Genomic DNA, 144,179 nt, shown 5'->3' on the forward strand with positions numbered 1-144,179 from the left:
CGTGTATACCAATTGTTGTTTCACAATAGGCGATAAGAAGAGGCAATATTGAGGAACTATGTTCGAACTTGAAGAACTTAAAGATAGAAATAAAAATGGGTAATGCATAATGCAAAATTAAAATTCGGCATCTTCGGGTGTAATGCACGTAAATCCAATGCTGGTGATAAGCCGAAATCATCGTCGTTCGCGTATATGTCGTTTTACGCCTATCTCACGACCGACGCGAAAGAAATATACGCGCGAGCATTTCCCTTCTCCCTCGGTATGCATAAATACATGAATACAAGATGCACGAGTGAAATATATTATTTTAAATGGAGTCGCGATTTAGAGACGACGGCGAATTTATACAGACGAGATTGACGTCAGAGATTCGTAAAACCGTAAAACGCTTTGAAAAATTTAGCATTTGCCGAAAAGAGATTCGATTTACTGCTGCACAGCTCATACAATCTTAATTCACGCTTCGTGTCCTGATTTCACACGTTTGACACGCGAAAAATACACATTTCGAGTTAAATGCACGCTGCATTTTATATTCGCATATATTAAGTACACGTTATATAGTGGGAGCGGAAAATCCCGACGGTTCCGAGGACGGATCTCGCAAGAGACAAACGAAAGGAGCAAACAAGGTAGCGTTATATAGTCAGCGTGACTATGCGTGGCATGTCTGGCAACTCTGCAGTCATCAGCAGCTGGCGAATTTTTGCGGCATACGGAATACATTTCACGCGAGACGAATGACAGCGATGCAATTCCGAAAAATCCGATAGCATTCGCGCGCGCGCGCGCGCGTACATACCGTTAATAGCCACTGAAAATCTCGCGGCACCCGGAAGAAGAATCACGATGCCGCGCTCGCGATCTCGCTCGCTCGCTCGCGAGTGCGCGAGTGAGCGAGTGAGCGAGCGAGCGAGCAAATTCCGTGCTCCGTTTCGTGCCGCTTGCGAGATCACCGGAAACGAGACGCATCCGACTGCTGTATACAAGAGATATATACACTAACCTTGATCGTCGGTCCAGTTTCGAACACTCGCTCCCGCGTCGTGAGCCTCCACCTTGCGTCTCTCTCACCTGCCAGCGGGCGTAGACTCGACGATGACGATGAAAATGTCGAGGTCAACGGCGATGACAACGACGACGACGACGACGACGACGGCGACGACGACGACCGCGACACTTACGAGGAAAGCGATCTCGTTCTTTCCTCCCGCGAACTCGCACACGAGGGCGATCTGTCTCTCGTAGCGCGAAAATCCGGATCTTCCTCGAGCCCCCCCGCCCCTCTTCGCCGCCTGTGTCGCTGGCTCGCGCGCACGGTCTCTCTCTTCCTCTAGCTTGTTCTTCCCTCTTCCTCTACCTTCCTCTCTCTTTCACTCCCACTCTATCCTCCCTCTCTCTCTCTCTCTTTCTCTCTCTCTCTCTCGCTCTCTCTCCCTCTTCCTATCAGCGTACAACACACGGAAAATGGCAGCTCCACTGCACTTGGCCAATGCTTGCCAACCCGCGCACTGACACGAACTACTGATAGGGCCCCCGTGGAAATAACGAAGAGCGCGGGTGTCCTTGCGCGGCCGCGATGCGCTCGTAACTCACTTCCGGCGATCTGACGGGACGCGAGGAACGGCTGTGCGCCACCGAGGGTCCAGTCCACGACAAATTCGGGGGGGAAAGCGCACGGCGATGTAACGAGTAGTTGTTTATGACGCGACACCGCGTACGGTATGCCGTGGCGGCTGCACACGCTCGTTGGTATTCCTGTGCGTGTGGTCGACCGCTGCCGCGAACTGTTAACTCCGCCGCGCGACGGCGGCGAGCGGCAAGTTGAAGCCGCGCGATATCACGCGTCCCGTCGATAGATCAGTTTGCTGTACGCCGGCCGTTACCGCAGCAAACTCGCGGCTGCGAGTACATGCTCGTATCACCGGTCGAGCCATTCGATCATACTCCCGACATCTATGCACAACAATTGCACTACAATTGCACTTATATTGTCCGTATCTCAATAGAGCTCACTCGAATGCGAATGCATATTCTGCCTTTTTTGTCAAAAGAAAAAAAAAACCGTCCCAAATAAAATTACTTACGAACCTACTAACGATACCCACATGAAGAGAGAGAGAGAGAGAGAGAGAGAGAGAGAGAGAGAGAGAGAGAGAGAGAGAGAGAGAGAGAGAGAGAGAGGCAGAGGGCTCGAGAAGTATGGGGCGACTTAGAAAACCGTGCCGCGCCGCGATTCTCTCCGTAGCTGGGAAAAGAGAAGCTGTAAAAATGAAGATAGCAGTTAGAAGACATAGCGGTATTGATTAAGATTTAAATCTGCATTCGCACTCAGTAGATCGATATTTGAGAATTTGTTTGACGAATACTGCGATATGAATATTACTCAACGGTTCGCGTATATAAAATCCAAACAAAAAACTAATCACCTTGTACTTGACATAGTAAGTAGCAGTGTTAAACTCTCCGTAATCGTGATAGTAAACAAATGTAAATGTTCTCAGTTCGAACATGTCTTTCTTTCGAGAATAATACGACGCACTACCGTCATTTTAATTGAACAGCTTTGTGTTAGATTGTTTATTAATGATTACCTCCGCGATATCTCGACGAATTTAATTGAACGAGAGTGATTCGTGCTCACGAAACATTGTTGAGACGATAACGTATGTATATGCATACACGCAGAAAATTGCAAAGCAAGTGATTGCGATGATCACGAGATCCAATTAACGCAAATAATCATGAGATGCATGCATAATAGCGCAATTCCGACGCGTATTTTCCGACATCGAAACAATCAGGAGACCTTTCCATACGAATAGTTTTATTAAATAATTTTATAGCTTGAATATGAAAATAAATACATGTCACGGGTAAATATCAATACGATACAAAATATCACATGCAAATAAATATGTATATAAATGAATATAAATGAATATAATGAATAAATGAATATAAATGAATATGTTCGTTAAAGATTTAACCAGCTTTTCATTTTAATTTTTGTAAGAGAAATGTATTCATTATTTTTTGAATATTTACCAGAGATAATACAAGCGTTTTACGAAATAATTCCCTTTATTATAAATTATATAAAATTATAAATAATTGTTTTGATTTATATTTTTTACAAAAATCTACCAAGCACGCACACAACTTGCACTGATTTTAACGTTTTGTATGAACGTCTATGAAAATTATATTAAAATTTTCTTGCTTACCGAAATATTGAAGGGCGGCCACATTCTGCTTCCAATTCTGTAACAAAAAGTTAATATTTTGCTTATTAGATTTAAACGTTCCACCTAGCAAAACGGCCTAACAGGAGCGTAAACAAAATAGTTCAGCTTGTCGTGATCGTTATTCAGTGACTTTTATATAACGGATAATGTGTAACAGTACAATTTACAATCGTAAAATATTAAATTGAAAAGCGCAAAATATTCAACCCGAACCGGCTTTTCCGATACCGCGTTCACATCCTTCGGAACAGCAGCAGTCTCTCCACAGAGATCTGAAGCAAAAAATAATTTTTCCGACTAATTGCAGGAACGGAAAAGTTGCCAGGTCTCGTGGAATTGAGAATAAGGGACAGACAGCACGAGAAAACGACGCTCAATTGTGTATTTTTTTTCTTTATTCTAAATTTAACTTAATTTTTTAACTTTAATTTTAACTTTAATTTTTTCTAAATTGAACATGAAACGTAGCCCTTACCTTACCCCAATCTCAAGATGCTTCTGTGGCTCACGACGATCTTAGCGCTGGAAATACATATCGCGAAGTATCACGGTTATCGCTATACACGTTTTAACACAATTAAAAAGATCGAAACGTTACGCGCGACGTGCTCGCGATGTACTCTCGCTCGCGTCTAAGACAGATATGTACACGTGAATGCGATGTGAATACGAACGTGTATTGTTTTAGAGGTCACGCGCCCTTCGACGCGCTAGGCCGGGCTATGCCGTGCCAAGGCCGTGCCGCGCCTGAGAGCTTTGTTATGCGACACATTTTATTATTTCACACTTACTTTACGTTATCACATTGATATTATACAATATATATTGTAACATTTAATTATTATATATGACTCTTTTCTAATTCACTGTACTCCTCGTATATTTTATAACTATTGATTATCGATATCTCAAAATTTCAGATTATTAATATTATAAACGGATAAACAATGCTGAATATATCTACAAATATGGCAGTAAAATAAAATGCAGGAAAGCTATAAATTTATCTTTGAATCGGTTCTGCTCGGCTAAAAATTCCCCGAAGCTGCATTTATCGTAAATATTAAAAATATTACGATATATATACATCTAAAGTTTCAGCTTTTCAAAGTTCTCTTTCCTCTATCGATTAGCCTCATTATTTATATAGAAAACAATGAAAAGTCATTTAATCTGTTTCTCATTGGCTTTTAGTAGTATTTAGCAAATAAAATGTCGACTCAACTGTTCGACTGTTGTCGAACAGTTCGTGTTGAAAATATCATTACTTGAAAATAAAAAATGTTGATTTGTCTTTGAATCGTATCGCAAGTTCAGCGAGTCAGGAAGGAAGGTGGCGGCTCATAACGGGGATATTGGTACTACATTGTACAACAATTACCTTCCTTTCGCTCTCTCCTCCAGTTTATAAAAAATATTTGTTCCGTGATAAATATACACGAAAAGCTATGAAGAAGGAAAGCTCTTTGATCAAAATATTACGCAACAATTGTACTTTAATTGAATTACTAGCACGTTGGAGATTCGTTGCAGGTAAAGTAGAAAATAAGCTAAAGAATGAATGTTAATAAGCGACAAGGAATTAAATCTAAAAGTAAAATTTGAATTCAATTCGAACAAAAGTAATTAAAATTTAAATTAAATTCAAACAAAGATATAAATGTTGATTCAATACCACGACGGTTTTTCCTATTTATCTTGAACTATTGTCACTTCCTCTTCATTTCAATAAACTTATATGAATATTATTGAATAACATCAACGGACTTATTGTCCGAATCATTTGTAACCTTCACTAGTTGCATTTATCATTCCGCTTTACCGAGCTTTACTGAGATATGTAGAGCATAGAAAGATACATACCGAATTTTGCATCGCGACGGAGCCCATCCAACTCAATTCTTCAGTTATGTCATAATATAATTCTTCGTCAAATGAGAAATATTATCGTTTCTCACTAGTGATTAAAAACGAACGTTCACCCAGGCGGTTGTTCAAGCATGGAAAGACCGAATTGGTCCACTCTTTCGCGTTAATTCGTACTCTCGATTTTCTATTAACGACTGTGGCGGCTCGTAACGGAATCTTTGGAACCAACAACGGAATAACGGGTCGAAATTAAAACTTTATTTGCTAAAAAGAATTCTCATACCTATTCTAATTTAATGCTAATTTAAACATAGCTTGAACTATGATGAGCTTGAAATTGGAACATAATCAGTAAGAATATGAATCTCGAGCGGATAAAATCCCATTTTTCGACCCGTTAATATTAGACCCGTTATTTCTATTAGTTCCAAAGATTCCGTTACGAGCCGCCACAGTCCTTAAATAGAAAATCAAGTGCGAATCAACGAGAGTGGAAAAATTTGGTCCCTCCATGTTTGGACAACCAACTGGATGGACGTGCGTTTCTAATTGCTAATGAGAAACGACAGTATTTCTTATCTGACGAGGCATTACGCCATGACAATATGAAATATTGAGGCGGACAGGCTCCGTCGTAATTCGAAGAGCCGGTATGTATCTTTACGCGCCATACATCTCGGTAAAGTTTCGAAACGAAATTCAATTATAACCAAGCAACCAGCAGTGAAAGTTATAAATAATTCGGGCAATGAGTCAATCGACGGTATTCAGTAATTATGTTTATAGAAATAAAAAGAAAGTAACAACAGTCAAAGATAAATGGGAAAAGTCATCGAGGTATCGAATTAACATTCATATTTTGTCACGCAAAGCAACGAGTTGAATTCGCTTCGCGTTACGAACGATAATGGCCACTTGGCTGACAAAATAGAGCACGCAGGGTGTGTTTGTCAATGCTGTTTAAATATCGAAACGTAATCGAACCGGAGAACCTCGGGGGTCTCTCAGACATAACATCTCGCGTCGTGAGTCCTTCGTTAAAGCCCTTCCCCTTGCGTCTCACAGCTCCGTCTCGCTCGCTCGCTGTCGTTCCTCGAAAATACGACGCCTTCAAATTTCTGCAATTCGCGTCTCGAAAATGGCGCGAGCCCTCTGCGGGCGGCGTTGATCTTAAAATCTCACACAGTCAACGTCAAAAGTTGATCCATATCATTGTATCCATTGTAGAACAACAAAGTCAGTGAAGATCGATTGAGATTCTCGTACAAGATTCATGTCGCTTTCTCATCGTCATCGCTTTCGACGGTATTGACGATTGATATTGACAGCGATTCGCGACTCCGAACGGTTTTGTATCAACATTCGGAAAATAGTCTTCACTCGTTCGGACATAATAAATCCGTTTATCGTTTCATCTACGCGGACGTGGCATTACGTGGCTGGAAGATACGGAGGCGAGCGACAGGGGTTGATGAGGATGGCGAGTGGGGGTTGACTTCGTGTTGAACCTTCGTGGCGACCTGCTGGTCGCGGCGATGGTCATTTGTGGGAGCTGAGCCGACTCCTTGGCGAGGGGAAGAGCGAGAGGGGACGAAATGTCTCTTGCGATCCCACGACGAGATACCGGACACGCTACAGCCCCTCTTAACCTCCGAGTGATGTCCACCGCGACACGCCATCCCGCTCTGCCGCCGGAGACGTCGAGATTGTCTTCGTGGGCGCCGGGGGAGGGAGGGGGGGGAGGGGGGAGAGGAAGGAGTGCGCACAAAAGAACTTATACGCGCGGCTGGTACTCGGGGTACTTTTACCACGGCCGCGGAAAGAATTGCCTTGACACGCAAGAACCGGCTGGTCCTCACGAAGAGGAATACTGGTAAACCGCTCGTAAATAACGTCGCGTTTAACATCGTTATTTATGGCATCGAGCGCGCGATTTGCAAAACAAACGGACTGACAAATTAACGTTTCACGCAGAGCGAGCTGGTCGAACGCGAATAACGATGTTAAAATGCGAATCGTTATCAGCTAGCCTTAATTAGGTCGTTGAAAAACGTGTATCTCGGACGTTTCAAGGATGATGAGACAAGTGACGTGTTTATGACGTGTTTTTCGTTCGATGTTCGTGTTGAATGTTGAAAGTCGCGCGCCGTGTCCCGTTCTATTCACGGAAAACGGAACTGGTCTCGTCGCCGGAGGATATTTTGGCGCGGAGATAAGTGACGCGCCTCGAGGAAGAGAAATGCGTAACCAGAGGGGCTACTTTCTACCCCCGATGGTTATGCGCTGACGCGTCATAACGTCTTGTCGAAGGATCACGCAGGCGTGTGCTGTACGCGCGACGGACACGCGACTTCTTCCTGTCTCACATCGTGTGTCTACCTCGTGCTTCCCCTTCCGTCTTTCCTCTGCCTGGCTACCTGCTTACCTACCCTACCCTATCCTGAGTTCCAGTTAATACGTTCGTTTTTCATCGTCTTCGTGACACGGAGAACTACGCCCGACTACGCGGCTTCCGAAGTAATGACATGTAAAATTTTACTTAATAGCAAAAATTATTACAATAGTACAATAAAAAATGTTACTACTTATATGTAGCAAATAATGTTGTTTGGGACTCTAATGAAATCAAAATGTTTCATTCTTTTTAACATTGAGATATCTTTTGCAATGTAAAAAGTTACGCAATTTGGTTATTCAACATTGTCAATAGCGAAGCATCTTTAAAAATATCTTTAAAAATAGATGAGATTAAAAAACAAATAGCCGTCGAGGACGGCTGAAAAAAAAAAATAGAGAAAATCTTTTAATATATATAAGAGATTATTATGTTGCGTAAAAGAAAAAACATATTTACGCTGTATCCTCGCAAGATTATCATCTCCTGTTACGACCTCCTGTTCTTCTTCTTCTCTCCAGGAGGTTCCAGGAGTTCAAGTAAGATAATGGCAGAATGGATGACAGACGCTCCGCGGCTACCGACAGCAGCAGATTGTTATTTGTCCTCGCGTCGATGCGAAAAGGTGTTGCAATCGTAATTGTGATTCATCCTAGGCGCTTACTACGAATCTGCAGGAGAGGATGCACCTGCGACACATAGGTCTTCTCACTTCAGCTCCTGGTAAGTCCATCTTTTCATATTTCCTCAACGAGATCTCTCATATGTGCGTGCGGATTTCGTCAGCAATGTATCGGAAATAGAGTTAATAGTATTTCGTTCTCGTCGCGGATACATCGCGACCGCCATATTCGCGACCGCCTTCGACCGTTCGTGTAAGGAGCAGGAAGACCGATCGTATAACGGTCGTTCGCAAGCGGTATGATAAGCCGCGCACATACCTGCCGTGAGTACCCGCGGGGTACTCACGCGGATATCGTGTGGGGTACACGGTCCCGGTATCAACACCGTGAGACACGGCAACGCAGCTCCTGGACATGCCACCGAGATCACCGGCCCGATATCGCCCGCTTGTATTTATGGCCGCCGAGATTTCGCATTATTAGAGCCATTTACCGTTTTCGCCCCTGTAATATCGCGGCGTATGCCCGCGCCGAGATTGCCGAGAGGCACCTCGAATCGTGAATCGCGAATTTAAGGGTCGATACAGAAGGCCGAAGGTAATTTCGGAAGACTTAGAGCCTATCAGATATAAGTTACGTCTTAAGCTCAAGTACCCTCGGCCACGACAGAGCGTAAAAGTACACACAGAGAGATATGTTACATTTCACACGTAATAAAATATTACGTGTATTCCGATGTATCCGAGCAATATAGCTGCATTTTATTAGCACTCGGGGAATACATTCGGCCAATAATCGAGCAGATCTCAATTCCGTGGGCCTTCAGTTTTGCCAACGCGACGCGACGCAAGAAGGAAGAACATGCGAAATACGTTGTATTTAGACGAATTTCGACGAGGTTTCACGAGGTTGTCCAAAATAATGTGTGCAAGATAGAATTTGTATGAGCAATTAAATTAATGTATATCAGGCGGCTGCAAATCTCGTTGGTAACCATAACGATCGCGTAATTATGTCGCTTCCCGTGTTTACCGTTTACACGACAGATAGAATGACAAGTCCGGGACGATACCAACTGCTGATATACTGTTATTACGTACTGTAATTACCTCGGGCGTAAATTACGAGTTCGGTAAATTTATCAGGGCGTAGGCGCACGTGCCACGGCGAGAGGAGGCACACACACAACGCGGCGGGGTTGTCCGTTCTCGTTCGAAACGATGACACTTATTCAAACACATTACCAAGCGGCGACCTTGCGACCGGCGTTACGCACGACCGTGACGATAAAATAAGAAGCCAAATAAGGGTGATGTCCACCGTCCTTCCGTCGAGCGAATTTTCAGCCTTCGCGGCGCGAACAACTATCGAGCACGACAGTTGGACAGTGTTTCTTCTCATTGGAGTGGAAGCGTACGTCGCGGCAAGAGTCCTATCTCGTAATAATCGCGCATTCGCGATGCTGCGCGCTACTGATTACAAGCGATATATTATTATCGAATTGCGCGCGCGAGTGCATGATTATCGGTGCGAAATAATCCTTAACGAATCGATGGTTCAGCAACAGTCGCAACGAGATAGGAGGCTACTCGGGGAGAACTCGAGAAACCATCCATTCCTGCATTAAACCGCGTTATCGCCGCGGCGTTAACATTCGTCTTCCAGGATGCATTGTCCTGCGATCCAGCTGGGGCAAGGTCCTCATCCGTCTCCCATTCAGGGTCGTGGGTCTCGACATTTCCGAATCTCCGAGGCGGTCCATTGTGCTCGGCCCTCGCGTTGCTCTCTCCAGCCCTTTCCTTCTCCTCTCGTCCCCTCTCGCGCTGCCCTCTACCCCCTTGCCCCTCTCACCGCCCTCCGCCGGCTTCCCTCTTTCCCCCCTCGTCGCTTTTGCTGTCTCGCTTTAACTCGCCCCGAGTCTTTATGCCGCTGCTCCGTCGTCTCCTCGGTCGTCCTCTCTTTCCATGCTCGGAGTCCTCTCGTCCAGAGGTAATACGGTGCCTCGAGGAGCACCGAAGGGGTGGATCGAGGATGGTAGCGGGGTGCGCTCAGTAGATGGGGTTTTTAGGGGTGGCGACATGGAATCCGGGAATTCGTGTCTCGGTAGGAGCTCTATCGATTCTCAACCAGACACACCACCATCCTCCGGAGCGTATCTCGCGCGGTATCGCCCCGGACTGCAACTCGTCCGCGTAAAAGTTTGCTCGCTCCGAGGAATGTGGTAACGTAGGAGGGTAGTCTCGGGACTAGGAAAGGGCAGCCTTCGGCGAGTAATTCGGCGCGACGCGGAAAGAGACTGTAGACTTCGACTTGTAAAATGTGAAACTCGGGCAATCGAGCGCAATTTTTATTTTGACTTTAGAGTCACACGCACCGTGAGAGACTCGTCGCGCTGAGAATTCCCGTATCCGGTGGTAATTAGACATCGTCGCGTTACCGCGGGTATTAATGAGCGATTTGACGTCATGCGTTGCGGACGGAATATTTCCGGGTAAAAGTAGCGTGTTGTAGAAAAAAAGTTCCACAGCCGTATCCGGCATTAAAAAGCTGCGTATCAAGTAATCTACGGTCGAATCTAGAGGCAAGAGCGAAGGGGGTGATGAAAGGGGTAAGGGGAAGGTAGACGTAAAATAAAACTGCCGGTGGTGCCGCGAAGGAGAAGTGAGAGTAACCGATAACCAATAAATTTCTCTCTAGTACATGAGGCACTCAAATACCGCAAACTTAATACGGATCCACGAATCGGCCATTCGTTATTTTTAATCCGTTGATTTCTCGTAAAAAAAAATATCAACGATAATCTGATTTATACATTACTAATGAACCGCGCCGTGGATTTTACCGCCGGGATTTCTATTTTTTGCGTGTGTATATATCGCGAATAATTGTTTCGATAAAGGAGAAACTTTTTGTACAAGCGCTAGTTGTACAACGTGTAATATGCATATCGCTGATAATTTAGAATTTGTCGTTACGCATATTTCGGAGCTCATATTTTACGCTCGGTCCTATTTCTTACCAGCACCGTCGTCACTTTTGAACAGCCACCTTTAAGCGTCTTCTCATAGCGAGAGGACGTCGATTGGGGATTGTAGAAGCAGATTGTGGTAAACGACGACGTGAGTATCGAGAGTAGGGAAGAAAGGTGCGGGAGGGGCGGGGAGGACCGCAATATCACAGCGATAAATCCATCGGGAGTTGATCAGCCGACACTCTGCAGCCAGCGCACGTATTCCTGGCATATCCACTCGGCGTGACCAGGAAGGGACCGCCATCTTGAGGGTTTCCTCGCTCCACCTGCGGGGGTGATTCTTTATTGTTTCAATAAGCACGGCACAGGTCCAGTCTTATTAGCGAAATAAACCTCTTTTAACGGGCGCTGCCGCGCTCCGTTTCCTCACTCCTCCTCCTTCTCCTTCTCTTCTTCTTCTTCTTCTTCTTTCTCTCTTTCTTCTTCTTCTTCTTCTTCTTCTTCTTCTTCTCCTTCTCCTTCTCCTTCTTCTTCTTTCTCCTCTTCCTCTTCCTCCTCCTCTTCTTCCCTCTCCTCCTCCTCCTCCTCTTATTGTTCTTCTTTTTCCTCTCGCTTTCTTTCGCCCGCGAAAGACGCGCAAGAGTCAAGCACAACAGCGGGAGAGGGAAAAGTCTTCTCCTCGGCGAAGACGAGAGAGATTCGGCGAGGATAAGAGAGGAGCGGAAAGGGACCGTGGGATTCTTGAAAGAGTTCTCTTTCAGAGGAGTCCAAAGAGAGAATCGATAGGTTTTTCCGCGGGTTTCCATGGAGACCGCGAGGCGAATCGGACTGTACACGCGATAAGCGACGAAGACGTGGAAAGAGCATCGCCGCAGTGGCGTAAGCGCCATCCCCTTTTTCGTTTCCCGCTGCCTTTTCCTGTCGGCAAGATTACATAACTTCCCTCCCGCGCCGTGCGCGCACAATGAGACCGTTTCGCGTCACAAACGTAATGCCACCAATGGACGAATAAACGTAACTCACCGTAGGAATACGATCAACGCCGTTTTTCGCGGAACCATCTTTCGTATAAGTATATTCCTTCCTCTCGGTCGGAGGTCGTCACAGATGAAGACCTATTTAACCCAAATCATTGATATAAACAGCTCTTGTAATTTGATTCTACCTTTATCGCGGGAAACGCGGCAAAACTGTTTAGGCAGGAAAATGTATATTAATTATGAAATATAAATGTTATGAGATAACGTGTCATAAAATTTATATATCATACTTTTTGCGCAATTAGCATCGACTAATCGCAAAGTAGTGTATCCATTACGACCACTTTCGAAGAAATTAAACGAAAAGGCAAACTTTGAAAGTTCACCCTGTGTGTTAATTTCACTCTCTTGTTCTGCGGTCTTTTCTTTCTGATTTTTTCGTAATAGAGTGCGCGAATCTCTTTCGCGTTGAACGCAATTGCCTCTTTTAACTGCCCTTGCTGGACGCGATCGACATCAGGTAGGGTACGATCGTGTGCGAGGCATCGTCAGGTCGGCCATTCCGCTGAGATCGTTTCTCATCTTTTACGAGGTTCGACAGCGTCGCTTGGTCGCCGCCGTCGTCGTAGTCGTCGTCACAGCGTGTCGTTTCGGCTGCGCGAGAAACAATTGAATGTCGCCGGGTTTATTTTCGGAAGCCTTAATTTAATTTTCGTCCCACTCAGCGAACATGAGAAAGAGGTGGGGAAAGAGAAAGCGGGAGAGGATGAAGGGAAGGAGAGTGAAAGAGCGATGGAACGAGCAGTTAAGAGACGAATCTTTTGTTTCCTACCACTCACGAGATGATTTAATTTCTTGATTTTCTATCGCTGATCATATCTGATCGTTGTGTATGTGACGAGATAGTAATGTCAAATAATGAAAAATTTTCCTTCTCGAGTTGTAAATTTCCTTTGTTTTATTTAACGATAGGACATGATGCAGATTGCAATATTATTTATCAGAAAATTTTGAAATCCAGAAATTGATTTTACAAATCATTTATCTTTACAAAGCACACGTTTACGTTGAAAATTGTGGGTGGTCGCTTATAAGAGTCTTTCACGTTTGTCTCTCTCGTAAATTCTCAGAAATATCACTTTGAATACCACCCGCAGCAAGTCGTGCGTATTCTCGACAGGTCACAGCATCCGATGACTCCGTTTCTTCCGTCTTGACGAAACTCTTGGTAGTGTGTAACAAGAATAAACTTTCTTGTCAACGTTCCACGCAATTTCAGTGTAACGAGAAACGTATGCCCGACGTATTTCGAGGTTTCAAGAGAAGCGACATTAAAACGAAGAGGAATAAAATTCCATCTAAAATTGCATCTCGAATTTAAATATATTAATTTTCGTTGATTTCCTCTCTCTCTCTCTCTCCCTCTCCCTCTCTCTCTCTCTCTTTCTCGGAATATTACAGAAAAACCGACATACGTTTTTGATACTCTCGCGAGGATAATTTTTCAACTCGATAATATAACGAATCACTATTCGAGCTCGTCAATTAAATACTAATATTGATAAAAACAACCGTATGCTTATAGAATAGTACACAGACCTCTTTTACCTTCAAGCGCATTTTCTAATTCTCGACGTGCCGCGAAACATTCGCATAAAGTCCGCCGTTCCTCATCGTCCGTTACCTGCCCCCCTACAATATCCTTAACGACTCAGTCTGGATGCTGAACCTGAGATCAAACGGCTGCGGGTAAAAGACGAAATTCGTCACGAGCGGAGTGTCGGCTTAGCGGCAGCGATAGACCGGAAAGGTACTTCGCAGGCAGTGTCTCGCAATGCGTGTTTGTAGTGACGCGGCCCACCGCCCTCACATGTACCTGTCCGTGATCGGGGAGGGAACGGGAGGAGGGGAGGGGGGTGTGCGTGTGTAGGTCCGCGTACGTGCTCGCACACCCGGTGCGTGTTGGTGGCGCGGTAGCTTTGCCAGGAGTCAGTGACACCTCTCGCATCGTCGGTGGCGGCGACTGCGGTTTCTGGTAGCCATGGTAACCACCTCCCTCTGCCTCCACGTCCTCCTCCTCCTCCTCTTGCTCCTCCTGTTCCTCCTCTGCCTCCTGAGGGGACTCTCTCCGCTACCTCCGTTCCCCATCAACTTCCCCGTCCTCCACCTGCGTCGGTTTCTCTCTCCGATCCTCTCTCCTTCGTCTCCTCCTCCAATTATCATACCATCTCGCTCGGTCGCACCCTTCGTGGATGTCACTGCACCTCCTCCGGCACCATTCTCTTCTCCTTCTCCGTCGCCCTGGCTCTCGTTTGAGTTCCTCCGTGGAGAAAGACCTCGAGCGAGAGAGGGACGCAAACGAGAGAACGAAGAGGAGGAAGAAGAAGGAAGATCGAGAAGTGGCCACTGTTGCCAAGCCTGTCTCCTATTCTCTCTCGCTCTATCTCCGACTCTCTCCCCCCTCCTCCTGCTCTCTCTCTCTCTCTCTCTCTCTCTCTCTCTCTCTCTCTCTCTGTTGCTCTTTCTCTCCCTACCTTCTCTCCTCTCCTCTCTTCCTCACCATACTGTCTTTCTCTTCCTCCCTCTCTCCCTCTCCCCCCCCTCTCTCTCTCTTTCCCTCCCTCTCCCTCTCACCCCCCTCTCGTTCTCTCTCTTTCTCTCGTCAGTGTTTCACGTTGGATACGCGCAAGCCGTGCTGCCAATGCCGTTGACGTCGGTGAAGCCGGCGGTGTGTATGAATAGATGCAGCAGCGTGTTACTGCACCACTGCAACGACCGCTCTCTCGGTGCATTCTCCCGCTACGCTCTCCCTCTCTCTCTCTCTCTCTCGTCCTCCTCCTCACGCCTCCCTCGCCCTCATCGCGAGATGTTGCTCTCCTTCTTGTTCCCGGTGTCTCTACTGCCTCCCGCTTCTCTTCTAACTTGTCTGCTATAATGGCGTTAGACCGTCACGGCGCCCGGTTATACCGCGATGTACGACAGGATGTATGACTAACAGTTCTCGCTATTTTGGGAGACGAGCTCGGTGCCGACGACGTTAAAGGAGAATGTCGATTGCCATTCGACAGCGCGAAGCTTTCGCTCGGTCTCGAGCTGCAGTCTCGCTGGTCGCGAATGAAATTGTTGCAATTTGTCGCGTCGTGTGCGAGATCGGTAACCCCGTTTCTCTCGACAAAATTTGACGTATGTTACATTACATTTAGAGATTTTCTAAATATATATGATCTATCGCGGCATCAATTTCTTCACTTAAATAACGAAAATCCCGTTGTCTAGTTGTCGAGATGATAAAGCCCGTCTCCATTTTATCTAACCTGCCCGCAGAGATGCACAAAGGAAGCAACTACAAATGCGGCAGCGTGCGCAACTGCAGAGATAAGCAGAGATGCTTCTGCGAGTGGACCAATTGGGAACAACGGATGTTCCCTTCGGTCCAATCCCGGCAACGAGATGCTTCTACACACGCACACTGACTATCCCGAAGAGTCGAGAGACACCGGGGATTCGCGCGAACGCAGTAGAAGCGGTGAGATGAACGTGGGGAGCATCGCTACGATTGGGATGATCATGGACCAATGGGGAAGTCCCCTCGGCAGAGATAGCGATGAGTCGAGCTCTTAAACCTGCGAGGAGGATAGGAAGGCACACACAGAGGAGGAAGATGAAGAGTGGGAGAAGACAATGACTGATACCGTGCCAATCGTGACTGCGGGTTCCCAGCACAGAAATGGCGTTCGCAATTAGCCGACGCGCTCATCAAGTATCGACGAGCAGCGGTAATAGTGACGAATCTACGCGCGGTGCAACGTGGACGTAAATTGATCGTAAGTAAAGCAAGCGATCGTGAGAGAAACGAAATTTTACAGCGAATTTTACGACGACGGTCGAATCCGATATAAGTCCGACAACTCAATATTGCTCTCTGATAACTTATGCATCGTAATATTTCCGTCATTAGACCGATGCAAAGAGAGACAGTGCGTCGTATTTACTTGTTATCGAGCTTCCATAATGTCTCCCCCCGTTATTTCCACATGACGAACAAGTTGGCACGAACGTGGGTTCTCTCGTGCAAAGGAAAAATTCACATCGCTCGGTCTGTTCCTCCTCTCTTGTTTAATGTTACTTGCTCCGCACTAAACCGTGATTTCGTCACGGTAGTAAGAGAAGTCTACTCGCGGTTTCCGGGCGAAACTCTTGAAAAACGTGAACCTCGAGCAGAGCGGACACGTGAATTAAAGTTGACGCTGTTTCCGCTTCTGACTCTCCTGCTGGCGCATTTTACGCTGTAAAAAAAAGAAATAGAAATTTAGACGCGACTTCGCGCCGTACTAATTGGACGCGTCTATGCGATAAGGAGACTGAATGCGAAGGCATTTTGAATTTTTTTAAACGAACAACGCTGCCGCGAGTTTTCGTGCGAACCGTCGTGTCGACTCGCTGCTGCGTCTCGTTTTGCACGTTTTCCGGAACGTTATCAGCCAGTCAGTATATGACGGTTCTCTTTCCGCCTATCTCTCGCTTTTCCTCTCTTCTCTCCCTCTCATCTCCCACTCCCTCTCTCTCTCTCCTCTCTCCCCCCCCTCTCTCTCTTTCTCCCTCTTTCTCTCTCGTAGCAGAGAGAGAGAGAGAGAGAGAGAGAGAGAGAGAGAGAGAGAGAGAGAGAGAGAGAGTGCTACCGAGGATGAGGTGGGGTGAAAGACGAGGTGCGCGCGGCTCCTCGGAGGAGGATCAATAGAGACAGGGAGACGAGACCTCTTTCCCACCCTCCGCGCTCTCTCGCTGCTCTCTTCTCTCTCCTCCCTCATCCCACCGTAGCAGCACCCTTCAGAGGGCACCCTAGCCTCTGGCTGCTCTTCCGCGCTTCCATCCTTCTTCGCGTTCTCCGCTTTGCACGTTACACCGTCGATTCTCTGGAATTGAAAACAGAAATCGCAGAGTTGGTAATGTACGCATGTGTGGAAGAGAGGGGGAAAAAGAGAGGTCAAGGATAGTTAAATATATTTTATTATATCATTACTTGCTCTCTCTCTCTCTCTCTCTCTCTCTCTCTCTCTCTCTCTCTCTCTCTCTCTACACGCATACATTTTCGATAACATAACTTTGATGATACGATTATCTATTAGAGCAAAAATTATAGCTTCCTATCTTCAAATTCGGACTAATGAGGAACTATGCGTAAGAGATGTGTGCTTCCGTGACAGAAACAGTATACAGATATTCATTTTAGCTCGGTCGGAAACTCGGATCCATACGGAGCCGAGTGTCGGAGACGACGCGATCTCGCTGTGAGTTCAATATATCGGCGACGACGTTCGCTACATTCGAAAAATAAAAAGCAGCCGCCCCGGAGAGACTCCATAGAATTCGAGGAAAAATACGGAGGAGTGGGCTTAATGTTGCGTGGCCGGGATGCAAGGGCTGCCGACGGAGGCCGCGGGATGGCTTAGGTGGGCGGGCATAGGGGGTGAACGCCGCGGTGCAGAGGGATGACGGGGGTAAGAGAGGGTGGAGAGAAACTGGGAATCGCGGAGCACCGTGGGTAATGTTGCGTGATGAGACGCCTCGCGGATTCATCGAGCAGAGGAGAAGAGAGGAGGAAAGAAGGAGAGGAAGGAGAATGGTGAAATGGAGGAGAGAGAGGGAGAGAGAGGGGGGGGAGAGAGAGAGAGACCACAACCGAGAAGGAGAGGCGCGGAGGCTTGCTCTGCTCTAATTCTAAAGAGCACTCTCGTCGGACTCGCGCCCCTTCCGCCGCCGCCAACCCTCCGCCTTCTCCTTTTTGTCTTTCTATACTTTCCAGCTCTGCGAAAGGGGCGCTGCAGCGCGACGAAAATCTAGCAGGCCACCGGTAGTCGTGTCATGGGGATGAAAAACGCGCGCTTTCTACCTTTCCTCCCTTTCGCGCTCTTCTTCGGTCCCTATTCCTCCCTGACGGGCACGGCGTCTTTCCGTTCCCTCGTTTAAACGTCGACAGCTTCGTCAGGGGGGAGGGGGGAATGATTCCATCGGATTCCGACGCGTCTTTTGTTCGATCGATCCTTAATGGCGGTTGACGACGACGTACACACGCGCATTGTTCGCACTAAGCGGCAAAAATTGTAGATTTAAAATATACGATTGCGACGACAGCGGATCGAGAATCCCTAAAATACCGTAGAGTAAACAATTTATAGGTACATTTATGTATTTATAACGAAATCGTTGAAAGTTGAAACAACTTTTCTCCTGTCAAAGTTTTTGACAAATTTGACAAATTTTTCGTAATTATCGGGCAAACAACAAGATTGTCATCGTAGAATTGAATTTTGTAAATTTTGTTAAATTTTTGTTAAATTCGTTAAATTGGGAACCCATCTGTTTACGAGTGTCTCACGCACCACCCATAGCGAAAGACATAGCGAGACGTGTGATTAAAGACGTTTGCTTCGGTTGGCGGGCTCGTCGATGCTCACGAAACAGAATAGTCGGAGAACGGGCGTAGAGGGGTGGCTAGCTCGGTTGTGATTAATTTGAATCAGCAAATGCCTTCGAGGGTTTACACTGACTGAGCTGAAGGCACCGCCATACCGGTAATATGCTACGGTTCACGAGAGAAAGAGGCAGACGGTTGCAACGAGGCGAGCGAGGGACGAAGGGGGTGGGGGAGCGGAGCCGGGAGTGTACGGATATGTTCACAAGGGAAGGAAACATCCCCCACGCAAACCGCAACGAAAAGCCAGCGGCAGCCACGAAGCAACCCCCTGCTGCCTCTCTTCGGGGACGATGCATGCGCTAGGGATGAGACAGAGAGGCGCGGGCAGAGAGACGAGGGTGGATGGTGGAAGCCTCGAAAGCGAAGGCGGGAGGGTGACAGGAGGGGCGAGAGACCGTCTTAAATCACTTCCCGCTCCATCTCACTCTCTTTCGCCTCTGTGTATAGCTCTGCGAATAACAACCCCCCGACCATAGTGTCGCATAGGCGGAGGGGGGAGAGAGGGCGCGTCGATTCCGGTTTACAAATTCGATTATAAGCCGGGATTGTCCTGCCCTTCCGCTTCAGGATTCTCTCGAAAGAATAACCGTACAGGCAGCAGCGATTTTCGGCGAATTTAAATTTTTCAGCGAGCCGCGCGTAAGCGTGCAAGCTCTTGTAAGAGGAAAAGTATATCTTATTTTTTTTTTTTCTTTAATAATTTTCTTAATCCGAAATTATAAAGAAAGTAGATGGCAAATGTTACGTTCTACTACTAATATATAACAAGTATACAACAGAGGCTATCGATTGTGAAATTTGATTAATTCTTACTTATCGTGTGCATCGGTGTAAATTTTTAATTAAATATACGATCCTTTTACGAGATCCTTTTACGAGATGCTACGAAATCTCTTTTCCGAGTATCGCCTGAAAATTGACCGAGAGAGATTGACGAGCGAATACTTTTTACGATCGTCCGCCCAGCGTAAAGAAAGGTCCGTGATACTTATGATAATGACAAGTGTTCAAAGGATCGAGTAATGTTTTGAAAACAGTCGCGATGAAACTCGAAACGTTCTGTTTTATTATCCACTGCGTGGACGTTTCTCGAGAGAACAAGGGTCCTCTTTGTTGGATTTATTGCCCCGGGTGCTGTCGGGCAACAGCACGAAACACGATCTGCAATGAATGATGAAAAATTGAATTTTTACGTCGAAACTCTGAAAGGAGCCTCGCGTTAGATCGAGTGTCGCGTTTGACGCAGAAACTTGGCGCGCTCATATCGCTCTTAATTATTCGGGCAAATCGAGCGAGCGGATGTGCATGAGAAAATTTTTTTTCCCCCACCACCCCGCGAAAGAGAAATGATCGAAAGCGCATTAATGACCACCGTACCTCGCGTGAAACTGAAACATGCGAGGAACTTTGCGAACATGCGAAACTTCCTTTCTGTTTTTCTCGTCAAATTTTGAGCGTTTTCTCAACACGTATCGTGAGAAAAATGTCTCGCGTCTCTCTGTTCGTTCGTTCGCTCGTTCGTTGATATTCTTTAGACTTTTCATGTACTCATTACCGGAGACAAATTCTGAGAAATAATCGCGCACAAAATACACGTGCATCTTTTTTCTTTCCTTTTTTTTTTTATAAATTCTCATTTAAAATTAGCGAGATACTCTTAAGCAAAATAATAAACACCGATTCGTCCCTGGCGAAGCGAGGTTAGGCGAGGGTGTCGACAGACCTAGTGCGAGTCGGAACTTACCTCTCCCTTGGCCTTCCAATTACTCGCGTTTAGTTGCGTTTTTCCGCTCGAATGCTCATTCTATGATATACTCGCGCAGTCTCGACCCACGCTTGGCTTTTCGTTACCCAAACCCACTTACGAACACGCGCGCGCGCGCGCGCGCGCCCGCTACCGTATGTACACCTGCGTACATCGTACGTGCATGTGTGCGCTTGTTCGCACCGAGCTACGCATACGCACACGCGTAAGCGACTCCGTCAGACTCTCGACAGTCTGTTTATTTCTGTGCGAGAAAAAAAAAAAGGTAACGATCGACCGGATACGTTGTGCCAGACTAATCGTTGACCGAGCGCGTAGGAGAACCCGAGCGGATTCGATTCAGTCAGTGGTGACAAAATTTTATGAAAATTATCGCCATATGCGTGTGTGTGACAGCGAGTAGATCCTTCAATTATCGCTAATATTTCTCGCATTAATTCTTATTTTAATTAACACTTCTGGAGAACGTTGCCTGGAGAATGTGTTATTAACAGGTTCCATGGCGTGGCATTTCTGTTCCAGTCTGCGCAGACTCTCGTGTTTTTTCTCTCGGACGACAAATGAGATCATGACCAAATCATTGCGAAAATCTTGCCGAGATCTCCCGAAACCGCCCGACGTCGAAAGAGACGACCGACTTCGCGCCGTACACACAAGGTAAGATTAAAATAATCACCATATCGCATGACACGACGGTAGCTCTCTCTCTCTCTCTCTCTCTGTTCGTGCTTGTCCGTCGATGCCAGATGCCGGCAGGCGTGCGTCTGTAAAAATTGATGCGACACGGTGGCATATGCCGGAGAATTCGAGAGCACGCGGTCGTTACCGGATAAATCTTTACCTGCTCACAGCGGATACACACTCGTGTATCCTCGTGTGGTAGTGCGTCTCGCTCGCGTCGCGCGATAAAAGTTACGTTCTGGCGATAAATACCGGCGATGCCTTTTACCCGACCACATAATAATATAATGACGAAATATATTGTCCTGACCTGAAACACGGAAGTCACGCCATGGTTCTTTGTCCACCTTATTGAACGCGCATAATTTGCGCGCCACGGAATGAGCGAGAATATCCGTGGCCTGTCGCGTTGCTCGCCCGCGAGCTCGAGGCGAGCGTTCGAACGTCGAACGTCGAACGTCGAACGTCGATTATTTGCCGTGCGCGATGACGCACGGCGCGAATGTTCGTTTTATTCGCGGGTAATTGGTGCTAATGTCAATTTGAAACTCTCTTCACGCGTATACACGCAGGTGGAAATAAATCCAGAACAGCTAGTGATTATGTTTGATATATACGTTCGTGTAAAAAGATAAGCCATCAAGGGCTTATCGCCCTTGTTTATCCGATCTCCCCGTGGCTGGTTATAAATGCATGACGACTAAGGTCGCATGAGCACCCTTTAACCATTAACCCGAGCTTTGCTTGAAATTAATACCCCTGCCGTTTGTTTCCCGTGTACGCGCGCGCTCAGATATATCTCAGTTTAATACTACGTTAATCGATGCTGCGTGTTGTAAGCATTGGTTACGATGGGTTCTCACTGACAAAATTATTACCTCCTGAACCTCCGACGTTCGACCATCGCTGTAATGCTTCGTAAGAGGACACGTGTATCCTGAAATACCGTGAGCGGCGCATCCGTCACGCTCGTCTGCAATAAGCTCAGACGAAGTGGTGTCGTTGTTGAAAGAGCCGCCGTACGCGGCGGTGTACCAATGCATAGAAAACGAGGCACCTAATCCACCCACCGGTCTTACAAATGCTCGAGTTTACAGTAACGTCCACACACAGATCCGGGGATAAAGAGTTAATTTAAATACGAAACATCAGACGTTTTTAATCTTCGCGCGGAGTATATGGTCAGCCGGATCTACTTTTCCATTTTTTTTTCTTTCTCATCGCTGATACACGCCACCTCATTCATATACATCACACAGTGAATATCCATGGCGTATATACTCGTGTTTATTGAACAATCAGATATGTTAACGAGGACATCAACGAGATCGCACGGGGGGATTCGAAAAGGAGTCACACAGAAATCACCGCCGATACTTCCACTCCGTGTATTTATATCGCTGAATACGATCTGCCTATTTGCATAATATCTTCTTCATGTCGCGCTCGGGGCCTCGATTATTCTCTAATTTATTTATAATTGCGTTTAACGTGCCGCGATAATTCCCTTCTTACGCGCAAAAAAAGACCCGTTATCTCGAAACGTAAACTTGCATATGTATGTTTGTTCCTGATCGATGCTTGGTAATTTCTCTCTCTTCACATCGCACACGACGCTTTACGCCCTCGACGCTGAATGTCACTAATTATCAACGGGAAATTAGGAGCGATCTTCGAGAGAGCGGATATTAAAATAAAACGAAAAAGAAATAAATATCCCCGCGCGACGCGGAATTGCCTTTATAAAGTAACTCGCTTGCATGCCGGCACTCGGAATCTCGGTCACCGCTCGACCACATTATCAGGCATTATAGATATAAATTAAATATGCGCGGGAAATATCGTCGAGGATCAATGTCGATCGCGGCCGCTTCCGCGAAACGCGACCTACCATCCGCGCGTCCGCTGTTCGGCCGGTCCTCTGCGCGAGCTCCGATTGATGAAACCGCGGTTATTCGCCCGCGATCAGGTACGTCTCTGATATTTTTTTGCACTCGAATCTTGGAAGGCGACAAGGGTTGCGCGTACAAGGCGGCTCGCATGTCTCAACGAGGCGGTCTCCGTGGTCACATCAGTCTCCGAGCATGCGAGGGCTCTCGGGGCTAAATCCCCGTAATATACACACAGGGGCACCGACGAGGTACTATCGCAGCATTATACAGACATACCTATATCCCAGTCCGATGACTGCTGATATGACATGCGACCGTCTTAGATATAGGCTGCACGACATGCCTCGCTCTCCCTCTTCCCCCCCTCTCTCTCTCCTCTCTCTCTCTCTCTCTCTCTCTCTCTCTCTCTCTCTCTCTCCCTCTCTCCCCCCCTCCTTCGCCATCGTCGCAATTCTCCGCCACCCTTTCAGTCCACCCTCACGCTCCCCCTCTCTGTCTTGCCTTCTCGCGCGCTGCCATCGCCGATGGAAAATATGCAGCTCGCACGACGTGTAACCCGCTCGCGTTTATGTGTTCTTCGGAATAGAAACGCTCGCGTCTAATAAAACCAACAACGTCCAGTTTATTCTTCCTCAGGATCGTCAACCTCGAGCCGAAGCGTGTGTACGATGCACACTTTCTCAAGCCGGGTCGGGAGAGAGAGAGAGAGAGAGAGAGGGGGGGGAGAGGGAGAGAGAGAGAGAGAGCAAGACCTTATAAAGCCATTAGTATTTTTTCGCTCTCATAAAATGTACAGCGTAAAAATACAAGTCCGTCCTGCTCACATTTTTAAGGTTTTTAAGATTACGAGTTTGCCACTTGTAATTCCTTGAGAAGAAGAGAACGAGAAATCGTTAGTGTTAATTAAAACCGGCACGGACAAAAGTCCGTGAAGTGAAATTGAATTTGCACGCGAATATCGATAATTTGAATGATCGTACGTACAGCGGTCACAATGACCGTGAAACGAGATCGAAGAGTGAGGTTGCCCGTCGCTTTCGGAATAATTATTACCACATGTTATTACGAGGAGGTAAATTTCATCTAATTCATCTTCCTCTAGTCACTACTTTATCCCGACGACGATCAGCACAGTCGCGCCGCACGCACTCGAATAGAACAAAAAAGAAAAAAGGAAAAGAAAAGAAAAGAGGGAAGGAAAAAGGAAGAGAAGGAAAGAAAACAGTTACGAGCCTCCTATGTTAATATATGTTAAGAGTAAAAGCTCATTCTTCTTATTCATAGATGCTTTCCAGATAATCGCGTGTACGCGCGCACGACGGTATTATTCTCTCATTTAATGCCGTAGCAACGGTGCATTAAGCATTGTTAAGGGGATGCAAATTTTCGGTAATAACGCGATTGCTGCACGGTCGCGCCGCCGTGCGTTTGTCGATAAATATTTCTCGAACGGCGCCGATAAATATTTGGAGTAGCCCGCATTTGGCGATTATCGGCGGGCTACGGACTTTTCGAAACTTTTAAACATAAGAACAATGGCCAACCGCTTGGAAATTTCATGCTTCCGCGAAGTCGTACGTGACAGGACGGGGGGACGGGGCCGCGGGAGGGGGAGAGTGAAGCGGAGGGATGTAAAAGGCGCTGTAAAGTCTCGTGCAATCTTCGTCGGGTAATGTCTCAAGCGGTATCGATTAGCGGCAGAAGGAGAGAGCACGCGCCCGCGGGAAAAAAAGGCGTACACACTCGTGCGCACGGTGTATAGATGTAACAGCGTAATATGCAGTCGGAGAAATCGTGAGAATTGTGGATTCGCAGATCCACCAGAGAATTCAGGATCGCCGTGCTGATGCACAGTCGCGCACCGGGAATCGGTTACTCGCGGATCGGAGCGGATCCGCGCGAGAGCCGTGGTGGCGAGGAGTCCTCCAAGACGCAAGAAGGTCGTCGACGAAGGTGAATTGATAGAAGAGGCCTCCGCGAGTCAAAGAGTAACCGAACGCGCGCGTTCCTCGCGGATCGATAAGGGTGGTAGGGCGAATTGGCCTTTTAGCTAAGGGTCGAGAAGGAAGGCGAGTGGTTTTTATAGCCAACGAAAGGACAGGGAGGGTCCTGGATCCTTGGGTACCCCACTCGACCAGAGTATCCCTAATATACGTCATCCGTTAACGGCGTTTTCCCTCCGTCCCGCCGAGCCGCCGCTCGATCTCGCTCCTTCGCGCGGAAGTGGCCGAATCGACCTTCTTTCTCTCCTTCCGCACGGTAATATCGAGATCGACGGCAGTGGTCGTACGGGACTATTCCGAAAACTGGTCCCTCCATTCGTCATTTCAGTGGTCCTTGACCAAAATCGAATCATACGCCTCTTCCCCGTACGAGCGCAATGTCCGTGTGAACGGGATTCCCGATGCTGTTTCTCAGTCGGTCCGCAGCGAAGTCGAAGCGTCTCGCTTGCGTCTCACTTACGTGCGATTGCTTCCAACACTTGAATTTTTCGTCAAGCTGCGAAATAGCCGACGCACAGTCGCATTGTGCTAGCACTGTAATAATAGCACTGGAAATAGCGTGAAAAGAATTAACCGAAGGGGATACAAGATACGGGATACAAAGAGTTCGAAACGAACGAATAACGAATTCCGCGTATGACGTATGACTCTGCGCGCGTGTAAACCATATCCGTTTATCCATTTCTTTTCTCTTTTTTTTTTTGTAGAATAACGCTCGCGCGAGGCCATCTTTTGTGCCATCGTTAAACGTGACGGAAAGCTCGCGCGCGCTCAGATCGCGGTGCGCTCTTCGAGCCCTTTCTTCGGTATGGAGGTCGTAAAGTCCACGCTGGGAGGGCTCGTCAGGAGGGAGATTAATTGAATATACTGAGTACACAGCGCGGCAGGGCCGCATGTGACGTTCCGCGAAATCTTCGATCTCGAGAAATCTCGGCGTCTCGGCCGAGCCGAGCGCGCGCAATCGTCCGATTAGGGAGATCACGAACATCTACGTTCGGCAAAATTGTTTCTCGGATTGCACGCTCGCTCGAACTCTCTCATTTCCACGTAAAGATCGCACGTGAGCCGCAGCTATGCGGAATATTCGCCGTTCGTTCATGTCTGCATCGTTGTTAATCGTCGTTCAGCCCAATCGTTACGGCCCTTGCGTGTCTCTCGCTCTCGCCGAGAGACTCGCGTCGCTGGCTATTTAGTAAATTCGGACGCTTCACGTCGCGCTCGCGATGTATCGATACTTATCGGGCGATCGAGACTCACCGTGCGCGCGTTCCTACGCCACTGAGACACAGGCACGTATTCAATTCGCGCGTAGAACGTGCGCTCGTTCTCTCGCCGCACGCAGATACGCATACGGTCGGATACGCGACTGCGTACGCGCGTGAGTTGACCCTCACCAACACCGACAAGCAACACCTGCCTCTCGTCGAGCGAATGCATAACGCAACCAGCACGCACACGCAATACTATATCCATTTGAATATGGATGCCTTATGAAGTCACACATATCCTCCTCCCACCTGGTCCTCCCTCTCTCGCGCTCTCTTTTTTACGCCTTTTTTATACTCCGCTTTCTCTCTCTCTCTCTCTCTCTCTCTCTCTCTGTCTCGCTCGCTCGCTCGCTCTCTGCCCCTTTCTTTCTCTTTCTCTTCGGTCATGTTTTTTAGCCGCGCACCATGGCGCGGGTGGAGCACGTGCAGCGGGAAACAAAGAGAGTCTCGCGGAGAGAAGAGGTGACGCGAGAGGTGACCGAGAGGAAGAGAAGGAGAGGCGGACCATGGAATGGAGAGAAAAATGATGTCGCAAGAGGAGGAGCGCGGACGCTGCATGAGAGTATGTGAAATGGTCTCGGCGGCCGTGCGACGCGGAAAATAAACGGCGAACTGTAGCGAAGGTGGAAATACATGTCGAAGATCGTCGATGGAACGACGGAGCGATTTAATTGTGCGTGCTCATACGCGTGATTGAAGCAGGCGTGAAGGCAGAAAACGCGGGATCGGCACAAGTCGCAAGTTGTCGTATTATGATACTAAATAAAATTTCCAGATTCTTCTCATTCTCATTGCTCGCGCGCAGCTCGCGATAAGCGAGTGACCGATCGATCGCTCTCTTTCTCTCTTTCTCTCTTTGTATAATTTGAGAACGAGTCATGCGCCACTTGAAATTTGAGGGGAACGGAATTTACGATTCGTTTAATGAATCCCAATGGCACGGCGATCCGAGCTCGAGGCTCGTACTCGGGTGGCCTCGATTAACCCGTCGCGAATCACCGATCGCGACGATCCAAACAAGCAGAGTCCGAGCGCACGTAATAAATATCATTTGTCTCGCGCTACCGACTCCACACTGGAATGAGACGTTTCTGCGCGGCAAACGGCTGCTAGCTACTGCTCGAGCATGAGTCCGATACTATTAGCATAAGATATTTTCGTATTTCAAACATTTGCGTCCCGACCGCGTGTCTTTGCGTACGTCATCATCGTCAAAGATCCCGAAGAAAGGGCATCTTCGCGTTTCTATCTTATTCGACAAAGAGCGGTCACGAGATTGGTCAAACGGTCCGCTCGTTCGTGTCTCGGGGCTGTTTATAACTTTTTTCCGGGGGAATCCCACGCGCGGAAATAGAGTCGGCGCGAACGAGCTGCGCGATTAGATCCTTTGATCTGGCAGCAACGAGTCGCGGCGGTAATCGTAATCCCTCGAAGCCGTCGCTCGTATTTGTCGTTTCGACGACGACGACGACGACGACGACGACGACGACGACGACGACGATGACGCGAGACGCGGCTGGCGCGCCGCGCGCGCGCGCAGCGGCGGCAGTCTTTTACGATTTTCCAGGATGAAAATAAACGCGCGGCCGCACACACCGCGGAGCGGACCGTGTCGCGCGTATTTGCCGCGATATTTCTGCACTGCGCGCACGTCGCGGTTTCGAGAGCCAAGAGAAGCGGAGGAGCGAGCCGGCCGACAATAAGAGAATCATCATGCGCGGCTAGTTCTCGTTAAAATAACGAGTCCTTACGATTCGAGAGGCTCGTACCGCGGTCATACGCGCGTAATTATAACGGGAGAACGATACAGCGGTGCATTTCAGCTATTCTTATCCCGTTCACTGAATTTCAGCACCCTGTTCGCCGCGGCCTGTACTATTCATTATAACGAATTCCATGCGAGAAACTCGACGTTGTCTTAATATTAATAATATTTACCAAAATTACTACGTTATATTTATTATCTACAATCATACGTCAAGTATGGATATTATCGTCCATTATTTATTTTGAGGTAAAACGTTTCTAATGTTTATTACGTAATTATGAAATATTATACGCGCGTATATACGGGAGAAAAGGAGAGAGAGAGAGAGAGAGAGAGAGGGGGAGAGAGAGAGAGAGAGAGAGGGGGAGAGAGGGAGAGAGAGAGAGAGAGAGAGAGAGAGAGAGAACGAAGATTTATTTACCGTAAATGCGGCGAGTCCTCTCCCGGCGAAACAAGCTGTCTCGTCCGATTGCGCCGACAAGGCGGGATCGGAAACGAAAGGAAATAAAAAGGTGGGATCCGAGAAGCAGCCGATCCTGGGTCCGAAAGGACGAAGGAGCAGGGCGGAGCTGCGCCCGGAAGGGTGCGCGGGCGCGTTTCGCGCTGAACGTGGCCGTTCGTGGGGTCGGAGGTCGAGTTCAGGTGCGACGAAGACGGAGAGGAGGGACGCTTAGTCGAGCAAACGCACCCAGAAATGTAAAGTCGAAGTGCTGGCGTGAAGCGAGTTGCCCGTCGAGGTTCGACGTCGTCGCGCCGCGGCCTCCACTCGACCAGTTTCCACGTTCTCTCTCACCAACCTACCCCACCTGTACCTCAAACGTACGCGTACGTCTCGCTCGGCGTTGTGGATCGCGCGCGACCCCATGCGCGACATCGGCCGTCTTGACCGATATAAGGGGGTGGTCGGTGTCCCCGGCCCCGGGGTTGAATTTCCTAATTTCACGGGAATACCGCTCGACCTGCGTGTAAAAATCGACGGGTGTAAGTCGCGAACGATGTAAAGTCAGTGCCGCAGACGGTAAACACGAGCATCGTCTCGAGCATCGAGCAGTGGGATATCAATCGATACTGCCCGCTGTGCCACGTGTTCGCCGAGAGCGTGGTTGTAACTGTCTTCGGTGGAGAGAGCCGCGCGTGGTTACACTCTCTCTCTCGGCGTGAGATTGCACGGCGACTGGAAGAATGAGAGGAAAATCGCCAAACACTCCGACATCTCAGCACCTACGTATGTCAGCTTGATTCTCGTATTTTCGGAACTGCTTTGAAATTGCAAGGGTGACAGCTGACGATCGATAATCATTCGTTGAGCCGCAGCACGAGATTGATAATACGAAAATGAAGGATGATAAGACTGTCCTACACGCGAATCAATACTACATATAGGTCTGCAATTTCTGTTTCATCATTTCCGCACATACCCGCCGTGCGTATTACTATGTATTCCGCAAATCTTGATCAAAGACAAAAAGATACAACATGAAAAATATGTAACGTCGATATTAACAGAGCTGAGTGCGGCACGTGAAAGTTATTATCGCGAGCGTTTTATTTCTTCCGAGTTCTCTCTAAATAGAAAAAGAAAAATAATTTGTATCCTATCATAAGTATTTATATATCGTATGTACGAGAGCGAGCAGCTTATTATCACGAGGACGTCAGTCGAAATTTGTCGAGCGTAGCAGCCCGAAATATGAAAATTCGCGAGCAGCGCGATAGATTCATCGAACAAGAATGTTTACAATCTGTGCACGTGGTGAATAGCTCGTATCAGAGCGGTACAGACTACACGTCAGCAATCGGCTGCGATAGCGGCTGAACACGAAGGCGTGGATCGGTGGTAATCGGCATCGTCAGCGAATGAGCGAGCGCACAGACCGGGAGCGAACACCTGTTCTCAACGGATGCTGTCGCTCGTTCGAGCAGACGTAAGAAGAGATGCAACGAAATACGACGCTACACGGACATCGAGAAGTCAAAGCGATATACGATATCTCAAACAATATAGACTATCGTGGACGTATCGATTGCACATCTGTGAAGCGCGATGTCTGAAAATTAACGGAATCGAGTTAATCGAGCCTAAATGCAGCCGAGTTCTCGACGCGCTGACGAAATCGTCAAAGTAAGAAGGAGATCTCTAGGTCGCTCTTCATTCTCCTCACATAAAGTATCGAGTGAGATCGAAGTCATATCGATGAGAAATTCGCTGGCGCATTCAAATGCCCGAATATGTAGATATAACGTAAGACGCCACGTCGATATCGACATTGATTTCAGATACGTTCCGCCCTAAGAAATCTGCAACGAGAGGAAATTGCGACGATGATCGCGCGACGAAGGTATGAATGAGAGAGAGAGAGAGAGAGAGAGAGAGAGAGAGAGAGAGAGAGAGAGAGAAACTGCGTGTGTACAGATGCTGAAGCATCCGCGAAGAAATATCGATCGAGAAGCGCGGTATAACGTCTCTCGTTATTGACGAGTACGAGATTCGAAGTCGGGCCTGGGTCTCTCAGGCGTCCTCGTCTCCGACGACGAGGCTGCACGAGAGCGGCCGACAGAAGGGCAGGTAGGACAGAAGCTCGAGAGCGAAGAGGCGAGAGGTCGCGAGAATTGCCGTGTGCATGGCTCGCACACCGCGGAGGAGAGACAGCCGCTGATCATTGGTGGACAGCGAAGCCGGGTCGTCTAGGTGGTGGGGAAGCCACCAGGTCGACTCTGCAGGTGGGGAAGGCCAGGAGAAGGTGGAGGAGGAGGCGCCGTCGACGCCGCCGCGGCGGCGGTGGTAGTGTCGCGGACAGTGGTAGTGGTACCGGTAGCGACATGAAGAGGAGGCAGAAGAGGGCGGAAGAGCAGGAGGTGTAACGACGGAGGTGGCGTAGGAGAGGAAAACGGGGGTACGACGGAGGGTGGCGAGAAAGAGAGAGAGAGAGAGAGAGAGAGAGAGAGAGGGAGAGAGAGAGCGAGAGAGAGAGAGAGAGAGCGAGAGAGAGAGAGAGAGAGAGAGAGAGAGAGGAGAAGGACTCGCGGGGAGAGTCTGGTACGCGGAGAGAGGGAGAGAGGGTCGCGAGGGTGGAGGACAAGGTGGTGGAGAAGGAGGAGACGCGAAGGACAGGAGAAGCCTCCTCCGCGCGCTGTCGGAGGACAGATCCGACGTGCGTCAGAATCCCGGCCGGACGGACGGACGGATCGACCGGCTTCTCTCTCTCTCTCTCTCTCTCTCTCTCTCTTTCTCTCTCCCTTTCTCTCCCTCTCTCTCTCTCTCTCTCTGTCTCTCTCTCTCTCTCTCTCTCTCTCTCTCTCTATTCTCTTAACGCGCCGTCAGATAAGCGGAGGAAACAAAAGAGAGGAGAACGCGACCGGTCGCGGTCCGTACCGGAAGTCGCTCGCGGCGCGGTCTATCCTCCCCGACGCCGGCTACGTGTCCTGTGGCGTGTCCGGTACGTGTCCGACCGTCGCGATTAACCCGCGATCACTTTCGCTGCGACCGGTCTCGATCGAAGTGGAAACTGCCGTAGCGCGAATCCGCGCGTCGCGATATCTCCGATTGACAGGACAGGTCGGGAAGGAGGTGGGGGGTGGGAGGGGTGGACAGTGAACCGATCGACAGGATAATAAACTCGGTGCATAAACTCGCATGGCTCGGAAGACCGTCAACGACGTTCTTACAGTTAGTGTTTTGTTTTCGACTTCGCCACCCGTCGTGCAGCGATGAGATCCAAGCCGGTGGCGAGAAGATTGGCACAGGGTGAGTAAGCGATTGAATCTTGGCTCGTTAATATCTGTGACAAGTATCGGAGAAGAGAACCGATTTCGCGAGAGATGTGCAGATTGTGTCGGGAAAACGTTTTACCTTTAAACACGAATCTCTGATGGAATCTCTGGATTAAACACGAATCTATATTACATGATGTGATATATAATGAAAGAGGACGAGAGAGAGAGAGAGAGAGAGAAAGTGTGAAAAAACAGATTGATACATTAAAATAACATAGATTTCGCGACATCACATCTCTTGAATAATTATCGATACACTTGGAACACGATTCACCTACACGTGTTCACCGCCATTTATAAGGCTTTGTGATTTTAACTATACGCGGAAAATACGGATAGGGGAAGTGTGCGCGCGCGCGGAAATTGTAATTACTATCTAAATTGCTCGACGAATGAAAGCGTTTAGAACGCTTTCAAGAAATATGTCGCGGTTTTTAATTTTTCACATAAACTTTATGCACCGCGTGAACGCACAATGTATGACACATTTCCTCGTCACGCACGGGCAAAAAATGATTATGGCATTTTTCTTAAAAAAATTATTTATTCGTTCAAACAATTTTAATTTCGCACTTTTAATAAGTTCTTTACAATTCCCTCACATTTAATTCTTTCTTCCGTGCAACGCGTGTAAAGTTATCTAACGCAACACGCATAAGCACACGGAACAAAAGCAGTTGCGATATAACAAGTGCGATTTAACTATTTATTAATTTTCGCCGAGCACGCGCGAGACGGCATCACTCGCGAATCTTTGCGATCGATAAAGAGAATCAGAAATGAAACTCGATTCCATCGAGAGCTCCTGGAAATTGCTATACTAGAACGGAAGACATTACGAGTCTTTCCGCGGAACTTATTTAACGAGGCAATAAAAGCATACTACGGCACATGAGTACTATATAAAACTCATTTTCAAGATTTCGTCCGCTGCGAAACGAGCTTGTGTCTTAGCCAAGTCGGGACTCGGTGATATTATCCGCGATCGTTCGACAGGCTTCGCTCTCGACATAGCGCTCACGTGACACAAACACCGTACACTGAACATTGCGTTTAATTTTTTATGGTCGGCAACGGTAATTATCTCTTATCCTTTCCACTATTGTGAAAACGCCGCTGAAAGCGTTGGTGCATTAGTTACAACTTTTGCACGATCGCTGCTTATACCGCTGCTGCCAGAGACGCCAGAGTCATAATTGCATCGGTAATACGTATATATCTTTTCTCGATTATGCATTTAACCAATTTTACAATTGGCTCAGACTTAGGAGAAGAGCCGTCGACATTGGAGAAATAATTTCCGCTGCGCGTACATTCTACTGACACTACACTCGTATCAGTTTTTCGGTTGAAACTAGCTGAAAAGTTAGCAGTCTCACAATTTGCGTTTGCAGCTGCGTTTGTAGTTGGCACGGATCGTTCGACGCTCGTTTGGAAATATCGATATCGATGTATCTCCGATCAAGATATTGTGTAATATTTTGCGCGGTAATTCGTCATCTCCGGCGTCGCTACTCTCCGCGTAAACTACCGCGGGTGAATATAAAATTTTGTTGAGACAATGGCTCGTAGTCGCGCGCGCGCCTATCGCCTTATCTTCGTGTAATAATCGGTGAGTTAGCGGCCAGCCGATTGGCTGGCAAATTTTCGATAACGGTATCGCCGACAACGGAACAAGCGTCATTGTCCGTGATGTCGCGGGTGGTGACGCGACGAGGACAATGTGGAAGAAGAGTAGGCGGTTCTCGCGCTGGCGCAGCAGCAGCAAGGTCGATATCATTCCTTCTTTTCCTGTCTTGTCTAGTCACCCTGCTCGTCCTCTCGCCATTCCACCGCCAAGCTCTAGTCCAAAGTCCCGCCCAGTGCTTGGTCGACACAAATGTTGCCGTTCTCCCGTTCTCTCCCGTTCTCTCCCGTTCTTCCCCACTTTTCGCGCGAATTCCAATCGTAAAAATTTCTTCATTTCGCAGGTGACGCGATCAAACCTTGTCCTTTTCCGCAAACCGCAAAGAAACAGATTGAAGATCGCGTCCGGTGTTTATCGCGATACTCGTCGTGAATTTTAGCTCCGGTGTTAAAATCGCATCGTAAAATGCTATATCTGCTTGAGAAAATTGCATTTTCTCCAAGGGAAAAAGAATGAAATTTCAGGAGAAGGTAAATATTGGATGGTCAACGCGTGCGCTCGTCCGACAAAAGCGCCAATCGATCTTCCTTTGTGCGTCGGTTAACAATGCAGCATCGTTTGGTCTACAAAAGATTCGCCCGCGCAACGTATCGCTGCGTCGTTAATTTATCGTTGTATCATGAATGGCGACACGGTGAATTTTCGACGGATAGTTATAAATCTATATAACAATATATCGATCCGGCTATCGATACGTGCTCTTTCTTTTCTTCCCCTTCCCTTCTCTCGTTCTCTCTCAACGAGAGGACGAGAGGACATTGGCGGTATGACGAGAGCAGTGGAAACATTGAGTGTGTCCGCCTCTAGTGCGAACCATTGACTTTCATTTATCCTTTCCGGCGTGTTGCTGCGCGGAATTTATTATTAACTTTGCTTCCCTCTCCGGCGCCATTAGAATGACTAGGTTGAAAAGTGGAAACGCGGTACTCTTTTGCTCACATTAAAGTCAAAATAAAATTATTTGCAAATTTTTGCAGATGTGAAATATACGACATGATTAAAATTAAATTCTTTTGTAATTATTTTTCTCTCCGTTGCTCTCTAGGTAGCTTTATATTTTTCAGTCGTGTCGCAAAGAAAGAGAGGAAGAGAGGAAAACAGAGAAAACGGATCACACACGTACACACAGCTCTAAAAGCATTTTTACGAATTCCCGACTAATTAATTGCTGTTGTGCAATATTTCATGCCGTGAAATCGTGCTTTGTCATCGTCTAGCTAAGCTTAGCTTCGTGCGATGAGTGATTTGCCCTGTTGCGCGCGCGTTCATGATTATAATAAACTCCCTTCCTCGACGGCTCGACAATTTGATCACTAACAGTACGTGCTCTCGACGGATCTCTTAATCTGTAAGATTTGAAATCCGTTAAAGCTTGACTCGCAAGTCGCCGAAACAATGGCTCGATCGTGCGCGCGTATTCACCCTCGGTCGCTTGTGTCAAGAGCGATCTCTCACAGCAAGCAAGAGACGAGACTTGAGAAAAGGCGGAGAAAGAGAGACGACTTCTCTTAAGAGGGACGTGCAAATAAAAGCCCGCGTGTCTTTGATCGATTCTAGATCAATCTCCAGCGATATTGAAAGCCGGGAGAGTCTTTATATGAATATCAGGAAAAATATGCACGTCAAGAATATGAGTTGTGTTCGATATCAAGATTTGCAATCTCGCGCGAGATCCGTTGCTGCGTCTGCTCTCCTCCCATTGTGCCCCGACGAGACAAACGGGAAGCTCGTGAAACTGATAGGAAGCGGAAAGAAGAGGACCCTCTATCCGTACCGTGCGCGCAGGAATAATCGCGGAATCCACCTACCGCGGCTTTGAAAGACTCATCATCCCATTGAGAGTCGCATCTAGCCGCGGCACCGGAAGTCGTATCCGAGAGGAGACAAAGCCAAAGAAACACAACGCGCGGAATATGTGGGAGGAGTAGAGGGTGGGGGTTCTGTTTCATCGCCGCTTTTGTCTCGCATCCTGAGAGAGTACGACTGAATAAGAGGTATGAATAGATCGGATGATCCTAAGGTAGGTCAGTCCATTCTCGTTCTGCGGGAGACTCCCGCTACCGCGGATCCCACCTCTTCTTCTGCTTCTTCATCTTCTTCGTCTTCCTCTTCCTCTTCCTCTTCCTCTTCCTCTTCTTTCGTCGCTGCCTCTTACTGTCCTCGCTGCTCTTACCCTAACCGGGCTCAATTACGTAGGAACGTCTTCTGCGTCTTCGCGATTCGATATCGCGATCGCTTTTAGAACGTGTGAAACGTGCGGTTGACACCGCGACCATTTTATATCGCTTCTCTATCTTAATCGCGCATACGATTCGATAAGGAAGAATGAATCTAATTGATGCCGCGCTAATGAATGCCGACCGATCGCAAGCAAACGTCACCGGTTAGTTGACGATTAATCTTTCGGGGAGGGAGGATTTTGCTGCAAACAATGCGATTGATTCTCCGGATAATTACGAATCGATATCAGTCAATTCGCGCGCGCGCGCGTGCTGCGAAATTCTGTCAGTTTGTGAAATTGACACGACGTGTCGCGTCGTTCAGGCGTTTCCAAGCGCCGACAGTTTCCCTCGGTGAGAAGAATATGAGACCTCCGCATAACGGGAGCCGCAATAGCCGCAGTGAGATATTGTGACACAATATCTCAACTATTTGTTGCCACCGCATACTCGCGTTTTTGCATGTAGAAACGTACGCGATGGTCACGCGAGCGAATTACCTCGCGAGCCTTCAAGTCGTTTCTTGCGCGCTCGCAGTGCGGCGACGAGCGATGGAACAATTGATCGGCCGATCAATTGGTCACAGGCGTGCGATATCTTCTCTTTTTCTATTACAAGCGGACTTTTACGGCGCATTATATCGACGTATGCGACGAACGTATCGAAGACGAAGCGACCGCGGCGGAGAGGTGGGAAAGTGAAACAGATTGGAGAGAGAGAGAGAGAGAGAGAGAGAGAGAGAGAGAGAGAGACGGTTCGCCAGAGACGGATCCGCATGGGAAATTAACAAAGCAGAACTTTAGATGCTATCGAGTTTCTTCGAACATACATTCATTATTTGTGAAAAATATTTTCTTACAATCTATTATACATTTAATTTCTCTAAATAAATAGCAATTTGCAGCGCCTGTCCCGCTCGCTTTTCACGGCAATTAATGTTACGGGTCCGACGAATAGAAACATTGCCCCTGCGACTCGGGACGACGGTGTAATCATTGTGCACAAGTTTGGCACTAAAGATACTCCGAGAGCCACCATGCTGCGCGGCTAAGAATTACGGCGCGATATATCATTCATGCCAGATCACACAGATTGTCTCCCGTTTCGTCTCGCCGTTTCGGTGCGCGGTTTTTAATTGGCAAAAGCGCATACGTGTACATACGCACGCCGCGGCCAGCTAAATACTTTATCGCGAATCACGTTGTGTCGTGTATGACAAGCACGCCAGGCAGCTCGGTGTAACGTGTGTGATCACGTTTTACGACGCAGCGACCCGCTGTCAATAATGCTTAAACGAACTATTGGCAGGAACGACCAATCGCGTGACTCGTACAGCCGAATAAGATGCGATTTTTGTTTTTCCTCAAATTTTCCTTCCTTCACGCCAATGTCGCTGCATCCCGCACGCAGGTATCCCGATATCTCGGATCAATGATTAAATGATTGCAGAAATAGAACGAACCGAGCGTAAACCATCTCTGTCGAGGGTTCGTCCACGTAGATCCACGTAGATATCAAACTCCAATTTAATGTGACGTCATTTTTAGAACACTCAAGAGCTCGAACATTCCAACCGTGAGGTTGGGCTAACGCGACGCCGACGCTTCCTTGAAAAAAAAAGTCGAGCGTGGTTACGCAAAATTCGACATAACGGAAGTCAGGTACAATCACCCCCTCCCTCCTTCTTTCGCGCTTTCCCCCAAATCGTTTTCTTTTCCAGACCGCTTCGAGCTCGAGGTATTCTCTCTCTCTCTCTCTCTCTCTCTCTCTCTCTCTCTCTCGCGCGTTTTCTTTTCCTCCCGTCGCCGTTTGCCGCCGCCAATTAACGTTCGTTTTGCCCTCCGTCTGTCATTTGTTTGCCGTTTCCGGATGCAGGGAATGCAATGAGTCCGGTTGGAAACAAACGCGGCCAATCAGGCATGACGAACAAATACGCGCGGACCGAGGCGGCCGGATCTCCGCGTCTAGTGTACCAAACGCTTTCAACACTGACGTCGATAATCGACCGCGCGACGCGGTGGTATTTTCAAAATGGTACGTCGTTCTGCGATCGCGATGTCTAGCCTGCCGATGCGGCTGCCGCGGATTTACGTGTGTGAGCGACAGACGTGAGCGAGCCATCTCGCATTTTAGGAAGAGACGTAACGATTTTGGAACTAGGAACCAAATCACTTGTCAATCCTTTCATTTCTCCATTAAAATGTCCGTTTTAAGCGAACGGACGCTTGTCGCGTCCGTTCTTAATCTCCTCATGATAATTTTCGATATTTAACTATATGCGCATAATCGTGTAATAATATTTTATCTACGTATCTTTATTACATACACGTAGATATATAACATAATATATAACATACTACGATGACACATTATTTCATATTTTGACGCGATTATTCGCCAAATGTGTAATACTTGGACCTATGTAGTCTCGCAGCAAAGGCGATCACATTCGCCTCGATAATAATTGGAGTCGCGATATCCACAAACGGTATTAATCCAAACAACGTAACGAGCGCAAATGGCTGTTGCCATTTGGTGCACGCACGACGCGATAAGGCGCCATTGTTGTCCGCAATTCTGCAATTAAACAATTAATCATCTAATTAGACATCCGTTCTACCTTTTCTGCGTCGGGATCTTTGCCGTCGTAACGGCCGATTGTTTAACAAACACAACCGCGCGCTGTACATTCTAACGTATCGCGACTCCCACCCGGCGAATTCCGCCGAATGGCAATTGCAATCGTCTCACGTTTTACTGCAGATGTGATTGTTCGAGAGAACGTGGAAACCCCTGGACACAGGCTGAACTTCGCGCTATCGAGCCTTGAAATTGCTCGTACGGTAATGCAGGCGTCCCTCCCTATCGTCAAGAGCGATTCGCTTTTCCTTTTTTCTTTTTTCGCGCAGAGCTGTTTTAATTACACGACACACGAAAAATTATCCACGGAAACGTCGAATGTAGATCCTACGTTAATGTTTTGAAAAAAAAAAAAACGAAAGAAAATAAAAAAAACAAAAGAAGAATTTGAGCCTGCTAGAGAAGGCAGAGAGAGAGAGAGAGAGAGAGAGAGAGACAGAGAGAGAGAGAGAGAGAGAGGGGGAGAGAGAGGGAGAGAGAGAGAGAGAGAGAGAGAAGTCCGGGAAGAGTGCGAAAGAGAAAGATAAGAGAGAAGAAACGAAACAGCTTCGAGACTTTTTCCACAAAAGAGACCGACGAGAACTAATGGAACGCTGTAGCCTTGTAACTCGTAAAGAATCCACCGCTCGCGGAACGAGAGAGAAGAGCCAGAGGCTTGCGCCAGCTCCCGCGACGATAAAGGCGTCGATAATGGCAGGGGAATTAGCATCGGTTGCGTCGATGGCTCGCTTTGGCCACGTCGCGGTAATGGATGCACATAACGCGTCGTGTCGTGTCTCGCAACGCGCATTATTGTCTCGGGACGAGGTTATTAAATCTCCGAGTCCTCGCTTTATCTCGCCCGGTTCCCGGTACGCGCTTCTCGCGCCGCGAGGAACCGCGACGAGGAAACGAGTCTTCGGCGGAGGACAACGGAAAGGAGAAAGAGCCGAAGAGAGAACCGTGGCGGATGAGCCACGCGTGTCCACGCATGAACCGCCGATCGTTAAAGACGATCCTCGTCCTCGTTTTTTCTCGCACCCGAGAAAGATATATCTGGCATCTTGGTCTCGTCTCGACCAACTTACGGATATTGAGTATGACGAAAATGTCTTTCTCTTTTCTAATTTTGTTCCGTCCGTTTATCGGAACTTTCGAACGGCAGGTTATACGTAAATTCTTCTCGACGGCTGTGTCTCTCTCATCTGCTGGAAGCTGGGCTATCCCCGTCAGTCGTTTGACGCGAAACGCGAAACGCGAAAAAGAGTCACGCTCATTTCCACCGGGACTGAAAAATTCCGTCGACGCGCGACAAATTTCCACGCCTTTGACGAGTCGGCGCGAATTGACGTCCGACGTCAGACGGTAAAAGCATTTAGCGAAACGGGGTGGTGGAAAGGCGAACGTACGGAGAAAAAGCGCTGTAAACGCACGAGTGTCTCCGAAGCTGGAGAAGGGAGGGACTCTCGAGCACCCTTTGGAGTAGCTCGCGTGTCAGGCATTGCTTTACGAGTCTCATTTCCCGCGACGTCATTCCGCCACGACCAGCGGGCCGCTTATACGACCATCGCGGGGTTGCCATCGCCATCGCCTGCGCGCGCGCGCGCGCGCGGCTGGTCAGTTGTTCGTGATCTCGCTGAACTGGGCCAGAATTCCGGGATCGCGATTGCGAACCGCGATGTCTCTCATCCGACTCATTGAAAAGTCGCGGACACACGCGAGTGCACGCATGAATACGCATGAACGCTGGAACCTGTGGGGATCCTCGCTTGATCTCGACGTCGAGATGCAGTGGACGCACGCTAACGCGAATCAACGCGTTCCGATCCCGCCGCTCTCCTGTATACTTTCCTGCAATACTTTCAGCAGAATCATGCTTACGCAATTATAAACGAGTGAGGAAATATATAGGTGAGACGCGAGCACGAGAGCGTGAGAGCGCGAATGTGAGCGCGTAATCGGCCGGTTCGCGCTTGCGTCGCATAATTTAATAACCGGCCGGTGGTTTTCGTGCCTCGACCGATCGATCGACCAAGACGCGCGTAAGATTTCCCCTCGATGACAATCGGCCGACGGTTCTCGTGCAACATAAAAGTGTCCCTATGAGGACGGCGCCGCGTGCTCGCGTTGTCGTGGTGGACTCGCTCGCTCACGCGGCCGTGCTGGTCGGACTGAGAAGTAGGTAGTCGATGTAGGAATGACATGAACGGTTATCTCAGTGGCCACGCGATATTGTCATCAGGGGTGAGAGGGCGTAGTTACCGCGCGTAGGTGAGAAGGAGAGAAGGCGAGAGGAGCAAAGAGAGGAGGAGGAGAAGGAGGAGGAGGAGGAGGAGGAGGAGGAGGAGGAGGAGGACGGGGACGTGGGGTGAAAGGAACGAAGGTGGACTAATAGAAGAAGGTGGAAAGGAAAGAGAGGGGAGAAGGGGGAGGGGAGAGAGAGAGAGAGAGAGAGAGAGAGCGCACGATAAGATCATCTTACCACCCTCCGGCATAAGTCGACAGTGGCCTTTCCCTGCCCTGACCAACTCCCTCCGTGACTCGACGGAGACCATTTCGACGATAGCGCACACAAGCATACTCGGTCGGCGTGTTATCTCGCACGCGAATTAGCTCTACAGATTTTCTTCTTTTTTTCTCTCTCCCTCTTTCACAGTCGCCTCGAGACTCACCCGTCCTGTCCCGCGCCACGTCGCGTCGCGCCTTTGGCGAGCTCCTTCTCTCCCTCTCTCTCTCTCCCTCTCTCTCTCTCTCTCTCTCTCTCTCTCTCTCTCTCTCTCTCTCTCTCCCCGTCAACCCTGCGCTGCCACTTCTAGTCGACGACGTTGCGACAACGTCGAAGAAGGAGGAAAAGTTCTCGCGCGCGCTTCTCATGCAACCCACCCCCGCGTACAACGCGAGCCTCCTTCACCCTCTTCCAGCACGTCTATCGCATTAGCGCACTGCCACGTTGTCGGTTGCACCACCTCACATCGCACCTGCATTGCATGGTGCGAGACCTGCGATTCACGCGCTACCCACCCCGGGAGGAGTCGCGGCGAAGCGGTGCGCACGACGCCGCTCATTGGAAAGGAGCTAACTTATCGGGCTTTTCTCTTAGCTGCGATTCTTATACCCTTTCGCTAAATCACGTCACACGATCAGCCCGAGCGATTTGAGCATCGGGCTCGCGAAAGGGGCAGAGGTCGTTTAGAAGCATTCCGCTTCTCGTGTGTATTAGCGTTCTCCCGTTCAGCTGAACTCTTTTTGTTCGCGAGACTTCTATACTACTGCTCGATGCTCGATGACGGAATAAAAAGATCTCTAACCCTGAGGTAAAAGAATGAATTATGAGCGACTTACAAATACTTCGGATGTGAAGATAGTCGTTATCGAGCATTTCGACGCATTTCAAGCCGCAAACACTAAATTCTTCGACTGATAATACACTTTTATCAGCGACCGTTCCGAGTTAATGCAGCCTTTGAGTTGAAATGATGTTCGCGTTGCTGTTGTCCCAGCGGTAGATGGGAGGGGAGGGAGATCTCGAGTTGAAACTCGAGCTCCGGTTAGGAGAGAAGTCACCGGCGCGAGCTCGTAGATTGTGTTTAGACAGGCCTGAATGATTTATCGGTAGCGACGCGATTTTACGATCAGTTCGGCAGCGATATGTAATAGTTGTTTAGGTGTCGTGACGTCAGACGTGTCGCCTTCGCGGACCTAGAGACATAAATAGGGACACGACAAGCGCTCGATTAATCTCGCGATTAAAGATTAAAAAGAATGTACGCAAGTAACGATATTTTCTTTTCATTTCCATCAATAATTGCGAATGTAATCGTAACATAACACCGTTGACACGTCATTCGAGAACGTTTTTCCCATCGTGACGTTCTTCAGTAGCCTATCGAGGGTTACGACGGGCCCTCTAAGAGCCCGTTTTTGATCTTGAATTCGGCGCGCCTGTCTGCTATCTCGAGTACTAACTTCATTAGCTCCCAAGATCTCACGGAAGTTGAGAGAGAGAGAGAGAGAGAGATGGGTGCTGAGAACCTGCGTAAGGTCAAAGACCTCTTCCCCTACTGTCTATAATTAATAATAGTTGAAAAGTAATTACCTTTAAATAATCGATAAATCAATACTATGACGGGCGTTCTCTTTCCGACACTTAATTCGTGTATCATTTTAGCGTTAGATCGTTTTACTACACACAAATATGATTACTCTGAAAACTAAATTTAGCACAAAATGGCCCCTGGAGTAATCACGAAACAGGTTGTCGGATGTGGAATGAAATTCTTGTCCTTGTCACACGTGCGAGAGATTTGTTCAAGCGCGCGTTGTTATTAGCGCACGCGTTAAAAGTAGCAAAGAACCCAAAACCTTACGTCGCTCGGGGCTATTTTGTCTCCGATATCTCGATGGTACGGGACTTTACGCATCGCCGCGTAATATTTAAAACGGTTTAGAGTGACAAAGAGAAAGGGACAAACACGTAGCCACGAGAAATATGTTGCCATTTCGAGGCACGTACACCACTGTTGCGTCTATTTTATCCTTGCGGAGCTCCGCGCGAGCGAGGGTAACGTTCCTCTGGCGAGAGAAACGAGAGAGATACGCGAGAAGAGTAGTACCGTGGGGTTTCGAGCTTCTATCGTTGTTGCTCGATTTCGGAGGGTTATCTTATGTTATTAAGCAACGAATAACGGCGTAATTTGCAACACGATGACGGATGCAGTCGCGCGCGTGTGCTCTCTCGCCTGCAAAAATGTCGATCGTGCGAGGATAAATTTCGCGCGTTCAGAGAAATCTGTGCATTAATTTTACCTTTTATCTTTGTCTTGTATATTTTACACAAACCAGCTCTCTCCGCGTCGATTTAGCACTCGGAGCAACTGCCTGATCCGGTCGTGTCGTGTCCCGCTCCGATGACAGTCCGTAGTAGACGTGTGAAATTACCCTTTCGCCTTTCGCGCATATTACAACGGTGCGCCAGTCACTTTGGATGCCTCTTGTTTCCATGAAACGTTCGCGCACCCAACTATTATTGCAACCTGTCATGTTTTTAGGTGACAACCGAACGAAAATCAATACGCGCAGCGAACGGGAACAACAAGTTCGGACGTCTCCCCCACGGTCTCTCGCACACACGAGAGCGTCTTTCTCTCTCTATTCAGCTTATCCTCGTGCTTCCTCGTCTCGATCTTACGATCGAGATTTCTTTTCACGTTATCGGGCAAAGTGGATCACAGTGGACGTGATCGTGTTTGACACACGGTGTGTCAAATCGAAGCGGAATGAATCGTCGAGTCAGCAAGGAAGCTGGCGTTGAAACATTTGCTCCGTCGAGTACGTCGAAACCGCGAATTGCAAGATGCATTCGCGATTTTATTACAAAATTAAATTAAAACAGAAATAATCTTGTTGTATACGTATGAAAAGCGAGAGAGCGAATCCAAGTGCGAATAAACGGACTCGCTTCCGAGTCTCGGAAAAAGGCGGCTTCGGCAAAAGGATATTTCTTTATCGTCCGGTTGGTCGCTATAAACACCGTTCGATTGTTTCGATCGATGAAACAAGTACAGCCTCCTCATCGATCCCCCCCCCCTCCTCCCCCCATACGATCGCTGCTTCCCGATCGTATCCCCCCGCGGATCATATCTTCGAGGCTCGATCGATCACGATCGAGTTGAAACGAGAACATTAACCTTTCACGATCACGATTCGCGGAGCTCATACATTTCGACGAGCATTAGCCGCAACTATTGCAGAACCTTTCATGACAGATTCGTCTCAGCGAGTCTGATCGAAGACTCTTCTCCAACGCTAATTCCAACGCCCGCTCGTTCTACCCTACCGTAATTTCGTTCACACGCCCGAAAGCTGGGCATCCTCGAAGAGAAAGAAACGTCCGTCGTTCGTATCCGGAAAAAAAAAAGTATCCCACCGCTTATCGGGTAACTTGTACAACGAGGGGTTCATTATCTGCCGAGCGGATTCCACCGGACGCGGTCTCGGATGTCCTTTCTAAGCGCGCTCCTCTTCTCTCTCTCCGTCTCTGTCCTATTCTCCGCTCAATAGCGGCCTCCTTATCTTCACGGAGATTCGCGAGCGGTCCACTCCGCTGAATTGAATCCCGCTCTGGGAATCGTGATCGCCGGTCTCTCGCAGTTTCACGGACGAGAAACACGCGTAGGTAGGTGTTGCATGCTCGCGCGAGCGCGCTCGCTCGCTCGCTCCCTCGCGATAGCTTTCGCGTATCGAGGGCATACCTAACCGGTAGAGATACGTCTTGGGTTATTTGATTAGCGTGCTACGTGAATTCGTGAATAAAGAAGACGCAATTCTTGCAAAGTCTTGCTCGCAATGTCGATTCGATGTTTGGGGAAATTAAGTAAGTCGGAATATTGGGATTCTTGTTATTTTCAAGTTGTAAGTTAAACGGGCGGGAAGAGTTCGCTATCACCGCCTTCCCGTAACGGAGGGTACACGTGTGTATGCGCTGTGCACTTTTGCACGCGTACGGTACGCTCGCCTATACGCACGCCTCCGAATATTTATGCGTTCCTCTACGCGCGTACATGCACGTGTGCGCCCGCGACGTGTACTTGTGCGCGTGCATGCTGCTTTCATGCCGTTTGTTCTCCGCTTGGGAACGAAAGGTCTCGAAACAAAAACTCTCGCGGTTTGAAAAAGCGAGAAAGAGAGAAAGAGGGACGCAGAAATAGAGAGAAAGGGAAAAGACGACGGAAGGAGGGGGGAGGAGGAGGAGGAGGAGGAGGAGGAGGAGGAGGAGGAGGAGGAGGAGGAGGGGGAGGAGGAGGAGGAGAAGGAGGAGGAGGAGGAGGAGAAGTAGAAGAAGAAGAAGAAGAAGAAGAAGAAGAAGAAGAAGAAGAAGACGAAGAGGAGCAATGATCGGCTGGCGGCGCGAATCGGGTTTAGGACTGTGTCAAATGACACACTGGCGACCGCCACAGCGATGGTCCCTTCTACCATTACCGACACACATTCTCTCTTTTCTCCCTGCGTTAACGTCTCGTCCGGGGACGTCGCGATGGGACTGCGGAGGAGACTCAGGTCATAGGTCACACAGGGATGAAGAGAGCACCGTGAGCCGAGAGACCAGCGCCGAATTACACGCCTGCGCGTGTGTCTTGCACCTCGTAATCTTGTTTCGACGAAATATTCCTCGGAACCTGTTCCCGCTCGGCTGTACTCGCGCCGGAGTGTGACAAAATTCACAAGGGAACCTCGCTGCGCAGGAAAGTTGGACTTTAATGAAATTTTACGTGACTAAGCGAGATCCCGGCGAAATTTAGGGAAATATTCCGTCTCCTTGCCGAGTACCACTTCTTCAAGCATCGATCAATAACGGGAGAGAACGGGACATTGCGAAGTCGCATTTACAAAACATCTGGACATCGAATCACACGCACCGCGCGTGTATTTCAGCAGTATCTTCTCCGTTATATCATATTAGTCTTCAGTCAGCCCCCCGATCGGTTTGAACTAACTCGCCGCGTACGAAAAAGCTCCAAAGAAAGTAAGACATATGTGTGATCCTCCCAGGACACATGCAGGACCTTGCGTAATCGTAAACCTCCGAGGATGTGGGCGGGATGTTCTTGCATGACCGCACGATCGTGTTTTGAAGAATCGCCTCGTCGGGTCCCGCGACTAATCGACCGCTACATTCGAACAGATGTTAACATCTTCTGGATATGACAGACATTTAGTCGCTCTTTCCGCTGATTTTATTCGAGCATCGGTGGAAGCTTTCGGAGAATACGACGACGAATCTTTAGTCGTATATACGCGCGAATTAACACGATTCATTTATCATTCATTGAAATTAAGACCGAGAACTGAATGCGGGTAGACTATCGAGAAATGAGAATTTAATATTTGTATTATCGTTAAATTCGAATATCGAATAATCCTTGTGACAACAACATGGGCCAATATGTCGAACAAAATCTGACGCCGCGTCGTTTTACGAGTAAGGAGCATGATAATGACCGTTACCCGATGTTAACGTCATTCTCTCTGAAGTAATCTTTCATAGCATCGAGCATAGTTTCATATTATGTCACATGACACTGTCAACTGCGTACGTGAATAGGGCGTAGAGCGGGCGGACATGTGTGAAATTAGCTTAATCTTCGAGCTTGGATGACAATGGTGATACAAACGCGGCCCGTGTACAACACGTATCGTCCCGTGTACAGGGTGACAAATCTCACCCGGTTGACACCCCTGTCCCCGCTGCTGTTGTCTCCACCCCGTGTAAATACATTAGAGGATGATCCTCCCAATGGCGTAGTGGATATTTTCACGAGGATATTTTTCACCTTCGCTATTCACACACACGGTGACATTATGTCGCCAAGTCATCGTCGTGCGACAAAGACTATCGATCCGAATACATATCGATTGTATCTCTATATTTCGTATCATGCAGTTAAAAAGCAGTTAATAATCAGGACTCGCGAATGATTCGACGTGAGTCGTTACGATAAAGAGAGAAATAATAATTTGGTCAATTTGACAAGTGTCGCTAGATCTCGAAATTGAGACAAAAACGGTGTAATTAAACATCTACATCCAGCGACTTTTGCCGCTTCAATCTGACGATACAAGTTATACGAAGACTTTACATTCGTATACTTTATACAGTTTTGTATATATCTCTTGAATGATCTCAAGATGATGCGCTTTAAATGATCGTCTGCCATTTCAGATAACCATTTCGATGACACTCCTTCCTACTTTCTATCCCACTGGGCCAAAATTCGCGATCGCACGGTTACAAACCAAGCCCGACCACACGTGTGACCGACCTCGGTATATTTTCGCGATCAGTTAGTCCGACGCCATTGACGAGCAGATATCGGCGGTGCAGTAATTTAACAATGAGCCAGCTGGCGCGTGCTGCAGGGAAGGTTGCGACCCCTAATGTAGTTATATAGTGTACTTTCCTACACGCGCTCACATCGACGTTCGTTGCACACGCGCACACACTCGTACAATTTCACGCGGCACGGCCGCGACAATGAACGGGGATGCCTCAGCCCTTTTGTCACGGCGGTTCCCGCGTCAATGCACATCGAGCCTCTCGTCTATTTTCCGACTTGTCTGTCTTTCTCTCGCTCCTTCGAGAGAAGAAATGTCCAGATCTCTCTTTGTCGCGTGTTTCGTGTCTGTGCCACAAACTACCCTTCTTTATCAGGCTAATTCGATCATCGGTATTCCTCAGAGGCGAAATAGCGCGAAACGTCGCGTCGCGTACGTTTCAATCGTCTTTGGACGATTGAACGGTCATTTCTTTTTCACATACGATATCCCGGACGATATTTTGCACCATATTCGTTAAAGGAAAAAAAGGAGAAAGGAAGAAAATCGAAAATAATGTCAGAAAATTACCGAATAAAGACACAATTTGAAAGAATGCATGATTGCCTCGCTCTCCGAGCGATAACTTTTCGATGCAAATGTCACTTCGACACGCGCTCATGATCTCACCGTGGATATTACTTGCCAAGTATGAATAATTGGCTGCGAACAATGATTCCGCCGCGTGTCCCACCCCCTCCTGGCTCATTTTCTACGCCCCTCCGCATCCCACGAGCAAGAGCTGCGCTCTTCCTACACTCGCCCGGCTCCGAGCGTTATGATTAAGTAATAAAACATTTAGAGGCCCCCCTCGCCAAACTGGAAAACATCCCCCGACTCCGGCTGCCGCGGTATACGTCTCCATTCGATCGGCCGGCGTGTAACTTGGAGCGCACGCGGGCGCACGCGTGTGTGCACGCAGAAAAGGGCGTGACGACAGATGCAACGGAACATACATATCTACCCTCGGCTGGGCGTTTCTCTCTGTCCCTCTATACTACACACACACACACACACATCTATATATATATATATCTCTCTCTCTCTCTCTCTCTTCTTTCTTTCCTCGCGCGATCGCAGATAGTAGCCGTTCGCATCGGGAGCGGTTTGGGTCCAGATCACGATCGTAATTCGCGATCATCGCCGTGGCTATCGCGATGGCTCTCCTTTGTCGTTGCTAGTGCGTATTGTTTATTAGAAAGCTAACTTCCGGTTGCGCGCGGCTGCCTTCGAGATGCGAGAGATAGTAGCGGACTGACGGTGGTCGGACGTGGAATAGACGATTCTGTAATAACAGCGAGTTCCTTCGAATACCGCTAATCAGCAACATCGCGGATAAGTCTGCGCTTGCAGGAGATTCGACGTAGATACGACAGCTCAAGTATACCTTTGACGCACACGATCAGGTTCCTCAAAAGAAGGAAAAGGGAAAAGTCATGAGGCTCGGTTCATTCATTGCTTGACTCTTTATTAACAAATCTTATCGAAATAATTAGCATATTATTATATTAATTTATTATTATAATAATATGTAATTATTATAATAATATTATTACGATGAAAAAGTTACGAATCACAACGGATCGTATCGTTCGAACGCAGTGATTGAATTATATTTACAGTAAAAATTATTCGCATATATGTATGTTATTCCTATATGATTCCTATATATGAAGAATAATTTAATTTCTCCAACGTTATTCAATTTGCAAATAAAACCCTTATTATTAAGATCCCCAAATCGTCGATCGTACTCTCCCAATCCCGTCCTATCGTTCTGTCGTCGGACGAGCATTATTAGACCGACACGAGCGGCTATCGTTGCGTGTGCCGAGACAATGACATCGGTTACCGGATGCTTCGTGCTTCCAAGCTTGATTTATTGGTCCCTCGAAGCTCGCGGAGCTTGCCCGTAATTCCAGTTATTTCGTGCTAATCCCAAAGTTCATTCCTGGCCAGCCATTAGGTCCTCGTCTTTTGCTTCTTGATTTTCCCATCTAAACTTTAGTCTTCGTTTTCGAAGACTTTTCTTGCTTCGTATATTCCTTCCTTCCTTCCTTTCTTCCTTCCTTTCGAAACTAAACAAGTTTCTCTTGATATGAGAAAGAGAAAGAATTTTTCTGTACTCTGAATGTAAATACATGGAAGGGAGAACGCAATTATTTCATCGGTAAGTAAGACCGTTTCCCATCCCTATAATAGTAAATAGTAATTCAAGTCGAATATACGGATGTGTGCGATAGACTCATTCGTAAAAAATGACCGTTACTTCCAGCGCGCAGACATTACTACCCTAGTGTCGTATTCTCTCGTCTTTCCTCTCGTCTTCGTTTAGTCGTCCAGTAGACGAAAGTAGACTCTTTCACTCCCTCAATGATCACGCCAAAGACGTTTGATCGTAGGCGGATCCTTGCTTCTAATGTTACGCGCGACTAACAACGCCGAAGATCGAACACAATAGCGTATGGTTACCAACATCTGACCTCGCGTACAATGTCGTCATTAGAATATGAATGCAGCTGCAGTTCGCGTGTCGCAACGGCACGCGACGCATTTCCATGCAGTCGACGCGCGACTAGATTTCGCGTTATCTCGACGCTTTCTTTCTGTCGAATCCTTCCATCATTCCGGTGTTGCGCGAAAAATATAAAATAGAAATTATACATTCCGCCTCAACTGTGCTTTGAATGGCCGATAATAATAAAAACATAATTGTAGGTATGATTTTATTTATTTCGAAGAATAATATACATTTTATTCAATTGAATCGTGCGTATTTTATTACATCATATCACACTATACACATTGTATTACGTATATTATATTCTATTGTATTACATCTTATTATAGTGCATTACAAATCTGCCGTCAAAAATTCTTGTTACTTTCTTATTCTGATTACATTTTCCTGTTACGAAAACACGAAAATGAGCAAAATTTACAAAATGTATAACTTTTCGAACTTATCGCTGAGAGAGTTTGTGCTATCTTTTTGCGGATTATACTTTTCCGTTACGAAAATGCAAAAATCGAAGGAACGAGTTAATTAAAAAAAAAAAACTTTGTAAGCTTTAAAAATTTAAATAAAATAAATGGAAAATACAAACAAACATTGATAAAGTAAATGTTTTATCTTTTAAATGTATTTTTTGCAAGTATATACGCAAGTATAATGTTATAATGTTATAATATAGCATGGAATATATATGAAATACAGTATAATATAATATAATATAATATTGCATAATATGATACAATATTGCACTATTATACTAAATTTGCAGCTTTTAATTATACAAATTTTAAGTTTATCTTATAATGTTATCATTAATGTTGTTTATCTTATAATGTTAATTATTTGAGTTTCAATGGCATTTGAAGATAAACTTGGGACATTTTTTATAATATAAGGTCTAACTATGAATTGTAGTATAATTATCGTGTTTTGATTCTCGATGTTGAGGTGTTAATTTAACGTTAGTCAATTTCGAGCGGATCGCAACTCTCGCAAAATTACACTTTGCCTCGCATAATACAGAAATTGTTCGCGCATCTCCCACGGCAGTAAGGACAAACACGCCGAAAGTTTCTTTTTTTTTTTTCGATGTACGGAAAAGAATGCAATCAACGAAACGACAGATAGTGGCGTGATCGGTGTGGCGCCGTGCCGTCACTTCCGGCGCGGACGATAGGCTGACGCATAATTTCCGGTCCAAGGCCTGAGGATCCATCGATCAAACACTTTGGAACTCGAAGAGGCTCGTCCGAGCTCGCAGCAGAGATACTCGGCTATGCCGCGTGCCACCCAGATTTTGCATTCCTCGCTGGCGAATGATGAATTTTGTAAGAGTTAGTCGAACGCATAAATGAGTATTCCCCACTTGCACACTTCGACACGTACTTGAAGCGCGCACACACACACACACACCCACGTGTAACAAAAGTAAAATATATTCATGTAGAAAGAAGAAAAATGATGGAACATTATCGGTGTTAAGAGATCGTCTTCGAGGCGTATTTTCTGCAATCTGTTCTACTCGTTTGTTCTTCTTTTTCCCCCGAGAGAAAATTCAATCGCGCCGATCGTTACGGAGCGCTTCTACAAACGAGCATTTTATATGACGACTTTATTGACTTAGGGATATGATATACGAGCGAGTTGGGGAAAGGAGAGCCTGTCTCTCCCTTTACAAAATATTTCACTGACTTATCAGAACCGTCGGGCTGGCGGTACCCTTCGTCAGGGTGCATCTCCCCGTCGAGAATGTTTCGAGCAATAATTATTTGGAACCCTTTGGTGGATGTTCACGTGGACCACGGCTGTGGTTTCTACCTTCTCAGGTTGCTCCATAAAGCGCATGGACATTCATTGGTTCCCGGGCTACTGCTGCGTCAGCAAAGAGGCGAGCTCGCCTCTCCAATTCGAGGCTTCATTTCACGCCCGCTTGGCGTGAAACAGTCGCCTCTTCGGGATCACTTGCCGCATTTAGCCATGTGTATTTTCTGTAAGTGCCTGAAGTCATGCAGCGCAAGTGTAGCTTCGGCTCTCTCTCTCTCTCTCTCTCTCTCTCTCTCTCTCTCTCTCTCTCTCTCTCTAATTGACGAATATAATTAGATATTTAAGATGCCCTTCAAATCATTCAGCTGAAATGTCGATGAAGAATGAACGAATTGTTTCGAGCTCGATGCTCGCGGAAAAGACAATTTATTCTTTCTATAATTATTATGAATGTTCTACCGATATAAATCGCATGTGCACAAGTGACGACGCGCGTACGCGTTATCGGCAATCTTCGATAACGAAACGTGACAGATAGTGATGTAAGATTGTGATGAATAGTGTCGAGATAAATGGACAGTCGCCCTTGTCGTATATCTTCCCACAGTACTGGCGCTTGAACTTTTCCTATCTGCAGGAAGGAGGAAGTCTGTCTCTCTCTCTCTCTCTCCCTCTCTCTCTCTCTCTCTCTTCCCCTCTCTCTCTCTCTCTCTCTCTCTCTCTCTCTCTCTCACTGTCAGAGAGCGTCGATATTTCTTCCCGGGGAAAGAATAACCCGTTTCCAGAAATCGGCCGAAATTTTCATTACGTAACATATTGCTTGATTCTACTTGCGATGATCAATCCTTGTGATTGATTCGCGACGAAGGTGTGATTGAAGAATCTTTACGTATTTTAATTCGTGGCATCACACATAGCGCGCATCAACAATACATTAAATCTCATTAACGATACAGAGGCGCGCCCGCTCGGTACTTGCCGGCAACAATTGCTCCGCGCCGATTAAAGTGCATTCTTAGAAATCCACCGTGTCGACCTTGTCGATCGAGTGCCGAGATATTATCGGGATAAGAATATATCGGCCGAGATATTTTTAAATCGATGCTCACACGCGCCGATGCTATCCGCGCGCGTCGCATTCGCTCTCGCAATTTTACTTACTCGCGCGCACGTCCCGGTCGTATAGACGTACATCGAACCAATGTCGCTTCGACCAAAACAAATTTTGCCCGCGCTACCACACCTGCGCTAGCGATCCGACGTCCGGATCCAAACGGATTGCGGACATTTATTAACGCGCCCGTGCACCTGCAACCGCGCACGCATTATCACGATTCTCGGTCGCGGCGCGGCACCCCCCTCTCCCCCCCCCCTCCACGGAATTGACCTCTGTGGAAAAATATTATCGCGAAATCTCGCTCCCTTGTTTCTCGAACGATCGACCAGAGGATCGGCTGACATCGACGGTTTCACTGACCGAAGCCCCTCGCGCGATAACGTCGGACAATGCGTGTCATCATTAGTTAAATAATCGCCGACGCGGGCGATGGCCGCCCGGAGCAGCCCGCAGATGTCATCGCGCGGCTGTGCCCTCTTCCGCTTCTATCTTTCGCAGTGTAAACAAGGGCCACGAGTGCGTGCTCCAAAGGTTTCTTGGAGCGGCTTGCTTTTTATCTCGCGACTTGTTTAGGCTGCCGAAGCCTCACGTGACACGTTTAGGCGCATCACGATAAGGACGATCTCACGCTGTACAGGTGGTCCGGAGATTAAAGGCGCCTCTGTGTGATAGACGCCACATGAGAAGCCTTCCAGAGTCCAAGTTGGAAGTAGCGGGCCAAGAGAAGGCCCGCCGCTTGCGACGTCGATGAGAGAGGCGAGAAGAGCGAGAAGAGATTGCTCTCGGGGATTTTTACGCGATGAAACGCTCTGCGCCACGGTACGAAACAATAAAGCGAATGTAACGACCGCCGTGCGAAATTCCACGCCCAGGAAAGGATGGAGAGGGGAAGGGAGAAGGAACAATTCTGAACGCTCTTTTAAACGCGCGCGCGCGCGTATACTCTTTAATATAATAATTATACATGAAATGCTATTAATGTTGCGAGTTTTATACTTCTCCTGCTTCGCGTTTAATTTATTCGCAAGTTATTCGCTATAAACGTAGGAAATTTCACGCGACGTTTTTATGTCGAGATACAATTCGCTCGATATCAGCCGTAATGCAAACGATATTGCAGATTGACAAGATGAGATGCAAGGTCGGCTTCTTCATTGTTTTACACGCGCGAGACATATCTGAGCGTCCAGTACTTGAGTATTGGACATTGATCGTCGGGTGTTGCTTGACGTAATCTTCATTTTCGTTACGTCAGCCCGCATGCAGATCCGGCTTATCGAATGACGTGCAAGACCGACTCGTCCCATTTGAGCGGCATTGTCGATCTTCGTCGACGATCAATCGCGAAGAACATATTTTTAAGTCGGACCGCACTTTTTAAGTCGGCGCGCGAAACGAAGCGAAACAAAACACGCGCAACATATGCGCCACGTGCTGTCACTAGCTTCGCTATATCATATCTCGCTCATTAGCTGCCATTACCGTGCGTTCCTCTCTGTCATGGCGAGTTGCGGTTAGCAGCCACGCTGCCGCGATACACGATTTATCTTTAGAACCCAGATTCTTCCCCGGGAGATTTTATAGCGGCTATCGCGTTGCGACAATGAGACTCGAGTCTCAAGTTTGGAACATGAGAAAAAAAAATCATGCAGTTTATCGTTTGCGCATTATACACGTATCGCCTTATGTATTAATAAAATGATGCCGTAATTCGCAATGTAAATTCCGTGATGTTAGCGAAATGATTTTTATCAGTACGTTTTATGATGCACATGTCTCGCAACGTTATCAGACGATGTTATATATATATATATATATACGTTTATATGTCGCTTACATACATATAGACACTTTTCGGAGGATCATGAATCAACCGGTGAATGATAATGGTGAAGAGTAGTCAAATAGATAGAGATATCGCGAAAGTGTTGTCGGCAGATTTGATTACCATCGGAAGTTTCGGCCGATTCAGTAAACATTCGGGCGTCATACTGTCATCACATTTTTCTGAATTGTGCTGGTGGGTGGGTGAGTCTCACGTAAAAAAAATAAATAAATAAAAGTGGTGAACGTTATATTGCAGTTTTCTCGTAATTTCGCAGAGTGATATGCGAAGAAGACCGATCGATGTCAGAAATAACTGAGTAATCCGCGGCGTGAATTTTTTCGACTGAAAAATGGACTCCAACATGCACGCAGGTATGAGTCTGTGAGGCCGCGTTTTACGCTAGGCCTGTAATATATAAACTTTATTACTTGATTTTATTATTTAGCATTTTTAATAATGCACGCCTGTTTGTATCTTTTAAGTTCGCTTCGCGAACTTAAAGCGAACGAAGATATTCTCGCGTCGCGGCATTAACATCCGAATTTATTTCCTTATACTTTCCCCGAAGATGAATTTAATTCGGTCTCGTAAACATGTGCTTTGCTGGGTTGCGTAAAATTGCCGGATATATTGCGGATTGGGAATACGTAATGATCGAAAGTTGTGCCCAGACGTAATCAAGACCCGCAACGATTCGCGACGATTCGCAAGCTCGATAACGAGGAAATCGCATCGGTGCTTCCTCTCGCGCTTCTACGCGATTTCTATGCCGGCAGGCCGCAGAATAATAAGACGAAGAGAGCGAGAGGAAGGAACGACACGGAGGAACACGGGCTGTAATTCGTGTCGTTTCTTGTTCGGCGAACTTTACGAAGTGCCCATTTGCCTTATCGACTCTCACCCTCTCGCGCGCTTTCTCTCTGCGTCTGCCGCCCTCGGACTTTTTCCACTCTCCTTCTTCTTCCTTTTCTTCTTCCGCTGTCGACGCTGGCGCGAGTCGTCCTTGCCAGGAAGAACAACTCCCGGCACGCAATCTCGAGCGACGTAACGTAATTCGTACGCTTCCGTTCCGCGTCTCGACGAGGAAAAAGAAAAGAGACGCGAATGTTCTCGATAGCGAAAGCGGAGAGCAATGTTCAATAATCATCAAAGAGTTACGATTTCTTCTGCCTCAAATTCGCGCGTTGATGATCTACATTATTCGTTCTCTGCGCGGGGAGAAAGTCACGCGTCCAAACTTCGAGACATAAAATGTAGCGTGTAAAAACGTAAAGACGTCGAATGAAACAGCGACGTGTTGTTTGTAGATTCGACGTCAATCACCTGTGTTATTCAACGGGTCTTATGGCTCCATACAAGTCTCGGTTACAAGACAGTTCTCGATACCACTGATAGGATCACACACAACTGTATAACGACGAACGATAAGATTAGAAGAAAAAGGTCCAAATCAGGAAGTGTTAGATCGGATCGGATAACCGAGAGCGGCACTTCTGCGTAATTAAAGACTAGTCGCGAAATTCTCGGCGAATTAAATGCGCACAGTCCAACAGTGAGCTTTTGAAACTCACTATTTAATCACGTGTAAAATAATCACGCTGCTCGAATCGCGTTGTATCTATCCACGTGATACGGTACGTGAATTCTATCGTTATTGACGTTTTTATCATTTTAATACGTACATGTAGAAATTATTTTAATTTTCACGATAGACACTTTTTTCAGTACTTCTTTTTTTCGGAACTTTGCGAGATTAGGCAATTCAATACACCAATTAAAGTACGGCTAATATTTGGTTTGAAGCAACATCTTAACGAATGTCCCTAACAAAAATTATTTATACGACGAAGTTACGTTATACTTACTCGAACACTTTGACACCGTCATCATTGTCACGGTCGCTCGTTATCGGATTGTCGTAATAACGCGATAACACCACAGCAGGCATCTCTATCCGCAATTTACAATTAAAAATCGGAAGCTGTTCCGAAAGACAGCGGAAGCTCAACATGATAAGTCGCAATTTTCGATCGGGAAAGTCAACAAACGCGATGCGCATCTTATTGCATCACATGCCGTCGCGATAAAAAGACGCGATGAATAAACGAGTTCTTACGCGAGGCGAGGCCTGCCTCTAAGGATCACCGAGAGACGCGCTTTAGGGGTTGATCGCGGCGGCGGCGTCGGGCCGATGGGGGAGGCGCCGGGCGGGGGAGAAAAATGAGTGAAATCCATTAGAGGGGAGATTCCGTGAGCCTCTGACCTGTGCCGATCTGCGCTCGCATTCGTGACGTAACACATTCGCCGCCACTCGGATTCCCTGGCGGTGAAGGGCCCGCGGCGCGTGTGTTCGATGCGCGACAAAGTAGAAATCCCTCCGCCCTCAATGTCACCGCCGCGATGTTCCGGCGTCTCTCACGCGTCACGTGCATCGTTAATGCACTTTTCAGCTTACTCGCTGGCGCGAGCAGCGACGTGTTAATTAGCGAAACACATCTGTTGTCTCCGGTCGGAGGCGCGTCTCGCGACTCGTATATCTAATTAGCATAACAATGTAATTTCTGTCGGCTGTGCGGGTTTTAATTTGCGTGCGTTGCGTTAAAGTCTCTTGCGTTTTAGCGCACCTACGCACGCCGTTAGTTTTCGTCGCGTACAGCTGTCTACGATATTGTCGCCCACCTCTCATTGTCAACGTTGCTCTTCCGTGTCTGTCATAGCCGAGGCGAATGAAGATTTCGATCGAATATTTTTTCCGAGCGAATATTTTTTTTTTCTACGACGGATGCGAACTGGACGGTAGCGCCGTTAACGTTTAGTTAGACGGCTAACTAGCGGCAGATGCTCCCGCTTTCGCGCAACAATTCGCGACCATTACACCCGCCCCTCGAGTGAATTTTGCGTACGCACACTCGACCGTGTACTTGCGACAAGGATCGCGCGCGCGCACACAGTCGTACCTACGCGCAATACGACTGTACGATTGTAATCATTATTCATATGGGTCGCGTGTGCCAGGCCAATCGTATCATTGTCTCTGCTCGATAGCGATTCTCTTTCTTTCTGTTTGGACATGTGGTACGTGCTGCCAACACGAAATGATGTGGCCGATCGCGCGGGGACTTCCTGAACCGCGATGGATCCCCCGTTCCTATACCCTTACGTCGCGGCCGACCTCTACTTCCAACCATCGTTCCTCTCTTCTCTCTCTCTCTCTCTCTCTCTCTCTCTCTCTCTCTCTCTGTCTCTCTCTCTCTCTCTCTCTCTCTCTCTCTTCAAAGAACCGATCGTCGAGCCGTTTTGTCTCGGTAATGCGACGATTGTTGGCGCGAGCCTTGAAACAAAAACGCGGCCGTACCATCTGTCGGACCGAAAGAGGTAGACGCGCGCGCGCGTGCGTGCGTGAGAAAGAGAAACGAGAGAGCTGCGGGAAAGAAAGAAAAGAGCATCCGCAAATGCGACCGAGGGATTGTTTTCTAGTGGCTCGTCGTTTAGCCCCCGCCACGATCCTCCCTTCGCAACGAGTGCCACCTCCCACCCTCCTCCTGTGCAAGGGGTCGTCGATAACACCGTTTAGGCTCTCGATCTTTGATCCTTTGTTGCCTTCCGTGAGTCCGTTCGAGGACGCGTTTGTTTCCGATCGGCGAGCTCTTTCGACCTGTTAAATTGTTTATCGATCGCGTAATTTTGTATCGTTAATAATCGCTGGTTAATAATCTGTGCCGTGGAATACACGACTTGTGGCAGAGCGCGTGCGCGGTACAATATTTTATTTTTTTACTTATCCGTACACACGTGGAAGAGAAAGGGAGATTAGCAGATGTTAATAACGTCGTGAAACGTTGACTTGGCCGTGACTCTCTTTGTCGTGCCGATTGACCGGCCGCCAATTTCGCGATGTCGAAGTAATTTACGATTTGACGAAGTTGGCAGCAAGCTGCGGTTCGAAATGTACGGGACACCCAGTAGGTGGTCGATTCGTGCCTAACACGCACCCCGCATAACGCGTAAATGCGGTGTAGTAGCAGGGTCGTGGATTCTAGCAATTACACGCCCTCAAGTGCCCTCAGAGACGGAGCCCCATTAGGACGAGAGTCGAGGGATATTTTAGCACGACGTAGCTCGATTTTCGAATTCGCGCGCCGAGCACTTGGGCTCTCGCGATATACTCCGATCCGAGAGAGACCACTATGCCGATTCTCTCCGAGACAATGTCCGTCGAGACGATGTCCTCTGATGAACGTTTCACCTGTTCGCTTCTTACATAATCGAGCAAAAAATACATCTCGTCGGATAAATTTTCAATTTCACCTGCGCGCGTTTGCATCTCCCGACGTCGCAGGCTCGATAAATCACTCTACGGCCGAAGAATAGAGAGAGCGTAGCTAATATATATATATATATATATATATATAGTTTTTTGAATATAATTCTAATTATAAATTTAATAATGCGAACGATATAAAGCTGGCTGTCAAGTTTATAGTTGTTCTCTTTCTTTTTACCCCGACGCTTTATTTTCGGTCACGATGTCGCGAGTGTGTTAGCGCAAAACATCCATTACGATCCCGACCGGCCGTGTACGCTCGTAGATTGCTGTAACGGCGATACCGCGGCAAGAAGCTGCCATCCAGGCTTCTTTATATCGTGTTGTCTTACGTCGGCAGCGTGCAAAACCGGGAAACCCTCTCTGAGTGCTTCGCTATGTAAGCCATTTTGCCGAGCGGTGGGTATCGGACATTGGTATCGTTATATCCAGGTACACGTCCACGGAGTATTTCATATATACACACACACACACACACACACACAGATATATTATATATCGCCACGGTCATGGCTAGAAACGATTAATCCTCCACGTCGAGACGTCACTGCCATCTTCGGTCCTTTAATCGGAAATCTCTCCTCGATCAAATATCGAAGTGGCGATGACATAGCTTGATACCGAAATGCGCGGACTCGGTCATTTCACTTATCACGAATAAAGTGATCATCGTACTATGGATGTTATCTGTGTCATTCGTTTGTAGTTTAATTGCGTATCGATTACAAAGATCGGAAGGAGAGAAAACCTTAGTTCGTCCGAATCGCTCAAAAGATCGAAAGGTGGAGAAGTTCGCCGTTCGTCAAGGGACGAAAATCATTCTGGCGTCTCGACGAAATATTAATATTCCACGCGCCCTGTTATCTTCAGCGAGCCCGGGCGAGCAGCCTTCAAAACGTTCGTCACAGCTCGAATGTCTGCGCGCGCTGCAGAGAAAACAAGCACTAGGCGAATTTTCGCGTATTTCCCCTCAAATGTTTAGCGACCGCTCTTGTCGTAGCTGTAAATTCATTTCGAGCATTACAAAACAAAGAGTACGGAGTAAAACGTGTCAGTTGCGAGGTGCGTTTGGGCGAAAACAACGAAAATAAGTACGTTCCTCGCGCGTTCAACGCGTCGCGTCGCGTCGCGTCGCGTGGCGCGGCACACGTCTGTTATATCGAGATTGATTTTGCAAAGAACGAAAATGTTTTTTCGAAGAACCCCCGTGTGTCCGTGTGCGAGCGGGACGTGGGGATGCCGGACGTGGATGTCGGCGGTCGAGCGCGCGGCCACGGCGCGCGCGATGTGTCGCCCCGCCATTATCGATGGGCACACGATAATCAGTTTTTTAGCGCCGCTGCCATTTAGCGCGGCGATCGCGAGTCTCGCTCGTAACGCGCGACAGGAGTCGTCAGAATGACAGAGCTTGATCAAAGGGCCGCGCCAGGCGTTTGATGTCTGATGCACGCGCTCCCGTTTCAACGGTCAGCAGCCGCCGGGCTGAATTCAAATTTGCGATCGAACTTGAATTTCGATAGGACACCGTCGAATCGCGCACCGCAGGCTTTAACGGATATTTCGAGATCCTTTGATATTTCATATTTTTCCAGATCGACGTCGATCGCGTGACGCGGCGACGAAATTTTCGAAAAACAATGAAAAGCTGCGATTGAAGTAACGCGCGTTACCGGGACGCATTGTCGGCAACGCGCGTTGTGTCCATCGTAATTTGTAATTCGTTTTCGAAACACATTTCCTTTTTCGTCTCGACGGGCAAATGTGTATGTACGCTTTTTTCTCTTTTTTCTTTTCATTTTGTTTTAATTCGGAAATATATATATATATATATATATACATTTCGGTGGGAGGACGGCGAGAGGAGACCGTTTCGTCTCGAGTTCCACAGCGGGCGATTCCACAGCACTTGACGAACGTTCGCTTCGGAACGACGATGAAATTGAATCTTCCACCGCCCTCGCGCGTACGCTCGCTTCGAGGGCGATTTTCTAATTTTTTATCCTCGGCACTTGGATTCTCATCAGTTATTTATGGTCTTTATTGTTCCTTTCTCTCGCGGAGGACGTCGAGTGCCGCGACTATCAAAATCGGATTAGAACAAAGGGGCATAGGAAGAGTCGGTTGCGCGCACCCCTCTTGCGCCACAGACAGTCTCGAGTGAAATATAGATTCGCGCCTTATTGGCTGCGAGAGACTTCGAGAGCGCCGTGTCGCGATTTCTCACGCCTCGGATTGATTCTCCTCGAGAGCTGCAATCGAGAATTCTCGAGCAGTACGATGGGTTAACCGCAAACAATGTCTCCGGGGAACGACGCGCGCGAACCTTTGAGCCGGGAAAATAAGAGGAGGCACTTTGGAAGCCACCCGGAAGCCATTTTACGGCGCTTCCTCTATTTTTTGCACGGTTGCTGAAATTGAGAAAAGGGTGGTGAATCGACCTCTCGACGACCCCGCTCTCGACGCGCGTCGTCCGCTGCTTCTTTTTCCTTTTCTTTTTTTTTTTTCTTTTTTTCAAGCGCCGCTTGATTCCGCTCTCTTGTGTTCGCAGGTAGTCCCGCCGATCGTCGCCCGCCGATTAGTCTTCGACTCGTTAGATCACGCCGCGTATAAACGTCTCACTCAAAACGTAACGATCTCCTCGAGGATTCCGGGAGACAAAAATCAGCACTTGATGTCTCGATGCTTCAGAGAATTACGTATAATACTCCGAGGCTCTTCTCCCCGAAACAGTTTAAATGCGTTTTAACGAATGCGTATTGTAACAAATGGACAGAGTATTGAAGAAAATTTTTTTATCGATTGATCACGTCGACGGCGTCGAGAAATTCTGTGAGAATTTCGCGAAAGATCCTTCTCTCGAGGAAGATCTCGACGGAGAAGTCGGAAGAGAGTACGCTCTGCCTGATTTTCCCAGTCCTTCTTTCCCGGCGAAAGGACGGCGGGTAATTCGACGTCGCGGCGTTTGTTCCTCAAGACGCGCGATTGAAATGTTGTTTCACGACGCGTCCTAGCTGGCGCGCGGGACGATCTTTATGAAATTTCAATTACAGTCCCGCCGATGTCACCGCAGGGTTCCTCCGAACCCCTCGGCGTACCAACTTCACGCCTTTCAATCTCCACGCCGTCATCCCTTCTTCCGCTCGCTACGCCGGCGAAAATCATAGGATGCAACCGTGGCTCAGCGGACGAGTGCAATGTCCCGAGGATGAAAGGAGGCGTCTTACTACCTCCGGCAGCCTTTCAATCGCGCCCTCGAAGGTCTTAAAGGGTGACGAGTCGGTCCCCCCCCCCCCTAACATCCTCGCGGGGCACACACTGTCCATCGATTACTCTTCCACAATTGCGGATATTTCGACGGAAAGGTGCCGTTAGATCGGAGATATTCGATTCCCAGATGGCTGTCGTACCGGCATCCCCCTGGCTTCTCCACCTCCCCCTGTCGCTCGCGACCCCCTTTTTTCGTTTCGCCGACCGAAGTCGTGATGTTTGCTGGTCGGACGCGTATATTCTCCTTCTCCCTCTCTCTCTCTCTCTCTCTCTCTCTCTCTCTCTTTCTCTCTCTCTCTCTCTCTCTGTCTCTCTCTCTCGCCCCCCCTTCTCTCTGAATAGAATCACGGGGCTATTCTTCCGAGTATTGTGAACAGAGTCGGCGGCAGTCTATTCGCATGTGATGGAACGACGTCTGCCGGAGATATCTGGTCGCTTATCTCCGCGATTGCGAATCCGTTTGTTGGTGAGCGATGATCTCGCTGGCGATGCTTAATGCAAGTCTTCCGACGAATTCTCTCTCTCTCTCTCTCTCTCTCTCTCTGTCTGTCTGTCTGTCTCTCTCTCTCTCTCTCTCTCTCTCTCTCTCCCCTCCTCTCTCTTTTTTCTTCTTTCTTCCATTCTTGCGTCACATCGACGGAACAGGCGATAGAGAGATGTGAGAGAATTTGTGAGATTGGGATGTCTCTTCTTGTTGATTACACAAGTTTATTCTACGCTTGCAGCATGTCATTCCGACGGGATACGATAAGCGAGCCAACGGCAGATAGAATTTTGTTTTGCACAAATCGCAATTTCGTAGCGATAATTACACGGACTTTACCGACTCGTAAAATCGCGAGTGTCGAGTACATCCGAGCGTGTGCGAATCTCCGTTTCGATAAATAATCGCTTTGTAATGGAGACTTATCGAGCTTCGGCTCGCAGATAAATAATGATCGCGTAGGAGGCCGATATCGAACATCGATCGCGACGATTCTGAGAGCGCGCTTCTGAGACGAACGAACACACACAATCGTCCAGCATTCTCGCTCGAGGCGAATGGGGCGGGCACGTTCGATGATCGTCGTCCGCTAAACGACAGCCCTCACGCGTCGTTTCTCGTATTTCCATTTCGTGGCGTCGCGTAGGGAGACCGGGGTGTAAACGGTCAAGATCGTATCTACCCGGTCGAGAAAGTGGCCAGGCCGCCGCCCTTCCGCCGCGTAACTCGCCGCCGTTTCCTCGCGCGTCCCCGCGCAGGAGACGCGTTGAGAACCAAGTGGAGGATTTAAACTTTCGAATTCGCTTTTATCTCGCGGCGAGACGGGCATCGCACAGACCCGGGGATGCGTGGTAAGTGCCGGAACGAAATTCCGGTGGGACGCGGTCAGCGCGGGCGCGGGCGCGCGCATGCTATTGTCGGCCCCTTGTTTACGAGCCGGGCGTGAGATTCCGCCGCGCAGATTCGATTCTTTTCGCGACGATTTATTCGGCCAAGGACCTTCGCGCATATACGCGCGAGGATTAACTCCGGCCGATATCCGGGGCCCGCGAGATTGGATTGCTCGAGGCGCGTTTCTCCCGCTGGTGATGTATTCCCTCGAGCAGAAAATAAGACAGAGAAGAGAGAGAGAGAGAGAGAGAGAGAGAGAGAGATTTCACAAGCGGATAATCGGAAATAATCGGAAAAACAGATGGGAGAGATGAATTTTCTTTTGGTTTTAAATTGTCGACAACAGAAAGTCAACATGAAAGTACTTTTCATTGATTTTGATGGGTTTTGATATTTGCTGAAACAACTAAAAATAAGAAACATATATTTCTTACATGTAGCTTTTTCGCGTTGTTACAAGGCAACAATTGCTGGAAGAAGATTTGATACGATAGATTGTGAGCAATTTTTTTTTTTAAACAACATGAGTTGTATGAAATAAATCTTCATTGTATGAGATAATTCTATATTAAGGTTTCTCAAAAGTAAGAGACATTTTCATGTATGTTTTCTTATAAGACCTTTGTTCACGCAAATTGCCGTATTCGTGATTGACTCGCGATTGTTATCCTCTCGTACGAGATAAAAATCGACAAAAATTTCAAAAACAATTGATTTTTATTTATCATTAGTAATTTAAATGATTACGGGTCAACTCGTTCCCTTAATACGCGATAGATTTTTCACACATCATTCGGCTGTTTGGAAGAATCTGTTCCCAATTCATTTGCCGCTTTCCCATTGTCGCGATATGTTGTTGTCGCGTTTAATTAAAAGCGTCATTCATTTATCGGCCGCATTGTATCAAATGGCCGAATGTCCCGTAGTTTCGGTGAAATCGACGAAAGTAGGGTGAAGGCATGAAAACGAGGAAAAAGAGGAGCAGCGCGCGCACAAACTTCCATTTTTCTTTAATTACGATGTTGCGGAACATAGATTACGACGTTGGCTCGCGCTCAAAAACATCTGTTTCCCTTCCTTCCTCGGACGAGTTCTACCCTTGCACGGTTTGCCCCGGCTAAGGACCGATATCCGCAGGGGTTTCACCCTTCGATCTGTTCCTCTGCGCGCGAGAAAACGCGCGCGCGTCGACTGTCGAGAATTCGCGTCTGGAGCGTGTGCCTTGTTTAAATAGCCCGAAGGAGAGATAGAGAACGGCATAATTAGAATCTAATCGTTCCTCTCGACTTTCTCTCCCAGCTGTCTCACGGACAACAACCCCCATTCCCTCTCCCGTGTTCTCACGATGTTGCACGTGTCTCTCTCTCTCTCTCTCTCTCTCTCTCTCTCTCTCTCTCTCTCTCTCTCTCTCTCTCTCTCTCTCTCTCTCTCTCTCTCTCTCTCTCTCTCTCTCTCTCTCCGAGAGTTACTCTCTCACGTAATTCGCTCGGCGAGTCTAGCAACGCGTCGAGGTCCAGCCGAATCTCGCTCAATTTTATTTTATTTACGAGCGTATAATTGATCAGGATATTTTTATTCGAAATTTGTTTCCTTTATTATCCACGATATACGCGTGAGCGGTGCATATTGATCGTTGACATAAGTTATTCACTCGACATGACCGCGGAACAGTTGGACGAGGGATACATTTTTGCCCGGTTCCGATACTCAAAGAAAAAAGAAAAAAAAAAAAAGAAGGAGGAAAAGGAAAATAAAAAGAGAAACTGACGAAGCAACGAAGTAACGTTCCGGTAATTGAAGGGTAACGAAGTCTCGCCTCGGTGAAAAAAAATCTTCCAAGCGCGGCGCGACCTTAATTACTATGAGCCGCCTTATACCGGCGGCTTGATTAAAAACGTTTCCAACTTTTCCTCCGCCGCTAGGAGGTTGCGCGATTTCGCGCCGTCGTCTTTTTAATCTGCCTCGGCGCGCGGAGACGAGACGTAAGAACGGCGGGCGGGCGGGCGGGCGGGCGGATGGACGGACGGACGGACGAACGAGTGGCCAGCCGAGCGCGGCCGGCGGTGGTGGACCCCGACGCGGGGGCCGCCGGGAGATTCAAAATTAATGACGGACACGAGATAAAATTAATTTAACGGCGAGTTGCGCCTGTGTGAACTAGCCGAGGGCTGTGTGCTGAAGCCCGGATCACAATGGCGCAATGGCCTGGCCGGTGGGCACAGCAAACTCCGCACACACACCGCTACTTCAGCGTCGTCATCACCGCTCGGTGTATACCGGCAGCATTACCATCGTCAGTACAACCACCAACTCACAGGCCCACTACCACTATCAACATCACTATATAACGACCACCACTACTGCCGCCGCCGCCGCCGCCGCCGCCACCGTTGCCGCCGCCGCCACCGCCTCCGCCACTACCACCACCACCACCATCACCACCACCACCACCACCACCACCACCACCACCACCACCATCACCACCACCACCACCACCACCACCACCACCACCACCACCACCACCACCACTACCATCACCTCCACCACCATCTCCACCACCACCACCACCACCACCACCTCCACCACCACCTCCACCACCACCACCACCACCACCACCACCACCACTTTCAACGACATCGCAGCGCGGTGTGCGCGGGTAGGCCACGCTCGAACCAAAACATAATTAGCCTGCATTGTTAATGCATCAATATTTGCACGCTGTCCTGCCTTCCAGCCGCGGCGCGCGAGCTACGCGCTTTCCAATAAGCTCGTACTTTGTTGCACCCGATATTACGCGAGTATATCGCTGTTGATTACCGGTCGATTTTTCCTCCTCGTGTTGCCCCTTTCTCTCTCCACTTCGCCCTTTCTCTCTCCCTCTGTCCCCCTCTCCCCCTTCCCCCTTCCCTCTCTCTCTCTCTCTCTCTCTCTCTCAACGATCCGAGCTCGCCCATTTCGGTGGACGCTTACCTGGACCTGGACACACGCTACGTGCACCGCCACCCCGCTTGTGCGGTGTAAACTCGATGCACAAACCCGCTTGAATTAATCGCAGCGCAGTTGCGAACTGACGAATCGCGTGCCACACGGGATTAATTCATAAGCGAATTTTCGTTCGCCGCGGAAAGATGTGTGCCAAGCGTCCTGTGTAATTTGCAGCATTAATCGCGGCTGTTTCTATTGTAACGTTAAGTATATCGAATGCGAGCGATGATTGTTCTGTCGCGCCGAGAGACTTGGAAAAGCTCGAGGAACGAGGATAAAAAAGATTGGGGGGGAGAGAGAGAGAGAGAGAGAGAGAGAGAGAGAGAGAGGGGAAAGAAGGATGGAGAGGGGAAAGAGGGAGGAAAAAGGAAAGAAAGAGACAGAGAAAGAGAGACTGTCCGATGACTTAACGATTCATTCCTCGGGCTCCCCTTTTCTATCTACGATCGAGTGCGCGCGTGATAATTAAAAAATGCGATTTGCATATTACAGTTTCCGGTGCGGAGGAGAAACGCGCGTGGTATTAACATAAAACCATTGTGTCGGGCTACCGCGGACACGAGGCTACCGTCGAGGGAATTAATGAGGCTGATTTTTCAGCCGAAGCTCGAAGTGTCGCGGCTAGTTTTGACTTTCCCGACGAGGGACAAAGTTCGTCGCGTCGCGTCGCGTCGCGCGTGTCTCGCTGTTTCTGATATCTGCGACTTTTATTCGTGCGTTCTGTCGCACAACGATGCGGGGCGCGAGTCGAACGGGCAAATTGAAACACGAGAGCACACGAGAGCGAACGAGCGAACCTCGTTGGTTGGGGGTTGGGGGTTGGGGGGTGGGTTTGAGTGACTCGAAGGCACATAAGACACGGGCCGCGGAGCTAACAGCGGCGATGAAACGAGGGCGTTGCACGGACGAAAGAGGGCTCAACGTACACCGGATTTTCCCTACTTCACACCGACTTCCGGTCGCTCGCGTGCCGCAATTCTATCGCCCACATCTGGATCTTTCCTTCTCCGCCGATCTTGGCCGCGTAACCCAATTTACGCGCCGCGCTAGCCTCTCGCCCGTTCCAAAGCAGCGTGGAATCTCGATCGATCGAGCGCGCGTATCGATCTCCCGCTGTCTCGGTTTTTCATCGAAATGTCTTCTTCTCACTCTTCGAGATCCACCTCCACCAGGGGATGTATATCCCCTGTGAGAGAGGAAGAAAGATCTCGCAGTTCGCAAACGGACCTTGTGAGTCGACTGCTGGAAACCCTCGTCGTTAGGTCGGCTGACACTCACTCCCTAGTCTAGGGGGGTCTCTCGTCGACGACAAGCTGCCGAGTCTATCGAGACTCGCGAGAAGGGCGTGCTGCTCTCCCGCAGGAGGAGCCCCGTGGCACCAGGGTCTTCCGTTAGTTCATCGTCTTCCGGTGACTTCCGGTGGCCTCTAACGAGGGACAATGCTCTCCTGGTGCACGCTGTGCACGCGGCGCACAACAATCGCGTCTCAAGTTCCTCCAGGCGGGAGGGCGGTGCTGGCAACGCTCGCTCTCCTTGTCTCCGCTTCCCATTCTTCCTTCTTCTCGACTACTTATGCCACATAACGTGGCTCTCAATGGCACATTAGAAGGCTTCCAGCGCTTCCAAGGGCTGATGTGCGTGCCTCGTGTGCGTGCACAACTCTGTGATGAGAAGAAGAAAGAGAGAGAGAGAGAGAGAGAGAGGGACCACGACTCGAACACAAATTATAGACTCCCGGGTCGACCGTTGACGCGGCTCGTCGACTCGTAGATTCGCCAGTCGCTATTTCGGCCACTCGGGACATGAGCTTACGGCTGTGTACGCACGCTGCTCGCTCCTTGTTCGCGAACGCGGCAAATGGCATTCACGGACACGCACGTCTCTCTCGAATCTCGATCCTTTTCAGCGGTATCGCGCGCGCGTCTGGCCCGGTCCTCCGGCTCTCTCTCTCTCTCTCTCTCTCTCTCTCTCTCTCTCTCTCTCTCTCTCATTCTCTCCGCTCGGTGTCTTTGTGGGGAGACGCGCCAATCGCTTCGGGGTAGATCGAGGAGTCGACCACGCGAACTTTACGAGAGAGACCACTCGAGCGCGAGACGATTGTTTAGTCGCCTCGAGGATTGACTTCTTTCTCTTCTTCTGTTTCCTCAATGAACCGGCCGCTCCCTTTCTCTCGGTTTTTCCTCTCTCGAGCTAGGTCCTCTCCGCGCGACCGTTAACGGTTGACGGAGACGTCGCCGAGCAGTCTGTTCTCTCTCGGGGTGTCGACAAATTTCTGATTGAGCCCCGGGGGGGGGGATCGCGTAATGAGATATCACACCTTGGGTGCTTGTGCATAAACAGATTCTCTGTGACGAAAACACCTCGGAAATTTCCTCAGCTTGATCTCTTTCATTCGAGCAATTTATTTTCTATATAAAAGATCCAAAGAGAGAGAAAGAGAGAGAGAGAGAGAGAGAGAGAGCGGGGGGGAGGGAGAAAGACATTGAAAAATAATTATATTAAATTTGTGGCCAATGTATGTGTGAACGCGAATATATATAAAGAATATGTGTACGGTAATTTTTAATTTCGTACGTATATAGTCAAAGGTGGAAAAGCGAGACAAAGAAGCGGAATCGCGTTCATTCTCGGACGTCGATTTCTCATTAAAACGCACAATCCGAGCTCGGCTGGGCGAAGGGACAAGCGTATCTCTGTCTGTCGCTCCATCCTTTGACAGTAGCAGTCGGCGACACGCCCGCAAAATTGCTTCCACAGGCGCGGTCGTAGCGCGCGCGCGCGCGCGCGCGCGAGAGAGAGACAATTTTTCGAGGGCTGCGAAAAATATTAATAACTCCGGTGTTGCAGTAAAGGACGAAGGGCTTCCCGAGAGTAAGGGATGGTCGGGGGTCGTGAGTGGCGGGCGAAGCAGGAGGGGGCAGTAGACCGGGGGTAGCGACGAGGGGGTGGCAAGTGTTTCTGTCAGTTTAATAGCTTCGCGCCTACCTTCCTCCTCATCCCTCCCCTTTTACTCCCACAAACTCACCCCACACGCGCACACTTTGCCGCCGACATTACAGCATCGTCACTCCACGTGTCAGAAGTTACGCCAGACGTAGGAGGTCTGCTTAGATCTGATAACCCTTTGATATTCCCGTTATTTATTGCCCCCTTCGTCGTCGTCGTCGTCGTCGTCGTCGTCGTCGTCGTCGTCATAGTCGTCGTCGACGGCCAGCTTCGCTGGCGACGTCACACGCGTGAGAATCGATCGGGGTCAATTGTCGGAGAATTTGAGCACATAGAATATGCTTCGCGAGGAAATCACGACGATACAAAGGATACAAATATGATAATAAAAAGAGGAATATCCTACAGCACGCTATGACGAGAGGTGGAAAAATCCCACGATTGCGGTTGCCGAGGCTCCTCTTCACGTAATAATCGCGATATTGTGCGGCGTTAAACGATACGGCATTACGTATATTAAACGGATAGTAATAAATATCTAATTATTCCGCTAACGCTAGTGTGTGCCAGATAATATTTGTATAAATCTTTTAATTATAAATATTTGCAAAGCTTGTGTGTGTATAATGTACATATAATATAGGGAAATAATGCATCGCGGGAGTAAACGTATGCAGTATATTTGACGAATTTTAGTATTTGATTATATTTATTTTATTATTTAACCTCGCTCGTAACGGCTGTATTAGCGAGTCAATTTCAAATTTGCATCTTACGTTATTGTTATTTATCTCGGGAGTCGTGTCGAATTCGGGTTGTGCAAATTTCGCATTATCGCGCGATCGTTACTCTTCTAACGTTACTATCTTCACTTTTCCATTTTCGTTCATTAATAAGAAGCGCAGACGTAGAAAGCGCAAGTAATAATCGCGGTATATAATAATTCCTGCCGTGGCCTGCGCGCCGCAGGAAACCGGTCAGTATAGCGCGTACTCTCGGTTTGTCTCAAAGGATACGATTTCCTGCCGCGCGCATTGCTCGGCGGAGCGAAGGTGCGCGCAATAGGTGATATCAACATCCGAGATGGAGACATTTTTATGCCGGTGTAAATCAAGCCCCTCTCAAATATTGCGCGAAGGACAAAGTCGGCGCTGAATGAACGAAGGGTACCCAGCGTTGTCGGCCATAAAGAATGATATAACTGCACGCGACACATGTCTTCCCGGCTGCGAAACACAGTCATATCGTCGTTACAACCTACGTTCACCGCGCCCGCGCCAGCGCCTTTTGCCAGCTACCAGAAATGAAGATTTGTTTCGGCGTCTTTCGGCCCCGTCATATATTCCCGCCGCGGTCGTCCTGATTTTATGGCGTTTGCGCGCGAGATTTAAATCATCGCCTCAGAAATGAACCGACGAGAGAAACGACGTGAACGAATAACTCTCGATTATTCATTGCTGTTTCTCTTTTTCTCTCTCGAAGACGAGGACGCGAAGAGAAAAATCGGTAGGAAAGGATCGTGCGTATGGACGACGCGATATGGTTGCAACGCGGAGGTATTTTTATGCGAGATCGAGTTCTCCGGTAAAAAAAAATTGGAAAAAAGTTTGAACGAATGTGAGAGTGATCGAAGTAGCTGGGGCCTCGCCAGTTTCTCGGTCGTAACGACTTTCGTGAAAAGCTGGACGTTGGCGTTATTCACAGAAAGCGATGTTTTTCCATCGAAAAAGTAAGGCGCGACAATGTACGCGAGATTGACGTTCCCGATATTCTACTCCTTCGATCGACTTTGAAGTCGATCCGATGGACAAATCACGACGAATTGTGATGTGTGGTTGGAAAAAATCGAGAACTGGTCGGGAGGCTCGTGACAGCGACTTTTCGCAGGGAAAAAAGCGGTCACCCTTGTCCAATAAGGGGTTCGATACTTGTCCCGCTGACCTTGTCTCCGCGTGGGGTCTTTTCTGCTCTGCGTCCTCGTCGAGACGCTTTTCGACGGGGGTTTTTTGCGATAAAAAATGTCTCAGTACGTTGACGTCTTACCACCGACTACCAATAAAGTCGAAGGTTTTGGCGTCAACACGCCCCTTTCCGCGTATGAAGCTACTAGCATGGAAAGATGTAAAAACGTCGACGTAGAAAAATAATAAAATGCCAACCGCCGATCTGGAGTTTTTCCTGGAACCTGGACCAGATCAAAACTGCACCGACTAAACTGGAATAAATGTTGTCTGTCACGCTCAAATTCAGCTTCAGCCTCAAAACATTTGGGAGGAAAATTTGTATTTTCGAGAGATGGACATTTCTCCAAATTTTATTCCGTATTAAAAACTCTCTCTCTCTCTCTCTCTCTCTCTATATACATATATATATATATATATATATATATATGTGTATATATATATACAAAGCTCAAGAAATATTCTTTTTTCCAGGAGCACTTATTTTTTTAATTTTATCCGTAAAAATTTTGACTTCTATCAACATTACTTGACAATGTAGCGCATAGTCGTGCTTGAACAAATGAAAACGAACCACGAACATAGCGTAACACGTATGTTTCGCGGAGGCTCGCGCGTACGATAAAATCTACTCACATTTGCGAATGCGCGAGGAGGACACCTGTGTGTGTGTCGATCGACACGCCATCAGATCGATTATTCACGTTCCTATTCACAGGGAACTGTTGCGTCCTTGCGCTCCCCGGCGCGTCTCTGTCAAAATCGATTCTTCCTCAGCAGTCGAGTCTGCGAAAAAAGGAATCCTACGCTCGACTTTGACATTCGGTCACCGCGAAATCTCCTTCGTTATCAGCGTCACGTTACGCTACCCCCTCCCCCATTGCCTCCCCCCTCCCTCCTTGCGTTCTCTCAGACAGTCGCATTACGCTCCACCGCCAGAGCACCACGTTCCTCTCGCTCTCTCTCCCGAGGGATGCTGTAGCCGCCTTGGTGGGGACCCCAATGCGATAGGGGTGGCTCCGCCCGTGAGCCAACCAGAGGTTTCGCTAGAAGCGACCCGCCACACCCCGTGAATCGTCCCTGGGATCCCGCGAGAACCCTCGCGTCGTGCCATCCTCTTCTCAACAGATTTTGGATCCTCTAGTCCGCCAAGGGCCTGCTGACACGGAGCAGCGCTCTTCCCGTTGTCCGTCTCTTCCTGGAGTCAGCCGTCTGGAAGGGCTCGCGAGCTACCCCCCGTGATCACGCATCTATAATACATCCCCCAAGACCCTGGGAGAGCGAGTCGCCACGATCGTGTTTTCGAGCGACTTGGTCGGCCGATCGATCGATCGCTCGCTCGCTCGCTCGCTCGAGGATCATGAGGACGAACGACACAGTTCGCGTTCTTCACGAACTGCGCCCGTCGGTCATCGTGACGTTAACGTGATCTCGTGATAGGACGCTCTGGTGATATCGATATATGTGTCGAGACATGTGTCGGGAGTGATCGGAGTCATCCTCGTCTCGCCCAGAATCACTTGGGAGATCCAGGATTCCGGATCCGAGGCGAGTCACCGATGAACGTTCTCGATCTGTCCCGGCCTGTGATCGATCGCAAGATGAACGGTAAGTCCAGGCGTGCCATCTCCAGGCGTGACGAGCCGATAGATTGACAGCGCTCATCGGACGCGCGATCGGACGCGCAACGATGATGATCGCGAGTTAGGTGATTCCGTTCGACGGAAAAGAAAAAAAAGAAAAAAAGAGAAAAGGCAACGGGAGAGGTCCGAAATCACGTCACGGTATATTGGAGTATGACAGATGTCGTCGCGGGACGACAAGGTCAAGTGTGCCGCGACTGACAATACGAGACAAGACAATACGAGATTGGGCGAGGGTGGGCGAAGGTGCTCGGTGCGCGATACACTACAACAAGCACTATGACAATGATGATACTTTCGCACTTTGATGAATAAAACGCGGCAGACACGAAGCACGGCGAAGCGATTTTCCGCCGTACTCAAACGCACTCCTGTCAGAGATCCGTTTCTGTTTTCAACAAACGCTATATTGTACTCCGGAGAATTGACGAGCGGCGGGGTTGCTCGCTCCGTTCTCAATTGCAATTCTATCGACGCAATGTCGGATGTAGATGAAAGAGAATGAGAGACTATTCCGTGAAAATCGAGCTCGAGAGTGAAGTGACCGCCGAGACCTAGTGGAGAGCGTCGGATCTTGCCGCGCGGTAATCAAGTTATTTCAGTCGTCCCTCGCGGCGCGTTTTTGCGCGACTCGACTCGTGCGATGTGCGAAAGCATGAGTATCCTCCTAGCGTGCTCCAGTCGGCAAACATTGGCGAGGAAGCTTGACCGCAGCCTGTCCGGAAGCCAGACTCCGGAGATTCGATCTTCTGTCCAATTTGGCCTGCCACTTGGCCTGGCAATTCCGTGACACACGCTGATAATCTTATCGACGTTTCACGATACTGCCCCCCCCCCCCCCGCTCTCTGCCCTGGCCGCAGCAGTCCGACAAGGGCCGTTTTTCTAATTAACCTCAATCGCCAATCAGCGCACCGCGGAGTAGGGAGATCTGATACTGTCACAGCGAGATTGTGCCTTCGAATCGCGCCATCCGCAGGAGCTTTCGACTGCCACCGGCTAACGACGCGTCGTGTTCCACGCGGCGCGGCGCGTTGACGTCGCGCGTTCCCCAGAGGATCCTCGTATCGCCAGGATGTCCTGTGCGGTTAGAGCAACGCGGTCTGCACGGGCGCGAACGTAGTAGAGCGGTGCAATCGCTCTTCCGACATCTCTTTAGCCGCCAATTTGTTTAATTATCTTTTCCGGAAGTCACGCTTACATTCCTCCAAGCTGCCGGGCAGTCTCTGCGTCCTGCCTCGCGCGGATACTCGAGATGCTTCGCATCGACAACGATCTCTCCTCGTGAACCTTTCCTTTCGATCGACACGAGGAAACGCTCGCGTTGCGCGTGGCGGATGTTACGTACAGTCGAATGAAAAAACTAATTACATCCGAGCGAAATTTATGTGGGACCTCGACGAAATATGATATTTATATTCCGACGAGGAACGCCGCGATTGTCTCACTTGTCTCACTTGTGTGTGTGTGTGTGTGTGTGTGTGCAAATTTCAATTTGATTCCTTCCTTCGGTAGTCCCGCGTATAAAATTCACTCGACGATATTTGAACGCGCGCGCGGCCTTTCGTGCGTCTACTTAATACGGCGGATTAATCCATCATTGCTCGATCGTTTGTTAAAGCCTTCGATCGTGAAACGTCAACTCCCGATATATATTCGGCGCATGCAGCTACGCGGCCAATCGATAGACGAACCGCGCGCGCGCGCGCGCAAGTATCGCACACGCGCGCATCAATCATCGATCACAATAGAGCCGTGCGATGCAAAAGAGTCATTTTGCTTTATAACTCACTAACTACTTCACCGCCGTGTGTATGGATAAACACGTATTATTATTTTCGCAGTAAACAGCACGGGCGCGACGCACAATGACAACTGATAGAATAATTTTCATTAGCCGCGTGTATCCCTATACCACTCATAATAATTTAATTATTATTCATTGTTCACGAAGCGACCTTACGGGGGGACGCGTCCATGAGATGTTCTATACATAGAACCGCGATGAAAGGCCGTGACTGTTCCGGCAAACATTTCATCGGAAGGAAATCGGCCGGTTTTGCGACGTTAAAGCGACTGAAATTCAAGTCTAAAGCGCCCACTTCACAGTCCTGCCGTGTCCTCTTTTTTTTTTTTTTTTTTTTTTTTTTTTCGAAAGCGACGGAGACGAGGAGAAATCAAGCCTTGTTACAGATAATCGCAGCGAGTGTTTACGAGGAAATTTCTCGATTGACACAAAAAGCGGATTCTTCCCACGATTAATTCGCCCAGGGCGTGAGCCGCGCTAGAGGGCCTCGGCACTTTGCTCTAATCATCCTTAGTGGGGCCTCTCGAGCCGCTATCATCGGGGATAATGTCACGCATGGCTCAACAAGTATACTCGTACTTCTGTCAAGGGAGAAAATACACCAGCACTTGTATCCCACAGGAGTCAAAGACCCCTGGCTTTTTTTCGAGGGTTTCCCAAATATTGTTCTTATATCATATCGGCTCCTTGCGCGAGAGGATCCGACATGAGTAGCGACCCTTCGCGCAAGATCGAATATCTCTCTCTCTCTCTCTCTCTCTCTCTCTCTCTCTCTCTCTCTGTCTCTCTTCTTTACGATCATCCGCGATCAGCGCGAACCAACACCGCTGCCAAATCGTGTTTATTCTGTCGATTAGGATCGCATTTGGGACAACGGTGCGCGGTATCGTGTTCTCGTGCGCGCCTCTCTCTCTCTCTCTCTCTCTCTCTCTCTCTCTCTCTCTCTCTCTCTCTTATCTCCTTGTCGGGCGCGTATGAAATACGAATCCGGAAGAGCAATCAGATCGCAATTCTGCAACGCAATTTGGAGATACGTCCACGTGTAGAGTCTTTAAATAGGCGCGCGCAAAACTCTATGTTGACAAGATCCTGCCGTTTTATTTCGCGACTTTTCTTTCCTCAGTCTCATGCAGAGCAAAGAGTAATTTCCCCGTTTTCGAGACCTCAGAGACTGTACGCGCGCGCGCGCGCGCGCGCGCACGGGGCCCCCTTTCTCGGCTTATTATCAGCGATTTATTCTTCCCCATTAGCAGTGACACATACGCCGATATCGACTCTCGCAGACGTCCTATCTCCCGGAGCTCCGTGTCGACGAGCACGCCTCGCAGGATCACCGTTTTCTTTTACGACTCGGCCGCGTCGCCGACGTAAGACGGCGGATCCTTAAGTCTTTGTTTACTCTCTCTATTAGAATGGAATTGAACCGGGCGTCGTAAAATTGATACTTTTAACGTTTTATTGCGCCACGCGACCTAAGCCGTCTTTCACGTACGTTCGGCCGCAGCACGTCGAGAACGCATCGCGTCCGCGCGTCGTTTCCACGTCGTATGCCCCCCCCCCGCCCCACCCCCCCGTTCGACGTGAAGATCACGCGTGTAGCGAAGATCGATCTCACTAGCGGCCCCCCCCCCCCCCCCGGTAAATGTCGAAATTGCAATCGTGAGAACATTTTTCTCCACGAGGAATCCTACTTCTCCAGCGTCTTTTTCTCCCCTTCCTTCTTCTCCGTTCATCCTCTCGACCGTCTTGTGCGCGCGTCTTTTCGATACACCTGCCAGCTCGTCGCTGAAACGATCATTTGCTTAGCCGCCGATTCACACGAAACTCCCACTGTTTGCAGAGGACTTTCGATCTTCGCAGGTTCCTCCGCTACGGACGGAGGATGACGACGCGCGTGAAGTTCATAGTTTGTTCTTAGATAGCCGATACACCACGAGGATATCTTTCGATTCGAAGATAAGGGCCGCCATTAAAAAGGACTCTCGTATCCGGTCGGAGAGTGAGTTCTTCAAACAAATCCAGATTCTCGCGCGCGATGCTCCTTTGTCGTCTCGAGCGTGACATATAATTGCCGCTCACGGATGTGAGAACTAAACTCGACATACTCTCCGAGACTTTCCGCAGGTATATAATTTCAACGCTGTATGTTGAGAATGCAAAATTTTCCAAATTATTTACATCTCTCCACGTACCATATTACTACTTTCGATTACTCATTTGTATCTTTCTCCTTTATCCTCCTCGACCTCGAGAGAGAGAGAGAGAGAGAGAGAGAGAGAGAGAGAGAGAGAGAGAGAGAGAGAGAGAGAGAGAAAGAGAGAAGAGAGATGAGTTGTTTGCGAACGGTTACTGCGAAGTCGCTTGATAACGCGCGATTGATAGAGTTTCGTTCGTCGCGGATGCTCGTCACGCTGGACGGTGTCACGGTGCATCAAAAACAGCCGACGGCGGGACAATAAAATTCTTATCACGGCAAACATCCTCGGCTTGGGTGTCACCGCGTGCACGCACGCGGCAGCTGCGTCGGAGAAACGCACCGCGGCAGATAGCTCGCTTCAATTGACACTTGTCCTTGTGTGCCTAGGATTTCGTCGAGTCGTAAAGAGACGGCGGGCGGGAAGAGAGTTGGAGCAAAGCGCGCGCGAGAGAGAGAGAGAGGGGGGGGGGAGGCTGCAAACAAATTCATTTTAGCTCTTGTGCGAAACGCACACGACGATTTTCCGACCTTCATCGAGACGGCAAGTTTACACGGAGCCACGACCTTTCTCGCAACAAAACGCTCGCACTCGCGAGTGCTTAATATCACGAATCGCAACTTTACTGCGGGAACTACGCGAGCCGCCGCTTTCCCAGAAATGACCAATCGCTACGTCACTCTCCGAAAAGTCCGTCCCTCATCATCGTTCTTGTGCGCGCAAATCTTTCCCGGTAAATTGGATTTTCGCAAATGGCGCGCAACGTGTCGTCGCTTGGTCGCGGCGTGACCTTCCGAATCGCCGGCTGCACGTCGAATGGAGAATTTTTACGAAGGGTGCGGGTCGATATAGTCGCGGATCGAGCGTCTACTGATTTACGAGCGTGTCGTTGACTTTGTCCCAACCAAATCCGGCGATATCGCAGACGGAATCTGCGAAATCATCGGGAGCGAATTTTCCTCAGCTTCGGAGAACGAAAACCTAACCGTTAGCCGGTTACATGAAGTCGTACAGGGATTTCGTGCTGGCTAAAATCGCAAAAATCAATAACATGCGAGATCACACAAGGATTTTATAAGGTCGCAGCGGAAATTGACGAAAGTAAAAAAATTCGCCGCGATGCACAATCGGAGGCGGCGCTGCAGCTACCGATAAGCAAACTCGCGTCCGAGATTCATCTATCGCGTCTCTGAGACTACCGACGTTTCGCTCTTTCCAGGAAGCAGCGACGAAGGCGAGTCGACATCGGGCGCGACGACTATCGGCGGGGGTGGCGGCGAGAACGCGGAAATGGAGGAAAACGGATCGACTCGGGCGAGCAGCAACAGCGGCGGCAACAATCCCGTCTACAGGGATCTGAAGCCGCTCCAAGCCGGCGGCGCGCACGAGGTCCCGCAGGATTACAACCCGCAGTCGAGATCCGCCTATCACCACCAGCGTGGCTACTCGCCGGGGATGGACCGACAGCGCGGTTATGAAAAGGAGCATCAGCCGCCACCGTCCGCCCGGGAGGAGGAGAGAAAATCGGCCTGGGATTACAGTGAGAAGAGCGCGCGGAAGGATTACTCGAGGTCGCGGGATTACAGCAATGAATACCGTGAGTTTTACAATTCCGCCAAAGGGCTCTCGCCGCGCAGCGCGTTTTGTGATGTTCAGTCCTACTCGCGCGATTTCAGATACAGAGAGACAGAGAGAGAGAGAGAGAGAGAGAGAGAGAGAGAGAGAGAGAGAGAGAGAGAGAGAGAGATGTGAATTTGTCAAAGTCGCGCTCATGCAAATATCACGTAGTCCCGAGCGCGACACATCCATGACGCAACGATTCACTAATATTCTGACGTGATGATGATTCTTCAACGTTTGCTTGTCTACAGAGGACGCGATAAAGCAGGAGCCCAAGGATCAGTCGAGTCGCGAATGGGTGTCACCGGTGCCTGAGGTCGAGGTCGGCGGCTCGGCGCCCGGAGGCCCGCACGTACGAGCGCGCAAAGACATCCCTCGTGGCGCGAGATTCGGCCCGTTCCTCGGCAAATGGGCGAGCGAGCCTTTTAACCCCCGTTACGCGTGGGAGGTGAGTCGTATATTTCTGCCGCGGTGTGTGTATAGACGTGTGTGCGTGTTTATCGCTTTCGCCCGCTTTCGAATTCTCGAGTGGAGGTAGTAGTCGAGTCGAGGCGAGGCGAGGCGAGGCGAGGCGATCGTAAAGCGAATAGGTCGGTGCTCGATCAGTTCAAACTGACCTTTCGAAACGAAAGATGTTTGCTGCGCTCTCTCGATGTTGCGAAATAGTCCTTGGGCGCTCTCTTTTTATTTATTTTTTTCCTCGCTCCCTTTCGCCTTTTGTCCAAAAGCCAATTAGCATTTTGCAGTCGGTGTTTGACGATTAACCGAGCAAGGATGCAAGCTGCTTCGTCGAACTTGTTGAGTAAAAACAGAGAAAATCATTTCTCCACGGAAAGTGAGAATATTTCGGAGAATAAGACATATTCCCGCGTATGAGTTATATATAACCGGTTCGATGCTCGAGCAAATAAATGTACAACTTTTTTATTTCGTCAAACGATAAGAATGCTGAATGCAGAGTGTCGCTAAAATCTGTCGACGTGTCGACTTTCGGCGTATGACGTGTGTTTGAGAGAGGGCTTTGAGATCATCAAACTTCCATCCCTCTCGAATGCGCGCAAGTTCTCTCTCTCGCCAATAGCGCACGTCCGTATACGCTCATTCGGGCTTCACGAGGGATTCACACGCGAATCTCATCCGCGATATCATCGCGAATTCAAGTTGTCGTCGAACCGTTTGAAAGATGATCGATCTGTTTATGGCTCGAGTTCGGCGCAGGAATGTTTCGTTCCGCGTCCGATGCCGATGCCAGCGGGTTTTCTATCCTACTGCCATAATCCCGGGGTATTATCCGGCAGATGCCGGCGATGGTGAAAGAAAAAGAGGGCGAGAGCGGGAAAGAGAGATAGAAACGGACAGACAGAGTCGTCTTCTTGCTTCGACAGCAACCACCTGGCCGACTCGTTCGCCGAAGGTGTCATCCACGTTGACAGATCTGTCAATTGGATCGTCTCGGACAGCTCTCTCTCTCTCTCCTCTCTCTCTCTCTCTCTCTCTCATTCTCTTTTACATTTCCTGCCGGAATTTTCAGATTCAGATCCTATGGAATCTGTCTGGAGTCCGCATACGCTGCGCCGCACACATTCCTAAGTCGACCGTAAAATCGGCGTTCAAAGTCACGATTGAGGAATCAGCCCGTGAAATCGTCAACGGAGATAGTTCTTTCCTCGATTTCATAATACAAGAACGTCCGTGCAATTTGTTCACGCTTCGCTGGAATTGTCAGTTTCCACGGAACCGAATGTGTAACCGAATTTTGTACGGAATCGCGATGTTGCGAAACGTTGTTGGCGAGGCGTTTTCACTGACGGTCGATTCTATCTGCGGAAATTCGCTGAAATTTGCGTCGCGAGTATGCAAAGATTTCCAGATTTGGACAGTAGAGGGAACTGATCGGGCACTGGTTCAGAGAAGGGGGGGGGGGTGTGATAGATATGATAGCGGCGGCGTTAGCGCATGTCGCACTGACAAAATGTAAATGGCACCATCCATCTAACTGCCGACAAAAAGGCAGCCGGAGCCAACTGTCGGACCGGCGATTACAGGATCGATTAAAGCCAAACTACCCCTTCGTTTCGTCGGGCCGATCTATCAACCCCACGCGCGTAAACGTGCTACAAGCGCGCGTGCGAGAGGGAAAACATCGCGAGAGAGATTCGGCCGCGATTTCTCACGTCGATCCACGTTTATTCGAAACGCCGCGCGAAGCCCGGGTCGTAAGCCCCCCTCCCTCCCTCCCTCCCTCCCCGAGAGAAAGTTCCCCAAAATCATTGAGATCCTTCCAGTTACCCAAAGAATCCCCAAAAACGACCACTTGAGAGGACACTGTCCTCTCATTTTATCGCGCAAACTTCAGAGGATGATTAAAGAGAGAGAGAGAGAGAGAGTAGAGATATTAAAATCAGAACGAGGCGCAGAATAAGGTGCTTAGCGATTTCCATGACAACGAATGCGTCAGGACAGTTAGCGAAGAAGCTCACGGAGAGACCTTTCCCGGAATCCGGCCAGGCAAACAAGACTCCCCCTTTCGATCGATTCACACGTTACTTCCCCGATCCTAATCCTTTTCTCACATCCTCCGGGAAACTCGCCGCCAAGGCGCGAGAGAGGGGGATCAACAGGGGGGGGGGGGAGAACGTGCTTCCCGAAACCGAAATTCGCCCCAAATTTCCCCGCTGTTTATCCACTCTGAAGTTTCCCGCGGAAGATCGGAAAGTTTTTATAGGATTACCGCGAATCTAAGGGTGATCGCGCGCCGCGTCAATTTTTCTGGCCAACCAGATAGTCGAGCCCAGTAGTCGAGCAGTAAACGTGCGATAATTTACTTTCAGTCAACAAGATCCCTCCGAGCCCCCTACGAATCATCCTCTAATTTTTGACAAGCAGCAATTAAACTCCGAATAAAAAGGGCACGAGCAAAGAGAGATATATTTCCAAACTCCGGAGAACGTGGTGGTTCACGCTACTTTGTCGCGCGCGCGCCAGTTGAAAGGCGCGAAAGGAAGAGAAATCGTATAACGACTCGTAGTCGTCGAGTCCTTACGAGGGGTTTGGCTTATTGTCGGGAATCTGGGAATCTGGGGATTGGGAGTCGCCGAGATAGTTTAGGTATCACCATTACATCACCTGCCGCGAGGTTTCCATCTCGTTTTTCCGAGTCCGCCGGAAAAGAAAAAGGGTGAGATAAAGTACAAGAGGAAAGGAGGAAATGAAAAAAAACGGTGAATGAGAGAGACGGCGGAGGGTAGGATCGGGATTCTCTCCGTTCCCGATGTATCCCGCTCGGTGACGCGTGATCCGCAGGACGACCGACCTGCGGCGTGCCTGCGTGGCGACTAAACCAATCTAAGGCTTAAGTTCACTCGGCCGAGAGACCCCTCGCGTGAGGGCTGGGCTTCAATTTGCCGAATGATTTCGAGAACCCGAGTTAAATGATCAACCGAGTCGCGTTTATTGCACGATGCTCGGCACGTTACACGTAGACACGTTTGAAAAATGATTGCGTGTATCGCCCGAATGCGCAAAATCTATTAGCCTAATGCAGCGTGATATGCGCGGGGGTGTGTATCAACCGTGACGGGAATTAACGTGTTGGACAGTAAACGTCGTTTAATTGATGTGTCGAACGAATGATTTATCGGTGCGATACGGTGCGGTATCCGCGACAATAAATTGTCTTCTGCAAGATACTGAGCTCAGCTGCTCAGTGAACAGCATCTCAGTGTCGAAATCTTCTCAACGCGTCGCGTACAAGTGCGTGCAAAACGAAATCGACATTTGACCGAATATTTCGCCAGACAGACAAAATGTGAGAAATATCTCATAAAGGTTAATCTCTCGTAGTATACTCGTATACTCTCTCTCTCTCTCTCTCTCGGAAGCGACCTCTTATTTCGCGCGGTTTACCCGCGCGAACATTTAAATCTCTTCCGCGAGATCTTTTCCCTCGAGAGTAGTATACTTCACACCGAAAAATCATTCACGTCGAGTTTACGCCCACGAGAATCTCCCACTTTTCCGACCATTCGCGCGCGCATTCCCCCTTCTCGGCATTTTCCTTCTCACTTTTCTTCCTCTACATATTGAAACCGGCGGCGTTTTTTCCACGTGGTTGCCGACAACCCCTGGCGTGGTCTCTTGACTCGGATCGGAGACCGCCGCTCGCCTTTCGGTGCGACCACGTGGGAGAAACGGAGGACCGAGGCCACCGCTTGTTTTTCATGCTGAAACGGCCGCACGCGCCTCGTCGCCCATACGAGGCACTTTTTCAGCAAATCGGCCGGAAAACCTCGCTGTGAGAGACGTATGCGACTGACAAATCATATTAATGGTGATTCTCGAGGAGAAACGTGCCATCGTCAAGCGCACGGAGTTTCATTTCGCATGGCCGACGTTGCTGTGTGACGTTGTCGAGTAGCGATATGAATGCGGCCGCGGCTCGGTATTCATCACGTTGCGATTTACAAATCGTCTCGTCAAAGTGTCTCGCCGAGAACAAAAGGAAATAAAGCAACCGGTGTCACAACAAAAGTCTGTGAGTGAGAATTCCTCTACATCATCCACCCCTCGGCATAATTTGGAATTTTACACCGACGCACTTCTTCGCGTCCCATGTTCGCCGGTTCGCAGGTCATCAAAGCGACGCGGATTCCGTTTGTGAGATTTGCCGGGAATCGTAGGTGGTACCTACGCATGCCGATCGCATTGTCGACGTTATTAAATTCTCGGCCCATCCTGAAGTAGGTATTCTAGACAATCCGCGCGTCCGCCGTTTCGACCCGACAATAGAGCGCACATCGGCGCCTATTATCCGAGAACATTGTCCACGCGAACTGGTCTTCAGGGCGTTACTGCCGGTCAAGCCCCGGAAGTGATTCGACAATGAGGCACATTATGCTCCCTCCCCGCGCTCCTCTCCCACCTTTCCCTATCGTCAACGGTGCGCGGCTTAACGTGGGCCTTATTAACCACCTTACTGCTCATAAGTGCAACACGAGTATTCCCCCCCCCCCCTCCTGCCCTTCTTCTGCATTTCTCGCCTTGGGCATTTCAAATCGATATGCCGATGCCGGACAACGGGACTCGCGCTCGCCAGTTCTCAAGGCATAGGGTTACCCCGTCTTGCGATTTCCCGTATTTGAATTTGAAATGAGAGAGAGAGAGAGAGAGAGAGAGGGAGAAATGGCAAGAAACAAGTGACAATCAGAGACGCCGGGATCTCCGTTATTGTCCGAGCTGTCACGCGTCTGACGCACCGGAATGTCAAAGGATCTCACCTTCCCCCCCTCTTGCCTTCTGCCATACGTCGTGGTCATCTATGCAAGTACGTGTACTGGTCAAGAAGGACGACCGATCAGCCGTGTAATGCGCGCTCGCGGCACCCCGCGAATTCGTCGCCTTTTTTGAATGTTACTTTTCGTTTCGCGGCGAAAGAACGTTTCATGACGACACACGCTTTGCACACGTTTCCTGCGAATCCCTCTTTGCGGCATAAGCTGCAATTTTGAATCTAGATTTTCCACGACATTCGAACGACGTTCGAATGTCAAACACTCGCGAGAAAAAGAAAGAAACTTATCCCGCTGGGTCCCGTCTCCGTGTGAAAAATCGGCCTTCTTTCTTACGCGAACTTCTTCACGAAACTGTGCGCACTTTGTGAGTGCACGGTGGTGAGGAGGAGGAGGGAGGCGACGGAGGTACGGTCCTGAAGTTGACCTGTGAGTGTCGCGAGAAAACCTGCGCAGGAGCGGCGATGCGTGAGACGAAGGACAACGCAAGCCCTCGCGGCACATAATATAATGTAACAGTTTCGAAAAAGTTTTTTCTACAAAAGCGGCATGCACCGAGCGGCGCATACGTTACTTTTCGCAAGGGCGCGAGAATGCAAGGGCGAGAGACCAGGGCTAACTAGCCCTTTTCTCGAGGATCGGGTTTTTGATTGACGGGTTTCGCCAGGTCCCGTAACTAGCGAGAGCACCTTCTCGCATTATGTTAATAAAGATATGATACACCTTTATGCGACCCGTGCCGTTAAAGCGCGTATTTTGACATTTAAATTTACTCGCCTTTAACTCACGAACGAATCTCCGTCGGTCGTCCTTTGGCTCATCGGGCGAGAGAGAGAGAGAGAGAGAGAGAGAGAGAGAGAGAGACAGAGAGAGAGAGAGAGAGAGAGAGAGAGAGAGAGACAGAGAGAGAGACAGAGAGAGAGAGACGCTCCGTCCGCGGGGCGAGACCGCGGCGAAAATCACTCGCGAACGCGACTTTTCACGGATATCGCGCAAAATAGTCGCAAAGGTCGCTCCATCGAATTCCGTCTTCCATATTTAATGGCCACGCATTGTGCATTTAGTTATACACTACTACATCCCGCAAAATATTTCTCGCGCGGTCGCAACGGTCGGACGAGGAGGACGAAAAATCGACGAGGAACGCGGTTCGCGGGACGTGGATGGGGCGCGGTGAACCTACGTTATAAAATAACGCGGTAAATTTTTAAACGCGACGTACGCGGCAGTTCGCGCCGTTAGCGCGGACATTTCTCCATTTCTCCGCGCGTTAATTGAAATTGCGCTCCTCGACGCAATCGTTTGCGAGCGTGAACACATTAAGAGGCCGTACGACGAGCGCGCTGCGCTCTGAGGCCTAACCATCTTTTCTCTCTTTCTCTCTGCCAACTCAACCGTAAGCTCGAGTCTCCGCTTTGCACCCCATCGCAGCACCCCTCGAGCGTGCCGTGGGGCACCCTCTGGGGTGGCAGCGAAGGGTGATAAATCTCGCTTGCTCGTTACCCCGCTATCTGTCGATAATAGACATAACCGACACGTGTTGCCCGATCGTCGCAGACTGACCCGAGCATCTCTCGACGGCATCGTCCGAGCAAGACACGACCCCCTCGGCCGTCATTCTTATCCCGCGAGAGTGGGATGATATGACTGATTTCACGACCCTATATATTGTCTTTCAAATCTTTTTGAGAATCCGGACTGAAACGTGTATTATGTACGTACTCGACACACTGCTACCAAGTATTGCTTCGTTGTCAGGCATCGTCCGGCGCTTCGTAACGACACACAGCTTCGGTGTTAACCACAAGCGACAAGGTGTTTTTCCGTTGCTCAAGCAGCGACATTAAATCCTGCGCTCACGACGGCAGACGAGCGCGGCCGCGGGGCGCTTTCCCGCACCTTCGAACACGCATCGTTTCGCCTTTCTTTCTCCTTCTCTTTCTCTCGCATCGAGACGATTGGGGTGGTTTCTCACGGGGAGTGTTACTCGGCGCGGGATAGGGCCTCCGCGTGTGTAGGAAGCCGTCCTTCGTCTTTCCAGGCGCGGACTTAATTGAACTTGTTCGCCAACTCATAACGAGAGAGAAGTCGACCAAGTGCAGTGCCGGTTATAATTTACGTGAAACAATCGCCGTCTTTGATGTCGCCGACGACGATCGTCCCACGATCGCGGCAAGTATTGCCTCGCGTGGGCGGGAGCGTTTTTACGGGATCGCGAGTGCTCGAGGACGAGGACTTTATGAAACGCTGGGCACGTCGTCCCGACGTGAATGATCGCCCATCTGCGTACTCGCGTGGAAATGCAAGCGAGCTTATGAGCTGTGCGGCCACTCGGGATCAGACAAGTTTTTACAACTGTGACTTCAGTTTCAGGAGGGATCCTTGCGATATCCTTGCGGAAGAAAAAGGCAGTTTATGTTAAAAATTTGCAATTAACCACTAGCGTCGACTAACGGTGGAGCGCGTGCGTCAGCTTAAAACGAGACGATGTGCAAACACACACGGGCGCACACAACACGCACGCTCCGCGACAACACAATAAATCCGCGATAAATGATGCACGAGCGCGTCGAATATTTCTCATTCTGACGCACGAGGCTTCCGTCACAGGCCCTCAGACACACCGATCGGCGAGCAATTTATCGCTATTCGTAATTTCTATTGCGCCCGCGCGCAAAACCTACGTGCCGCGCGTTTAAAATGTAAACCCAATTTAACCCGTGAATCGACGACCAATCAATGGTGGTAATTGTTTTGTCGCGAGTGGGGAAAAAAAGAGAGTTCATTCGGTATGGCAAAACACTTTGAAATGCAGGCCCCGGCTGTTTGATCGGACCAATGACCCTCGCGCGAGCCAATGAAATTACAGAGTGTGTATCAGCCAACGCGGCATTGATTGAAATTTTTCCCCAGGCCGAGGCGAAATGTTGTACGCACGATTGAAATTATACGGCGTGCATCAAGCCAGCGCGTGCGCACGCGCGCCCGGTGATTGGATTTAATTTTTTTCTATGCTCCGCCAGACCGAGACGAAATTTTGCTCGTTAGAGAACGACCGTATCGTCCGTTTGAGCTCGCGCGACATCGCGCCTCACCGCGTCGTCGCGAGTGTCACGAGGGTGTTCGATCGAGGAGAGGAGAACGAAGACAGGAGAGACAGGAGAGTGCGCGGGAATGGGAAAGAATGGTGACACCGTGGGCCGATGGGAAATTCACGCGACCGCGGGAAATCCGCCATCCGTTTTCGCACGTAGGCTTCTCTCTCTCTCTCTCTTTCGAGAGAGAGAGAGAGAGAGAGAGAGACGTGCGTCCAATACGTGCGAAAACGGATGGCGGATCTCTCTCTCTCTCTCTCTCTCTCTCTCTCTCTCGAGAGAGAGAGAGAGAGAGAGAGAGAGAGAGAGAGAGAGAGAGAGAGATCGCCGTGCGGCTTCGGGTTGACAGATTGTGTGTGCACGCGAACGCGCACGGGCCTTGATACAATGACCGAACTAATCTGGTCCGGCGCAGGGAGGTAGCCTAAGTTCAATATACACACAGGAATACACTGTGGCGCGTAGCCGTTTCGCGTGTGCTTTCGACTATTGCCCTGCATAAATCAAATTGCCCCCTCCCTCTCGTGGCGAGCTCGAGGCCTCGTGAATCGCAGCGTCGACTTAATTGTCCCGCACGCTGCGCAAAGGATCTCGGCCTACCGAGATGTGCATTTAGTGATCACTCTCTTTCTCTTTTCCTCTTCATCTCCCTCCCTTTCTCTCGATGCGAAGACCGTCAATTTTCCACTCGTCCATCCCCGCGTTCGTCCGTTCCCGTGGCTCGTTATTATTATTAGCAGCTGATTGAAGTATGCCGCGGTGCGGCATTTGCATTGATTACGATTACAGAGAGATCTATTGTTAACGCACTCAACGGTGCGTCGCACCTTGATCATGATTTGCTTGAAAGCGAAACTAAACGCGCCGAGTTTCATCCTCATCTATTCGGCGTTCTTTCCTTCGCGTTTCTGTAACATACGGAATTTTTCGCGTTACATTATCGCGTTAGCGCGAAGCTACTTGGACGCTTAGATGTTAAGTTAAGATCAATCAAGCGGTCGGCCGTGAAAGGGGAGAGATACTCACAATCAAGCTCGTTTGTGTTGGAAACAAAGGTCCGTCATTATTCTTTGTTACGCGGTAAGCCGCAGCGAGCGGAAAGTTGTTTTGAAGGGTCGGACTTCGGATCGGTAAAATTTTGCCAAATTTTCCGGCGGGTCAGCCTCTCTAATGATCGATCATATAAGGGGCTGGCGATGACGCGACTCGGATATAATTTATACTAGATACGCTAGGGGTAGCGTCCCTTAGAAGTCGCGCGCTGCAGAGAAGGCGAGCACGCGCGCGCGTTGGGGGTGGCATCTGCTGCGTGTTAGACACGGGTCGGAGGGCACCGCTTGCTCTGTCATTACTTGCATTACTTCTCGCCGCGTGTCAAGTGGGTCAAGTATGAGTAGAGAAACATGTTGGCACGATGTCGAGGAAAGAATGCCCGGTGCCCGAGGAAATTCCGAGCAGGGTGAATTTTGTGAAATTAAATCAGCGCGCGAACCTCTTCTCGCAATCGTTGCCGGAAACTGCACTGCAATTGCACGTTCGCGTGACACGAGATGTGTTCTCGCTCATGCCGATTTCAGACAGACACGCGGGATTTCCCGGGGCCAATCTAAACTCGTCGCATCTCTCCTGCATCGGAAAATTTTCTTTTTCTGAATTATGATATTCGTTTCTGGTTCGAAAATTCTGACGAAAATTCGGACGAGTCCAAGAGTGAAAAATATAATTGATAAGTCCAAATGGATTACGGATGTTATCCGGACGTGAAGAAATCGATACAACTATAGCCGAAATATGTAACTTCCCCCGGCGGCTGTCTCAACTACGTGTGAGCCCCACGTCGACGTCGCTTTAAACGGACGAGGTAATGCAATTATTCGCGCGAGCATGTGTCGTTAAATTGCGTATAATTTCACAGCCGAAACGCGTGAAACGCGTGTGCAAAGGCGGCGACACGCGACTGCACGCCTCTGAATTCCAATCAAGCGAAAACAAATCGCACGTTAAATCAATTAACACGTCATCCGCGTGATCTCGCGCTCGCGCGTAGAGAACTCGCCGGTTGAGTTAATCGTCGTTGCCTCTCGCGGCAGTTCACGCGTGCGTACGCCTCGCGATAATTTTCACAGGTTTAGAATTAGACTTTGCACATACGAGAGATTGAGAGAGAGAGAGAGAGAGAGAGAGAGAAAATCGCGCCCAAGTGAGCATTCTCTCTCTCTCTCTCTCTCTCTCTCTCTCTCTCTCAGGCGGGAGGAGGCGCGAGAGAGACGATTCCTCGGGATTAATCAAGCGTCAATTAAGACTAGCGGGGCTGCCTCAGTAGCTCCTCTTCTCGCTCGCTCGCTCGCGCCTCCGCGATAGCGGAGAGGAAATTAAGCAAAGATGTCGCCGTGCCTAATGTCTCGGTCGGTCGGTCGGTCGTAAGGATCAACGGCGGCGCTACGTGACGCCTAAACTCGTAAACAGTTCTGTTATTTAGGGGATGATAATTGACCGTTTCGCTCACCCTCTCTCGTCGCGCACGCCCGACGAATTTCCCGAAACAGCGGAGAGAGAGAGAGAGAGAGAGAGAGAGCGCGTCGACGATGCTGGGAAATTTGCCGGTGCGTTAGCGCAGTTGATGTTTACGAGAGAAACGATATGTCTCTTCCTTCTCTTTCTGTCTCCCTTTCTCTCTCTTTCTCTCTCTCTCTCTCCCATTTACGCTTATGCTCTCGCTTCTTCTCCCGTGGAAAGGGGATGAAAATGAAATTCGATACGCCATTGTTGTGTCACATGAGCATAATCTCGCTTACTCGCTGTTACCTCCCATGATGGATACGTACGGTGCGCTACGCTTTTATTGCTCCCGCTAAGTCGATATTAATAATGGCGATCAATTATTTCGTTCAAGCACCGTCGTGTTTTTGATAAAGTTGGAAATAAATGAGCGTTGGTGCACGAAGAAATGGATTTACCTGCATTCGGGCCAATTACGCGATTGGACACGCGTTAATTTTTCTTCTCTTGTATATAACTAATTCTCTTGCCTGTTTCCGGTTCAGTTTTCTCTCATTTCGTACGACAAATAAATCGCAATGCTTGCAACGTGTATCTTTTGATATTTCTCTCGAGAAATAAAAGAGATTCTTTTCTATTGATAATTGTCGACGCGCGAGCAACGAGCAATAACGAAATCTTGCGAGAAACGCACGTGTCTCGAGTAAAGATTTCTTTGAAATCGACATTTTACGCGCTCGTAATTAAAAACTTCTCACGACACCACCATCGTGGTGAAAGTTTTATCTAGAAAACGTCGCCGAGTTCTGCGAGTCGATCGACTTGCGGGGTGGATTTTCTCCGCAACAGAGGGAGGACATGCTGTGTCGGCTAAAAGCATTTTTGCGTCGACCATCATGGGGCTATCATACACTATCGATCCATGTTATTCATAACTTTCGTTGGCTGTCGCCAGCGTATCGTACTCGAGGACACTGTTCCGTTCTCAATGCCGCCTCTGTCATCAATACATTCGTGCGCATATTTTTGTGAATCCGAGCGCTTTCCGTATATAAAATATAACCACCTTCAACAAACAACGTATTCGCTCGAATTTATGCAATTTGCGCGACACGAATTTCGACAATGAATTAAGAGAATATTTTTAGTTTCTAGACGTCGGTGTAAAAACATCGGTTGAATATTTTATAACCCAGCGTGACGCGTGGAGAGCACAAACGCGACTGTTTGCCGAGCGGCAGGGGCGGACGCTTCGTTGTGAAAACTTTGTCCAAACGTCGGTAAAGCAAACGTACAAATTTCCATTAAATCCCGATCGATCGTGTCCCTTCGTTTCGGCTGAGGCTATCCTGCCTTTCGAATTCTAGCAACGATGCGCGCCGTGAATTCTCGATTATGAGGGACCATTTAGGATGCGGTATGAGAATCTCTGTCACCCGAGGGTCACCAGTAGCTTCCTTTTCTCCCTCTCGGATCTTCGGCAAAAGCCTAAGCGACGCAGAAAATCCGTCCGTGGGCTTGCTTTTGTTGCAAGTGTGATGTTACAAAGGGAAAGTAGCGACCACGCGATTTGTACAGCGACAACAGACGTAGGAGCCTTCCAAGACTCTCCGCGTGCCTGTGGATCCGTGCATCCGATACAAGACGTGTCTGTCGCTCTTCAGGTTATTACCTGCCTCCGCCTGTTGCCGTCTTCTATTGACCGTGCATTAAAATCTTCTTCAAAGGAGAGAGATACGTACGCTGATATACGCCTTACCTCTTCCGACTTGTAGAGTTCTCGGGATGTCACGGTGCGAAGAACGAGCACGACTTTGTAAAACCTGATGCAGTTCGGACAAAAATATTCGTGAGTCACGAACGGAAACGTATTTAAACGTCCGGGACGACGCTAATTTTGGACGTACATTTTCGAATCACCAATTCCCCCATTCCGATGAGATGAGATGTTTGCTCGGATTTTTGTTGTTCAGTAACATATGTATCGATTGTATATCACAGAGTATCGATCCATTTCGTGCGAGGGAGAGACGAGAAATGTTCAAGATCACACAAAGATTCCTATTGTGACGCCCGGACGCCCTATTAAGACGTTTTGTGCCCGCGATCGTGCGATTCACGGCATTATAATTTTCCATTCCGCGCACAGAATAACGTAGCACGATCACGACCGAGATTCACGCCTAGACAAATCTGTCCCACGAATTGTTAGCACATGTCCGCATGCGCCGACAAAGCGACAAAACTCCCCCCAAGAGTCGTTAAAGCCGGAATAACTCTGACGAATTTCTCTGTCCTATCCACGTCTCAATTTTCACATGTCGAAAACGCACCGAAGATGCGACGAAAATATGTCCCATTTCTAACTGGAGCGCGTTCAACTTGCAGGTAGTTTCTCTTTTCACGAATACTCACGAAATTCCATGCAGCGCATCTTATCGTTAGCCTTATTACCGTCGGATTTGTCTCGAGTCCAAGCAATAAAATGCCCTTAATTAATTAAATAAAACAAAATCAATACGCGATGCTACTCTCTGCAATATCGAATAAGTCGAAAAGTCGTTTGGTTCAATCTCTGGCTTAAATTTCACGTTACTGAATTCAGGAAGTAAATCAGTCCAAATATTCGTCGACGTTTCCTGTAATTCTTCGTTAACATTCTAACCGTATTCATATATCTCTATCTTCAAAGATGATCGAGTTTTCCTCGACGAAAAATTGAGTCGCGGACTACCGGAGCGTAAGATACAAATTTTACAGTCTTTTTCTCTTCTCTGTAACGTAATCTTTCCCTTTGTTCAATTTTTCTTCCTATTTTCTACCAATTTGCTTCCACATTTGATGCGAAAAATCTGCTGCAGCGCCGAAGAATGAGTGGGCGCATCTTTGTCATAGGTGAGGCTCGACAGAGAGAGAGAGAGAGAGAGAGAGAGAGAGAGAGAGAGAGAGAGAGAGAGAGAGAGAGAGAGGAGAGAGAGAGAGAGAAAGGGAGAAAAAAAGAGAGAGTAGGGGCTTAATGCCCCGGTGAGAAGGTCTATTGTAAAGGTTTAGCGGGGGTTTGTACTCATTTCCGCACCTTAGTTCTGAAGAGATCCCGGTTAATACCGGTAGCCATTTTTATCACCGATGAATGGTGCAGCATGGATTTCTTTCCATTCTCAGTGGTAACCTGTCTTGTTATCTATTGTACTATTGTGAATTATTGCGGGTTTCTTCACTTCGCTATGACGAGACTGACATGCCTCCAAATGATGACACCGTAGGTAGGCGATATACTTTAAAACGATCGCGTAATAGTCGTAGATATAAATTTACGTTTAGACTCAAGAATTTGGAATAATTGTTCAATAAATTTTCGGTGGACGCTAATTGTTATTTTCTAACACACTAATTCGCGAAGGTGAATCTATTTGATTTATAATTTGTAATTCAGTTGCGATGCGATAAATGCGGACAAGTAAATTACTCAGCGTTAGAGAAATAGGGACAAGTAAATAAATCTTTTGCAAAGTGTACGTGTAGTTAGTGTAACTTTTTGATAAAGATTACGAGATGAGATTACGAGAGAAAAGGAGATGACAGATTTAGACAAGGTAGAAAAAGGAACGTTGAGTTGCGGGTGGCCACGAACGAAAGAGAAGAATCGGAAGAGTATTAAGGCATCGTTTCGCTTCAGGAAAACATCTCAGGTACAGTACAAGTGGACCGTGTTTCAGGAATTCCTAAGAAGAAGAACATCCTCTATTGTTTGAGACATTCCTCGAATGAGATTACCTGCAGAGTACCACATACAAATTTTATCCACCTTGACAGTTCTATTGATCGTATACACTCGTAGTAGTAGTTGTGTTCACAACCTATAGATGGTGTGAGTGGACGGTCACTGCAAACAGAATTCACTGCAAACAATGACTAAATGCGCAATGATGACCTGCCTTGTTCAACACGTTCACCACCACTATATATATTAGGCGTACAAATGAATAATCCAAATTATTTTGAGCAGTTATGAAATCAATTTTAAATTGAATAGATTTTCCCGCTCTTTTGTGATTATGCAATGTTGATATGTAGCTATTAAAAAGAACATATAGTTTGGCGAAAGAGGCCCGACATAACCTTCAAAAGTATTCAGTTCAGTACAGTCGAAAATGGCAACAGATAAGGTGCATATCCGACACTGCATTCTTCACGAATTCCAACGAGGAAAAAATACTGCAAGAGCGTGCGAATCCATTTGTTCCTTTCTCGGCGAAGGTGTTGTATCGTACAATGTGTGCGGATTTTGGTTTAAGCGGTTTAAAAGCGGTTTAAAAGATTTCAGTCTAATCGACAAACAACGCCCTGGAGGCCCTCCGAAGTGCGATAATGATGATTTGGAACAACTGCTCGCTGAGAATTCGGCACAAACACAAAGAGAGCTCTTAGAACAGTTGGGAGTAACGCAGCAAACGATTTCCAAACGCCTACATGAGATGGGAAAGATCCAGAAAGAAGAAGATCAATAAGCAGCGTCGAAAGCAGCTTTCTTGTGGAAAATCGTTACGGGCGATGAGAAATGGATACTCTATGACAATCCGAAACGCAGAAAGTCGTGAGTAAATCCCGGCGAATCGTCAAAATCGCTTCGGAAAGAAGGTTCTTCTCTGCATTTGGTGGGATATCAAGGGCGTGCTTTATTATGAGTTGTTGGAACCGAGTGAAACAGTTAGTGCGCGGACTGCTACCAACGGTCAATTAATCTGCTTGAGTCAAGAATTGGAACGAAAACGCCCGTATACTGGCAAACTGGGAGAACGTCCAGTGAAATTGTTGCGTGACAACGCCAGGCCACACACATTGCTTCCAATACAAAAGACACCATAATGAGTCTTGGTTGGGACGTCTTGCAGCACTTGCGGCGTATTCACCAGACATTGCTCCATCCGATTGTCACTTGTTCCGGTCGATGCAACACGCCTTATGCTACCAATATGCATTTCCAATCAGTGGATGAGATCCGAAAATGGCTTGACGACTTTATCGTGTCCAAAGACGTAACATTTTTCCGAGATGGAATTCATCAGCTGCCTGAAAGATGGCTCAAAGTTATAGAAATCAACGGCGAATACTTTGATTGAACAATTTAATTTACTTTCTTTTAAAATAAACCTTGAATGTAGCTGAAAAAATTGGATTATTCATTTGTACACCTAATATATATATATGTAATGCTTTAATCTCTCGCGAGAGACAAACATCATATCTGTGACAGCGGTATTTTTTCACTCAACATGCGTAAACATGCTAAGCTTATTTTAGACAATTACTTAAGAGGTATATGGTTTATGTAGAGGGTTCTTCAGGTAAATCGTAGTAGCAAACGGTGTTCGAAGGTTCCAGGACCACCAAACTGTTTCGGTGTAGCCAGCGATGGCAACGTCTTCACCTGGAAGCACGTTTTCGCGCCATATTCTACCCAAGAATCTTCATTCGTTGACATAAATTCATTTTTATATGATACGCGAGTAATTCACGACATATGAACGACAAATATGTCCTCCACTGTTAAAAATTCAACAGATTCGATCTGATGTGTAACAAACGGTTCGTGGTTAAAATATTTCCATCGAGAAAGAGAGAGAGAGACAGAGAGGGGGGGAGGCGAGGGAGGCGAGGGAGGGAGGGAGGGAGGGAGGGAGGGAGGGGGAGAGAGAGAGAGAGAGAGAGAGAGAGAGACACACAGAGAGACGTACACGACACGTACACCTCGTGTCTCCGTGAGGTGGACGTGCCAAATGCGTTTACCGCGTGAGACGAGGGTGACAAGGAGAGAACGTTCGTAGCTTCCCGTTGGGCAATTGGGGTGTCCGCAGGAACGAAGCCGGCGCGTCGGGGTGCGACGCTTGGCCAGTCAAGCGTCGCGGGGCGTCAGGACCGCGGTAGACAATTGAAAAAAAAAAAAAATCACTTGTCTCGCCCTAAAAGTAGGGACGCCTCGGCTGGATGCTGGCCGCGGAGCGGGAAAGTCAGGGCAGATGCGAGGGTGATGAGTGAGCCGATGTGTCCGTGAGCGACAGTCCGTTAAACGCAATGTTCCGAATCCGAGAGAGCGTTGCGGTCTCGCCGCCGGAAATACACACTGTCTACGTGTCGTTTCGCGCGCACGTGCATGCCGGCCGAAAGTCTCTCGCGACGTGCTCTCTCGGCGGAAAAATTATTTTATCGTTTGTGACTCGTATCGTACATCGAGTGATGCTGCAGCGCATGAGAGAAACGGCACACGAACGACTCTTTCGCAACTGACAAGATGCGCGATGATTGTGGTGTACGCGATTGGAGCGATTGAAATGACGATATCACCATAACGGCCTCGCTCTACTCGTTACGTAATACTCTCCTCGCGTTATCGGCTGCCATGAAACGAAATTCGCGATGGCGCGCGGTCTGCGCTCGGGCGCTCCTGCGCTTCAGCATCTCCGCTTGTTGCGCGATTTTCACGAAACCATCGCGCAATGTTTCAGGTACGCATATCAGGCAGCGGAGTGAGAGGCTGGCTGGACGCGTCGCATGAGACCAACAATTGGCTCAAGTACATCCACAGCACCACCAGTCCGCATGCGGTGAACATGCGGCACGTACTCATCGGCGGCCAGGTAACGAAAAGTCGCTAATCAGCCGGCGCGATCGGGAATCGGGCGAGAGTGGCAAAAATTAGCGATACCGATACTTCGTCGCCGCTTCGAACGCGCGATAAGCGCGATCTGCGCGTCCGTGGACAATTGCGATGCGCGATAAACGGATTGTACTCTTCCTGTTATGCGATCGATCGATTTTAATCTAATTCGCTTATATCACGAGGAGCGAACAACAAAAATAGACAATAGCTACGATAACCGAGTCGATCAGCGTGGATGATCGCTGCTTGCGCAATCTATTTCATGGCGGGCGACGCGAAGACACGTTTGCGGATCGTTCATCTGATAATTTCACCGAGGAGCGAGAATTATCGGTATCGCTAATCGGCATCTGCGATCTTCGCTTTCGATCCGAATGTGCTCATGACGTGCGCACAGGAGGAGAAGGAGAGAGAGAGAGAGAGAGAGAGAGAGAGAGAGCAAATTCCACGAATCCGTTTCTCGTGAAGACGAGCGTGGCGTGCACGAGTAACGTCATTTCGTATTAAGGTTTCGCCGATAATCCGGAGATACCGCGAATGCAAATTATCAATTACTTGGAATTTATTTATTTTATCACCAGATAATAAAGAGGAGGAAGAATTTCCTATCGTTTTGGAAAAAATATAGCCTTTGGTGATCTGTCGCGATGGATGATACGAAGAAATTATAGAATTATCGTTTCGTTTGTTGAACGACCCTCTCCAGATAGACGTTTGGCAGCTACCCTCTGTGACTCACCTTCGATTGAACAAACGTTTACATGCAACCGACACTCGATCGACAGTTGCAGTTAATAGGAAACGATAATTACTCGGCGCCAAGCGCAGTCGCCAATTGATTCTGCATATGTTGTTATCGCTCATTAAAAAGCTCGCCAACGGTTCGCAGGGAACTTTCATTCTCTCCCGCTCTTACGCTTCCATCCGCTTTTCGCGAGCGATCGACTTTACGCGGCACGCGCGTAAAGGTATTTGAGAATCGCGTGATCGCCGCGGAGACTACTCCGTCGTCGGTGGAGATATGCCTGCATTTCCGATATCCCTGCGCAGCTGTTTACGGTACGAATCAACGCGGAACGGAAATGGATCGATACGACTGTAAAGACAGCTCGCGACGAGCTATCCTTTCTAAAAGCAAAAAGACAATTCTTATCTCAGTTGCAAATCCCCCGATGACGATCCCCGGGACATCAAAAACGAGCTCTCGACTTTCGGTCAAGTTATTCGTCTTCGAACAAAGTGCGTTCGCATACGATCGGTCGTCGAATAGACGTTATAAGCGGAAACGATGGAGGTCACGGTGTCAATTTAGGGTCGAGCTCATGCCGCTCTGTCCGTTTGGCCCTTTCTCCCATTCTGTCTTTCCCCCGCTCTTTTTTTCTCTTTCTCTTTCTCTCTTTCTCTTTGTGAACCGTGGCACATGGTATCCGCGATGTTGTGGGCGCGCCGTAAGCTACATGTATACAGGGTGTTTAGTTATTAAGTCACCCCACGGGGTCGTTTCGCTGACTTCCTATACGCCCTCTCGCAATCGCTGTGGGAATGGGGGACGCGCGCGCGCCACTTTCTCTTTCTCTCTTTCTCTCTATCAGTGCCCTGCAGAATCGCTATCGTAATGATGCCTCGAGCCCCGTGACGACGCTATAAAGATCGTTTCACGGCTTCTCGCGACGTTACCAGGCTCCACAGAATCTAATGTGTGAAAATTACGTGAGAGGAGCTTTTCCAACGAGACCGAAACGCACGCGCGCAAACGACGTCCGAGAAATCGACATCGTGCGTGCTTCCGCCTCTTTTATCTCTCACCGTCTTGCCTTTTATTCCTAATTTTTCGCGGTCCAGAGGAAGTCTCTACCGATCGAAGTCGGTAGCAATTTTTTTTAATTTTTCAAAAGTTTTTAAATTTTCCTTTTGACTTTTAGCTATTTTTAAGGATCGCAAATATCCCATGAGATTTTTCATTCGTTTTTAAAGGTCTTGCGAGAGACATTGAGAGAAAATTTTTCTTTTTCTCTCTTCATGAAAAATGAAAAGCTCATTCTACCTTGAAATATTCATGCCATACGGTATGGTGTGCCGAGGATTAAACTGTACTTGCGACATCGCACGATTAAGATGCTCGAAGATCGTGCGTTACAGAGCGTCTATCTCGATGATCACAGATGGTGTACGAGGCTGTTCGCGACATCGCAACCGGCGAGGAGCTACTTTTGGGTCTTCGGGAGCCGCTTCAGCTGCAGGACATGCTGGGCGAAAATACGACCGAGGACAGGAGCGATCGCGAGACCGGTGAGTCCAGCCACACAATGGCTGGCTTAGACAATACCCTATTTTATTTTCAAATCGTTTGTTGTTTCAAAGAAGACGCGTCTACCTAACTATATGTCAACATATTTTTCAATAAGGGTCCTTCGATAATCTTCTTCAGTGTCACTGTGAAAGATACAATAAGAATAGACACAATAGAATCTCAAATATTGAATAATGACTTGGCGGCCAACGAAGAACGGATCAACAGAGAGAAAATTTATTCGACTCTCTCTGCCCTTTCTTGGAGAATTGACCATTTTCCGTGACGGCGGCATGAGAATTCTGACGAAATTCCGACAATGGATCGTCGTAAATCATAAATCGTGATTGACGAACAATAAATTTTCCCACAGAATAGAGCGAAATTAAAATTTGACTGAGAAGTCGTGCCAAACTTTTTCGCTGACAATATAACGCGGTGTTCACAGCGGGGAATTACGCTCGCGTAGTAATCGGGAACGGGTCGGAAAAATGTGGCGAGAACGAGAGAGAGAGAGAGAACGAGAGAGAGAGAGAGAGAGAGAGAGAGAGAGAGAACGAGAAAGAGAGAGAGAGAGAGAGAGCACGAAATAAAATAATATTCAGATGGGGCCGGCGAGATATATCGGCGGTCACGATCGTTTCGGCACGGCTTTACGACTTTCTATGCCGATACGCATCGCGCACGCCGGCGGCTCGTGCGCGTACAATTACGCGTACGAACGCAAATGAAGGGCAAGGGCAGGTGTTTTCCGAAACGACGAATCGGGGGCGGGCAGAGGGTAAATCGTGGATCGTTGTGTGCACGAGCTGGCTCGTCGTCATGCACCCTTGACTTTGGCGTGATTCACCTGGTCGGCCGTTGCCGTATTAACCCCTGTCCGTTAATAAGCACTGATTATCAGCAGATAGACGTATTTGCCGCGCGTCACATGTTGCCGTGTCGCGCGCGCCGCTCCGACTTTTGTTCGGGCCACCATCCTTCTCGCCGGTATAGACGCCACGCGAAATTTTACGCAATTCGAGTCCGCGGTATCCTCATTCACGTTGTTTTGTGCTTCGCGCTAACGCGTCGTTATTTGTTTACGTTAAAACTACGATCGACGATGACCGCGGTGTTTTTCTGCATTTTACATTGCCAACAGACGTTGAACAAGACCAACAGGAATGTGAACATTCGTGAACTCCTTAGATTATATATATATATATATTTTTTTTTTTTCTTTCAAAAGCTTATCACTTTGTTCCGCTAAAAATAGGTCGCGCGCAATCACCGGTAATTCTGGTGCTGAAAATTTGCGAACCGACGTTAATCGCGTGTGAAACAAAACGTACGAACGCATCCGACCTGGTTCAGCGTTAAGCGTTGATTGATTATTTTTCTCTTTTTGTTATGAATCGTATATCTGTGAGGGATACATCTCGACCCTCTTTTCGACCCTCGAGTGGGTTAAATCGCGCAGAATTCGCGGCACTTGATGGTGTCGAGGCAAACATCGACTCTCAATCTGCCCGCTTAATTTAGTTAATCGATCGTTGGATTTCATTATGCGGACCATTGCGCCGTTAATATATTCGAGGCGTTTAACGAAGAAGGGTAGCGTCTACGTGCCTGACTGCTCGACAATTATCTGGTTGTAACTCCTGCGCGATGGTCAGAGTCTGGATGACGACTTTGGTAGGGCCGGATTAGGGCCGGAGGGTTTATACGCCGACACCCAGATGTCGCGGTAATTAAAACCGGGCTTATTGTCAAAGTTCCGCAGTCGCAGAGTCTACAGCTAATTCGCCGACAGTTTTTCGTCATAATTTCGGGGTGCTCGTAAACGTGTCGTCGTCGTCGTCGTCGTCGTCGTCGTCGTCGTCGTTGTCGTCGCAGTCGCGCGCGCGCGCGCGCGCGTGTTCGCTCGCGGAAGACGCGCTGTTGTACGAAATCGTTCGTAATTAAATTTTCCGCCGGTGAAACGATGAGGGAGAATTTTCATTAGTCGGTCCGTCCGTTTATACGCGACGCGGTTGCTCCCCCCTCGATTAGACATCTCCCGAGAAATCTGGACCGACGCGATTGATCTTATTAATAAGAAAGTCCCACGATCGCTAACGAACGGCGATCTCTGCCAAACGAGAGTTGTCATTCACGACAAAACGTTCCGTCGAACCGCAATTCCGCTGTCACTGTCACTGTCGAGAGTACTATTGTTCGGGCTCTGCTTTTCTCTCTTCTTTTCCACCTTTCCGCTACCAATAGAAACATGATTATTATTTTATGATCATTTATTTCGATATACGCGAAGCATCGCGTTGGACTATGAACAAGTTATTGGCAAATTGTTCCGGTGTCGTCGACACCGATTCGATAAACCTCCACGTTTTCTCCATTCGTTGGGCGCACCGCTTTTTCGCATTAAGGGAGATTAATACCGACTGTAAACGGCACAAGAGTGCTACTGGCGTCACCGTTAATCCAAGTAAAGCCATTTTTACGGGGGAATCTCCGACAAGCTGGTGCGTGCGCAGCAGCGGGAATAATGATGTCAAACAAACGATGCGCGCTCTGTTCCAACCCTTGCCAAGGGGGCATCTGCGCAGCGCGCGCGCGTCTCTCCCTCTCGGGCGGATCATTTTTTTTCCACGGACAGAGATAGAGAACGAGGGAGAGGCTGATGGGGAGCGGAGAGGGACACACAAGGAGTCGTTTTAACACGCCTACGTGGGGTGCGCGTAAACGTTCAGTCGAGGATTCAATGTCAATTCAATCTCGGATGTATGGTACGTAGGTATCCCGAGGATATGTTCGCGTGGGGCAGATTAATTTCTCGGCTCGTACGCTGAGGCGTTCTCGATCCTCGCCGTCAGAGCGAACTCACCTTTGTCGAATAAAAATTTCCTCTATTCTTTTGCCATTATTTCGTGTCTCTTTCTTGCTAAGGTTCACTTGCTGCATCGAAGAACCAAGGAGAAGTGTGCATTCATGAAAAATGCAAATGTATTAAAGTATTAAGAGGATAGATTTCCCTCCCTGATACTGATAGAGTGCCAATCGATCGAGTCGAGAGAAAGCCCCCACAAACGAGACGTTTGCGGACACGCGCAATTACGCGCGCTAACCGCCGCTTATTTCCACGGACATTTTGCGCGCTGACACACCGCGCGCGCGCGCGCGCGCGCGCGAGTCTCGCTGCGGTGAAGTCGGAGATGCAACCGCCGCGGCGGCCGGTCGCCATGAGTTATGGCTGTGATTCTCCGCGGTGCTTGTTTTTCCAGCCATCCTTCAGCCGTTTCTCTCGCGTCCGAAAAACGCGCGTCTCTATCGCTCTCCTGCGCCCGCCGCCCGGTGTCTCCCGATAGCTCTATTAGGGCTGCGGATAATTTATAGCCAACTATTGTCGATTAACACGCGCATAACCAGGTCTCAGGGGCGGCCGAAAAAAAGGGGGGCACGGGTCGTGGGGATGGAAAAAAGGGGTATCCGCGCACACAAAAGGGCACGCGACGCGCTCTCTCTCTCTCTCTTTCTCGGTGAGAGGGGGTGGCGGCGTATCGCGCGCGGCAGGGAGGTGCGTGTGACGCGTTACACACAACCAACCCCATCTGATTCATCGGGCTAATGACACGTTTATTTGACATTTGATTCGAAATCGCTACGACAGTCGCGCGCGACAAATTTTTGCGAAAAGATGCGAGCGAATATCGATCTTCCCCTGACCCGCTCGCCTAGGGTGCGTTCAGTATGACGCGTCGTTGGCGAAGAAACAAAGATACCGAGAGTCGCGACGGCCGAAACGTAACGGACGATTTTACTCGAGAATATCCCGTCGATCTCGCGCTCTCTCGAGCGCCGTGGTCGTCACGATGCGACCGAAACATTGATTTCCGTTACTTTTTCCCATGCAACTGCCTGCCAACTGACTAGCCGAACGAACGCGGGGGGTGTTGCCGGTGGATCCCACCTGTTGACTTTCCGCAACGTGACTTCGTTCGCGCTCCTTCTCTCCGCGCGGTAGATTAACATAATACCCTCAACCGTTTTCATTAATCTCGGAGAAACGGTTTGTGCGGCGCGCTTAATTCACACGTTACAATTTTCCTTCCGCACAATTCTAGCTGACTTCACGCCGGAAACTTCGCGACAGAGAAACGCGTGTCAATATCTCTTCATATTGCACGCGTGTAAATTTACGTTCTTTTCTCTTTATTTTATTTTCAGACACGATTAAAATTCTTCATCGTCGCACTGATAGAAAAATATAGTTGAATTGACTATAATCTCACTATATTTTATAGTTCATTTTGGCGTCAACCACATTTTTATAGTTCGTGCGGGAGTACCTGCAAAATATAGTAGAATAAACGCAAATATATAGTCGATGATTGTCTCAAATAATTGCGTTTAGTTACTTTTACCACATATATGGCAATTTCTCAATGACAAATATAGTGAGATTTAATATTCACATTGTTACATCTGTCATCATTTTGCAAATATTCTGGTAATATTGACTACATAAAAGAGTTACTTTACCTACCATTTTATATTTGTATCCATACAACAATATTTTAGTTTAACTTACTATAATTCTTAGTAGAAATATTATATGGTTGGTTATACTATGCCTATATCGTAATTATTACCGATATTATCGTAATACTTACTATAAACATGATATTTCGGACTATAATTTAGTCACTATAGTTATTACATTATAGTTCCAAATATCATATACTTTTCTCTCAGTGCACGCCCTTGCTACGCTCCTTGCAAAAATGTTTTCTCTCGTTTGTACGTTTAGTGAAAAAATTCATATCCGAGCAGCAGTTTCACGGTATTTCTCTGTATTTTTTATCGCGTGATTTAACATTCGGATTATCTCCCTTTAAAACGCTCCTAAGGTCGCTAATTTTTCATCGCGCTATGCTGCCCGGCACGCATTCGTGAACGAAAAGTGAATCGAAAAATGTGTTCGTCTCTCGTCGTTGAATATTCCGTTTCCCGAATACGACGTCGGCGCGACATTCTCCCGAGGGAGAGCAGATCCTCAAAGTCGATCGCATCCCTTAGTGTCTGAGCGGCACGGCGTGCCGCTACGAATTAGCCGTGGAGAGATAAACGATTAACGTACCAAGGGGGCGGAGAGAGGGTTAGCGCGGCGTAGTTGGGCGTAGTTGGTGGCACGGGGGGGGAGGGGGGCTGTGCCCGGTTCCCATGAAGGTCCGTTGGGGGCCATCACTCGACCATATGGTCGGAACAAGTGTAGCGGCAGATTTAAATAACCGTTGGAGGTCGGATACCGTTCAAACTCGAGCGAAGTCGCGCGAGCTCGATGAGTGTTTAATCGGGGCTCTTCAACAATTTATTAATCGGCAATTCTTTCGTCAATTTCCTCTCGTAAAATTGCTTCTCGAGCATCCCCGATCGGGAGACTTCCTTTTCGCGAAACGCTCCTGCAGCTGAATCTTCGATCGCGACACGAAGATGAACTTTAACGAAGAAAGAGAAGAGGACACGACGCGCACTTTATTTTACGCGACACGATACGGCTTTGCCGTTAGCACCGATAAGCTAAGCTCTACGCGTCCTGTCATCGATGAATCGCACCTCTCCTCCTGTCTCCGCCGTGAATTTTCGATTTTACCCGCACTCTGATATTCGGGAGTGAAACGCCGCAGGGGGTTGCCGAGACTCACCTGCGATTGGCTGCTCCCCAACGTCGCTTGTACCAATCGCGAGCGGCCAATCCGGACGCCCCCGCTTGCGTTTGTAGTCACTGGACGATGTGCCCACCGGCTAACTGGAGCATCATTGTGTCTATTGTCATCGCGACAGCTTGTTCGTCGGGCTGTATTTAGGCTGAGGAAAGACAGACGACGGAGTGATAGTGCGGTACCGGACCGCCAAATCGTGTTGTGAACACACGTTCCTTTGTGTTACACAGAGTTGCATTTTCAACAATAGAAATATTTGATCGCGAGAGGCGCTAATAAATTCGAACGGTGAATATTCCATAAAGCAAAAAAAAGAAAAAAAAACAACGATCCACCGTTGGGCACTCGGCAAAATTGGTCAATTTGATTGTTCGATGAAACGCCTGCCGAAAATTGCTGTATATTTTTTCCGAATCAATTCGTAATTCGCGGAGCGATGCTATTTCAATCGTCCAAGTTTCGGGGATGTGCGTGTGCGGTTTGCGTTGGAATTAATTCCGCGAGTAAAAGAGTTAATAAACAATTGTCTGGTTCGATACCGAAATATGAATTTGGATGGAATGATGTGCGTAGACCGCGCGCAATCGGAAGTATATAATTGCATAAATGTTGTAGCCGCGCGGAGAGGCGGGGAGTTCAATTCGGGGTCGGCGCGAACGTTGCGAGAGTTCGCCGCGTAAATCGTTGCCGCAGTTTCCGCAAAATTCGTTAAACGATCGCCGAATTTTACGCCAGAGGCTTGATTTAGAAAATCGGAACGACGATATATATATTCGTCTGTTTCGTCGTTTGAATTTAATAATTCAGCAACAATCCACTTGTCACGCCATTCGAGTGGCCCTTTTGCGCGGTTCTGGATCACGTAATTCGCCCACATTGCGACGGGTCACGTATCATCGTTCGCAGAGGGTTGTAATTTATAGAGCACATGACCGGCCGCACGCGCGCGCGCGCACGCACACACACACACACACACACACACACACGCATGCACATGAACATGAACATGTAAACCGTGGCGGAATTGCGACTTTTGCCTGCACCTCTATCGCCAACATGTCGGAAACACTTGTGTGATCTGTGCTGTATTCGTCATTTACAGCCTCGCAGCACAGCGGAACCGTCGACGAGGACAAAGAGGACGAAGAGGAGGGTGAGACGAGGTGCACCGTTTGCGACAAGCCGTTCCAAGATATCGAACTGTAAGCACTTGTCACGCTATAATTATTCCATATGTTCGCGCGAAGCGTCAGAAAGACGCGTCGAGAGAGTAATTTCGAGTTTGTATTTTCCTAAAGGGTTCCTCATGAAAAAAAGTCAATTATTATATCTCAAACATCTATCTATTATCTAAATTCATCGGTATAAGACTGCAAACTGCAAACTTTTTAAAGATTTGTGAAGAATGTCTCGAAAAATGTACTTCCCGTAAAAGAATATAATTCAGTCTCGATCATTTATTCGCGGAAGGTCCGGAAGACGCGATTTGCCTTCAAGCGCTGCTTATGACCGCTCGATTTTTCCCTCGTACACGCGTAATCGCGCGTACCCTGCAAAAGTTGCGCACAAATGGTGCGAGACACCTTTATTACCGCGTTTCCACGCATTACATTATCCGAGGAGAGTCGTCGTTAAGCGCGACGATACAGAGCGCGACTCATCAAGGATTCATGGCGTACCCTGTTGAAATCAGATCGACGATCATTACATGTCTGGCGGAGCTGACACGTTATACACTGGCAGTATCGGATCGAAATCGAGAGAGAGAGAGAGAGAGAGCGAGAGAGAGAGAGAGAGAGAGAGAGAGAGAGAGAGAGAGAGAGAGGAAAAAAATAGAGACAACGACTTTCATAATCGAGCGACATTAAAGCGTACGCCGCGCGTCCGTCGATTCTCATCGTCAATTATTAATTAATCGATGGAATTCAGGGGTGAGCGGCACGTAATCGCCTTCAAATCTCGGGGTCAGCGATACGCGCTCGCGAAAGGGCCTTCTGTCACGCGAACGGTTCCTAGAGTTGCTCTTAGGAGTCCTGAAAATTTCTTCAAGACTCTCCCGACACGTCACGATTAAGACGCTTAGTCAGCCTACATTCTGCCCCACGGCCATGTCATTGCCTTTAATTAGGGAGTAATTGATGTAAAGTGACTGCGAGCGAAAAAGGTCGCGAGTGCGGTGTACATGTTGCTGCTGCATGAATTATTGGAAGATTTTCAGGTCGTGCAATTTCGCGGGTATACGCAAAAATGCGATGGCGCGTCGCGCGCCGAGTGTGCGATTAATCGCGAGCGCAATGACGCGCGTTTCAATCCGTAATGGGAGGGGCAGGAGGGGAGGGGAGGAGGGTAGAATCTATTTCGAGATCGCAAAGGCCTCGGCGTATTTATTTATACTTATCGCCGCACAACGCGAGATCAAACAGTGCGCTGGCGGCATATGGCCTTCGGTACTCGAGAGCGCGTCTTTCCCACGAGAGCGAAAGCCGCCAATATAGCAGCCGCTTTCTTCTTCACCGATCGGCAGTCGCGTCCGATTTTTCGGAAGTGCATTATATAATTGAAAACAAACAGTGCCTCTTCTCCTTTTCCCCGGTCATTCTCTTCTCCACGCGCAACTCACGCGTTGTGCGTTGCGCGGTCCTCCCTTCCCATCTTCTCTTTCGTTCAACTAGCTCGTTAATTTTCGTCCACCCTCAATCGTAGTCGACTTTGTCTACAATAGCGCGAACACAATCGCGATTCGATAACCCTCTTTCACGACCATCACGGCGTTGATTAACATCAACAACAAGCGCAAGTGGAGTAATGGACGAGCCCAGATTTCGACAAATTAGCGATTTACCGAGACTTATTAATCGAGATCGGTATTAATCTCCCCCGCGATCGCGAGCAGATCGCGATCGGATATTAAAGCGATCGAAACCCCTCCGACGATTCGATCCTCCGGCGCATCTCCGCCAGGAAAAAAGGACGACGCACAGAATCCGCGTTCTCGTGCCTTGCGGATTCACCTGTTGTGGGGCGTTAAACCACTACTCCAAGCAGGATCCGCAATCGCGGGCGCGTTAAAACCAGCCCCCTTCCCCCCCCCCCCGCCACGGGCGTATACATCATCGCGGGGAGGCGTCGCGTGCTCGCAGCTCATCTGGTACGGCACACCGTCACCATGAAGGCACTATCTCACCACGAATGGGTTTCACACGACACGTGTGTTCGGGGGTGCAAAATCAATGCCGCCGACGGCGGCCGCACACCATGGCATCCCCGCGTGACGATAACCCGTGCCTACCCCGTGACAACCGCCCTCACAGAGCAGCCCCGGGCTTTTCTTCGTGACGGCGTGTGTTCGTGCGCGTGATGGCCGCCCTCTTCTTCAGGGGCGTGCGACCGTTATTACACGAGAGCCGACTTGCCGCCGCCGCCGCCGCCGCCGCCGCCGCCGCCGTCGTCGTCGCCGCCGCTGCCGCTGCCGTTACCGCAGCAGCGCAACCAAAGTCACTTAGTCATCATCCGAGACTGCGCGCCCGGCGCAGTCTTTGTCGGTGCAGGTCGGTTATCGTGTCACACCCGCGCCGGGGTTGGCTCGCCCGGCTTCGCTCGTGCGGATTGATTAAACGGATGAAACTTTGGCCGAGATGCGGAATAATGAAGGGTAACGCAAACACCGCCGCCGCCGCCGCCGCCGCCGCCGTTGCGCCGTCAAGTTGTCGCCAGCGGTCCCGCGAGAATTCATTCTGGTCTCGGAGTCTCTCGGAGTCTCTCGGAGTCTCTCGGAGGGCCGAAGGTGGCTCTCGACCGACGTAGCTCACGCGAGCTACGCGTTTCCCTAGGAAACGAGAGAAAGGTTGTTGTCTAACGAGACCATTCCATCTCGTTTCATCCGTCCCGACGACTGACTCTTTCAAGCGACGCGAGCTCGACTCGAGTATTCGCCGCAGAGCGTTCATTCGCTCTTCTCTCACGTGTAGCGAGCGATTTAGCCGTTCGCCGCGAGTAATCACACACGGTCTCAAGCAGCTTACTCACTCACTCTCTCTCTCTCTCTCTCTCTCTTTTCAGATTGGACAGCCACCTGGTGACCTGCCACAGATACCCAGCGGAGCAGCACCGCTGCGACAGCTGTCCCCGTGCCTACGCCTGGCGGCCGCTTCTCGTGCGGCACCGTGCCATCGTGCACGGCGACCTGCGCAATTACCCCTGCGAGAACTGCCCGAAGGTAAGCCCTCGGGCTCGCGCTCGAGCCGCCGCGACCAGACACTCCTTCCCCCAGCCCGACAACATCTTCAAAGTATCGCTAAAAGTCGAACCTCCGGCAGGTCTTCACGGACCCGTCGAACCTGCAGCGCCACATCAGAACACACCACGTGGGCGCCAGGAGTCACGCGTGCACCGAGTGCGGCAAGACCTTCGCGACCAGCTCCGGCCTGAAGCAGCACACCCACATCCACAGCAGCGTCAAGCCGTTCCAGTGCGAGGTCTGCTTCAAGGCGTACACCCAGTTCTCCAATCTATGCCGGCACAAGCGCATGCACGCCGACTGCCGCATGCAGATCAAGTGCGTCAAGTGCGGCCAGTCGTTTAGCACGGTCACGTCGTTGTCGAAGCACAAGCGATTCTGCGACTCCACCACGTCGAACGTCCCGCCCGGCAGCATGCCGCAGTTACCGACGCCGGGAACGAGCCCCTTCCTCATGTACCAACGACCCCCCGTCAGCCTGTCGGGCGGCTTGCCCTTCTACGCGCCTAGCCTGATGGCACCTTACCCGGCGATCTTCCCGAACGCCCCCAACTTCCTCAACACGCCCCTCATCTTCCCGCCCAAGATCGAGGAGGTGGAGAAGAGGAGCAGCGACAGCCCCAAGAAAGAACGCTTCACACCTCCCAGAGTGCTGCTGCCGCAACACAGCAAGGTCTCTCCGTCCACGGCGGAGGAGGCCACGTCTACCTTCAGGCCGTCCCCGGCTAGGCCTCCGGTCCAACCGACCCCGGAGAGCGACGACGACCCCGCCGCCGCCAAGAGGAGGGAAGCGAGCCGCGGTAACGAGCGAAAGACGGAGAACGAGAGCGCCGTGAACGTCGCGAAGGAGGAAACGACCGATCAACCGCTGGACCTGAGGGTGCAGACCAAGAAGCAAGACGTAGCCGCGAGCAGGAAGAGCCGCACTCCCTCGCCGGCGCCGGTGCCGATGGAGGAAGAGGAGGAGGAGCGGGGGGAGGAGGAGGAGGAGGAGGAGGAGGAGGAGACGGCGGCTCCGCCTGACCCGCCCAAGCCGGAGGAGAGCGCCGTTCAGCAGATTCAAGAGCTCGAGCCCAAAGACATCGCCGCCAACAGTCCGCAGTTGAGGAGCAGCGGCCTGTCGGCGGAACAACCGGCTGCCAACACCCCGCCGCACATGGCGTATCCGAGACCGATTCACCCCATGTTTCTCGAGACGATGTACCGCGGCCCAACCGGCACCGGTTTCCCGGGCTTTCCCAGCGCGCCACCGCCACCGAGCGGGAGCACCCCGGAGTCCAGACTGATACCTCCGCTGCCGCCGTTCGGCCCGCCGCGCACCCTTCCTTTTTTAGGCTCGCTTATGAACGGGCTCAGCGGCGCTAGGCCAGGAGGAGGATTCGATCTGCTCGCCCGACCGCCGCTGAGCGCGTTCCCCGGAGTCAAGCCGTTCCAGGAGGCGGTGATGCCGCACCATCACCACCACCATCACCATCATCACCATGTCCACGGCAAGATGAAGGATCGCTACTCCTGCAAGTTCTGCGGCAAGGTGTTCCCCCGCTCGGCCAATCTCACGAGGCACCTGCGCACGCACACCGGCGAGCAGCCGTACAAGTGTAAGTACTGCGAGCGATCCTTCAGCATATCGAGCAATCTCCAGAGACACGTGAGGAACATCCACGACAAGCAGCGGCCGTTCAAGTGTCCGCTTTGCGAAAGGTGCTTCGGTCAGCAGACCAACCTGGACCGGCACCTGAAGAAGCACGAGGCCGACGACGGTAGCGGAGTGGTCTCGGTCGCGGACTCGCCCGGCAGTAGCAACGAGAACGAGCGGGAGGACACCTACTTCGACGAGATCAGATCGTTCATGGGCAAGGTGACTTACGGCGGCGAGAGCGGCTATGGCTTGCCGCATCACCCGACCTATATTCCCAGCCGGCTGCATGAGAGCGGTAACGAGTCCAAGATAGAGGTCGAGTACGACGAGGACGAGGACAGCGAGGAGGGTGTGTCTCCGTTGGAGGAGACGGACGGGCTGTCGCCCATCGAGGCCAAAGAGTCGCCCTCGCCGTCGCAGTACGACCTGAAGCTGAGAGAGAAGCAGGAACTGCTCAATAACAACACCGCGGAGCCGGTGATCGAAATCTCGACATAGCCCAGAGGTCAGTCCGGTTGATCAGCGCGCGATCGCTTCCAAGGACGAGCGGAGGAACACGCCCTCCTCATTCATGTACAGAATTCTCGCGCGAGCGCGTTCGTCTCGAGACTGTCGACTTACGGCGATAACGTCCCAACTACATTGGGCGACTACTTGCGACTACCTTAGAACGGTCCACGTATGCTTCGACACGAGCCGCGAACGATTCCTCGAGTATAATCGGGTGTTTTGTTCTACGTGTTCGCACCACGATAAATCCGCGAGAGATAGTCCACGGTACATAATTATAACTACACGTCAATGTATTAATCCTCGGAGAATTTTCCAAGAAGAAGCGATGTAACTTGAGAATCCAGTAAACCCAGTTATACTTGTAAGATAGGTGCTCTGTAAAGAAAGAAAAGAAAAAAAAAAACAGAAAGAAGAAGAAGAAGAAGAAGAAGAAGAAGAGAAGAGAAGAGATCACGACACAAAGTCCCCGAAGAGATCGCAGACCCTCGTGTTACGCAATTCCCTCTTTTGCACAGCCCACGTTTGTTTGCACCGCGAAAGCATCCCTGCGAGGAGGAAAAAAACTCGGTAAATGGACCGGTTATTAACCTCCGTCTCGCGCATCCATGATCGAAGGCTCTTCTTCTTCTCTTGATAGTCCGGTTTCCACAGACTCGTTATTAATGTGTATACGCGCACGTAATTCCCGTTCCCTACTTCGTCGTCCCCCCGGCATCGACCAAGAGGAGCCACCCGTGTTCCCGTGAAATTATATTCGTCAGCAATTATATCAGCAGAGTTTACTTTACACGTTATTGTCGTTGCACCGTCGCTCGGCGAAAGGGGATCGCGTCGCACTTGGCGAATGCGGACAGTCGGATGAATCTTACGATTTATGGCCCGTCTCGATCGAGAGAGACGGATCACCGCCGTTCACCGCCACGGCCGTGGGTATACACCCACGGCCCTACGTGTTCGTTATTGATTTCGGAGGATGGTGTTTGGTGTGGTAACGACGCGCGACAGAGCGCGTAACGTGCGAACGGCCCATCGTCGGCAGTCGTTAGATCGTCGTTATAAAATTCCTATCGTAAGATGACTGTAACCCGCTTCGGATCGGACCGAACACGTCTCAGCCGCCGCGAGATGGTTGGATTTTCGTTTAGAGCATAATCACACGACCGAACGCTGATCATACGACACGCAGAGCACAGCAGACGCGAGACGAGACAGCGAGCGAGGCAGGAATAATATATCCATTCGCTGAATGACGCGGCCCGAAGCTTAGGATTTGCGCGAGATGGCAGGCAGGGGGAGACGCGCTCTCGCGTCGCGCGTATCGAAAGCGATAGATGTTAGCCACCGCGACCGTCATTGAGGCGAGAGCATTATATCTTATCTAGGGATGCGCGCGAAATGAGCAAAGGGAGTGTGTATTAATTGGCACGATTAGATTAGTGGGCTACGAAAAAATCTCGCGGGAAAATGTGTACAAATTTCCACTAGCTAAAGTAATAACATTTGTAAAGATGAGAGGCGAAAGATCTTGGCGATTTTTATTAATATATATAAATACGATTCTAACGATTTCACGTGTAGCACGTGACGGAACAGTCCGTACGTGAGAACGAGCGAGCGAGCGAGCGAGCGAGCGAGCAAACGAACAAACGCGTTCCCTCTCGTGTCATTCAAGTAGAAATATTTGCGTGTCCACCGAAACATCGCGTTGGCGAGCGCGATGAGAAATGAATGAACATACAATACACGCGCATATACATGTGTACCAAGTACGTTTCATACGCGCGTAGTTAATAATAGCAGTAATAATAATAATAAAAATAATAATAATAACAATAAAAGAGACAAAGAATATATCGTTCGTTTGTAACCACCGAGTTGGGGCTTCACTTGTTTTTCACGTAAAGGTTTTACGAATACACGTTCTACATATCTCTCTGTCTCTCTGTCTCTCTCTCTCTCTCTCTCTCTCTCTCTCTCTCTCTCTCTCTCTCTCTCTCTCTCTCTCTCTCTCTCTCTCTCTCTCTCTCTCTCTCTTCTCTCTCTCTCTCTCTTCTCTCTCTCTCTCTCTCTCTCTCTATTTCTCTCTATCTGTCTTTCACTATAGACGATAAAAATGAACTTACGAAGTGATTAAGCATAATTATATTGAACGAATTACTTAAGAAAAACTATATTATGACGCTGTCTATCTATACATACTGTATAAAAGCATCCTGTAACTTCATTATGATTACTATTAAAATATTACACTTCAAGTTGATTACCTACAAGACAATGTCACCTATCGTTTCCCTCTCTCGCGTGTTCCTATAATTTTATTTGACGGATTGATCAATCATGCTGCTTTTAACAAGCGGAAGAGCAGTAGTACTCGTGCAGCAATTGATGAGCGCGTATGAAAGATGGAGTGAATTCAATCGAAAAATTCGCGCGAATAAATATAGAATAAATATAGAATTACTCGACGGTATAATATTATTCGTTCACTGAAATGACGAGTATGCAAGACTCAAGACAAGAGACGTTAGCCGGTCCGATGAAGTCCATTGACATTTAATTGGCCGACACGACGAACACGAAGACGTATGCATTTACTTAAATGTGGAAAAAAACAAAAGAGTACGCACGATGTTAATCACGGTTTTCTATGTGCACGAAAGTGCGTCCGCGCATCTCTCAGTACTTGCTCCGTCGGCTCGTGCTGCGCTCTGTAGCTTGCTCCGTGATAAAAAAAAACTTCAACTAGATACTTTGAATAGTCAGAAATTTATTTCGAAATCCGCTAATGTTAACAGAGAAGAGTGCAACGAAACAACAGATCTCAAAAAAGGTGCGTTTTACAAAAACGATCGGAAAAGTTCAGATTGTAGAAACTTCCTTTATCGACGACAAATAAGGTGCGCTCGAAAGGCGAGATGTTTCATCGTCGGTGCGTTTTCGACGCTAGATCTCGCTTCATCCTAACATTCGCACTTCTCCGCTCCGAGCGGAGCAGCTCTTTTTAAAACACGTTAAAAAAAAAAAAAAAAAAAAAGAAAAAACGAGAAAATAACAAATGCGAGAATGATTCCGCGAAAAGAAGCGTGATTCGTCTTTCCTCCTTCTACCGGATATTTTCCGAGTGAAATCAGTAAATTTCCATTTTGTCACGCTGTTCAAAAATTGCTTTCGCACTTCTCGTTGAATCAATTTAACATGGCCAACGATCCGAGCCGGCAAAGCAAACGAGAGCAAGTGTCGAGCTAAGTAAAGCCGAGGGCGACTCCGACGAGCCCTCCGCGGCTAGGTGGGCTTAATTGATGGACGCGACCTATGGTGTTGAATTAATGAAGGTTGAACTTTGCCGGTTGTATACGCCACGCGAACCCCGTTTGAATCGATCCCCGACGCCCACTCGATCCGTATACGTATCCCATTCAAGCCCGTCCGATTGAACAACAATGTTCGCGCGTGCACCAGCAGCGTTCTCGCCAACTCTTATCGCGGAATCGCCAAAGAGGACAAGCGAACGCCGCCCCGATTAATTTGGAGTTATAACAGTTATCGCGATAATCGGCATCGTTTAGCCGGCCGTTTAGCCGATCGGATTGCACTACGAACGCGCGATCCGCAAGTCATTTCGCAAATTACAAGGCTCCGCGCGAATTAGCACCTCGACCGCGCGCTAAGTCTCGTCTCGTTTTTTCATTTACATTCGCGCGAAACGAAGCGGCTCTGCGTAGCCTTGTACTTTGTTCTTGCGGGCAGAATCAGCTCAGATCTCGATTGTTATGCTATATCATTACGATGCTAATTTTATGAATCATTATCTTCCCGCGTCCTCACCTTGTACTCTCGCGCGTCCATCTGTTCGTGCACATGCCGATGTGATAACATTCTTATGTAAAAATAATACAGAAGAAAAGCGAATCAACGAACCCATTTGTTCTCGCTGACGAGTGAAGTAAACAAATTAAATCGATAGAGGAAAAAAGAAAAAGAAATACGAGACATATGTAGAGTAGTAAATTGCGACGATTTCGATTTTTCCGATAAAAATTTGCTACTGTTTGCAAAAGTTCCATATTTTTAGACATCCTTTGCTGTTAATAGTACGAACGAAACAGTACATGTCATGTTTTATCAAAATATTCGCCATCATTGTATCCATCACTTTTTGCCACCTTCCTGATTTTTCGTCTGTAAAATGATTGATCTCGTGTCAGTCAAAATTCTCGGTGAGCCGCGATGAACTTTTGCAAAGAGTCCCGATAGAAATTTACGATTTTACCAGACTGCATGTAAAATGTACGACGCAAGATATTAAGCATCCGACAACATACAACGGGAAAATTATATTTTCAGCTTCCCTGGCGGTGGATACAAGCAATGAGGAAATTATGACGACGAGCGACGGCTTTCAGCTGGAAAACCCGACAGTGCAACGTACTGACGAAAGTACCGGGGCGCGATCCTCGCGGATAGGAAAACTCGTGCGAACGCGGGGTAGTAACGCGGGGGTGGACAGAGGATTGTTTCTTTGTTCCCCGTCGCGGCGCGCAAAGGATCCAGGTGGCTCTCTCGCTCGTCGAGCTCTCGAGAGTGGAGAGAGGGATATCGGCGACCGTTGCGCGAGCCACAAAAGAGCGGTCCGGGACAAGCGCGAGCTACAACAAACAGCCTACAACGGCATCGATGAGGCAATAATTCTACGCGCCAACGAACATTATTGCCAACGTGACGTTGACAAAAACGGCCGAGCTAATCACGAAATTCCGCGCGCAGTCTCCGATCTCTTTCTCTCTTTCTCTTTCTCTCTTTCTCTTTCTCTTTCTCTTTCTTTCTCGCTCGCTCGCTCGCTGTCGGAGCGGACCCGCGCCGTTTAGAAAGTGGAAAAAATCGTTACCGACCGGCCGATCGATCGGCTAGCGGTACAGATCGATAGAACGCGTCCGCGCGCGCACCGCACTGTGGTGTGCTCTCCGCTATTATCTATGACCGCGTGTCCCGATGAGGACTTTAATTAACCTATAACGGAGAGGCTGTTCGTCCTGCCGACGATTGTACAAATATCGTACGACTGTTGCCAAAGTAGACGCGAAAGCGAAGAGATGAGCACGATGAAATTTCGCGTCTTCGCGAGCCGTTGCTGGATTTTTGCAACAATCTCTTTTTCCGATTCCCAAAGACAAATCAGGCTGCGAATAGTCTCTTTTACACCGAGTTGCATCAAGGTAAGAGGAAAAGAGAGGAAGAAAGAAGACGAGAAAAAGAACTGACGAAATCGCAGAGTGCGCCACCGATCTGTTTTCAGCTGGCGGCGCGGCGGATTTAACTTGCGAATTTTAATCCGAGTCCGAGCGCGCTCGCAAATATCGTCGCACGAGACTCTCCTTTTAGGAGAGACCAAGAAACCAACCGGCGGCAGCCGGCTGGCTGGTCAGCCGCTATCGAGTCTCGCTCGCTCGTTTTTCTTATTTCTCATCTCGGCACGTCGCGCGTCTCCTTTCATTTTAACGCATGATCGCACACCCGATCCGACCGGCGCAACACACCCACCGATCTCTAATCCCGTCGTGTGTACGCCGGGTATGTACGACGGTTAGCCTGCCTGCCGATCGACCGACCGATCGATCGATCGATCGATCGATCGATCGATCGGTCGGTCGGTCGGTCGGTCGGTCGGTCGGTCGCTCATAGATCGCGGAATAGAAAACGTATAGCTCGGCGATTGATGCACGGCTATCCGTTTACAAATAATTTCCCGGCCTGACGGCCGATAAGTTAGCCGGCTCTCCGAGGACGAAATTATTTTCAGCCGATGAATAATGGAATAAGTAATAGCGTAATAATACTGAATTTATGGCCCGGCGGTCGCCGAAAGAAAACGCCTCGCGACGGTTTCGAAATATCATTATCGGAGCTTCCACGCTCGTGATTTCTCGCTCGCGGATTCCGACGCGCGACGATCCGCAGATGTCGCGTCGTCATTATTCGATCTGACGCGTCGTCTGCGGCCGACACGCTCGGCATCCTTGAGTATTTTATTAACTACCGGAGATGGTTCGCGTAATCGCCGCTTTACATATCGAATGATTGTCACAAAAAGATAGAGACCATCGTCACGACCGACATCTTCTTTTGCGCAGATGCGGTTGCATAATTGACTCGATCTTCGCGCCCGCCCGCCTACGATCGCACTCGCGAAGCTCCTTGCAATTTTATCCGGCGAACGAGGAAACTGACTGGCGATTTAGCTCGACGAGCGAATCCACAAGGATAACTCCTCCTACTCACGCGCTGCCTCATCTTCAGCCGTCGTGTTGCGCACGTCTCCCTCCCACTCTCTCTCTCTCTCTCTCTCTCTCTCTCTCTCTCTCTCTCTCTCTCTCTCTCTCTCTCTCTCTCTCTCTCTCTCTCTTTCTGCTCGATTTATTTTGTATACGCCTCGCGACGATCCACGGCTACGATCGCGTTCGATAGATCGTATGACAATTGACGGAGAAAAAACTTCGATCAATCCCAGCGCCCGTGAAGGAGAATGAATCGCATGTCCGGCGTGTGTCGTTGTCGCGTGTCAACGTGAACGTAGATATCCAGGAAGGATATCTACTCCTATTCGAGCTTGGAAATCTCTCTCACTTGCGCGCGCGCGCGCGCGCGCGCGACGTTCAGGCGAATCGATTTACATTACTTTCACTGTTTGACGAAGCTCGATCAGCCTCGCCGGGACAATCTTTTGCTCTTGTTGCCTGCGCCGTTCCTATCCAGCCGGATTTTCTCGCATAACCGAAGAAAGGGCGAAGGACCGATTAACCGCGACGGACGGGCGATCAATATTCATATCACGATCCGGCCCGGCCGATACTCGATATCGGCGAAACGTAAAAAGAACATATCCTTAAAACCGATTCAAGTCGAAAAAAGACGTTGGGCTAACGACGAGCTGACTGAGCGAGTTTATTAAAGCGCAACAGGAGCGCACGACGATTGACTATAAATCAGTTTCCCAATTAACGACGATTACTTATCTTATCTTATACGATTATTTGCGAAAGCGATACCTTTATCTCGCGCATAAATCCGTCTTCCTAAATTGGACTCGATCGAATTGGAATCGATCGTGCGAAGACGCGAGTAATTCGCCACGTAACGCCGGCCGACGCGATTAAGTCTGGCGCCTTTTTTCCGCGGGCGAATTAATCTAACATACGCGAAGCGCAATTGTCGTCTCATAAATTCACGCCGCGCAAGCGAGATTATTTTTCATCTACCTATTGATCAAGGGATCTTCGCGGAAAGATATAGAACGATATAGGGCGGACAGCCGTTGTATCACGCGACTAACTATAGCTATCTATTAGGTGTACAAATGAATAATCCAAATTATTTTGAGCAGTTATGATCAATCAATTTTAAATTGAATAGATTTTCCCGCTCTTTTCTGATTATGCAATGTTGACATGTAGCTATTAAAAAGAACATATAGTTTGGCGAAAGAGGCCCGACATAACCTTCAAAAGTATTCAGTTCGGTACAGTCGAAAATGGCAACAGATAAGGTGCATATCCGACACTGCATTCTTTACGAATTCCAACAAGGAAAAAATACTGCAAGAGCGTGCGAATCCATTTGTTCCTTTCTCGGCGAAGGTGTTGTATCGTACAATGTGTGCGGATTTTGGTTTAAGCGGTTTAAAAGCGGTTTAAAAGATTTCAGTCTAATCGACAAACAACGCCCTCCGAAGTGCGATAATGATGATTTGGAACAACTGCTCGCTGAGAATTCGGCACAAACACAAAAAGAGCTTGCAGAACAGCTGGGAGTAACGCAGCAAACGATTTCCAAACGCCTACATGAGATGGGAAAGATCCAGAAAGAAGGAGATCAATAAGCAGCGTCGAAAGCAGCTTTCTTGTGGAAAATCGTTACGGGCGATGAGATATGGATACTCTATGACAATCCGAAACGCAGAAAGTCGTGAGTAAATCCCGGCGAATCATCAAAATCGCTTCGGAAAGAAGGTTCTTCTCTGCATTTGGTGGGATATCAAGGGCGTGCTTTATTATGAGTTGTTGGAACCGAGTGAAACAGTTAGTGCGCGGACTGCTACCAACGGTCAATTAATCTGCTTGAGTCAAGAATTGGAACGAAAACGCCCGTATACTGGCAAACTGGGAGAACGTCCAGTGAAATTGTTGCGTGACAACGCCAGGCCACACACATCGCTTCCAATACAAAAGACACCATAATGAGTCTTGGCTGGGACGTCTTGCAGCACTTGCGGCGTATTCACCAGACATTGCTCCATCCGATTATCACTTGTTCCGGTCGATGCAACACGCCTTGTCCGATCATGCACTTCCAGTCAGTGGATGAGATCCGAAAATGGCTTGACGACTTTATCGTGTCCAAAGACGTAACATTTTTCCGAGATGGAATTCATCAGCTGCCTGAAAGATGGCTCAAAGTTATAGAAATCAACGGCGAATACTTTGATTGAACAATTTAATTTACTTCCTTTTAAAAGAAACCTTGAATGTAGCTGAAAAAATTGGATTATTCATTCGTACACCTAATACATACCGCGATAGACGTAATCACGACGGTCGTATGCAGAAGAAGAAGAAGAAGACGAAGAAGTGCTTTATATAAGCGATCTTTTTCTGGCCGGTAAGTAGGCAGGGCATCGAGAGAGGCACCTTGACGAGATGAGCCAATCGATCGCATGGATCACAGGAAAATATCCGCGTCGGAAAATTCCCAGTCGCCATATAGCGACTACGCCATACATACACACATACATACATACATCGATTATTCCCGATCTCGGCAATAACACAAATAACAATCGCCATTGGCATACCGCACGCGCGCGCGCGCTGTGTTACGCTCTTGGGAATCTTCTGACCCACACAGATCTCGTTGGCGATCGCGTTGTCCTCCAACGACAGGCGACGATAACGATCTAGCGCGTAGGCGGATTCGACGTTAATTGCGATCCGACCGGCGCGGCGCAGCGCCGGGAATCATGATCGATCACGTCTCTTTCTCGGCGAATTTACGAAGGCGTCGCGCGACGAGCCGGCTGGATTCGCGTGATGTCGTTCGCGGCATTTCGCGCGTGCATGCCCCAGCGAAGGAGGGGGGAGACGCGCAGGGGACACCGGACACCCGGAGCTTACGTAAGAGTGACGCGTTGCGCAAGTGAACGCTTTAATTTTACGTTTATGCGCGGGCGAACGCGGAGGGACGAGGCCCGAGCGACTAAGCGCGAATGGTGCTGTGGGAGTCTCGTCGCTCGTGTTGGGTGGAGACACACGTACACACGGCTATCAGGCCACGTGAGTGTGTGTGTGTGTGTGTGTGTGTGTGTGTCACACGTACACAGCCACGCCGAGAGTGCAAATGTCAAGGGATTCCCCCGATCAGACTGGAGCAAGGAGCATCGAGCGCGCACGAGAAGCGCCGGAGAAGCGACTTGCATCGTGATGCAACCGCTATTCTGCGCGCGATTCCGAGCGTCGCTCGAGTTTCAGCCGCCGGAGATTCAGGACAGACGCAGGATTCTCCGTCGACGCGCTCTATACATATGCATATTAATCGTCGTTAAATATAAATCGTCGTTGCCCGACTGAGACCGATGCGATGCAACGCGATGTTTCCTACACACGCGCATGTACGCGAGCTACGCACGAACGCGCCAGCGTGAGGACATCATGGAGAGAATTTTGTAAAATGTAATTTCGAACGATTCAAGATGGTGGGCGCGAAAATCCGTCGATAAGCTGTTATCGTCGATCGTTATTAATTGCTTGCCGAAACGAATACGATACAGTGAATACCACACCGTTCTCCTCAATGGCGCGCGCACACACACGTACACACACACGTACGTACACCTACACGCGCATATATCGACGGTCCAGAGACATTGGAGAGCGAATAACACGGAATTCCGATTTCTATCGAACGCGCTCAGAGGCCGCGGCGGATAACACTTTAATTGGCCATTGTTGTTTACCGATACAGATCGATGTCGGGACGGAAAAAGAACGCGATCCGAACAAATGTCAGAAGGGGATGCCTTAGATCGCGGGATGATAGACGATCTTATCTGCGGGCGATCAAAAAACGAGCAGGAAACGCTCGGGAATTGCAACGCTTGTCGATTCAGTGTACGCGCGCGCGCGCGCGCGTGCAGTCAAATTGCAAGTGGCTACGTTTAGAGAGAGAGAGAGAGAGAGAGAGAGAGAGAGAGAGAGAGAGACGATGAGAGATTTCTCGAGTCGCCAATTTTTACTTATTTATTGCTTCCTTTCTTTCCTTTTTGGCGATTATATCCGCGGGATTACGAGGGAGGGTGAAAGTTTGAGACTTCATTTTTCTCGCTTTCCCTCCGAGATTCCCTCCGAGACTCACGTCCGGTTTCCGTGTATCGATATCGCCTCTGTGTTTCTACACGGTGTAAATCTAGGAATAATTTTAATTGCCTATCTAACGTCCATCACGTCCCGCTATCGGCGAACGGCGAGCAACGATCAAAGTTGAAATAATCACAAGTAGAAAACACGACGTTCCCGCGTATTCATGTACACACACACACACACACACACACACACATTTATGTGCGCGCGCGAGTCGTTGTGTCTCGGATCGTCGACCCTCCCCCACGTGGGCATCGATAGGCAAATGTCAGGGGATCCCATGAATCACACCGCGCGGGCCCAGGAGGAAGGGAGCAAGAGGCACGGGAGAGCGAGAGAAGCCGAGAGAAACGGAGAGAGCATCCCATTCACACACAAGAGGAAATATCGAATCTCATCGGCGACATCTCGCGCGCCGGCGAAATGTCAGGGGAGATCTCTCTCGATAGGTGCGCGCCCCGCTGCCGCCTTCGCCTCCGAGGCGGCCTGACGGGGGTCTGACGGAGGGCACCGGGTGCCTCGATAGATCGCGGGAGCCTAACAGATAAGTCGGCGGGGAAGGGGGGGAGGGGACCGCGAAACGGGTGACGAAAAAACGCCGCTGCCTTACATAAACCGACCACGCCCTGCCGCCGTGCCGGAGCGGCACGTTCGCCGCATAGGTACATCGGATGTGATCGTTGTGTACATTTGTGTCTCGTGTGTACACACACACACACACACACAATATGCGCGCAGGCGAGTATTCGCTATCCATGTGTTCCTCTCGAAGCGTGCCGATAGCTGCATCGATGTGTGACTCGCTCGCGCTCGCGCTCGCAGCCTCTCCTATTCCTATTCCTATTCCTATTCCTATTCCGATAGCTCTCCGCGGCGTGTTACCTTACGTGGGTGTTCGTAGGGCACCGGAACGAAAGTCCACCGCGGCGGCTTGCTAAATCCACGAAATGCTTCTCGAGATTCTATCTCGACCAATCCAGCGAGCCGGCCTGGTATTTCCAGCGTGCTCGTTCGCGCTCGCGCTCGCGCGCGCGTTCTGTCGATTATAGGGATATATTATCGGCGAGCGTGTATCGGCGTCGATTTGTTAACAACCGCTCCGAGGCCTCGTGCCTTTTATCGAATTGTTATAATACGTTCCTCGAGAGTGCAGTTCCGAACCTTGAAAGACTGTCTCCGCGCCGTTGTTCCCCGGTCGCGACGGTCTCTAATGGCCGTAATTTTAGGTGGTTAGATGCTCCATTACGGCCGGGGAACTGGGCTGACTTCTAACGCTTAAAACATCAAACTAATTGCGCGAGATGAGAGGCGCGCGCGCGCGCTTAGCGGTGGAGAAGTTGCAGGGAAGCGTGTGCACGGCACAAGGTTGCGCCCCGCGTGCACTTCCTTATTGTCGCAGCCGAGTCGTGCGTTTCGTCACACGCAGAGCACACGCAACGTATCCGTATCGCTAAATGTCTCGCGGTGGAATACTGCGGATACTCCTAAATAAAGCATTCACTCTTCGTAATGATTAGCTCGACTTGGAGCTCGGAGCAATAACGCTAAATATGATTGACGTGAAATGAAGCGTAACATCGGTAAATACATACGTAAGATATTCACGCGACCGCCTTTAAGCCGTATGCGTTACGATACGCACATAGACGATCTTTTTTTTGAATGGAACGTGATCACTGCGTGTGCGTGTGCGTTTTATGCAACAAAATTGCAGATGCGAGCGAGAAGCGTTACGTCGCTCCTGATCAATAAGCTCTCTCGCAGATATTTTTCAGCACATATTTTGCAAATATGGTTGCAAATAGTTTTTAAATAAATCTTGCGTGTTGAATAAATTATGTATGAATCCTTACCTAATTAATTATATCCCAAATTATATATGTTGTTGCAAATCACGTATACGCGCATTGTACAAAAAACATGCACGTCTGCGTGTTATATAAAATCGTAATCGTACACGGTCACTTAACGAGTCGTCATTAATCAATTCTGCGAACAGTCACAGGGACGCGTTCTGAGAGAGAGAGAGAGAGAGAGAGAGACGACACTGAGACGTCCATCTCCTACGAAAAGGTGCGTCTTCATGCGCCTCATCCGCTTCGCAAGCAAGAGTCGCCGCTGTCGTGCGAAATTAATTTCCTCAACTTTGCGATACACTTCGTAGCCGGTCGTGCCGTCCCAAGGAGGATTTATACGGTCGCAACACGTCGACCTCGAAATTCGACGATGTATTAATCCGGCCGCCTATTGCGAAAGCGAAATTAAACGCGCTCCTCGATCGTCAGAAGGTCGCCTCGCCGGCCGCGCAAGGTTTCCTTCCCGGGCAGCGATGAACCGTACGATGGCGGAAGATTTCCGTGCGACCGAGCGTGAAAAGTGGAGCATTCCGCGAAATGTTTCTAATCATTCGTGTGTTCCGCAACCGCGCGGCGTGCAGCGGCGCGCCTCACAATGCCCCAACGAGATAATAATGCATCGACAGCTGCCGATACATCGGACAGATCGATCGATCGATCGACCGACCGACCGACCGACCGACCGACCGACCGCTCGTCCTCGGATTTATATTCGCTTTTTTCTTCGCAAAGCGCCGTATTCTTCGCATTGACAGGAGAAAGGGGCGGTTGCAGTACCTCGGTTCTCGGTGTTACTTTCCTCGAGGGTACCGATCGTTTGCTAATAGCGAGTAACCACGCTACTTCCGCGACGTAAACGTACGCATCGGCGCGGGGTCTCCGTGAATTATGGAAGGCAACCTCGGTCGGCGTTGCCTCGTTATTATCGTTAACATCCGTCAATTATGTTATCACTTTTCCCGCGTTAGCCCACCACCGTTAGCACGGCTGGCTTGCCGAAGACGCGTGGCTCCCCTGAAAAGGTCAGTGCGATATGGACAGGCTTCGCTCTACCCGATTATCGGATCAAAGCTCTCGCGTTGCCGATGGAGATGCTTCCTCGTATAACTTTCGTACAACATTTCATTTCCTCACGCGTTGCGAGCGCATTACGCTCTCGCTGTTATATTTTATTTTCGATCGCGATCGAAAATCGGCGCGATCGAGCTCCCTCCTCCGCCGGGAGAGCGGGAACGAGTTTGCAACTGACTGAAAAATTTTGCCGCGATCGCCGCCGCGGAAGCGATTCCTACGCGATAAATCTCGCGCGTTGCTCGAACGCGAACTCGCGCGAACGGTGAGACGCGCGGTTTACGCGCTTTACGCTTGTCGTCGCCATGGAACGAGGAGAAATTTCATTATCGGTTTCTACTTCAATCTACAAAATCTGCCTAAGTAAAGTAGGAGAAAGGTGTCTGCGATTCCCGCCCGATTTGGTCTTCTTCCTCGAAAGCGCTCAGCCGTGCAACGGCAGCACGCGCAAACCTAACCTCGGCCGCTCGATTCGCACTCGCAGTGACTACTCCGCTGGCTTCGCGCGTAACTCCTCAATTCCTCGGATTGCCAATTGAGTGCTGAAAATCACCATCATCTTCATCTTCCTTTCGATAACTGTATCAGGCGAGGGCTCGCGTTACCGCGCTCGAGATATACTTCTTCACTCGCTACCGTTACGTTCCCGATAAAAGTCCCGAATGCGGTCTGCGCGCCCGTGCATCTATTTCTATCGCGTATATATATATACCTACGCACCTGGCCTCCTGGGCAATACGGGCCGGCGCTTACGGTTCTTCGGGGAACACGAGAATCCTGCACGCGTGTCCGTTACAACGAGAGAACGCGGGAAGCCCAGAAGCGCGATGAACAACGCCCGTCTCGTTTCTTTCAGTACGAGCTAGCGTCTCTCTCTCTCTCTCTCTCTCTCTCTCTCTCTCTCTCTCTTTGTCTCTCAACGAGACACGGCGAGATCGACGAGTGATAACTTGACGCGAAGGTGCAGCCTGTAAAACCGAAGAGGATGGATGGTTCTCAGTGAACTCGTCAACTCCTCGCGCCAATTGTGCGCGAAAGCTTCGACGTGAAAAAAATGCACGAGGAAACATTTCAAACTCTCTCGGTCTCCTCACTGACTCATATGAATTTCTAACGTGTTTGAAGCAGTTAAAAATAAAGATTTATAGTTTCCACTTGTGTACCCACTTTCTCGTGCACGTTCATCGCACCCCTCGCCCGTAGGACAGATTTAACAAAATAATAAAATGTAAATAAATTTGGAATTTATCAATTGCCTAATTTGTACGCAGAATTGTGCTTGTGAAAAAATGATCCGTAACTGAAAGATTGCCCGATTTGTCGCTGATCAGTACCACTGTCGAAATCTAAAAAGAAATCTTCTATATCGCCTGGTTGATCGTTGACTCGTACTACTTGAACGAAAAATGCTCGACTCTGCCGCGATCAGATTTAACTATTTTCGAAATTATTGTCGATTTGCCCTCGAAGGGTTGTTGCAACCCTTCGACGTCTAAACGCGCGAACATATAAAAACGAGCATCTTTCACTTTTACTTTCAACTGCTCTGCAACATGTGCAAAATTCACTGAGATTCACTGAGAGAGAGAGAGAGAGAGAGAGAGAGAAACGTTCTTCAAACGCCACTGCGAGGAGAACACATACTCGAATTCAGTAGCGGAAAATAATTCAACGACAATTTAACGTGAGATCGATGTCGAGAAACGAATTAAGGGGGGCAACATTATCGCCGGCGCATCCTCTTGTCGCGATTCCCATTTCCTCCCATTCGTTATTTCATCCTACGACGGCCTACGATACGGAGGATGTGAGAATAATAATCCACATAAGAAAGAGAGAGACAGAGGAATAGCAATTAATGTATGCCCATACCTCGTCCTCGTTCTTGAGTCAGAAGATGATCCTAACGACCGTTGCAGAGCGTAAAATGTTACTTTCTAATTATAACAGAGCTATGTGCAATTGCACAAGCGATCGTAAAAGGCGCGCAATAACGTACTACATTCGTTTAATATAAATTTCAGTCGCGCTCGTGTGCGCGTATCGTACGCGGGGCATCGATAACGGCGAGTGATCCTACTCATCCGGTGTAATAATATGCGCGACCATAAAAGAGCAGGCATGAGATAAATCGAGCGCGAATAATAAAAATTATAGTCTCTCTCTCCCTCTCCCTCTCTCTCTCTCTCTCTCTCTCTCTCTCCACTGCATATGTATGGACGACGTGTTCGGTAAGTCGACGAGCGAAACGCTCGCATTGATGTAATCGCAAAAGGCGGATAAAGTTATCTCCGATCGATAAACGATCGCAAAACTGATACAAATGCATGAAAGCGGAAGCCAGGCGGCCCCATTCACGTCGGCCGCATTTTCGCGCGACTGAGTCTCATGCACGAGGAGTATTTTCGTTAGGCTTAATGCGATTTGGAAGGCGGTGATTGACAAAAATTCGCCGATTAGCCGAGCAATCGAAGAGATAAGAGAGTGTATTTCCTTGGACGTACGGACCGCCCATTTCGCCGGTTGCGTAAGCACGGCGATAAAACGCATCTACTTCTTCTCGCGTTAATTCACGCTTGCTCGTAAAACACAGCGCTGGTGCTGGTGCGGAGAGGGAGGGGGGGGGGGCTAGAATATGAGAAGCGTGCGCGGACGAATAAGCGAAACGCTAAACGCGTATCGCCCAGGTGGTCACTCGATAGAAAACCCGTCTCGATCTCTAACGGAGCGCGAGAGAGCCGACGATGCAAACGCGAGACAAAAATCAACAAATGTTCCTTGCGTTATCGGCCACTTAATATTCCGGTCGAGTGCGTCCACCCGTGATCGTGTCGTATGTAACGTAAGAATCGCAACCCAATACATCCTTACTTACTTTGCAAATTTATTCTCGCTCTCGACCGTAGCGATGATCGACGCGATCGACGCAAAAGAGGATGCTAATGGACTGAGAAAAAGACAGAGAGAGAGAGAGAGAGAGAGAGAGAGAGAGGGGGGGGAGAAAGAGAAAACGAGAAGCGACAAGAGGAGAAATAGAAATCAGACAAATCACCCTCCCAAACGAGGGATGGCACGGTCCTTTCCCAATGAAAGCTAGACCATTTTATGTTCGTTTGACGAAGAATCACTGTCGCCATTCGTCACTTTCATCCATTTGATTTCACGTCACACGCCTTCCCCCTGCCCCACCGAAATGCGAAAAGGCTACATCCGCCCATCAACGGCCGCGTCACCGTGCCAATACGTAATCCGCCGGTCGCAGAGGCCGATTACGTAATTCCGACGATTCAGGCAGAGTCGTGTTCATTTTTCACCGCGATAATCCACCCTCGCTCGCTAACGCGACCGCGAGTGTGTGCAAGGCGGCGGCGGCGCCGACGGCGGCGGCGCAAACGGCGATGGCGTGAGGTACGAGGGAAAGGGACGGACGGACACGCGCGATGAGGTACGCTAAACACATATCACTTAGGTGGTCGTGGCGCGAATAGAAGAGAAAGAAAGAGAGAGAGAGAGAGAGAGAGAGAGAGAGACCCGTTCTGGATCTCGATCCGGAGCAGTGGTGGTGGTGGTGGTGGTGGTGGTGGTGGTGGTGGTGGTGGTGGCGGTGGTGATGGTGGTGGTGGTGGTAATGGTGGTGGTGGTGGTGGCGGCGGCGGCGGCGGAGCACACGGACGGCTCCTCTCGTTGACTTGACTATCGCCGAGCGGCGCGCAACCGAGAGGAGCACACCGACACTCTCCTTTCCGACGGTCCCGCAACGCGCTCTCGCAGATCTCGCGAGGCGCGAGAATGTGTTGGTCGGGCGTGGTCGCGGTGGCCATGGAATGCGCTCACTTTCACCGGGAGCGCGGTTCCACGGGGACGGGGACGGGGGGTCCCGGAGAGGATAGAGGGTAGAGGCTCGCGCAGGGACCGAGAGAGAGAGAGAGAGAGAGAGAGAGAGAGAGAGAGAGAGAGAGAGAGAGAGAGAGAGAGAGAGAGAGAGAGAGAGAGAGAGAAAGAGAGCGAGAAAGACACCGGTGGGAAGCGGGGGCGCAGGACGAGGAGCTGGAGAGAGAGGACACGGCACCCAAGGTGCACGCACACGAAACACACGTCGCCGCAGCGCGGTGCGGCGTCGAGTGCAACACACCGCTCTCGCAGCGATGCAGCGGCAGTCGCGATCGATCTCGCGGCTGGTGGACCCATCCAAACACTTTCCCAGGGACATCTCCACCTCTCGCCCCCTCCCCCCTCCCCCGGCCCGCTCCTCGAGTCTCGTGTAACAGTAATCCGCTCGTAAGGAGAAGAAAGAAGACATGATGAATCTGGCATCCACGAGGTATCCTTTCGCGTCTCGAGAGGCGTACTTGGGAGGCAGCGTGAGGTCACACACCGGAAACTGAATTCTCAAATCAATGTCCGAGATCGAAATCTGAAATCGTCTCGATGCACTCGAGCAACGCTCGATAATTCCCTGCCTGTTACAAAGTTGCGGTAATAAGCGGAGGGGGGTAAGAGAGTTGGCCTCTCTCTTTCTCTCCATCTGTCCGTCAAATGGCGTATTAATCCGTCGGGCGAGTGATGCATCTCCTTATGCGGCGGTGGACACCGTCTGATTATCCGGTGAATTATGGCCAATCGGGCCCGGTCGGATACTTGATGGGCATCTCGCGTTTCCGTTGCCGCTAATGCCGCGCGCGGCAACGGCGGAGGAGAGAATTTCCTCTTCTTCCTCCTCCTCGTCGAGATCCTGACCGCGCGCGCGCGTCAGGTGCAGCTGCAGCGCACCTCCCGCACTGAAACCGCAGAGCCCGGGGCTTGCGTACCGCAGGTTACGCCACAAAATGAATACGAATCCACCGGCGAAAATTTATGTAAGCCGCTTATACCGGCGCCGCGCCGTAAAGACTCCCGATTATACCGCGCTGATAGTGCGTCATCTTCATTCGCGCTGTCAAATAAATTGAATTACAAATAGTCGCGGCGTGTGTCGCGCGAGAACGACGCGTGCTTCCTGCGCGCTTCACGAGATAGGACGAGCGAGAGAGAGAGAGAGAGAGAGGGAGAGAGAGAGAGAGAGAGAGAGAGAGAGAGGGAGAGAGAGAGAGAGAGAGAACGTTAATTGCGCGCGGATTATTCGCGCCAATTTCGCCGCGATATACACTCAGCGGAGCACTTTTGCGCAGATATCGCGATACTTGATATCGTCGATACGATTAATGTCGTCAATTAGGAGCGCACGGTAGCGCGCGATCGCGCGTGATAAGAGTGCCGATTGCATAATGAAAGAAGAAACAGAAGAGATTGCGACGCGATGGGACGAGTTCTCTCTTCGGCGCTGGCGTCTCGTCGCGATAATGTCAAGCGGGAAGTTATAATCGCCGTTCGTCATGCTCTTTTCCGCTGCTTGCCGCGACCGTGCATATTAATCCGTCGTGATGCGACGTCCCCCTTTCGTTACGATTAAACGCATTACGAACACGCCCGGCGAATCGCTGCCGTTGCCGGGCGCCGTTCTACACGTCGGGCTCGTTTGTCACGGTTACGTAAATCCCCAGAACGAAACTCGCTCTTGTGATTTGGCGGAGTGTCCGGTGTGCGTTGTCCCGAAAGCTCGCGATTACTCGTTACCACGAGAAGAACGGCGCGCAGTGATTATTATCATTATCATTCGAGGCTGCGCGCGGTCTTATCGCGGTCTTGTCAGGATTTTTGCGGGAGACCTGCGGGGAAAGTGCGATTTATCGCGCGAGAGAGAGAGAGAGAGAGAGAATATCTTCGATTTAAATTACGTTGCGCTTCGAATTAATCTGTCAACGCTAACGAGCGTTAGGATATTAATTAGCAGTGGTTTTCACGCGAGGCTAAAAGTAGCGCGAGCATCTCGCGCGATCGCGATGAGGAACGTTGAAACCGACATTGATCTTTTTCTTCTTTTGCCTCTGTTTAATGAGCGCACTCGCGACGGGACGCACTTGGACAGTTCGCGTTCGCGTTCGCCTCGACGTAACGAACGAAGTAACGGGGCGAAAGCATCGGCGGGCTCGCGCGAGTATTGTCCTGTTTTACGCGGCATAATTAGTCGCGCGGGCCGCACAATTGGCCGTTTGCCGGTAAACCCGGCGCAATCAGGCAACGAAACGCTCCCCTTTTCCTTCTGCCCTTGCTTTTTATTATACTTCTCGTCGCGCGGTGACGCGTCCAGGTATACGTGCACACGCGCACACACACATACACAGGGGAACGGCGCGTTCGCCGCGACCGGTCGCGCCGCGGATAATTCCCGGTGATCTGCGCGGTATATCTGATGCACGACCAACCAATTGGCATTTTCCTGAAATAATTGCATATTATATGGAAGTACTTTTCTCCCGCGGCCATTCAACCGTGAATACGAATGGTCGCTCTCTTCGATGCAAAGGCGAGAGAAAAAGAAAGAGAGAGAGAGAGAGAGAGAGAGAGAGAGAGAGAGGGAGAGGGAGAGAGGGAGAGAGAAAAAGGAGACACACGCGCGCGTGTTGCGTGAATACGTTGCATCACACACGTCGAGCGCGATAATTATGTCGCTTCGACTTGGACTACTGCGCCACACTCGAGTATCGATGATCTTTCGACGAGGACGCAGCGCGACTCGACGACTTTTCGCGCGGTCATGTGCATATCCCCGCGTTGTAATCGACTATTTTCGTGCCTGCGACTTACATAACAAACACTCGACGATTTTTGCGTGACGCGCTGCGCACGCGAGCGAGAGCGCGCGAGCTTTCGTGCACTGAGAATTGATTGAGTCGTTAACGATGAAGTGCGCGTGATAATGACGCGCCGACGCGATATCGGGTCGTGAAAGGGAGACACGCGCGCCCTTGACGCGCCCTTGACGCGCCCCGTCCACCGAAATTCGTGCCTCGCAATTCACCAATCTGCGCCTCAGTTTCTCCGCGGCGCGATAAAGCCCGATTCGCGAATCTTTACATTTGCATTGAGCAACCTAACCGGGGTTGGTGGGATTTCCGCGCGTGTCTCATCAGATAGACAACGTCAATCGTGACACTGCGCGCGCGTCTATCGATCGAGTCAGAGAGAGAGAGAGAGAGAGAGAGAAGGAGAGAGAGAGAGAGAGAGAGAGACAATGATGCGAGAAAGCCCGACGGGCAAGCTCGACGTTGAAAACGTTGAGAGTGCGGTAACGGAAAGAGCTGCAGAGTGGAATGATAAAGTAACCGAAGCAGAAGAGGGTGAGTCTCTCTCTCTCTCTCTCTCTCTCTCTCGGGCGACAATGGGCTGGCTGATTTGTGAACCGTCCGCGGGGATATCGTCGACCGGAGGACGCAGCCCACGGTTTCGTCGAACGTCCATAAATTTCTACAGGCCAGCGTGGAAGGCGCTCTTTCCGGGTCGGCACACCGGTGCGAGAACGCAGCTGCACCGACCACAGCCTTCCGCAACATTCTCGCGCAAGGAGTCTGACGCGTCGTACCTCCTTTGATTTTCCAAAAAGCAGGGCGATAACGTCTCACTACGATTGCTTTATCGATCGAGCTTTGTCACTCGCCACTTTTCTTTCCCACGTCTTTCCACGCTCGGGACACTTTGCGAAGAATCTCACGATGGAGTCGCGGCTTGTGCGCGAGAGAGGAACGTAATATTAATAACAAAATTATAATTTAACGAAATAATAACGATAATAAAATTCACGTCTCATTCACATTACTACGATATATTCTCCTTTCTCTCGCGACTTCAAAGAGTCGCGCGTGTTGCGCCGAGCTTCTCCGCCGAGCGTGTCGCGGACGAAAAAGATGTCATTTTTCAGGGGAGCTCAATCTCGCTCGCGCAGTCGGCTCTCGTATGAAAAGTCGAGGAAAAATAAGACAGCGCGCCGCGATCACGAGCCGCGCGCAGCAAGGAGCCTTATCCTTTCCGGAGCGAGACAAGGCGAGGCGAGGCGAGGCGAGGCAAGGCAAGGCAAGGCGAGGCGAGGCGAGGCGAGGCGAGGCGAGGCGAGGCGAGGCGAGGCAAGGCGAGGCAGGGCGAGGTGAGGCGAGGCGAGGCGAGGCGGCTGCTGCAGCTGCAGCCAGCCGTGGCCTTCCCCAACGTCATCGGCCGGCAGCGCGGAATACTTGCACTTTCCTGCGGTGCCCCAGTCGGAAAGGCTAATTAAACCGCAACAAAGAGGAAAGGAGCCGCGAGTGAGCCCGGCGACCGGCCAGGATTATTTATACGACCTGCTCCCGCGAAACTAGTTTCGTATAATTCGGTTCGTCGTCGAACGGCAAGCCGTGCGGCGGCGCAATCACGGCGGAAGAAGGATCACGGCGGAGGAGACTCGCCTTCGAAACGCGGCCAAAACGCGTACACGTGGGTTGACGCACATTTTTCGCACGGCATCCGCTCGCCCCACGGCATCCTCCGCGACAGCTCGAGACGCGGAAATGCGCAACGTTGCGAAATGATCAAATGATCAGCACGAAGCGATAAAGGAAGCAGAGTGTCGTCGTCAGGGGGTGAAACTACCCCCGCCGTGGCCGACTTTGCTTCTGCAATCGACCGTCCTTCGCGCAAAACGTATAATTTGCAACGAGGAATAATTTATTTATCGATCTCGATATCCTCTCGCGATACGACGCATTGGGCGATATTGCGCGAGCGCGCTCGCGTCTCGGGCGAAATTTCCGTCGATGATTTCGCGGCGCGAAGGCCGCCGGCGCGGCGCGGCGCGGCGCGGCGCGGCGCGAGGACGGGCGAGATGATCGTGTTTAAAAGTCGTCGGTGTGCCGCAAAAACCTATGTGTGCCAACGTCTTTCTTAAATTACACGTCCATTACGGCGGGGCATTATTGAATTACCAGACGGGCGCACACCAACCGTTGCACACACGGGCCGCGAAGTCAGCGCGCTTCAATTTCGAAACAGTACGCTCGCTCGCTCGCTCGCTCGTTCGCTCGTTCGCTCGTTTGTTCGTTTGTTCGCTCCTTCGCTCCTTCGTTCGTACGTTCGTATGTTCGTACATTCGCACGTTCGTTCGTTCGCTCGCTCGCTCACGCGTACCGGTACACGCCTCTACATAGTCGCCGCAACGAAAACGGGCACCGATCGCGGCCCGACGTTCGACCGATGACCCCGCGCGGTGCGCATTTCGCAAAGCGCAATAAGTCTTCTCTTAATTTTCGCCGCACCGCGCGCGATACTCCTGCCAGCGGGCCTCTATCCGATGCGATGGGCGTGAAACGCAGTAATTGCGGTCGGACCGAAGCGGGTTTACATTAACGGCGCCTCATTGCGATTCGCGACGCGCCCGATTACCGGCGCGGTAACGATTATTAAGCTCGCGAGCGAGCGAGCGAGCGAGCGGGAAAAGAACACGCGCGCGCGCGCGCGCTTAATTACGATGAAGCGAGTGGAGAAGGATAATTAAAGGCGTGATTGAGATACATTCTTGCGACTTGATTTATTTGTCAATCGAGCGACAAACCGAGTCCAACACACACTTTCACACGCCGACGGATGTCGTCTTCCTCTCGTTGCGAGTTGTCGCCCCCGACTGAAATTCTGCCCCAGCCCCAAAGTCTGAGCTTTTCAAGACTAGAACTAGATAATATATCGTGACCGCTCATCAAACGTTAACCCTTTAGAGGGCCGGTATTTGAGGTACAAGATTCCCCGAAGAAAATCGATAAGAAATGTACTTTATATCGTATATTCATCGTGTGCAAAGTACTGATCACGGAGAGAGACCACCACTTAAATGGCGGTCCCGGTCCTGGGGGGTAAAGACAATGTTAAAATTTTCAAATTTGAAAAAAGAATGAGTTCCTAGAGGTTTTCGAGGTCGCTGAATAAAATGGAACTGTCAGCTTTTGTAAATTATGAGAATTTATAGTTATATCGCGCAAGAAATTCCGAGAAATGTTCCCTAATACGATAATGCTCTCCTTTAGCGTTATCCAGAGCCAACGACGTGGACGTAGAGAGTGTGTGTGTGTGTGTGTATTGTCATATGTATGTGCGCGTATGTGTGAGCACGTAATTATTTATTTACATATTTCCGCTAACTCGCGTTTATGAAGAAAAAAATTGCAAATAGGGGGAAGGGGAGAAGGGTGGGGGAGAGCAGAGGGTACAAGCTTGTATCTGAATATCTATACACACATAAATAGATGAATGTTGAACATGAATACAACTAACTGTCGTCTAGCACCACAATAGTGGTTTTTCGGCCGTCTAAAGTCTCAAACACGTTCTTCCGACTTTCAAGCTGAAACAACGTTGCACGTGGCGCTCGTATAAGAGCATCGCTGCGCGCACGCGTGCGGAGCAGAACGAATGCGAGGCTGAACATTTACGTCTTCCGCGGCGGAAAATTGATTCCTGATCGGGGGAAATTCGTGAAGCGGAGGCATCCTGCAGGCACAGACGCGCCGCTGCTGTTATTAGCTGCGGCCGAATTTATGAAAAGCACGCAACGAAGCCGCTCCATTAACGCGCGCGTCGTATCTCATCGAATCCGTGCAACCGATTCGCTCGAGATAGTCGAGCGGTACATTATCGCTCGGTAAGCCGCTCGTGCTTTACTCGCAGCTCAGCCCGGAGGAGTGGATGAAGTACCGTTATGATTGCGTCAGAGCCGAGCACGCGCGCGCGCGCGCGACCGGCGCTAACTACTGTCCACTGTTATAATGATCGCGGCACAAAGAGATATCGCGTAGCGGCATTTGCGCGCCCCTTGCCCCCTTGCCCGCTTTTCGCGACTTGCGGCCGCGAAAAAGCCGCGCTGCAACGAAAAAAGGCCGTATCTTCGTCTTCTGCGACGCGGCAGCACGGACCTGCCCGCGAATTCGCAGCCTGGCGGACTCTGAGAATTCAGGCGTTCGGGAGAAGTCGCGACACTTATGTGCTGTGTCAATTTTCACAAAATTTCTATGGTAATCGGTAATAGGTGATAATGTAAGTAACAAACGCGACGTAGTATTTTGCGGACGAAGCCTGCTGCTCCTTCATTTCTTCCTCCCTCCTTGCTGAGTCGAATTGAGACAAAAGGTACACACCGAGTGCTTTCGAAATCTTGGACGCCTCTCGAGCGGTGAGTTGCTAACTGGATCCGCGTAGATCTCATAATTGACGCCGCGGGGAGAATCCGTTATTTAAAATTTACGACTCGCCGAGTGGCTTTGTAGACACCGCGAGGCGAGGCGAGGCGAGGCGACGACGCGTTCGCGGAGACCGATCGTGGACTCGTTCTTCGCAGCGGCCGCTAAAACCCGGGCTATTAGAAGCATCTGGTACGACAGCATCAATTACTTTTCCACACACCCGCACAGCCCACCTTCTTATAATTGCCGGGTACGGCCCTCCGCCGCTCCGGGGCGTTCGTTCGGTAGTTCGGTGGTCGTGCTGTCCCTAATTATCGCGCGGGAGAAAGCGAGCCGAATGTTCGCCAGCCGAATAAACAGCATATTGCGCAATTAATAATAATCAAATCGGTCGATCGTAAAGCGACGCGAATTTGATCGTTCGGCAGTTTATTCATACGTTAATGTTGTTATAATGTTACGAGATGTCCCTCCGCATGTGTTCCGCGCTCCGATTCGCTAAAAAAGAAAGAGAGAGAGAGAGAGAGAGAGAGAGAGATTCATTTTTCTCTCAGTAGCGCAATCGCGCCGTTAAACACGAGCGCGCCGATTTAATTTCGCGTAAACGATCGCGAAATATTATGATTTCCGGCATAAACCGTTCCGGCTTGTAAGAAATGATTGCCATCGAGTACCGACGAGAGAGAGAGAGGGAGAGAGACTACTCCTGCATTAGAGTAACAAGGTGTTAAACCGAATGTATCATGTCTGCTATTACATAATAACACTCTCAACAAATTGTTTCCAGCAAAATATCCCCAAGCGTTTCTTTTATTTTTTCTTTTATTGGAATTCTCTCGATAGTTTTCGACACACCGGAAGCTTCAATTATATTATCTTCGTTAAAGCGCGTCCACGTTAAATTTATCACGCGCGGTTTCGGAAGCCTTTCTCAGCGCGCTTCGCCCTGTATTTCGGAGCGGTGTAATAAGCGGCTAATTAGACGGAGAACAGACGTGCTCTTTTAACGAGCCTGTTTACCGACAAAAGGACAAGTTGACGTATGCGCGATTGTCGAGCGAGTGTAAACAACGATTAATTACGTGAGAGCAGCATAAGTGCAGTCACGAAACGGTGCGCTCGAGTGGATCGCGAATCTATGCCAAAGCGTTACATGCAGCAACGTTTCCCCACGTATATAAAAATCGACGACTCCGTTTATTTTTGGAAGAAGATATATTAAAAGTACATGCACCTTAAATGGAACGTTATCAACGAGAATTGCCTGCGTGGGTGATTAAGCGATCAAAGATAGCAAACCGATCAATGGGGGTGATTCAGATTTGTAATGAACGACTTCGACTTCATTCGCCTCTGCATTAGAATGTAATATTAGAAGAACGACATTTGCGATCTTTCGTAAGAGCGATGTTTAAAGTGTATACGCCTAGACCGGTCGCGCGTCTAATATGGAGGCGCGCAACGCGCTGAAGACACAACTGGATCAACGTTCCACTGATCGGATCCCTCTCTTCCTCCGATCTTAAGTCTGGTCTACAACGCCAATGTAGTGAAGCAGCTCGGATTTGTGACTTACCTTAATCAAAATATTTCCTAATCTAACTACGCAATACGAACAAATTGCGCACAAATATATAGGTATATTGAAGTCTTAAATAAGCGCTCAATATCACAGTTGTTTTAAAATCTTAAATAAGCGTTCAATATATAAGTTAAAATGAAATGTGAAATAAACGCTCAATATATAAGTTTCTTGAAATCTTGAAGTCTTAAACAACAAGCGGTCAAGCAAACTTTCAACGATAATATATATATATATATATATATTTTTTTTTTTCAATGATGGCTAACGATCGCTGTGAGAGCAAGCTCAGGCCGCTCGTTGTAACTATCTAGACCAGTCGCATGATCCAAGGATCATAAGGTGATCGAGGAAGTCTCCGATCGGCGACACGGGTCGCCGAGAGCTTCCGCGGGGGGACGACGACTTTTTGCGAACTAATAGCTCACCATCAACGTCGTCCAATGCTTCCCCTCTCGCGTATCATTCGAGGAGACTTTCGAAACGTGCGGCAATGTCGTCTTTCGTTCCATCCACGTTGACATAACCATACGCGAGACTGTAACGAGACGCTGCGGTGCGTCCCGAAAGCGCACGGAAAGCTACGGACACATCTCGGCGAGAGGTGTGCTTACGTGACTTTTTCCAAATCGCTCTTTCGACGGCGCTCTCGAAGCGTGCGCGTATCGCGCGTAAGCGATCGCGGCGGGCGGCGCCAACGCCACGAATCCATAAAACGCCAGGAATGCAAATGAGAACGCGCATATTTTACATGTGACTTAATTTTAGTGCGCGCCACCTCGAATCGCCGATCGAGGAAATATACGATCGCGGACGGCGACTGCTTCCTTACGTCGCGTCCGGTAATAGTACGCGAGGCGTCGTTCAAAAAATACCAGTTCCATCCGCTTTCAATTACCCGCCGCCGAGAAGACGAAGCTCGCGCGGCTCGCCGCGCGACGATAACCAGCGACGCGTAAATCAAAAGCCAAGTAACTTGCCTTTTTCGGCCACCCATCGCGCCGAAGGAGGTCCGCCTCTCTGTCGTATATATCTCGTACCTCTGTTCCTTTATTATTTAATTATCCGCGTGAAGATTTTTTCGGCGTCGCTTCAGTATGGATGTGTGAGACGCGAGCGAATTCACAAACAAATTTATTGGAACTAGACGCGTACCCGACCGACAAGTGACTGACTTTATAACTAAATATGCATATCGCATGTTCACAATTTTCCGGCCGTTTCGAATTTCAAGTGGCGGTGATTCGCGATAATTAAGTACATATCGTCGCGCTATCGACGTTGCACATCGACGACGTGAACATGCTGATCTGGAATCTATGTTGTCTCATGTTGCTTTGTGAACGTAAGAATTATCCTTGCGCGTTACTCGAGTGGCGGGCAAAACGCAAACGCGGTCGCCGGTGCGCAGGTATCGATGCCGCGGCAAAATAACGCCGAAATTGGTGTCTGCAGTAAAAGAAAGGTCAGAACGATCGTAAAGTTAGCGAGATAATAAAACGCGTAATGATGCTCGTAACGTGCCGAACGTGACTCGACCGAACACAATCGATGCTCGAGGCGGAAGATCGCCCGACAGTTTTTCAAATACCGATCCGATCGATGATGATTTCTTTCTCGGAATCTCCCTTGAAATAGCTCGAAGAATATATCGATTCTATTGAAATACGCAACATGGATGGGAAACGAAAAATATGTTATTTTACGGTCTTTATGGACCGCTTTTTATCATTTGCCGATTTACCTACCGCGCACAACATCTTCCGTGTAGAAACACAACATATTTTATTCTCATCAATTCTTCTAATTACTTATTCTTTCTTTTTTCTTGGTGTTGGAATATAAGGTTAACAGTTATACGTCCAATAATGTTTTTTATCAATAGTGATTTAAGTAAAGGTAAGAAAGACTGATAGTGATAAAATCGAACTCGCGACCCGAGAAACATTATTAGGTGTAAAAATCAATAGTTGCAAGATTTGTAATAAATTCTAAGGCCGATATTCATAGTAATAAATTTTTCAAGTCTTTGATTAAGAACATAATTAATTATAGATTCATATTCATAGACTGTTAAGTATATTGAGCTGCTCGGACTAATAATTTTCTTGCACGACATGATGTAATAAATATACGTAGATACAAGTCGACGGAAATAATCAAAGATTCATGCGTGTGTGTAAAGTTATAATTATTTGTCAAATGATAAGAGACTATGAATTTCAACTCAGGTATATCTTTATTCTCCATGTTCGTCGTCAAACGTCGGTTCGAAACGGAAAGTTATATGATAAAATTGATTTGACTCACATGGAAAATATCTGATGTATCGCTGCCCGTAGTCCGACGTCCCGTGTCCTGTGTCCTGTGTCCGGCGTCCTGGCTTCACGATCCAGCATCCTGGCTGCTCCATCTGATCGCGTAGATACGATTCGATGGAAGACGCGTGTTAAATAACGCGCGATACATTATTAAATATTCAAGAACCGAAATGTTTAATCTCCCGTGGGAAATGATAAACCAAGTATCGCCACACCGAATACTTCGCAGTGTCTATCTCACGCCGAGCCAAAAGCGAAACTAAACCCGGCCACTAAACATTCAGAAAAGTGCGCAACGTAAACAGACCTGTGCGCAACCGTCCCGACCTGAAGAGTCCAAGAATCTGTTTTCATTCTTGCGAGCTCGGCGTTCAATGTCATGAGCGACAAGAGTTAACAATTGATTAAAGGGGACAAGTTTACATTTCTTGTCCCTTGTTTTGGTATCTTCGCGTAACGCCTGCTTTCCCGCTACCGGCTGTTATATTTCACCCAGATTTTATGCAAGATGCTTGATCTGCTTTTCTGTTCGGTTGGTTCCGCGTGCATTGCGTGGATTTGCTTGCAACATTTCGCGAGCATTCGAATTCACTTCCTCAGGAATGCGGACAATCTGAAAATAATATATTATTCGTATATTTTTAGACGTATATATATGGTATATATATATATTTAATATACATGTACATTTTCAACACCATTAGAAAAATAAATAAGACCGAGATTTTGAAGAATTTATTTTATATTATACTTGTACATTAGTTATATATTTGCCCACTCGTTAATCTTTATTAGATTATTTAATATCTGTTTATTGCGCGTATTTCATCCGCTGAATAAATTACATAACCAAACACATTGTTCGTTGGAATTAAAAATAAAGACCAAATGCAAGTGTGTATGTGTATGGAATTTCGAGATAATCGACTATTAAATAATTCTACAAAGAATTAAATAAATTTGCAGTATTTTCTATCGAAATCGCAATTTTTTTTTACATTGGAACAGGACAATAATAACAAAAACATACATTAATAGAGGACGATAGATATTATATGATATTTCAAGTTTTTTCCTAATCTTTCTTTCAAGTTCACAGGCCGCACAATCTCGACTGGGATTGTTTGGTCGTTTTTGCGGATTCTCGAGGGCTATTTTCACGGTTTCATCGGTTCACGAGTGTCCTGCTCTGTCCTGCGCTGGAGACAAGAGACTCCTGTCCTGTCTCGCGCGTTCTTTTCAGCAGGATTTCATTTTCTATCGACAATATTGCAAAAAAGCGCATGAGTTGCCGTTGCGATCATTCGATGTCGTGGAATGCGCAGATACCTCTCGGCATCGAGGGCCCGGCGGCCCGTGTCTTTCAGGAATCTTTCAGGAAGAATCGCGGCGTTTTGTAGAAAATAACCCATCTAATAGCCTGGACCGCTAACCGTGCTCGCTGCGACGATAGCCAATTGTAGCCGACAATTCCGCGGGCTTTCGACATTTCTTCATTATCAGCTGTGTGAGTAGTAGTCATTAACTATTTCGATCGATGCGTCGCGATAGTCTTCCGCGACGTTGTGAGGCTCGCAACAACCGCGCGAGCAGACGAGAAACGAGCGGTGCGATAAAAACACACACACGCGCGCGCGCGTCAGGTAATCGAGAGAAAAGAGGAAGCTTCGTTCTTCCCCGTACGAGAAATTCTCAAACGGCGATCGAAATCAGTCTTCCATCACAGAGGGAAAGAGCATTCGCGCGGAAATGAAAAATCGTCAGAGCGCAGACAACGCCAGAAAGCAGCCAGTTGCCGGCAGGTCGCCGCGCGAAGACTTAATTAATGCAAATTGGTTTTCCAGTATCCGCGCTGCCGGAACCGGAGATACCGGAAGCCGGCGATATCTCAGCCGCGCGTCAGGGAAAAGCGCTAGTATCGAGCATCATTCGAGACCCGTCGAAAGCCCGCGGATGCGATACGAAACCGCAGAGCGGCAGGCGGCGCGGCGGCATCGCTGTAACTTCCGCGCGGCGCGGCGCGGCGCGGCGCGGCGCGACGCGTATCGCGATGCAGATCGCGCTCGCGAATCGGCCACGAAGTAGCCCCGGAAGCGTAAGCTCGACTCACCACCGAGTCGAGTTTACCTGCCTAGCGGGAGGTAAGAGTTGCCGCCGTCGCCGCGGTGCGTGAGCCTCTTCCTGGCGGCGGACGCGTTAATAATTTCGCGCTATCTCGGGCGCCGCACCGCTGAAAAACGAAATGAAAACACGCACGACACGACGAGCGGGGAAAGAGGCGGCGGGTAGACGCACGGTGAAAAGGATGGGAGGAGAAAGTGCCGCGGCGCGGCGCGGCGATGCGGCGTGATTTTGTTCGCGCATTCATCGTCTTATCGCGCGAGACATTTTCGAACGGTTTTAATGACGGCGACGACGCGGCGGCAGCGACGACGATGGTAAAAATCCTTCAGGCAAGGCAACACGGCCGGGCAGCAGACGAATTCATCAACATACGTCTGCGTAATTACCTATCTAACGATCTGTAAAACGGCACGAAGCGTAATATTTCGTTTCTCGGCCATGATGGAGCGATCTGGTCAAACGATGACGAAATCGTCAGTTTCGGCCGTCGCGATTTTCGTCGGAGCGAATGATCCTCGTCATCTCGAGCTTGATCGCCTCGAGACGATAACGACACGTTTGTATCGCGTTACTCTTGCTGCTCTCTCTCTCTCTCTCTCTCTCTCTCTCTTTCACCAAATTTCCATCTCGCGGCAGAAAAACGATCCATCTTGCTACATGACAGCCGGGGGACCTGCGGAAGTTGTCTCGCTATCGCGAGCGGGCGCGCACGTTCCTTCCTGGAGGCGGACACGATAATATACATCGTTCATGGCGACGAAAAGGGAAATGAAGCGACTACAGGTACGAGCTCCTCCAGGGAGGAGAATGTTGCGCCGGTTTGCTAATGGTGCTGATAGTGGTGGTGGTAGTGGTGATGGTGGCGGTGATGGTGGCGGTGGCGGTGGCGGTGGCGGTGGCGGTGGCGGTGGCGGTCCACGGCGGCGACGGCGACGGCGGCGGTGGCGGCGGCGGCGATGGTTGATGGTGGCGGTAGTGACGGTGGTGCCGACGGTGATGGTGGACCACGAAGCGGAGGAGATCGCAGTGGAAAGGGAGGAGAAGGAAGAGGAGGTGAACGTCGAGAAACCGAGGCGTAATCCGAAGCGTAGATGCATCGATAGCAGTCGCCAGCTATCCTACTCGACCAGCCGCTGATCTCCAGGACATGTCCGGACTGCTACACACGCACATACCGCGGCCAGGGGATTCCACCTCCTCCTCCTCCTCCTCCTCCTGCTCCTTCTGTCCATTCTCTCTCACTCTTTCTCTCTCTCTCTCTCTCACTCACTCACTCACTCTCTCTGTCTCTCTTTACGCGCAGCATACACATACACAGAGGCGCTCCTCTCCTCCTCCCTATGTGTCCACTCTTGCCGCCCCCTACTTCTTCTCTTCCTCGTGCGTGCACACATTATCTAGCCTAGGAGAGAATGCGAGCGGACGTATGGGCGGTCTGGTCGCTCGGCGGTGGCCGACGTCTTCAAAAATGTAAGGAGCGGACCGTCGTCCACGTCGCAGCGCTGAGCCGATTCCAGAGGATGCCAACGTGCGCGCGCGCGGCCGCGGAGAATATCGAACTCTTCACGGTCGGCCCCGGGGCCGACGGAGAGGCGCGCTCGCTCGGTTCTTCTCGCTCCGAAATCAATGGGGATCGTTGAATTATTATGTCCGGGATGATCTCGCGAGAGACGCGGCGAGCAAGCAGGACTCGTATTGAAATATTCATGGGGCAAATGTGTGATCAACGAGAGGGAGAGACGGCAGAGAGCGATCTTCCGCTGGACTCGCTCGTTCGAAGAATCGAGCGCTTCGGGGCGCGTGTACGCGCGCGTCTTGGACGTAATTTTCGCGAGATATAACGGAAAGGCGGGGTCACGATGAGAACCGCTGCTCGGGAAGCGGACTCGGAGCACTTTATCTCCGGAGTCCGGGATGTGGGTCGCGACTGCCGCCCGCCACGCGAGCCCACACCACCACTATCTTAAGGCCGGTCTACACACCTGGCTGCACTCGCGGTCCGCGCAGGCGAGCAATGGACGCGAGCGAGCAGCGCGTCACGCTCAGGACACGCTTCGCGCTTCCTCGAGTACGTCCCACGACCAGCGTGGACGTGCCTCACCTGGACTATGCGAGCGGCTATCACCTTCGCTGCTTGGCTTTACCGAGATAATGCGAGAGGCGACCGATCAATCGGTTAGATACTGCACCGCGTGGCGAAAGGAGAAAGGTGAGAAAAATTTATGGATATATTCGCAAGTACCGTTTGAAGCTCTCTGGATGGAAGTTCCTTGGCTCTTGTAATCCCCCCCCAGTTCCGGAAAATTTCTAATTTCTCAAATTATACGCAAGGTGTATCTCTCTCCGTTAATAATGGATCCAACGCCAATGCGTCGGCTCGAGGACGAGTCATTAGGTAGAAGATTTTCACCGGCTCGGCGCGGCGGACGCGTGCTTGGCGCGCAGCGCTCGAGCTAAGGATCGAGAACGAGACACGCGATGCGCGGACGAGACTGCTAATACGCGATGCGTGAAATTCGCAAAAAGGCGAATTCGGCGCAGACACCCGTGCACGTCCGCGCGCGGCGCATTATACAACCATCTTCAGCTTTCGCGGGGATAACAAGCGCGCGCGTGCGGCAAATTTGCGCGGCGCGTTATGCTCCCGATAGAAGAAGTCAGCCGTGCGCGCGCGCGCGCGCGCCCGCCCGGCTTCCCACTTTCCATCCACGAAACGAGAGGCTGCAGGAAGCTAATGATCGACGCGATCCATCGACCGCCGCCGTCAGCGGCGCAATCCGCTTCCCGCAAGAAAACGCGCAACTTCCTTCGTCCCAGCGCCGAGACGAAGAAGTTTGCCGCAACTCACAATCAGCGCCGCGGCGAGGTTCTCGCCGATTTATGGACTGCCGCGTAATTCGCGGCAACGATGCGATTCACGCGCGTGTGTCGGTGTGCAAATGTGTACGTGTGTTGCGTGTGCGAGGACCGTGATCCGGATATTTCGAAATTAATACGTTCACGGCCGGGGGAGAGAGAGAGAGAGAGAGAGAGAGAGAGAGAGAGAGAGAGAGAGAGAGAGAGAGAGAGAGATTGGAAACGCGACGCGATCTACGCGCGATTCCCAGGAATTTTAATCGGCCATTTTGCGGAACCTTTACGACGCAGTAAATCGCGACGTTAAAGTTACAATTTGTAATCGCGAGACGGGATACGGTGTCTAAATCGATCGGCTGCGGAGGTTTCTATCGCGATACCGCCTATCAGATTTATTGAGTGCCGCTAAAACATAATTATAGTCCTAATTATACGACGGAAAAGTACATGTAGAGAAGAAATAATGCAGCGGGTGGGTGGACGGAGATTAAATACGTACGATGAAATTATT

At 49.2% G+C, this 144,179-nt stretch overlaps 1 protein-coding gene across 3 annotated transcripts; it reads left to right on the top strand.

The window, feature by feature from the left end:
• Positions 1–31,227: 31,227 nt before the first annotated feature.
• LOC105181576 (PR domain zinc finger protein 16) lies at positions 31,228–110,984 on the top strand. 3 transcript variants are annotated; one of them, XM_025298726.1, is made up of 8 exons: positions 31,228–31,689; positions 78,059–78,436; positions 78,711–78,907; positions 95,845–95,976; positions 98,162–98,288; positions 105,094–105,193; positions 108,051–108,207; positions 108,293–110,984. In XM_025298726.1, the coding sequence occupies exons 1-8, from the start codon at positions 31,653–31,655 to the stop codon at positions 110,363–110,365; spliced, it is 3,201 nt and encodes a 1,066-aa protein (XP_025154511.1). In that variant the 5' UTR covers positions 31,228–31,652; the 3' UTR covers positions 110,366–110,984. The 3 variants fall into 3 exon arrangements, with proteins under 3 accessions (XP_025154511.1, XP_011136743.2, XP_025154512.1); XM_011138441.3 differs by lacking the exon at positions 31,228–31,689 and adding an exon at positions 72,220–72,804; XM_025298727.1 differs by lacking the exon at positions 31,228–31,689 and adding an exon at positions 72,220–72,804 and having other exon boundaries at positions 108,308–110,984.
• The last annotated feature ends 33,195 nt before the right edge of the window (positions 110,985–144,179 follow it).

Source organism: Harpegnathos saltator, unplaced genomic scaffold (assembly GCF_003227715.2).
Source record: "Harpegnathos saltator strain DR-91 unplaced genomic scaffold, Hsal_v8.6 scaffold236, whole genome shotgun sequence".
Lineage (NCBI taxonomy): Eukaryota > Metazoa > Arthropoda > Insecta > Hymenoptera > Formicidae > Harpegnathos > Harpegnathos saltator.

Coding starts and splice junctions, on each gene's coding strand:
- LOC105181576 (XM_011138441.3), top strand. CDS start 72,756: ATGAACGTTCTCGATCTGTCCCGGCCTGTGATCGATCGCAAGATGAAC. Junction 72,805..78,058: donor GATCGATCGCAAGATGAACG/GTAAGTCCAGGC, acceptor CGCTCTTTCCAG/GAAGCAGCGACGAAGGCGAG. Junction 78,437..78,710: donor GGATTACAGCAATGAATACC/GTGAGTTTTACA, acceptor GCTTGTCTACAG/AGGACGCGATAAAGCAGGAG.